At 37.8% G+C, this 144,179-nt stretch overlaps 1 protein-coding gene and 1 pseudogene across 6 annotated transcripts; both read right to left on the reverse strand.

Moving 5' to 3' along the window:
• Positions 1–9,107: 9,107 nt before the first annotated feature.
• MYBPC1 (myosin binding protein C1) lies at positions 9,108–91,891 on the reverse strand. Of its 5 annotated transcripts, XM_081059680.1 has the most exons (31): positions 91,768–91,891; positions 75,647–75,688; positions 73,129–73,170; positions 65,386–65,424; positions 64,823–64,858; positions 63,062–63,172; positions 61,575–61,723; positions 61,117–61,234; positions 59,547–59,598; positions 57,443–57,499; positions 52,192–52,358; positions 49,869–50,001; positions 48,217–48,341; positions 47,160–47,265; positions 46,034–46,200; positions 44,371–44,533; positions 43,313–43,419; positions 42,834–42,967; positions 37,516–37,675; positions 36,137–36,241; positions 35,184–35,372; positions 34,192–34,326; positions 29,895–30,062; positions 26,101–26,189; positions 23,202–23,397; positions 20,600–20,739; positions 17,583–17,742; positions 15,962–16,098; positions 14,144–14,330; positions 10,894–10,936; positions 9,108–9,764 (listed from the first exon to the last, which is right to left on the reverse strand). In XM_081059680.1, exons 1-30 carry the CDS (start codon positions 91,790–91,792, stop codon positions 10,923–10,925), a joined length of 3,453 nt encoding a protein of 1,150 aa, XP_080915806.1. In that variant the 5' UTR covers positions 91,793–91,891; the 3' UTR covers positions 9,108–9,764; positions 10,894–10,922. The 5 variants fall into 5 exon arrangements, with proteins under 5 accessions (XP_080915806.1, XP_080915807.1, XP_080915808.1 ...); XM_081059682.1 differs by lacking the exon at positions 10,894–10,936 and having other exon boundaries at positions 9,556–9,764; XM_081059683.1 differs by lacking the exons at positions 9,108–9,764; positions 10,894–10,936 and adding an exon at positions 12,245–12,458.
• A 6,983-nt stretch (positions 91,892–98,874) lies between these two features.
• LOC308502408 (ferritin light chain-like) lies at positions 98,875–99,401 on the reverse strand (annotated as a pseudogene). The gene has a single exon. The product of its transcript is annotated as a ferritin light chain-like (transcript).
• Positions 99,402–144,179: the final 44,778 nt, after the last annotated feature.

Below are 144,179 nucleotides of genomic sequence, written 5' to 3' on the forward strand. Positions count from 1 at the left end.
GATGCAGTTTGTCCCACGGGATTCATAGTAACACCTCAGAGAAGGGTCAGCAAACTACTACTTAGCCCACCACCTGTTTTTCTACAGCCCCTGAGCTAAGTCTGGTTTTTACATTTTTAAATGATTGCAAAAAAATCAAAAGAAGAATTTTTTGTGACATGAAATTACATGAAATTCATATTTCAGTGCCGTGAGTAAAGCCATGTTTGTGTTTTACATACTGTTTCTGACCGCTTTTGTGTTCAAAGAGCAAAGTTCTGTGGTTGTGACAGGATCCTATGGTCTACAAAGCCTAGACTATTTACTGTCTGGCCCTTTACAGAAAAAAAGTTTGGCAATTCTGCCTCAGAGACATATGGGGGTGTCTACTGGCCAAACCATTTATCGAATGTACATCTACTAATCTTTAATGTGAAAAATGATGCTGACAAATGCAGGAAAGAAATCAGAACGACAGATTCCCCTTTTAACTGTGCTGGTTTTATGGACAGTAAACTTGGAGACATCTACTTTTAAATTTATCAATGCCATGAATAATCCAAGGAAAAATCCTTTTCCAGATTAATAAATTTAACTGTATTACAGTTTTGTTTCTTTATTGTTTTATATTCTATCTATGAGTGAAATCATATGGTTTTTGTCCTTTTGTTGGACTTATTTCACTTAGAATAATACCCTCAAGATCCATTCCTGTTGTCACAAATGGCAATATTTGATTTTTTTATGGCTGAGTAGTATTTCATTATACGTATACACACTACATCTTCTTTATCCATTCATCTATTGATGGACTCTTAGGTTCTTTCCATATCTTGGTTACTGTGTATAATGCTGCAATGAACACAAGTGTACAGATATCTTTTTGAAGTAGTGTTTTCATATTCTTTGGATAAATATCCAGAAAAGGAATTGCTGGATCATATGGTAGCTCTGTTCTCAATTTTTTGAGGATCCTCTATACTGTTTTCCATAGTGGCTGCACCAATTTATAATTCCACAAATAGTGTACGAGTGTTCCCTTTTCTTTACATCCTCTCTAAAATCTAACTAGAAAGCTCTGCACAGCCGAGGAAACCATCAACAAAACAAAAAGGGAACCAACTGAATGGGAGAAGATATTTGCAAATGATATATATGATAAGGGGTTAATACCAAAATACATAAAGAACCCATGCAACTCAACAACAAAAAAACAAATAACCCGATTAAAAATTGGCAGAGAATCTGAATAGACATTATTCAAAGGAAGACATACGGATGACCAACAAGCACATGAAAAGATGTTCAATATCACTAATAATGAAATGCAAATCCAAACTACTTAAAAAACAAAGTAAACAAACAAAACAGAAATAGATTGATAGATAACAGAGAACACGCTGATGGTTGCTGGAGGGAAGGGAGCCTGAGTAGCTGAGTGAAAAAGATGAAGAGTGTAAGAAGTACAAAGTATAATCGTAGTTATAAAATAGTCAAGGGGATGTAAAGCACAGCATAGGGAACAGAGGTAATAATATTGTAATAACTATATATGGTATCAGGTGGATACTAAACCAGGGAGATCATAAATTCTATAAATGTCTAACCACTATGCTGTACACCTGAAACTAATGTAAAATAATACTGAATGTCAACTGTAACTGTAAAAACAAAAAGAAAGAAAAAAACTAAAAGACTGCAATGAGATATCACCTCACACCTGTTAGAATGAATGGCTATCATCAAAAAAACAAGAAGTAACAAGTGTTGGCGAGAATGTAGGAGGGATACTTTAGTCAGAATGTCTTTCTTTTGGGGTATCTGAAAGAGGATGGCCCCAAATAAATATCCATAGAAGAAACGAGGGAGAAAGAGGCTGAAGCTGCACCTCTGCAACCCTAACGAGCACATGAATCTCCTATAGGTCCTGTAATAATACAGGTTCTCAGTTAGTAGCTCTGGAGAGTGAGAGTGGGTGGAGCTGAGAGTTTTCATTTCTAACAAGCTCCCAGGTGACGCTGCTGCTCATCGGACCACATTTTGAGTAACAGGGAACTGAAGCATACAGTCTCAGAAGGCTTGGGGGGGAGGTACCACTTTGAACAAGCCCCTTGAACCCCAGGTGGAAGGGGACGGTGCAGAAAGAAGAGAGAAAGGACTCAGGGCAATTAAGGGATGAGAAAGGCCAGCTTGACTGTTTTGCTTAAGGCTGTTCGTTCCAGAGCAAAGAAAAATGGTAGATAGATAGATAGATAGATAGATAGATAGATAGATAGATAGATGTTGAAGATTTTCTATTTTATTTTATTTTATATTTTTGATTTTATGCTTTATACATATTTTTAAATGTGTGTATTTTAATTGATCACATAATACAAATTCTGTGGAATTGTGATCTATTTGTTGGTCCTTGGTGAAGGTATTGGTTGGTGAAGTTCTTTTTCCATTTTTTAAATTAGTTTTAGGTGTACAAAGCAACATAATAGTTACACGTTTAAACCCCTCATAAAGTGGTAACCCGCCCCCCAAGCTACTACCCCTCACATCTTATATAGCTGTTATATATAGCTGTTACAATATCATCAACTATCTTCCCTGTGTTGTACTCCACATCCCGTGACTATATATGCCTATATATTTAGTTATAGTGGACATTCAATATCATTCTACTTCAGCTTCAGGTGTATAGCCCATTGGTCAGGCATCTACACCGTCTATGACGTGATCCCCCTGATAAGTCCAGCGCCCATCTGGTACCTTACATGTTGATTATAATCAACATTGTTGATTATATACCTCATACTGTATTTACTACCAATTTGTATTTCTTAATGCCTTCACCTTTTTCACCCTGCCCCCAACCCCATTCCCAACTATTACCCTGATATATCTAGTACCTATCTGGCGTAGGTATAACCATACCTAGTTATTACAATATTATTGAGTATGTTCCTTATGCTATAACCTATATCCTCATGACTACCCAATTTGTACTTCTTAATCCCTTCCCCTTTCACCCATCCTTAACCCCCTCCTATCTTAAAGAAGTCCCTCTGAGATTCCTTGTAATACTGGTTTGGTGGTAATGAACTCCTTCAGCTTTTTCTTGTGTGGGAAACTCTTTATCTGTCCTTCAATTCTAAATGACTTAACTGGGTAGAGTAACCTTGGTTGTAGTTTGCTTTTCATCAATTAAAATATTTCCTGCCACTCCCTTCTTGCCTGCAAATTTCTGCTGAGAAACCAGCTGACAGTTGTATGGGAGCTCCCTTGTAGGTAACTAACTGCTTTTCTCTTGCTGCTTTTAAGATTCTTTGTCTTTAACCTTTGGCATTTTAATGATGATGTGTCTTGGTGTGGGCCTCTTTGGGTTCATCTTGTTTGGGACTCTCTGTGCTTCCTGGGTTTGTATATCCATTTCCTTCACCAGACTAGGGAAGTTCTGTATCATTATTTCTTCAAATTGGTGTTCAATTCCTTGTTTTCTCTCTTCTCCTTCTGCAAATGTTGGTATGCTTGATATTGTCCTGTAGGCCCCTTAAACTCGCCTCAAATTTTTTGGATTCTTTTTTCTTTTTACTGTTCTGGTTGGGTGTTTTCTACTACCTTATTTTCTACATCACTGGATGGATCCTCTGCTTCATCTAATCTATTGTTGATTCCCTGTAATATATTCTTCATTTTCATTATTGTATCCTTTATTTCTGACTCGTTCTTTTTTATGGTTTTCATCTCCATATTTATGTTTCCTATCTCTCTGTTAAAGTTCTTCCTGAAATCATTGAGCATTCTTATAACCAGTATTTGGAACTCTGCATCGGATAGATTGCTTATCTCCGTTTTGCTTTGTTCTTTTTCTGGAGCTTTGTTCTGTTATTTGGGACATGTTCCTCTGTCTCCCCATTTTGGCTGCCTCCCTGTGTTTGTTTCTCTGTACTAAGTAGGGCTGCAATGTCTTCCGGTCTTAGTAGAGTAGCCTTATGTAGTAGGTGTGCTGTGGGGTTCACTGGCACAGTCTTTCTGATCACCTGAGCCACGCTCTCCAAGTGTGGGTTGTGTGTGCCCTCCTCTTGTAGTTGAGCCTTGGTTGATAATTGCACATCAATGTGAGGGACTGACCCTTGGGCTCACTGGTTGTGAGGACTGGCCTTGACTATAGTGGAAGAGTTGTTGTGCAGGGGCTGATCCTACAGAGCAGGATCTGCCTCAGCAGGACTCTGGTGCCTGCCCAATCTGCCCCTTGGATGTGTCATACTTGGAGACGGCTGGGTGATGCTCCAGTTTGTTTTGAAGCTGACCACTGGGGGCGCCAACCCCAGGACCACCTTGGAGGGAATTCGCTGTCTGTCTACTTCAGCCACAGCCTGTGCCCCACCTGGGGCCACCCAGCAGGAGTGTCATGCAGGTTCTCTAGTCCTGCTCCCCGCACGAGAACACAGGATATGGTGAGGCCCAAAAGGAACACCAATGGAGCCATAGATAGGGGAGACATACCATTATACTCTCGGTGGCGGCTGGGTTGGAGACACAGGAAGCAGGAGCCACAGGATCCTCAACATGCCATCCTGCTTCTCTGTCAACCCACCTCACTTGCTAACTGCAATCCGCGTTTTCTAGCCTAGCCATGGCAGTTATATCAGTGGCTAATGGCTAACCAGTGACAGCTGATGGCCAACTAGTCACAGCTGATGGCCATCTACTACCCAAGCCAGCACCTTTCCACTTGAGGGCGAGAGTCTGGAAACTGCTCTTCTTGCTCTGTCCCCACACTGAGCCAGAAAGAAATCCGCAGATGGCTGCTGCCCTTGCTGTGCTTGGAAGCGCCTTGAGAGGCCAAGCCACGAACCTAGGCCGGCTGCCACTTGTGCTGGCTTAGGACTGCTCAGCCAGAGGTACTGGATACGCTCAAGCCAGATTGTGCCTGTCTGGGTGCTGCGAACCTTTGAGAGTCTAAGAAAGTCTGCAGCTTGAGCCAAAGCAGGTGGTCTGCATGAAAAAGTTGCTGGAGGCGGCCTGGGTATGCCTGAAAGTTGGGGGGGCCAGGTGTCTTGAATCACCAGGGCGGGGTAACAACGGACTTCAGAGACTCAGATACGGTGGCCACCTGTGTTCGTGCTGGGACGAGGGAGGTCTCAACAAAGAAACTATGGCCTCTTCCAGCTCCCCCGTCCAGGAGAAAGCCACCTCTCCAGGCCCGGTCCCAAGACAGACAACTCAATTCCCCACCATATGTACCTGCTGCCTTTCCAGCTGCTGCCCCAGCGCTGGAGCTCAGAGTGAGTGATTCCGTTGGTGGGTAAGTCCATGCTCTGTCCCTTTAAGAGGAGCACATGGAACTCCAGCCGCACTCAGTCTCACTCAGTCACAATCTCCACTGGTTTTCACAACCAGAATTTATGGGGACTTCTCTCCCAGGCCCTGGAACCCTGGGCTGGGGTGGGGCAGGGATCCCTTACTCCTCTAGGGGGACTCCCCAGCTGAAATACCCCTCCCAATCTTTAAAGGTCACATGCCGGTGTGGGACCAGCCCCTTCCTGATATCTGCCCTTCCTACCAGCCTGGAGGTGGCTTCTTCCTCAAGTCCTTAGTTGAAGGGCTTCAGTTCAGCTTGATTTTAGGTGATTCTCAATAATGGGTGTTCTGTAGATCAGTTGTAATTTTGATGTGGTTGTGAGAAGGTAAACACAGTGGTTACCTACTGTGCCATCTTGGTTCCCTGGATCGGTGAACTTTTTTTTTAACATGATACTGTGCTTCCCAGGCTGGGATACCTTTAGCTCCCTGACAATATGCCTGGAACAACACCCATTTGAAGATCTGGGAAGAAAAATTTGTTTTCTATTGAGTAAACTCATACATCACGGAGAAGTAGACACCAGGTGGCTAAACTTTAATGAATCTGAGAGGTGTGGCAGTAGCTTCAGGCTACGCGCTCTCGCATCCTGTCCCAGGTTCCCTTTCTTTGGCAAATAGAAATGCAGGAGTGGTGAACAGGGTTAAGAAACCGTGACTGAGATAATGCCTGTAAAGCACATAAGTAGGTGCTCTTTTCTTTTTGTGGTTGATTTTCTCACTGCTGTTTCCTCTTTCTTTCAGTTCCTTGCCTGGTAAGATTGTTTCTGGCTTCATTTTTCTCTCTCTGAGCTTGATGGCCCTTCCCTTTGTACAAATAATCAGGTGTTAGTTCATCTTCCTTTTCCTGCCCCCTGCTGGATGTTGATCCTGAGTCTTGGCCTTCACCAAGCCCCTCCTTGCCACACCCTCCCTATCTTTCCATCACTCTTGGTTCACTTCTTCAGGGGGTGGAGTTACTGAAGGCAGACTTTTGGACAGAGCCCCTGCTTGACATTGTATGGACTTAATAATCATCGAAGGGCATGGGAACAACTTATTGCACCAATGAACTCCAACTTCTATTGGTAGCTAATGTTTATTGAAACCTAACAATGAGCTATTAAGAAGTGCATAAAGATAATCGTGCAGAGAGAGAGGCTCTGCCTCTTCTTGGCAACTTCCATTATTACCCAATCTGACTCCAGCTTGGTGGTATCTCCCAGTGTAGAAATGGGAACTGGATTTACAAGGACCCCCGGTGGACCCACTCAGGGATGAACAGCCCAATGTCAGTTTATCCAATAGCCTGCAGGGAATACATTATTTGGCTCATTAGTGCCTGGAATTTTCCAAATGACCAGATGATTTCAAACCAGCAGTTGGTTTATTTGGCAATATGGCTCCTTTCCAATTACCCTTTGTCCCAATCATCCAAGAGAGAGATGCCTTACAAAGTCTGAATTATGATTTCTTTCCTTGCCATAGGGTGGCTAGTAACCCCTAGATAGTTTTTTTCTTTTTTTTCATTAACTTAAAAGATTTTAAGGTTTTAAACTGGTATAGAATGTCTTTACGATGATTTCTTGGGCTCCATCCAAGACTAGGGTAAGGGTGAGAGTAGAGTAATAAAAGGAGAGACTCTCTTGCCTGTGGATAGCTGTGTAAGTGTTTATCTACAAAGAACAGACAGATTCTTTCTAAAGCTATTGCTTGGGAGACAAGGAAGTTATGGTCGACTGTACAGTAGAGTGCAAGGCTTTTTCCTTCAATGACTTGAATTAGCCAGTGCCCCAAGCCCTCTGGGAGTATTGAATTGTCTTGCTGCCTCCCTGGTATTTTGTTCCATCTACTCCAGATAGAAGAAAAGTATTCAGCTAGGCCAGATATTGCTCAGGTCAGTGCATTTGGGGACAAAGAGAAATCATCTTAAAGTGACTTTAAGAGGGTAATGACAGCCCTTAGAATCAGAAGAACTGGTCATTCCATGGATGGGTTTGTTTCTCTAGTCTACACCAATTTATCAAAGTTCAATTCCAAAGGAATTTAAAAATATCTATATGTAGCCCCTGAATACTTGGTGCAAGGATGGTAATTAGTGGCCCAGGAATGAGGAAATAAAACAAATAAAATAATTTTTATTTAATTATTAATTTATTGGCTTACACAATGAATATTTATTTCACATAGTTCTGGAGGTTAGAATCAGGGTGTTGACAGATTCGGTGTCTGGTGAGGACCTGCTTCCTGGTTTGCAGATGACTGTCTTCTTGTATCTTTCGATGATGGAGAGGGAGAGCGACTAGAGTTCAACTTAGAATCAATTAATATCATATGGAGAATTGGTAATACTCTATTATTATTCCTTATTCTACTCTTACTCCTAGGGGAAAAGAGGCCAAATTTATATTTCTAGAATTCTATTCAGGGGAACTTAAGTGAGGAAGGAGACAGAGAGTCAGATCTGGAGTTTGGTGGGTGGGGAGGACTAAATGGTAATAGTGGAGAGGTGAGAGTAGATGGTGAAGGAGGGGAAGAGGGGATAGAGGAACGGGAACAGAGGTGGTTGGGGGCCGCCTGATCCGTAACTTTCATAGTTCATATACATAAGTATTTAGGAGTTATGAATCAAGCTAACAGATAGTTAAAGAAGTAGTTGTATCCTGTTGTCTTCGTGAAGATTCCCTCATAATGACCTGGAAGGCTAGGTTTGAATGTAAAGTTATCAGATTCTTCAGGGATACCTGCCAGAATACTGTGGCCCACTGGTGGTCTCCAGTCTCCCTGCTCTTCGCATCCCAGCTCCATCCTGCACCACATCATGAGGGGTCTCAGGGACACACAGGTAGATGCCCCAGCCTCATGCGCAGGCTCTAGTGACATGCCGCACACCCCAGCCTCCTAGCAAACAGGTACCTCTAGACCAGCCCTTGGGTCTCAGGCTGCATATACAAGCCTCCTGAGAGTCTTGAAGCCAGGAAAAAGGCCCTAACAGTGAGTGTGGTTAGTCTATAAGAAGGAGCGGTGTGGTAAGGGTTCCAAGTAGGCACCTCCCCTTGGTTCTATGACCTCTCTGAGTTGTGTCATGAGATGCGGTTGGAGAAGGACCAATGTGAGGCTTTTGAAAGTGCAGAAGTCGCTCTGGCGTAGGTCCAGTGGGAATGAGTGGTAGAACTGTCCAGTGTTCCCACAAAGAACATCTGTAAAAGTAGCAGGTAAATAGTCTGGTCGTAGGATAGAAAGACACCAGGTCCACATTTGTCTAGCAAATTTCAAAGGCATCTGTCTTTGAGAGGACCATACTGGGATGGACCACAGGCACCTCTGCAGTCACCATTGTAGACTGAAATGGAGAGACTTTTTCTTCTCCCCGTTTTTGAGGCACCAGGAAAGATTCCAGTTGAGCCAGGACCTGAGGTAGGAGCCTGTGGTGCGATGGGGTACCTTACTCTTCACTGAAACTTTCTCTACAACATCAGAAAGAGTGAAGCAGTTGCTAAAAAGATTATGGACTTATACAAATGTTTCTCAGCTTCTAGATTTTGAAGAAGGTCTCCATCCACTTGAATGGATGCCATCAGCAAACCCTAAATCTATAACTGCTCTGTAGTCTGCAACAGCTCTCTGTCACTGTGACTAACTGTTTTGGCAGGAGGTCTGGTGGATTTGGCCAGGATGTCAAACCAGAGACATGCTGGAGGTCAGGCCTGACTTTGGCAGCAGGCTAGGTCCCTGCCTTTTGTTCTCAGTTCTGCCTGAGTACACAACCCCAAACACAAAAACAAATACTATGTCATTTCATCATAAACACTTCAGATTTATTGTAGCATTTATTGGATACATTTCCCCTTCTGTTGAGAAAATTTGTTTTGAAAGACTTAAAGAAGTCTTTTAGTGCATTCAAATGGGAAAAAGGCACAGATACACTGGTGTTAAGCAGGGTTGTGTGAAATAAACAACTCTGCTTTGCTTAGAAAAATCTCTTAGATCAAGAGAAAGATGGGTTTTCAAGATTCTATTGTGTGTATTTTAGTTTTTTACTCTGGAAAAAAAAAAGCATTTACAGCCTATTATTTTAAGCTAAAATAAGTGCTTTTGCTTATTCTGTAGCTTGCTTTTTTTTGTAAAGTTTAATGACCAGGCACAGACAATAATGATCAAAATGCTGACTTCAAATGGGATTTTGTTTGCAATTTTTAATTAAGCAATCCGGGCAAACTTTTTTTTTTTTCTTTAACACTGGGAGGGAAAAAAAATGGCCACACTTAGGTGCCTGGTGTTAAAACAGAAAATGTTTTCTCATTGCAGCCAGATTTCAAAGCAGTGAAGTGCAGTGAGGCAGTGCCCAGGCCTTTAGTATTCCTCAGGGTTGCTTGACTGCAAGTCTCGCAAATATGAATCAATTATGTTAGGAGGCACACCTTGCAACAGAAGCCTGCAGAAAGAAAGGCCACCTAGAGGGGACAAAAGAGAAACGCAAAGTCAAAACCATCTATGTGAAAAATCACTGAAATAATACTTCTGGAGTAGCAGCCTGGAAATGTGTTTACGTTCCAGTTAGTTACAAAGACTCATTCAGTCTCTACTTGGCAATCTTCTCCTGGGTTTAGTACATTTAGAATTTAAAGCACTTGGCATCTAGAAGGAAAAGCAAGTTCCTGGCAGACCCATAGCAGTTTTTTGTTCCCTCCTTAGTTTAGATTCCTGACTGGTTGGGAGGTATTTATTGCTCTTTGAAAGGTGTTGGGATTCTCTATAGATAATTTAAGTGCTCCGAGTGAAAGGCAGAATAAATGCAAACCATGTTACGGATCAGTGGGAAAAACTATTTCCTGTTTGTTAATGTTCTTTTTAATTAAGCACAAATTCTGACTCAAGCATAGTGGAGAAGAGGGGACTACTCCTTTAACTTTGGCTATTTATACATTGTCCAAAGTGAAAACATTAGAAACATTTTGTTAAAAATACTAAAACCTACCCAATACCTTCTGAAGGTGAGAGGCATAACTACTAAATTTCATACTTACCTTCCATGTTTCTGAATTATTTTTGAAAAGTAAAAGTACCCTTCACAAGAGAACCCATGAAACCATAACAATTCATGGTCCTTTAGAGAAATGCTTCACTACTTGCTAATAAATTCACGTCCAGACAAAAACAGCATGCCATTTGAACATTCTTAAAACGTCTTTAATGCAAATTTGGAAAAGTCATTCTCCTTTTTTTAAAAAAAAAATCAAGTCACATATTGTAGAAATGATGCCACTTATGTACATGTCCATTCCTTGATGCAAAGAGTATCAGAATTCTTGAGCATCACTCATTTTCATCTACATTAAATGCTTTAATTCATGCTCTACTGCATTCAACAACTTGCTTCATGTCAACAGGAGATTGTTGTGCTGAATAAGTACTGGCTGTTAATTTCAAGATACTGAAATACAAATAAAAACTACAAAGTTAGAAATTTTAAATAGTCTATTTTCATTGGATTACATAATGAAAATCATGCCATACTCCACAGGCTTTGTATGGCTTATGACAATCATAAGCTTCATATGCCAAAACCATATGAAAGCTTACCTTAGATGATAATATACATTCAAAAATCCTTACTGTGCTACAACTAAGGAAGAGAAAGAGAGAGAGAGAGAGAGAGAGAGAGAGAGAGAGAGAGAGAGAGAGAGAGAAGTTGTAAGCATTAATAAAGTGCTAAAACCAAAGTTGAGTACTTGTTGAATGAAATTATGGTCATGATTATGATGAGATGATTTCATTAATCCTTAGTCATGTGAAAGATGTAGGAACATAGAAGCGCATGGAATGAAGGGCAGGGATCCAGTCACTTCAAAAGGATCATTAATATGTGAAACATTTATTAATATGCACAACCACTTTGCCTAAACAGGTGGCAAAGCCAATTTGATTGTACAGTGAATATTTATGGTAAGAGCTTCCAAACCATTAGCTTAAAAAAAAAAAAAAAACCCTACAACATATATATATTGTGTTTTTCAACAAAAGAAAAACATAGATAATAGACAAAGCATTAGTGTACATATATATATGTTGAAATTCTAAAAGGCAAAATTATCAAGTAGATAAAAATATTAGACTAGTATATTCTATGATGTATTCTGAACTGATTATATATGACTGATTTAAATAAACACAAGGCTTAGACAATTAGGCTAGAAATCAACTATATGTATAATCTAAAAAACTATAAAGAATCCTAATTCTTGCCTCTTTTGAAGGCTGACATTATCTAGGCATTCAGAAAGCAAATATTGTAAACACAGGCATAGATCTACGTCCCTAGAGTTTACATCGGGTTGCTTACCCAGCCCCAAAGAACTTCTTAATTCACTCTTCCAAATGTAAGTGAATCATACATAAACGATAGGGCTCATTGGTCGCTTAATGCATTTAGTACTGGGGCCTAGGATTTTTCTCTCCTCTTAGGTTCATGAATACAGGAAATATTTTTGGTCCCATGAAAATGGGACCAAAGATAGATAGATGGGTTACAGATATTCTTCTGGTGAATTTTTCACTGGAAAATCTTAAACTATGAAAATTTCCAAATATTGGATCTATTTTTATTTGTGACCCTCTCCCCATTAAAAATGCCCAGAACACTTTTTCCATAACTTAGCAACTTAAAAATGTTCAGTTTTCTGAATTTCAACATGAATCTAAGGAAACTATAATAGGAAACGATCTTAAAGGAAGATCCTATCTCTTGACATATGAAAAATGAAAATATTAAAGAAATACCACTGTCCTAGGTTTAGATAATCCTACATCTAAAATGAGGTCATATTCACATGTAGCTTTCTGGATTTATTTATGGAGATCTGTAGTATGGTACTTAGTTTTCTGACAAAAGTTAGTTCCTACATTACTTAATATCCTTGAATAATTTGGCCTTCCTTGTTCATGGCATAAACACTGTATGCCATGAGCTGCTAAAATATATAATTATAAAGCAAATCAGAAGTCAAGCTTTACATGCAAAGTGCGATTTCATGTAAGAGGAATGGAACAGAAAGTAGAAATATCCAGTGGGATATGAATTTTTAAAACCTGTTGTTGCCCCTCCAAGAAGAATGGTTGTCCAGGGGTAATTACTCCTTGATATATCACTGTAGAATTAGAATATTTGTACCAGTATTTATTTATTCTCGATTGACATTCTTAACTTTATTTTTCATAGCTTAACTTGATTCAAGTCACCCATTATCAGATAACAATCTGATGATAAACAATCTTGGCTTTTAGGATCAAAAGCTTTTACCGATATATTACGATTGATATCTTACTATGAACTTATGGACCAGAATGCATTATTTATATTATTAATATTACTATATATAATGCACTATACAATTATTATAAAGAACATATCAATTATGCAAAACATTATTAGCTTTTATGGAGGACCCCAAATGTTGAACCATTTATGAAATCATCATTTTATATCATTGGCAACATTCAGTTACTTACAAAGCATGCAAAAGTGGTACTAGATTTTTGTTTTTTAGATGTTGAAACATAAATACCAGCAATACCTTGGAACTAATAAGGCTAGGAGTTTAGAAACCAGATGTATTTGCAACTGTGACGTGAATCTACATTGAAAGCTAATAAACGGCTAAAATAATAACGTTTAAATTTATAAGTACTATCTTAGTAAAGTTTGAAATATTCCAAGAATATTGTTTTATATTTGAAAGGAAAAATAAAACAAAAAATATTTTTCCCTCACTCAGTTATAAATTTACTATACTGTATAACCCGAGGATGGACAGAGATCATAAGGAAAGAATACTATTTTTTTTAAGTTATAAAAGGAAATATTTTTCCAGAAGTTTCTTTACTATTTTATACTAAATTTAGGACAATAAAGCTTTTTTTAAACATAAATACCCTAAGCATTTACTATGTTTTTTCTAAACTAGATATTTACAAGATAATCTTTCTTTTAGATCATAATTTCTTCATTACAGAGTATAGGAAAAAGACTACAGTTATCACAGAAAGGTAATATAATACAATAAGAAGAAGAGAAAGCACATCAGGACATGTCACCTATTATCTCATAATGGTGACTTTGACAGCCGTAGGAGTTTTCACGGTGTCCCAAAGTAGGTTTTGTCAAGAAAAAACATTAGTATACTCAATTAATATGAAAATTGATTAATATGACAGGTTATGCTGAGACTTTTCTACCATATTAATCCTTATATGTTTTCTTGGCTTCATTGGTTGCAAACTTCTGAAAACTAGTATAAATGAAATGCATTCCTGCAAATAGAAATTCTCTAAAAGGATTTTTGAAAGCAACTGGTAAAAATATGTTTTTGCTATATTCCACATGTGCAATATGGCACATGAAATTAGCAAACTTATCCATATATATTGAAAGTTTCAGAAAACAGTAAACTAATTAAAAGGGGTGTAAATTCCTTAATTGCAGTTTCATTAGATAAGTTTTTGCACTAGGCTTCTATTTCTAGATGGACTATCTCACCAATATCATACCTCCTTGACTTTATTTATTCTCACTATGCATTCCACTGAAATTAATATTTCTTTCATTAACAAGAAATGCAAGAGATAAAATTAAATCTTTAAATAACCAAGAAGACTTCACAAACAAATCAAAAGTGAATGCAAAATGGAAAAAATGTCTTCTCTCCCCAAAGGCTCTTCCCCCTTCCTCCTCCACCCCAGGACATTTTGGCAAACAATCTGGATTTTGCAGTAAGGACAAGAATTAATGATTTTCTTTCCTTTTATTCTATCCCCAAGATCTCGGATGTCATACCTTTCACCTCCAGTTTGCATTCGATCTCCACTGTCCCAAGGTCATTGACTGCTTTGCAGCAGTAAGTGCCTCCGTCATAGGGGCTGGGCTTGCGAATCTCCAGCGTACAGACCCCTTGGTTGCTGAACATTCTGTATCTGGGGTCATCCACAATAGCAACTTTGTTTTTCATCCAGGTGATTTTGGGCTGAAATTCATATTGAAGTAAATTAGGCGACAACATATCTGTACTTAGCATATTCATAGGCCATCAAAGCCAGTGACAGAATTTTCAAGCATGGGCATGGAAAGAAAGCACATCTGAAAAGAATCCACTTCCCCGTGAGCACTGTTTCTCTCAAACAGAATTCTACTTAGTGCTTGGCAAGAGACCAAATGAGCAGTTCTGACGAAGCCAGCCAGGTTTGTTCAGAGGACAGCTCTAGGGCGATCCTCCCAAACAGACTCAGTTGCATTTCAATTTGATCTACAGGTCCACGCAGTTAACTTATTCAAGAGAATACTATATCATGGCGCATTTTTTTCAGAGTATCCCCATAAGGTGGCGTAACCATCTGATTTTCTCCTTTTCCTGATATTCTCGCCGAATTATTTGTGGGCTGCTTATGCCTCCTACCATTAATCTGTCCTCTGACAGCTGCTTTCATCACCATCATTCTCCAAACAGGTAATTCAAAATTTGTCATAACCTAATCCCCTGGGACGGGGATTCCATTCTCCTTGACCCTTGAACTACATATAACATCACTGACTCTCCACTCCTTTCTCATCTCGTCTTGTCCTTCCTTATGCAGACGCACACCCTCCGCATCCCCTCGTCCCCCTTTTATATGATTTTGCTTTTCTCAGACCCCAGAGAGGTTGCTTCTCTTTCTTCTTCACACCATCCTTCCTCTTCCTCCTTCCACCTTTCAAATAGAAGCATTCATTGAGGCTCACACCTTGGTCCTTGGCTTTTTGCTCACTACCTTCTCTTATTAATGGTATTCCTTTCTACAGCTTCCACTCCATGGGGTGGAATGTAGCACCCCATGCCTGGGGACTCCTCAACTGAGAGTCACAGCCCTGCCTGGCCTCTCTCCTACGCTCCAGTGACCCTTTCCTCTGCCTAGGTCATTCCCCCTTGGATGTACCAACGTCACTTCCAATTAAACATGAATTCAGCTTCTTCTTCCCATACTCATTTGGTTTCTCTCTTTGACTTCCCTATTTCTGTTTATGGTATTTGCTGGGAAATACTACTATTTACACTTTTGCCAAATTCTAGGGCTTTTTCCCTCAGTGCTACAATGGGGTAGATATCTCTATGGGCAACATTCATAAATTTGTTCTTCTTCTCAAACGCAACACCATTAAACCTTGAAACCTTTGTAACTCTTCAGTCAGGGGCAATTTCTCCTTTCCTAGTACTCTGTATCCTTAATATAGCACATTTATAATTCTGCCTTGCAGTATAGTATTATTTGCTTTAATCTTGATGAGTGAATATTACCACCTAATTTTTCAGGTGAAACATTACTTCTATCTCCTTCCCTCTCAGTTCTTTTTAAAATACGTGGTTTGGCTTTTCCTTAGAAGATAGCACTTAAGTAGTAAATAAATATAAACATTTTTACTACTACATTTAAACAGTGTACCTAATTATCCACCAACACCACCCCCCTCAAACTCCTACCATCCCCAGAAAAAGATACAAATAGCAGTTGGAGGATCAGTTTATATTCCGACTTTACATGTATAATGTGGAAAGTACAAAAGGAGTTTGGGATTAATTCTTAAATTTAACTGATGTGTTTTTAAAAAAATGAAACATGGTACCTTAGGATTTCCTCTCACACTGCAGTTCAGAGTGGCATTGTACCCAGCTATAGCGTAGGTGTTAACCAAAGGCTGAGTAAACATGGGCGCCTCTGTGAAATCAAAGTCTTCATACACTGGATTTTTATAGACTTTACCTTAAAAACAAGCATTAGAAATATACAAATTGGCCTGAGAACATATTATTCTTGGCATACTCAACTCAGAATTAAAATTTCCCTCAGCTTAGAAAAACATGTAAAAACATGAGTGAACACCACCTGGCGTTCATTCTGAAGGGTACAAATGTACAGTCAATCACACATGGGACAGAGAGCCAGAGTGGCTGTCTGAAACTGAAACAAATATTGAAAAGAATTCAGTATCTGGGTATTTTGGTCAACAATGCATTTTAATGTGAAAGAAATGAGGAAGAGCTTTAAGGAGAGTAGTTCATGAGGAAATGAAATGATAGGAATGGAATTCAGTTTCACCCTTTTCATGGGTCTCCTGTGTAGCTACACATTGAAGCTGTTCAAGAATAAAAGTAACCCAAGCTCAAGAAGTCAATGTCTACTTTTTCCTCTCCCTGTGTTTTTAGTCAATTATGTATCTACAGCCCAGAAGTAAGAATTAAAGCTTGTTATTTTAAAAAATGTAATGACCATATCATTTTCCTCTAAAAATTTTACTTGTAAAATTAACATTTTACTTGGACATTTTTACCAGAATTTTATAATGTGTTTATCATTTTCTTATTCTCTTTCACCACATCCTTTCTTCTTTCAGTTTTCTCCAGTGACTGGAAACCAAGTTTTCCAGATGTCCAGTTGTGACATTGTGATTTATAATAAGAAATACAAAATTTGGTCTTCATCCCATTTCCGGCACAAAGCTCGGAAAACCCTTGAAATTTCCTAAGCAAAGAGAGCTATAATGGTGTCTTTTGTTATGTAAATTAGGTGACATTTGGACCCCACCCAAGGATGGGGGCTGGTTGCTAGGGGAACCAACTTTGTGATGGATTGGAACTTTCAGTTTTACCTCAAGACCTCCAAGGAGGGGAGAGTGACTGAAGATTTAATCAATAATGGCTACGTAATGAAGCCTCCATAAAACCCCAAAAAGACCTGTTAGTAGAGTTTCCGGATTGGTGCACACAGGGAGATTCTGAGTGTGGCAGGGCTTTGAGAGCATGGAAACTCCGTGCCCTTTGCCCAAACCCTGCCCTATGCATCTCTTCCATCTAGCTATTCCTGAGTTTTAATCTTTTATAATAAACCAGTGATTGAGTAAGTACTATGCTTCTCTGAGTTCTGTGAGCTGCTCTAGCAAATTAACAAAACCCGAGAAAGGGGTCATTGGAACTTCTGATTTACAGCCTGTTTGTCAGGAGCACAGGTGACCCGGACTTGCAATTGGCATCTGAAGTGGGGGTTTGGGGGACTTTCAGGTGGGATTGAACCCTTACCCTATGGGATCTGATGTTATCTTCCGGTACACAGTATCAGAATTGAGTTGAATTGTAGGAACCCAGCTGGTGTCTGAGAATTGCTTGGGGGTGTGGGGGAAACGCCCCCCAAACCCCCACAGACTGAAATTAGGTCCAGACCCCCCTTTCACCAGCCCACGACTAACTCACCATCCTTGGCAATCACAGCGCTTTCTTTAGTCATTGTTGCGTCCTCACTGAGGCCACACATGTTTTCAGCAAAGACCCGGAAGTAATATTCATTTCCTATGACCAGTTCAGTAATGGTGGCACTGGTTCGGTGATAATGTTCAATGACAGTGAACCATTCCTGAAAGAAAAAAAAAAAACTTGAGGAAAATCATTTAAAAATACACAACGATTCCAGCTGTTGCTTAGAATAAATAACAGGGATGTTTCATTAAAAGAAAAGTAGCTCCAATTTTTACAGTGACAGTAATAATAATGTACCTTTAATTTGTTTAACACTTTATAACTGATTCACCTTTGCCTACGTAATTTTATCTGCACTTACACGTTAGAATCATATACCCTGGATGTCAACTGTTACCTTTATATTTTCTTCATAAATCGACCTATTTATCTTTTGTATAATAAAATATAATGCTATTAGGTTGGTGCTAAAGTAATTGAGATTTTTGCAATTATTTTTAACCTTTTAAACTGCAATTATTTTTGCACCAACCTAATAGAATTTTAGTGCCAACTTAGCTCTTCTGAGGAAGAGATAATGCTAAATCACTAGAGAAAAATTAATATCATTCAACAAATCTGCTGAATATTATTAATATAGGTTCTTTTCCATCCATTACTCTACTTTGGTCATACTCTGTCACCTTAACCTGGCTAAGTGTTCTTCACAGCACTTGCTACCTTAAATTATATTACACATTTACTATTTTACTTGTTTATTCTCTACCCCCACCCATCACTGGAATGAACACACCATGATGGTGAAGACAGACTTTTCTTCTCACGCTTTGTACCCACAGTGTCTATCACAGGACCTGGCACATAGTCAGGTCCTAGAATGAATGACTGAGAAGCTAAAACTTGATTTTTTCAATGTTTTCCTCACCAAGAAATATAGTGATTTCGAAGTTTATCTTGCAGCCAATAGCAATTCCCATTGTACCACATATGTTTAGGACTACTGATTGAGGGAATATATTCGCTGACAAAAAGACGGTTCATAAAGGACAAGCTTTTCCTTGCAACTTTTAGCAGGCATCATTATATATGTATTTTGCATGTTTTTAAGATAGCAGACAAATGCACTTATATCCTCCTTGATTCCCAAAGCACTCTATGCAAACTTTTATTCCAACATGTATTATATTGTTTTGTCATCTGGTTTTGTCATTTGGTTTTATGTCATTCTTCTTGCCTAGACCGAGTCTCTAAGAACAGGAGCTGACTTGTCTTTCTTCCCTTCTCCTCTCCTCTCCTCTCCTCTCCTCTCCTCTCCTCTCCTCTCCTCTCCTCTCCTCTCCTCTCCTCTCCTCTCCTCTCCCCTCCCCTCCCCTCCCCTCCCCTCCCCTCCCCTCCCCTCCCTTTTCCCTCCCCTCTCCTCTCCTCCCCTCCTTTTCCCTCCACTCCACTCCCCTTCCCCTCCCTTCCCTTTCCTTTCCTTCTTATTCTTTTTTATCCAGCAGCTAGAACAGTGCTCAACACATAGTTAATGAATGAATACATATGTTGGCACAGACAATGTTTCTGGAAGGTATGAATGACTATAGGAATTGAAGTGAAGAAGAGCATCTGTAGCCACAGTGAGACCAGGGCACAGTGATCTCCTGGGAAGTGCACTGGGCAGAGCGAGCATCTTCTCGTCTATAGGTCTGCCCCTGCTGAAATGCAACAGAAACACAGGGGTGCAGGATTTAGGGATCATCTCCTATCGCCAGGCAGACCTCAGTCATAACAAACATCAGGAAACTCCTGGCTCATCTGGACTTGACTAGGTATCTATGAAGAAAAATGTTGGGCAAGTATGATGGGGGTGGAAGAATGGAATTCCACGTGAAGGAAATGTGGTACCTCTGGATTCACTACTGGTATCTGGGTCAGGGTCCAAAGAAGAGCCCTCGTTGCTAAGGAAATCCAAGATACGCAGTACTTCCCTTGCAAAGTCACCCATTAATCTATTTCTCAAGCTGTCCAGATTTAGTTGGAAGATATTATTCTATATGACAAATCTTGTTTTGTCATGTAACACCCACCCGGGGGAAAGAAAGGACATGCTAGAAATAGTTTATGGAAAGGTGTGGCGTGAAATCCATTCCAATTACTTAAATTGCACTTTCCAACCCTTTTTCCTTGTTCTATTAACCCAATGTAATTTCATAATCTAAGTGTTTACCGAGATCTACTAGTGTAAATGTCTAAAGACTTCTTATTAATAACATTCAGTATGATGTTTTACTCCTCCTATGAGAGTGAAAAATAGCTTTATGCCATTGTGCGTCCAAACATTCATTGATTCATTCATTCACTTACAGGGAGGGCAGGAGTAGAGTGTAGTGGGTGATTCTGATTCAGGAAGATGGACACCTTAACATTTAAAATCTGGAGATCGTAAGCAAGTCATTTATGCTCCCTGAGCCTCAAGTTTCCTTGTCTATAAAATATGGGTAATAATAATTCATACTCCAACTGGGTTGCTTCTTGAACAACCTAAGCTCCTTCTCTCCTCAGGACCTTTGCACATGCTGTTCCCTTCAGAATCTTCCTTTTCTAGCTGGTGTCTTTTAGTCCACATTATCCAACATTTATGTCACAAGGAAAAGAGCTGCATGGGTTGTAAATCTGAGTCAGAATCCAGAGTGAGTAACTATTTGTTGAATGAATGAATTTATTCAATTCTATTGAGCATTGTGCCATCTGCTTTATATCATTTTAACCTCATGATAACCAAGCAAAGCCAGTGTTCTTGTCCCTTCTTTATAGATGAGGACGGTGGGGATCAAAGAGGTGAAGTGACCATCTATGTACAAGTGGGATTCAAGTCCAAATCTCTGTGGATCCAAAGGCCTTCCCTTTCTGCTAGGCTATCACTTCTCTATGGCCCGCCTGAGTTCCTCATCAGAGAGGACCTCCTGCCTCCCTCTTTACTTATGATGAAATCTGATTTTGCTGCTGCTGAACCAGAGGAAGCCAGGCCTTACCATGCTCTTCTTGTCAGCCTTCTGGATCGTGTACCCTGTAATGGCTGCATTTCCATCATCCTTTGGTGGTGTCCATGATAGAGCAACATTCTCTCCCCACACATCCTCAATCTTCACAACTTGGGGCGGACCTGGACGGTCTATAGGATGAAATCACGGTATCACTGCGAGGTGACTTTCCTTCCCAACCAATACCTTGTTACAGGAGCATATTTTAAAACGTCCTTCTCCTCCCTGCATTTCTATCCACATTTGTTTCACCATTCTTCACTTCAAAGAATGCACTCCAGCTAAGCTTCTCTGGAAACTCGTGGCGTTCATATTCATGGAAATAAAAGGATTTTCAAAAAACGTTAAGTGAGACTTCAAATCTTATTAACCATCCCTTTAGGGGCAGGTTACTGGCACTGACTCCCAAGGCCACCCTGCCTAATTGGAAATGTAAACTGATGCTGAACTTGAAATTAGAGCCCATCTGGGCTGAGAGCTCCAGCTTGTGGTGAGAGGCACTGAGCCCACAGCCTTGAGTGGGTTCCTCTGTTGCACCCAAAAGGCACCTTTAATGGGTGTGAGGAAAACTTGTTTTTAATCATGCTGCCAACTCTCCCTCCAAGATTTATTTGTATTTATCCAGTGTTTCCAATATATGTAACTAAAATGCATTCATGAGGAAATGAAGCCTTCCCTTTACTTTCTGCAACACATGAATTTATGTGACCCCTGACCTTCCAGGCAATTGCAGTAATGTTCAGGAAGGCCAAAGAAAACTAAGTCTTGATTGGCAGGACCCCCCAAAAAGCATGCAGAGGCAGAAGGAAGGACAATCATCATATTACATATTTGCATAGTAGTTCTTCCAATTTTTAGTATATGTGCTGCCGAAGCGAGCACAGTAGTTCTTAATTTTCAGAGAAAGTTCATATCTATTATCCTTCTCAGTACAAGAATCACCCTTTCTGTCCTGAAATATTTTTCAGGTATTAAAATGCAATTGTAATTATTTTTATAGGAAATGTCAGACAGAAAAGTGCAAACTCCACTGTGCTTTCTGGTAATGTTCTTCTCTCTTTTAAATGTGCTTTACCAAGTAGTCTTTATGGGCTCAGTGAGTGGGGAAAACCATAGGGATAACCCTCCATTCTTTCCACCATTACTAGCAATGAGTGTCTACAACCACAGTGTTCTATCTCCTGTTTTCACCAATGTGTCCTACAGACAGCTGTCTTTTCCGGCCCAACATCCTAGCTGCACCCAGGTCCGCTTCAGCTTCCAAGTCCACACTGACTTTTCAAACACTTGCTCCCTCATAGTAAATGGTATTGCTAGATTTTTACTGGCATGGCAGACACATACATTTGGGACTAATAAAATAATTAGAGTAATAATTGTTCCTATTTATGGAACGCTTTGAGTGTGGAAGCGATGTGCCAGGCACTTATAACTACCTGGTAAAATACTCACTACAAGGCCAAGCAGAAAAATAAAATGTCCTTCCCTATGTTTCAGAGGGCAGTGGTCTACCAGACCCTTCCATGGGGCTTCCATTAGAGTGGAGCCAGGCCACATCCAAGGGCACAACCTAACACTCCCCCAATTTAACAAAAGTCACGAAGGGTTAGTCAGTAGGTGTGCTTAGTTTAAAGTGCGTGAACTTTCATCCATGGGACAGCTTGCCACAGGAAGTTGCTCCTCTGGTGAGAAAACCTCTAATTTCATCAAATTTGCTGAAATATAGTAATAAAAAGGACTGGAAACAAAGCTTCTCCTAGCTCCACTCTTAAATTTATTCTCGACATTGCAAAAAATTATAGAACAGTTCAAGTGAAAGGGGTCTTCTCTCTATTCCCCTAACTGGATAGAAGAACAAACCTAGCCAGACAATCGGCTCTAATGCATTTTTTGGAGCAAAAATTAATATAAGACCCGTTCTTATTTTACTATAAGACCCAGTCTTATCTAACATAATACAATATAAGACCGGGTCTTATGTTAAATTTTTGCTCCAAAAGATGCATTAGAGCCAATTGTCCGGCTAGGTCTTATTTTTGGGGAAACATGGCATTTATCATTTGGGCAGATAAGTATCTAGCCCTGCAGAATAAACCAATTCAATATTTATTTGGTGAACTTAGTTTATGCACATCTTCCTTACGTTTAATAAAATTTCTTCATTCTCTATTAAAACTTTATTATTTGCAAATTTTAAGTGTAATAGAAACATGTTAAACTATGTCTAGAATCTACAATGTTTTTTATGCAAGAATTCAACACAGGAAATTGTTTCATCATTGTCGAGTTGAGAAACAGGAAGAGAGGACTGGGTTGTAAAGCAATACAGACGGTTTTCACTAAAAATTATATACATTAATTTCCTTTAACACATATGTCCTAAATCTCCCATTATTAGTTCTTTTAGTCAGTGAAAAATTATTTTGAAATGCTAACAAGTCTTACTAATTTATTTTTTGTTTAAAAAAATTCTAAAATAAGAATTTTATATCAAGCCAGCAGAACACAAATTCTTACTCCGGCCTTAATGACAAGAACAATTAGTCCAAATACTGCTTTGACAGAATGTTCTATCTCTTTTTTCCAAACCTACCAACAATCTGGATATCAATTGATGCACTTTCCTCAAATTTTTCCACTTTGACTTGCAGATCATATTTCCCAGAGTGGCTCCTCTCCGCTTTTCTGATAAATATGATGGTATCAGTCTCAGAGTTGCGGATATTTATTTGATTCTTATCAATTTCTGCACCATCTTTCTTCCAAGTTAACTCTGGTCTTGGTTTTCCCTAAACAGAAAGACAGAAAAAGTAGAGGGGGCGGGAAATCAGATTGTCTGAAGATGTTTGTCAGCAGGACAAATAATGACAGTGTCTTACACTATTCTAGGCAAGGTTGAAAAACAGCCTGGGTGTGGGCGACGGCAGCAGTAACAGGAACACTTGCTATTGCTCTGACTGTATTCTATGTACAAGTCACTGTGTTAACTACACAAAATTTATCACCTTCCTCAAGCTTCATGTCGAGATATTATTATTATCCTCATTTTTTGGATAAGGAGTTAAAGGACTTGCCCAAGGCCTTGCAACTAAGTGCGAGAACTAGCTCTTTCCAGCCGGGTCTCTCTAGCTCCAAAGCCTGCACAATACAGCATATTGGGTAAGAGCATGGGTTCTGGGGCTCTGGAATCTGGATTTGGATCCTGACAACACCACTGAATAGCTGTGTGACCTTGGGCAAGTTACTTCAACTCTCTGCCTCAGTTTCCCAATCTGTAAAACGAGAACAAGGATAGTACGTATCTCACAGGGTGGTTATAAAGGCTGACATTATTAGAAAGCTTCTGTATACTATGTGTTTTATTAATATTATCTAAGTGTTAATGATTATTCACTGTACCGTGCTCTTATTTCACACTTGTCTATGATTCTTTCTCTGCTCTCTCTAGCTGCTGAAACTATTCTTTAAGAGCAGACTTGGAGAAATTATAATCAAGGACACTCAAGGACACGAGTTTCGGTTTACTTGTATATTACAAAGGAACCCCGGAGGATTCCTGAGCACTCAGTCTCACCCCACAGACAGGAACCAAGCATTAAATCAGTCAGGGGAGGCACAGCCCTTGTACAGGCGCCTAATGTGGCTTGTTGATAGGTTATGATACGGACTGTGCGAGACACACATCAAACCCCTGCCCACAGAGTTTGAAGAATGGTTGGCCATACTCAGACTTGCACAAGGAAAGTAGAGAACAATATTGTTAAAGATATGGAGAAATAGTTCCGGGTCTAATTTCCTTCAATGTACAATATGCTATTAGCTACTGGAGAAAAAAAATTGAGTTGTCTGGTAACATGGAGTCACAAAAAACACTGGATTAAGTGTCAGGAGACATAGACTGCTCTTGAGCATGGGTTCTTGGGCTCCATTTACTTGCCGTGTGACCTTGGGCAAATCATTTAACTTCCCTGAATGTCACTTTCTTCCCTTCTCTATGAGGAGAAGGAAATCAACCTTTCCTGCCTCAGCAGGTGTTTCTTAGAATTAAAGGAGAAAATGTTTATGAGAACGTTAGAGGTTACACAAATATGCAAACATGCACAGTCTCGTCACCCCTTCCTGGCAGCTGAGCAGCCCTTGGGATGCCATACCTATGAGGTCCCTGTTCTCATATTCTTTCCAACCCCAGACCATAGTGACAGAAACTGAATACACAGACCCCCAAGATCTGAGAACAGAGCCCTAGCGATAGAAATGATTGAGCAGCCCTTGTCCAGGGCTGGTTTTCATCCCAAGTACCTGCCTTGTCCCAACTCCCAGTTTTATTTGAGGCTTTGGGAGGAGAGAAGTGGAAGAAACCTTGCCAAGTCATCTCCTTCCTCCTCTGCTGTGTTTACAGTAACATTCTGCTTGGCTTTCATTCTGATTTCATGCACTGTGTATGTGGAAGATAACTGCCTTTTCTAAGGCGTGGGCCCGAGTGCAATGATGATGGTCTGAACGGACGGTCTAGTAAGCCTGGTTTTCACGGGTTTGAATGAACTGTGTGTGTGTGTGTGTGTGTGTGTGTGTGTACGCGTGTGCATGCACAAATGTGTACAGGGACCTAAATTCTAATCGTAAGGCCATGCTGGGGGATATATAGCGACATGTAGTTTTTTAAACTAAAATTAATTAAGAAAAATTTAAAATTCGCACTAGTTCCTAGTTGCACATTTCAAGTGTTCAATAGCCGCATTTGGCTGGTGGCTATCATATTGCACAGCACATACATAGAACATTTCCATCATCACAGAAAGTTCTGTTAAACAGGGCTGTCCAGAGGCAAAAAAGGAGTCAGGTGAGTAAGGGTATGGCAGTGCAGAGTGTGTGTGTGTGTGTGCTGTCTGAAACTAATTACTATAGTCAAAGCCTGGTTAATCTTGTAAACAACAGATTCTCTTGTTGGAGCAATGACAATAACAATAATGACAATAACAATAACAATGACAATAACAACAATGACAATAACAATGCTCAGTTATTTAAGTAGCATCGAGATATCAAATTTCAGGTATCCCCCTTATTGACTTTAGTTTGGTTTGGGGTAATTGTGGGAAGTAAGCACATGTGGTTTCCTGACTGTTAACCCTGAGAACGTGACTTGACATGAAGATTAGTTTTATAGATATACAGGACCAGAAAGAATCTTCAAGCATTTCTTGTTTGGGTTCCCCTGGAGGTTTCCTCCATGCCCCACCACGGTCCCTGGGCTTCAGACAAGACTCGATCTCATGTGTCTCATGCAGAAGAAAAATCTATGACGGTTTTATAGATTTTTCTCTTTTTATAGTAGGAGATTGTTTTTCACTCCCCAAATCTCTTCCGTTCTTTACCTATCACCCTCTGAGAAAATCCTGACTCATGATGAACTTAAATACTAGAGCATCTCCCTCTCCTTCTTAAACACCCCAGCACTGGAAAGGGAAAGTGAGCAACCCCTGAGTTATTACCTGATAAGGTATAACCAGGTTAACAGCTTCTCCAACTCTGCGGATATAGGTTTGCTTCAGGTGCCTTGGGATGCGAATCTTTGGAGGCTCTGAGTGAGAGGAGAATAGCACAGTTTTGTGATCGGTATGGTACACTGGAAATAGCTGTACACTGGCATACTGACATGATGCTCACTGGGATATCCTTCCGCTCGTGTCTCGGCAGTAAAATCTTAGATGTGCCTCTCACAGATTATATATGGTAGCTTAGGTTCCAAATGTTTTCTTCAAAGAGATGTTTTAACAGTGTAACGCAATAAAATGTATCCTTGACCTCTTTGATTTTACTGCAACTTCCTATTTTTATTGTCATGACAAGCCTAAAGCAACTTTATAGAAAAACACCAAATTTTCTCTTGGGACCTATTTTTCATAGTTTTCAAACAGTGACTATATTCTCCAATGAATGTTCCATAAAAATGTACAGAGATGACATTAGCTGGCAGGACTTCCCAGTCTTTTTCACCAGAGAAAAACCAAAACAAAACAAAAAAGTTTTAGCACCTAGCACTTGCCATTGAGGTAACTCTGTTGGAATTTGATAGTAACTTTCTCTGTATGTAACTGCAGTGAAATACAGAATAGGCAGCCCTAGTCTACGGTCATTAAGGTTTACCATGTATTAATTAAACACCATGAAGAAAGTAGAACATCTTGCTGCACACCCATCAGAAGCAGGGAGTCAAAGGGAATGAAGTCGGTCTTATCACCTGTGTGCTCAGTATGTGACAGACATTGGGCTAAATGCTTTTCATGAAGGGACCAATTTGAATCTCACAGACACTTTCGGGGCCAGGTGCTGCTTTTACAAAGACACGGAAGCACAAGACTTTAGGTAACTTGCTTTCAGTGACACAGCCAGGATTAGAGCCTGGAGTCAGCCTTTCGTGCCTTATGCTTCCCTAGAAGCAGGGACCGCAGTCAGAGATCTGGGTTTGCGTCCTAGAGCAGACACACCGTAGATGTGGTCTCAGGCTCCGGTTCTCTAAAATCAAGATGATGACAGCATCCAATTTGTAGGATTGTTATGAGGATTAAATAAAGATGTTCATGTAAAGCATTTAGCCTAATGGTTGAGCATAGTAGGTGCTCAATAAACTTTAGAGATGATGATGATGAGAAAGATAACTGAATGCTGGAGCTGGAAGAGAACCTGGAGATCCTCAATTCCCTAACTTTGTATGAGGAAAAGTGATACAGGATAATTAGCATGTCTCTAGGTAGACAGGGAGGTCCCTGGTGGAATAAACAAAGACAGACATATCCTAAAACTTCAGGTTTTGAAATCACTCCTTCGCTCCAGGACATAATGTAACAAGGCCTTGAGGTTAATCATAAAATTCCTTTTGGCCTGACAAATGGAGCAGGTCTGATAGATAAAGAGGGGGTTACTTTGCTAATTCCTTTAGGATGGGCAAGCAGAATAAACCTGGTAGACGAATTTCATTAGAAGGCACCAGTTCCCTTCTTCAAACAGCTCCCCTTCCCCAAGCAGGCAAGGGAAGGTATAAAAGTAAGAGCTTTTGCCTCAGTCAGGGTGCACCCCCCATTCGGGACCCCCTCCCGCTCGGGAGCTGCAACCCCTTCTCCTGCCTCTAATAAACTGCCCTCTTTTTAAAACTTTTTGCTCTCCCTGGTCGGTGTTTCCATTCTTCGGCTTCACGAGACAAGATCCCGGTCTGCACTCAGAAACTGCTAGCAGATCCAACATCACCTACATCAAAAGGAGACTCAGCAAGGTCCTGCAGCAAAGTGAACCTTATCTTAATAAGAGCTAACACACAAAGGGTTATTACGTGCCAAGTACTCTATGAGGCAAGCAACATGGAGTAATTTATTTAATTCTCACACCTCTTGATGTGGTAAGTTACTATTATCTCCTTTTGCAGATGAAGAAATTAAGGCTCAGAAAGATCAAGTCTCTTGCCTGAGACCACATAGCTAGTAAATGATGGAAACAAGAGTCAAGTTATCTAGACTGTCACCAGAATCTACTAAGAAAACATGCATGCTTCATGTTCTAATCCATCCATCCATCCATCCATCCATCCATCCATCCATCCATCCATCCATCCATCCATCCCCTAACTAACTCCCAAATGTTTCAGGCAGTCTGTGGCAGAACATGGTCCAGACCCAGATATCCAGGCACTGTCCCTAGTCCACTGTTCTTTCCCCGGAGCAGTAATTCTCAAACCTTTTGGTCTCAGCACCCCATCACTCTTAAAAATTATCAAGGACTCCTCAAAAATATGTTGCTTATTTGGGCTGTAGCTGTCAATATTTACCACATTAGAAATAAAAACAGAAATTTTGAAATATTTAATTAATTAGTCATTTAAAATAATAATCTCAATAACATTTTAATGGAAACAACCATATTTTACATTAACAAAAAATTAGTGATATGAGTGGCATTATTTCATATTTTGGCAAACTTCTTTAATGTCTGACTAAATAGAGACAGCTGGCGTCTCATATTTGTTTCTGCATTTAATCTGTGGCAGTATGTTGTATTTGTTGAAGAGCTTGAAGAAAAGTTTATTAAAATATGTATTCCTTCTATCTGTGAATACATTTTTCAGACAATTGTAGATATTCCTCTTTGCTTTAACACTAACCATGGTAAATTGTAGTTTCTTAAAGGTTAGCTGCAGTGTGGTATCTGAAAACATTTCAAAGAACTTTTCATACTCTGTTACATTAAAATCCATCGGTCTATCATGCATTTTAAATGTACCTTTTACCTATGCATGATTTTTTAACATGTACTGGTCATTTAGAAAATAGTGCTTCACTGAATTATTGCAGATTTTCCCAACGTTGACACATTCCATTACTCAATACCCAAAATTACATTCATTAATATCACCACATATTTCATCAGAACAGTTTATAAGTGTTAGGAAGCCATCAAGTCCACGGTGGTGAATACAACTTCTCCAAAATTCTAATTTTTGTTTAAAAGCTCACATTTTTTCATTGACAACAAATACTATAAAATGTTTTCCTTGAAGTGACAGGTTCACTTCATTCGTTTTCTAGGCAATGTCTGCCAGGTACCCGGTCTGACTAGACATTGTCTGTCACGCAGTCATTCTTTCAAGTAAAAATAGAATTTCATGAAAAAAGTCACTAGTTCAGCCTCTAACTCAGTAGCACCAGGGCTTTTCCTAGTCACAAGGGCTTTATACATACTTTTCACTGTCACAGAGTATAGGAAAAATGTGTACTCAAGGACCAAGCTTCATAACATTAATAATTTTATGCCACATCAAGGACACTCCAAGGCAAAATTGGCCCTTTTCTTTTCATTGCAAGTGCGTGATGGTGAGGAAGATAAGAACGACTAAAACAGTTTGGTGGCACTGACTTGATCCATGCTGAGGCACCGCTTTTACCCCTTCAGAGCAGATTATTCTGTGTTCCCATTATTATGAAAATGGTTTTGACCTCGCAGACCCGCCTGAGCCATGTTGCTGCTGTAGGAACTACATCCACACTCTTTCCCTTGAACATCAGTGTCGAGGAACCTGGTGAGGCTGGCAAACTGGTCCTCATACCAAGTTAGAAACCCCAGGGCTGACATCCACACTGCCTGCAAAGAGCTGTTTTCTTCATTTCTAACTCCCAGGAGATGTCGTTAAATATCAAAAGGAGAGACAATGAACTAGGAAGTTTTGAGAAAGGGGTTAACAATAACAAAAGTAAATAACGTGAAATGGAGACAAAGGTTTGAAAGCCTTGCCACCTACCTATGATTTCCTTCACAAGGATGGGCTGAGAGTAATACTTAGGCTCACTGGCACCGGCTGCATTCACAGCCTTCACACGCACAAAGATCTTTGCATCCGTCGGCAGACCCGTGATGGTGAACTTGGTCTTGTCAATCAGGTCTGTGTTCGCAGCTACCCAGTTCTCAGCTAAAAGCCATTGAAAAAAAGGAGAAACGATGTTTAGTGAAAAAACCACCCTAACCAATACAGTTGACTCAACATTACTATTTTACTCATAATTAAATCATTTGGCCCCCCGGACTCAGACTACGTGGGTGGGCATTTTTCATATTTAAATGGAAAGCATCCTAGAACTGCTAACTTAAAGAACAGGAAGAAGGATAATCAGATTCTGCTAGTTCTGAAAAACCTTTTATTCAGATACTAGGGTCTCCTGCATAACAGTGATGATTCCCAAGAATCTGGCAGGAGTTTTATTCCAATTCAGTTTTATAATGATGGATGTAACCATGATATTTAGCTATCTCTATATATTAAAGTGCAGAAAAACAGGAAAATGTTATTCTTACAAATGAGATACCAACCATTATAGTCATATAACATCTCTACTTTATCTCTGCTGGTTTATTATTATGGACATTCGTATGAGCAGAGGCAATGTGATCAGGCTCTCATTTATGAAGAAAAGAAGCACATATCCACGGAAAGTGGAAACACAGCTCAGGAACCAAGACCTTGTAAGGAGTTGGCACAATTCTTTCACAATCAAAAATTCTGACTTCTTAAAAGCTTTTTGTAGCTTTGTCTACAACATCAAGAGCATGTAAACCCAGCATCCATGTCTAATAAGTATTTCAGCTTCTAAAAGTTTGTATTCAGTAAGCCCATCCCAGGAAAAAGAACAACAACAACAAAGCTTGGATCCCACATTATTAACTCAACTGCCTGCCCTCCCCCTCCATCTCTAAGGACTTCTTTTGGGTGCGTGGAAGGTGGGTATACTTCACGTTTGGTCATGGAACATTCCAGAAACTTTATCATAGAGAAAGAAAGTTTGAGAGCTTTCATAGAATACTTTACCTGGCAGATCATATGCAGCCTCCCCATTTTCATCAGACTGTTTTGCTGATGTACCTTTGAGAATCCGTCATTAAAATTAATTAAAGACACCCACTTTCACACCAGAATAATATCGTTATCAGTAGTCAGCATTCTCTGTTAGTAAAGTATGCAAAGTATGCAAAGATATGTGTCTTCAGAGCAGTGACGGAAGAGACCAAACACATTAGGCGGGGGTCCCTCAGGAGAGGCACAGCCTGCTCTGTTCAGACTGTGGTTTTTGTCCTGAGGCACCTGGCACAGAGAAGAGGAGGAGAAAGGAGGATGGGGCACCTCCAGCTGAGGGAGCAAGAGGTATAGAAGAACAAAGCAAGTCCCTACAGAGAAAGGAGGGGCAGGTCCTGGATTCTACAGGGGAGCAGCGCACAGTGGAACAATCTATCCTTACTCCTGTCCCTGCCACCCAGCCTGGGAGGGTCCTCTGTGTCCCCAGGAGATGGAGTACTCCAATGGTGGGGCTCGTGCAGTAGTCTGGGAGTGAAGGTACCCCTCATGAGGCCAGCCCTGTCTTACTTATCAGGGCTCTAGTTCTCAATGGAAATGAAAACTGCCCCAGCAGCTGGGGAGGCAGCCTTAGGTTGCCATGACAACAAGCTTTTGGTCAAGAAAACAAATCGAGCCTGCCTTGGTGCCTGTATCACATGAGTGGAGTGAACGTTGCTGGCTCAGAGGGTGGTCATGGGCATACCCCAATGGTTTGGGGTGATGACTGTGTAGGTATCAGGGGACTAGGGACTGCATTGCTCCCAGTCCCCAGCGCCCCTTGGGATTTTCCCCTCTGTCTTATTCCAACACTTCTAGGAGTATCAGGGTATAGGGGCAGGAAGCCAGAATATCCTCGTAGCTTGGAGATCATGTGGATGACAAAAATTACTTAGGATTTTGAAAAAGAGATACATCTTTAAGCTAAGGGTTGGTTGGGGAGCTATTGTGTTGTTATTTTCATAGTCAAGAGACAATTGATGAAAAAATGAAAATAGGAGACAAAAAACGTACACGAAAGAGTGAAGAACTAGTAAAGGAGAAAATTTCAAGAGAAAACAGGACGAAACAAGATCAGAGGGGAACAAAAACAGCCGATCCCTTCACATTTGAACCACTGCAATTGAGGGGGACAAAAGAGAAGAAGGAAATAGAGTGAAGGAAGAAAACAGAGTAAAATGCTGCAGGCATTAAAAAAAGAGAGAAAGGCAGAGTCCAAACCAACACACGATCTTACAGAAGAAAGAATTCTCTAACAGAATAAAACCTGACATGTTGAAAAGCATTAAACACTACAAAAAATTAGTCTGGAGGACAACAGCCATTAAAAGAGAATGAAGAATAGGGCAGCCACAAAAGGGAAGTAAGAAAAGACTGCAAGAAGAAAGATACAAGTTCCATAGAAAGCTAATTCCAAAACGTTATGTGGCAAAGTATATACATAATAATGACTGTGTACATATACATATGTATATGTGTATATACATATATATCTACACAGACCACACACAAAATCATGTAAAATACACTTCGTTGTATTTTATCTAAGGTGGGTAACATCAAAATGACAGCCATCTATCATTTTGCTGTATCTTCTTACTTTTTAAACCTATCAGAAAAAAAAGAGTAAAGAATTTGCTCTGTTTCATACATACATACAAGGTTCTTGGTCAGCAGCCAAAACACACACAACACTGGGAAATTCTGCTGGCTGGGCAATATAAACAACAGAGTGAAGTGCTCATGATTTTTTGAAATGAGGGTAGGGGAGTGGAATGGGAATAAACCATATTCTGAAGCTCCCAAGAATTTACCAGTTGCATGAGTGACATTGCCCTCCTCCCATGCTGGGATAACTCTGAGAACTTCTAATGTCCCCACTGGTTTGTGTTAGTAGCTCTCTAAGCCCTGGGAAAATAAGCGTAGTGCTCTGTGAGTGCAGCACCTGTAAATGGAACCGACTGGTATCATGATGCTTCATACCCCCTCCTCTTCTTTCCTCCCAACCAATGGTGGTCATTTTCACGGGAGCCCCAATCCAGGGGCTGGGAATTTCTTCTCAGCAGTTTTCTCTTCATAGGAAGTTTCGTCTGCATAGAGGTTTTCCTCCTGGGGTGGTGCATTTATGTTCACGCTCCTGATATCCCAAATGTGTTCTGTGGTCTCGCTCTGCTTCATATGAGTAAGATCCATGTTCAAGTTTGGAGTTCAAAGAGTTTTCTTAGGGGCTATGTCTTCGCCCTTCATATGTGGAGATATGAACGCATTTCCCTGGTGGATGGTTTACCATCACCTAAGATAGAGCCTGAGGCCAGAACTGGGGCATTTTGAATCACACATTTTTCAAATCATGACAAGTAGGAAATCAAAGACACGAAATGCTTTCAGTGAATTTCACATCTTTTTTGGTTTTAGGTACACTCTGGCCCACATTTTCTTGCATCATTTTCTCTTTTTCTATTATTTCTACTAGCAATTTTTTTCCTGTTTCTCTTCTGCTCCTAAATTTAAGCCAGTAAATGTTTATATACCCAAGCCACACATTGAAACTATTTCTTACACCATGTGGAATTTAATACTGCTTCCTTTAAACATTGAAAGTTGTCCTTAATTATTCTTCTTCTTCTTTCTCCTTCTCCTTCTCCTTCTCCTTCTCCTTCTCCTTCTCCTTCTCCTTCTCCTTCTCCTTCTCCTCTTTCTTCTTCTCCTTCCTCTTCCTTTTTCTCTTCCTTTTCCCTTTCCCCTTCCCCTTCTCCTTTTAAGAAGGCAGTGGCTGATCATCAGATAGCCAAATTTACAGTCTCTTTATCACCCAGAAATAGGCAGCTGTTTTGATAGCTGACCTCTCTGCTCAGTATAGGGTTTAGAATTTCCAACTCATTTCATCCTAACTAGACTCTTATTTTGCTTTGGTACAACTTAATTCCACCAACTAAAGAAATGGAAGTCCCTGAAGTTGTGTCAGCGTCCCTTCCTCCTATGTCTTAGATCATCCAATTGGGCAGCCTAGCTAGGATATTTCTGAGATCTCAATTTGTTAGCCTCAAGTACCAAAGAAGGGCTACAGTTTTATCCATTTTAGAAGGATGACCTTTGGCTTATTGTCATTTTCAGTGAGAAGGAGATGAGTTCCCAAGAAAGAGAAACAAAAGGAGGGGGGAGCATATCTCACCTATTGTTGCAGGTATTCATTTTCACTACGAATCGTACTTACTTCCTTCCAAGCAATATTCTAGCACATAGCCATCTAAACCTGCTGCACCGATCTGGTCTGGGGGCCGCCACTTCATCGTGACCGTGGTGTCAGTTACAGAGTCAACAGCCAGAAGAGTAGGAGGGCTGGTTACAGCTTCAAAGATAAAAGACACAGATAAAAAGACATTATTAACTACAGAATTATGGCACAAGGAATGGTGATAAAATGAGCTGGGAGGCAAACAAAAATATACACAAAAGACCCACGTCTTAATAAAATTTAATGAAGACTCCTGACTTCTTGAGCATATACTGTGCGTCAGGCAAAGGTCTGCTAGACATGGAAAATTTTAGAAATGCTGCCACACTTTCTCTCCAATTTGGGAGGATGGTTTGGGTAGCTGGGAGGCCCAAGGAAGTTGGAAAAAGTCAAAGTTTGGGATTTAATGATCTAGAGTAAATTTCTTATAACTCTCTAATTTTAACGTGCAAATAGTGAAGACCTCTTACAGTCTGTTTCTTTTTTAACAGTCTGTTGCTTTGTCTCTGCTGAACTGACATTTTTGGTTCATAGATAACATTTAAGGAATGACTGTAAAACAAAGCCTGGTTTTCAACTGTGCTTTGTTGAACAGATCTCATTTGTTTTAGTTACCGCTTTGGCACCAAGGTGTTGGGTTATACCTTCAGAGGGACAAATGGAGAGTGGTCATGTGTCAGTGAGTTCAGCAACACGTCTTCAGAGGGGCGCAGAAACCAGAGCCACCCACAGCTGTCACTGGAATTCTGGTAGTGAATTCCAGAGCCTACATTATGAAGATATGTAACTCTACCAAAATTGTTTTTTTAATTTCTTAGACAGAAAATTGCTCAGAACCACCTCCAACCTCCTCAAGTGGTTCACCAACCACTCAAGAGGCCTCCAGGTCTGCTCCAGTTATAGGTCAGAAAGAAGCAGTCACGATCTGGGGCAATGATTCCCATGACAAAGACACATCTCTCTTGACTCACCCAAAGGAACAAAAGGCTTGGAAGGCATACTGGGCTTGGAGATGCCGATGGCATTGACGGCAAAGATGCGGACCTCATAGGCCACACCTTCAATCATTTTTTTGGGCTCAAAAGTTGTTTCTTTGCAGAGATCAAAATTCAGCCTCATCCATCGGGAGCTTTGTTTCTTTTTCCTCTCAATAAAGTATCCTGCAGGTGACACAAAATAGGAACTCAGATTTTTATCCTGGTCTCCAAAATTAAACTTTGTCAGGTATTAGAAGTTCTTAAATTTTCTGAAAGAGTCATGTATGTATGTATTTGTAACCCACTTTATTTCATCAGTTGTTTGAGAGAGATTATAGGGGATACAAATATTAGCATCAGAGATAGATAAAAATAGCAGGAGTACAAAAAATTAAAATTGTACAAGAAGAAAAGAAAAATAGATCATAAATATGTAGGTCTTACCAACTTAATGTAATTGGTATAGTTGATCAATAGATTTGGCTCTGAATCCCAGCAATGTATGTATAAAAGGAGAAATGACCAGTTTTTCTGAGTTTCATTATTAGTAAGTAGAAAAAAGTTCTTGTTCCATAAGGAAAGCAAATTCTTCTAAGAATTTAACTATAAAAGAGATTTCTCCATAGACATAATTCTATGGAGCTAGACATTCACCAACTAGTTTACTTAATAGTTTAAAGTTAGACTCATGGTATTTCAAATTTATATACTGGATATAAATGTCAACCAAAGAAGAGAACAGACAATTAGATAATATTTATCAGAGCTATTAAAACCTCAAGTATTTATACAACATCCCAAAATACTTCACTTTGAATGAATATTTAAAGATACAGTATAATAGTTTTTCTTCTAAATGCCCTATTTTTAATGTACTCTATACTAAAGTGCGTAAAGAGGACACCAACTCCAGTGGAAATTCCACAGACTGACCACCATGCAGTTACCTAAGATTGGGGACCCTCCATCGTAGGCAGGAGGCTCCCAGTTCATGATGCACCAATCATCTCCCACATCTGTCACATTCGGTGCCACTGGAGGATCAGGGATGTCTGTAGCAAACAAAAAAATAGAATAAAATACGAGAGAGACAGAGAGACAGAGAGAGAGAGAGAGAGAGAGAGAGAGAGAGAGAGAGAGAGAGAGAGAGAATTGAGAGAGAGATTGAGAGAAATTGAGAGGGGGTTGGAGAGAGAAAAGAAAAATGTTAATTGGAGAATGTGGGGTTTTGGTGATAATCAGAGAAGCAGTGTTATTTCTGAATACTTTTTCATGTTTACTGAAGTGCACTTAGTAACTAACTTGGGCAAAAAGTCATGCTTCATATGAAATAAGAGAAGGTAAGCCAAATAAAAATAAAAATCCTTAAACTAGCATCACAACATTAGAGAACAAGCCATACATGGAATCCAAGACTCTTGTTCTTTACCTTGAAAACAGTAACTAAGAAATTATTGCCTAAATGTTGGATGTGTCTTTGTTTTGTTTTGTTTTCTAACTATAAAGTAAAGTTCCAGAATTGAATCAAGGACTGATTATTGTAAATTTCACATCAGTTGGAAGACTGAAGATGTTGACTAGTAAAAATCCAAGTCAAAAATGGCAAGTTACTATGTTTTGTAAATATAGTTCAGTGCCTGATAAAGTGACGTTAGTTTTTGGTCAACTTGGAATATATTTAAGGAAAAACTAAAGTGAGATGAACAGATCATGAAACCTTGGATCAATAATCTGCTAGATTCATTTCACTTGGTTTCAGGCTTTGGAAAATTCACTTAGATGGTCGTCTAAGGACCAAAACACATCTTACTTCTCTACAATGATTGTGTTACGGGAAATTATTTAGCAATTGTGTTTCAGTAACTTTCGAAGACAATGAAAGGGAATATGACTGTGGAGAATTAATGACCAGCAACCTAAAATGGCTATCTCAGCTACTCATTCCTGCAATGTGTCCTCCATGCAACAAAAAGAGGGAAAGGAAGGGGAAGGGAGGAGAGGGGAGGGAAGTGGAAGAGAGGAAAGAAAAGGAAAGGGAAGGAAAAAAAAAGGAAAGGAAAGGAAAGGAAAGGAAAGGAAAGGAAAGGAAAGGAAAGGAAAGGAAAGGAAAGGAAAGGAAAGGAAAGGAGAGAAAGAAGGAGAGAAAGGAGAAGAAAAGAAAAGAAGTAGAAAAAGAAAGATAGTGATTTGTCAAAGACAGCTATCCTATGTTTCTCTTTGTTGGCTAATCGGAAAAGTTGAGAGAATCAAGAGCTGACAAAGTCTAGTCTGGGTCTGGACACGTCGTCAACTTGATTCTCAAAGTTTTTTGATCCAGAGAACTTACCCACAACTTTAATCTTGATGCTGGCATGTGCTTCTCCAGCTTCATTTTTCAGATTTATGTTGTAAACACCAGAATCATCTTTTTCAGCTGCATCAATGATCAGACTGCTGCTGTCAGGGTAAGATTCTGCTCTTATCCGGCCACTGCCCTCCATAATAGCCTAAGGAGGAAAGAAATAAAATGTGCATGATCTATACAATAACCAGGACTATTCCAGAGTGCCTTGGAACTTAAGCTGGACATAGTACGAACGTCTGAAATGCATGTTCTTAGTTTAATCCTTCATCAATTTTAAGGACAAAGGTATTATCATCCTGTTTACACACGAGAAAACTGCGGCCCATGGCCGCCACATGGTTAAGAAGTGGTGAAACTAAGATTTGACTCTAAAGCCCACTAACCATTAACTCACCAAAGAGAAAGTTGGAACACTAAAAATATGAGTGCAGTGTCATTCTAGAGGAGTCTCTTTGTATATGAAATTAGAAATACTTAAATTCATTTTAGAAACTAAATAATGTTTTTTATTTTTATTTTCTTAGATGTCTTGAAAATTTACAAATATTGAAAAGGTTTGAAGAAGGCCACAATGCCAATTTTGTATACAAGTTGCTGAGTATTGATTTTTTCCCTCTCCCAATAGCACACAAAACAATGAACATCTAATTCCCAAAGTAAAGACAGTGAGGTTGAGCCTTCTATTATGTTTTCTTTCCTTTATTTTCTTCTTTGTCTCCACCACCTCCTCCTCCTTCTTCTCCTTCACTTCTTTTTTTCTTAAACCAGAAATTTAAAGCAGCATTACATTGTATTCATTCTCAGGTCATTAATATTTTCTATATGACAATGAACAACCAATATGCAAAAAGGCAAAACAGAAGGTCTCCTCCTGCTCTCTCCTCCTTTGTCTCTGGGTTAGGAATCATAAATATCCAATAACAAAATTTTGACAACAGTAAGAATACTGAAATAGTTTTCATAATTCTGTTTTCTAAGAGAACAAAAGTTCATCATATTAGCAAAATTCTAATCTTGAGATTATAAAATGTTTTTTTAATGTGAAAAGAATATTTATTTAAGATGGTGTTACATTACCTTCCTCAGTTTTCTATATTTTGTTTGCTGTTGTGTTATAATTTACATTGTGAAATTTACAGAGTGAAAGTCACACTTTTTAGATGTACAGTTCTTTGAATTTTGACAAATTTATGTGATTGTGCAACCACCACCACCATCAAGATACAGACTATTTCCATCACCTCCTCATGCTCCTTGGCAGTCACCCACTCACCCCACATTCTGATCCCTGGGAACCATGGGTCTGTTATCTGCCCCTACAGTTTTCCGTTTTTCAGAATGCCACATAAATGGAATCAAACAGTGTGTAGCTTTCAAAATCTGTCTTCTTTCACTTAGCATGATGCTCTTTAGGTTTATCCATGTTGCTGCATCTATTACTAATAGTACATCCCTTTTTACTGTTGAGAGCAGTCCATTGTAGAGTATATATGCAGTTGGTAAATGTATGTACAAACTATATGTTTGTACCACTGGACTTTTGGGTTGTTTCCATGTTTTAATAATTATAAATAAAGCTGTTATAAACATTCATGTAGAGGTTTTTGTGTGGACATATGTCTTCATTTCCGTTGGGTAAATACGTAGGACTAGCACTGTAGACTTGTGTGGTAAGTGTACCTTTATAAAAACTACTAAACAGTTTTCCACAGTGGGTATACCATTTTTCATTCCCACCAGCAATATATAAGAGTTTAATTGTTCCATATCCTTGCCAGTATTTGGTATTGTCAGTTTTTTTAAATGGTTTTTTAAAAATACTTTTTTTTTTTTGTCTAGCCTCTTTCACTTAGCATAATTACTTTGAGATTCATCCATATTGTTGCATGTGTCAGTAATTCACTCATTTTTATTGAGTAGTAATCCATTGTGTGAATATCCTACAATTTGTTTATATATTCACCTATTGATGGACATTTGCATTATTTTCAACTTTTGGATATTATAAACAAGGCTACTGTGACCATTTGTTCTAATAGATTTTTTTGTAGGTTACAGTGGATTTTCTGCATCTATGATTGTCATCTGTAAATAAATACAGGTCTACTTTTTCTTTCCAATATGGATATCTTTTGTTTCTTTTTCTTGCCTGATTGCACTGGCTAGAACCTCCAGTATAATGTTGAAGAATGGTGAGAGTGAGCATCTTCTGTCTTTTGTTCCTGATCTTAAGGGCAAAGCATTCAACCTTTCAATATTAAATAGGATGATAGTTGTAGGATTTTCATGAATGTTTTTTATCATGTTGAGGAAATTCCTTTCACTTCCTAGTTTGCTGAGAGATATTAGAAATGGATGTTGGATTTTCTCAAATGTTTTTGTATCTATTGATATGATCATAATTTCTCCCCTAGTTTATTAATATGGTAAGTTATATTAATTGATTTTCAAATGTTAAACCAACCTTTGCATTCCTGGGATAAACTCTACCTTGTCATAATAAAACATTATTCCTTTTATATATTGTTGGATTCAATTTGCTAAATTTTGTTTAGAATTTTTTCATCTATGTTCATGAGTGATATTTTGTAGTTTTTCTCTTCTTGTAATGTCTTTTTCTGATCTTGCTGAAAAAATAATACTGGCCTTTAAGAGTGGGGGAATACTGTTCTCTCTGCTCCAATTTTATGGAAGAGTTTGTGTAGAATTGGTATTATTTCTTTCATAAACATTTGGCAGAACTCTACAATAAAGCCATCTAGACCTGAGATTTTCTTTGTGAAAAAATTTTAACTACAAAGTCCATTTCTTTCATAGATAGAAGGCTATTCAGTACTGATTTAGTGGCATTTCACAAATTCTGATTATGAAGTGCGTTCATAAAGATTTTCTAATTTCTCTTGTGATTACTTCTTTAATCCACGAGTTTAGAAAAATGTTACTTAGTTTCCAAGTATTTGGGAATTTTCCAGCTATCTCTCTGTTATTGCTTTGTAATTAATTTCATTGTGGTCAGAAAACATACCTTGCATGACTTAAATTCTTTAACATTTATTGAAAGTTTTTTATGGTCTACTTTGGTAAATTTCCCATAGGCATATTAAAATAATGTCCATTCTGCTTTGTTCAATGGAGTGTTCTATAAATGTCAATTACATCAAGATGGTTGATAATGTATTTCAAATCTTCTATGTCCTTAATGGTTGTCTTGTTCTATGAATTATTGAGAGAAGAGTATTGAAATCTCTAATTTATACACATTTCTTTTTGAAATTTTATATCTTGGTGTTTGTTTTCTACTTGTTCCATCTGTTGTTTGTACTTCTTTTTCTGCCTTTTTTTTAGATTAATTAGATATATTTTGTGACTGTATTTTATGTCCTTTGTTGGCTTATTAGATATAAATAATTTTTTTAAGTTTTAGTAGTTCCTTTAAAGTTTATATTACACATCCTTAACTTTTCACAGTCTACCTTCACATGATATTATAATACTTCATGTACAACAAAAGAAATTTACAATAGAATACTTCCATTTCACCCTTCCCAATCCTTACTTCCATTTCTCCCCTGTTGTCCTTATGTTTTCATTGTCATAAAGTTTACTTACACTTATGGTATAAACCACAAGGTGCATTGTTACTATTTTCAATTATCTTTTTAAGAGACTTAGATAATAAGAAAAAACATATATTTATCCATGTAGTTACCATTTCTGATGCTCTTTGTTCCTTTGTGAAAATGTTTTCATCTGCTATCATTTTCCTTCTAACTTACAGACTTCTTTTAGCATTCCTTGTAGTGCAAGTCTACTGGTGATGATTTCATTCAGCTTTTATGTATCTGAAAATAATTTTATTTTGCCTTCATTTCTGAAAACTATTTTTACTGAGTACACAATTCTAGATTGAAAGTTCTTTTTCTTTAAAGATGTTGCTCCACTGTATTCTTACTTGCCTTACTCCAGAGAAATCTGATGTCATCCTGGCCTTTGTTCCTGTGTATTAAATGTGACTTTTTTCTCTATCTACTTTTAAGATTTTTTTTTTCCTAATCACAGGTATAGAACAATTTGATTATAATTGGTCTTGGTGTTATTTTCTTAATGCTCCTTGTGCTTGGTTTTTGTTGAGCTTCTTGTATCTGCATTTTGTAGTTTTCGTCAAATTTAGAAAAATGTTGTCCACTATCTCTTTAAATATTTTTTTTGTCCCCCTCTTTGGGGACTCCAGTTGCACTTATATTTGACTGCCTGAAGTTGTCCCATAGTTCAGTGATATTTTTTTCCTCCAGAAAACAGAAAAGGAGGAAACACTCTCCAACACTTTGATGATGATGATGATGATGAATAAATTATTTTAGAGTAATTTAGGTTCACTGCAAAACTGAACGGAAAGTACACAGTTCTCACATAACCCCTGTCCCCATAATAGGCACAACCTCCCCCAGTACTGACATCCCCTATCAGAGCAGCACATTTATTACAAATGATGAACTTACACTGGCACACCATTATTATTCAAAGTCCATAGTTTACATTAGTGTTCACTCTTGGTGTTGTACGTTCTATGGGTTTTGACAAGTCTATAATGACATATATCCATAACTATAGTTTCATATGGAACAATTTTACTGCCTGTAAAACATTTTATATAGGAAGTCAACAGTCACACTTGAGCTGGCACAACTCTACCACTTCAACCTTATTTTTCTCTTCCTCATTTTGCACCACCCACACTGGCTTTCTTTCTATTCCTCCAACACATCAAGCTCCTTTTCTCCCCCTGTCCTTTGCACTTGCATTGACTTCACCTGGAAATATCTTTCTTTTGATCTTCTATAATGAATTCCTTATTGTCATTCAGAAAGTCTGTTGTCATTTACCACACAATCACTTGATCATAATATTAACCTATTTTTTTAAAACTTCATAGCACTTATTACTATGCAAAATAATTTTGTCCATCTATTTATTTAATATTTCATTGTCTGTTTCTCTCCCACGCCATTCCCTGACACTCATTAAAATGAAAGATGGAATCGTGTTCACTGTACATAAAAATGTGCCTGGTCACATAGTAGGTAGTCAGAAATATGAAGAGTACATGAATAATTATTATGCTTGCCTGAAAATCAGTGATCTTTCTTTATCAAAGAAATTACATCTTTGCTGTACCCCTGTACATTTATTTGCCTTCTTTCATCTGACTAATGGTGGGCACGGAGTAGGAAGGGCAGTGTGTGTGTTTGTGGGGTGTGTGTGTGTGTGTGTGTGTGTGTGTGTGTGTTTGTAGAACAAACCTTGTCTGCTCGGCTCCAAATGACTTTAGGAGGTGGTTCTCCAGTGATGGGAATCTCTAGACGAAGCTTGCTTCCTGCAATTACTGTCACTGTATTGTCAGCATCAAGACCATCTAGGTTGATTTTAGGAGGATCTGGAATATTAAACATGGCCTTTGTTATCAGACAGTCCTTTCCATGTAAATATCTGGGCTAGTTCTTGGCTAGTGCTAAACATTGGTAGTAACCAATATTTTATCTGGCCAAAGAGAATGTGAGGAGTTAATGTTGATGGTGCCTGGTACTGTGCAAAATTACTTCATTGTAAGACTTCTAAAGAATCAACAATTATGATTAGTGATTAATACCAATTATGTGTTTTTTCTTTAAACAGCATATAGTTTTGAATATGTTACAATTCCAAAAAAACGTCAAAACAAACAAACAAACAACAAAAAACCAAGAACACAACTCTGCAAAGGTTTCTTTCATCTACTCACCAATAACACGAACTTTGGCAGGCAAAGTTATAGAGTAGGCATCTGGTGTAAATACATAATCACCTTCATCCTCAATGAGAGCACTGTCTATCACTAATTTGTGGATTCTAAGGAAACAAGAAAAACATATTTCTAACACTTTGCAAAGACTTAGCTTGTATATGACCCAAACTGAGGAGACACCTGGCCTTTATCTGATTAACTTGTTTAATGCAGCCTGAAGAGAGAGAGAGAAAATAATGTGAAGGCGTAATTATTCTATATTGATCCATATTAAATATTTACTTTTGGACTACATGGAATTATCTCTACAAATATAGACTGCTTATTATGCAAGAGTCTCTTATTCTTTATCTCTTTAGCTTTAAAAAGGCTAAAAGATAACAGCTCACTAATGCCATACTTTAAGATCCAAGAAATTACCAAGAATAACCTTGAGTTTAACTTTATATGCCATACCTAAGAGCAATATTTCCTAACTTTATTGGGATCATGAACAGTGAATATCTGATGGACTTTTCTTCTTTCTGAAGAAAAGCAAATATTTTTGTACACACAGAATTTGTTTACAATGTTAGAGGAATTATGAGGGCCCCTGAAGTTCATTCATGATCTTCTCAGAATCTAGGGATCCAAGTTTAAGAACCCTTGCCTTAGATCTTTACTGGAATCTAGGATGTCATGTCCCCTCAAAAAAAAAAAAATTGAGGAAAGGTCATATGACACTTATTGGTTAAGGAGAATTAATCCAATTCAACCAGTTTCTCAACTAGAATTCAATATCATTCCTCTAACCTCCTATTTAGATGGAAAGAATCAGTCAGTGGATTTTGATTAGATGAAGCACCCTATTATAACGTGCATATTCCAGGATCACAGGTAAGACGTGATGTACAACAGAGAAATCACATGCTCTCGCTATTTGGAAGCAAAGAACTAGAGATAGATGGTCTGCCTATTACTACTTTTCAAACATCCTTGCCAAATATATACTTTAGGAAGTGGAAAAAGTGCAGATGGGGACCAGCCTTCACTTTTGGATCACCTAGCTTGCGTACCTTCCTTTGTGCACAACCTTTAGACGGTCACTCTCCTGAATTGGTAGGCCATTTTTAGTCCATTTTCCTGATATGTTTTCAGAGATTTCACACTTCAAGCAGATTTCTTTTCCAAGTTTTACAATCTGATCAGTCAGAGGTGTCAATACCTTCAGAGGCCTCACTACAGAAATAATAGATGGTTGTAAGTGCCAAACCCAATCCAGATAGGCAAAGATGGTGTCATTTCACAACGGTACAGTCAGTTTTGCTATTAACGCTTGCTTGGAAAATGAAAAATTGTTCCAATGCAATTGATATATTAGGGGACGACTGGAGCATAACACAAATTTCATATTTGATTATGCATGATTTCATTCATGAGAAAGACTAGGTGAATCCAGAAAACTATGCCCAGCTGAACTGAGCCAAGCAGGGCTGCACAAAACACACAAACATACCTCAAACATCTACCATCTACCTCAGTTCACCCATGTGATTATGAGCCAAACCAATGCACATCTGAGATTACCCTACCCATCCAACTTCAAATAACCTCTCTCCACCACTCCACAATAGTGCACAAGCTGCAAAACTTCCGACACTGCTTCCATAAACAAATTTCAGGTCTTTTTCAAGGTAAAATGCCATATTCATTGTAGTTTTTATTAACCATTTAACATTTATAAACTATGCTACTATTTTTTGTTAGGTTCTTATTGTTTTGATTTCTTTTTTAATGTGTCACTGACAAAAATTTTGAGTGTTGTGCCCATAACTCCACTTTCCCCAATAGCCATATGGTTTTTATTGCATGACTTTGTATTAGCACAGTGATTTTTAGAAATACATATGTTCCATTACAGCAGAACTAACTGTAATTGCTTTCAATGGATACAAATATTGATAAGGATATGTCTATGGTTGTAAACTTTTTTTGATATTAAAGTAAAATGGCTACCATTCCATGAAGCATAGAGAGTGTACTGAAATTACTTCTGAATTATTCTGTGATCATATGAATTGCAACTGGTCTAAGAAAGAAGAAAGAAAGCAGGATTTCTGCTTTTCCTGTATTATCAATCTTCTCATGGGATTTGCTATTTTAATTCTCATGGCTAACTGGAAAGGACTTTCTCTGCTGCTAGGAACTGACTACCAATAGTGGGCATTTGGGGAAGTACATTAATTCTCTCATGCCTCCGAAGCAGATTAGCAAGTTAGCTCTTACAATGTGCTCAATTGAGGCCCATTAATTTGAGTAACTTTTCACCCCAAATGTAGTTGCAAAGTGTTGAATGTTTATTTAATGTATAGATAGCAAGTTTACCCATGGATTAAGCAAACATTATCAAGATTTGATATAATATCTAAGTATTTATCATCTATTTATATGGTTTGGGAATAAAATATTTCTCAACCATTTGAGTAACTTGTTCAGCAGGTGATTTTAACACTTCCATCCCAATATTGGTGCTCCACTGTTAAACTGAGTAGTCGGTTCTTTTCTCAGAGACCTTGATGGGTATGACATCGACACTCAGATAGAATGGAATTTAATTTTACATATTTAAAATTGCCACAAGTAGAAATCAAATAAATTGAAACTTTCTTAAAGCTGAGTTAACAAATGCAACACCATTAGTAAGCCAATGTGGGAGCCATCCAAGGAAGTCTTACTTACAGTCAACACTAAGCTTAGCGGATGATTGTCCTCCTGTTGTCATTACAGAATATTCTGCACTATCGGCCTTGGTTGCTCCTTCTATGATCAAAGTGTGTTTTTTGCCCTCAACTTTAACTTTGTATCTTGATTTTGGACCCGGGATGATCTCCTCACCATTCTTAAACCTGGGTTAAAATAGGTTATTAAAAACAATGTTATAAAAGCCCTTCGGGAGTCGGACCTATTGGTCTTGTTTTTCCTATATCCCAGTGTCTTGCAGAGTGTCTGGCACTAATTGTTGAATTAAAGAATGTATAAATCAATCTATCAATGCATTAATATTATAACAAATGTTGTCTACAAAATTACATTAAAGGAACATAAGCCCCCTCTTTCCACTCAAGATCAATTAGATGAAGATGCTAAGAGTAGATATTACTCATGTTTTGGCTTTTGAGGTACACGGGTGAGAATAACGTTTTAATACATTTTAAAGATAGCTATGATTCTAGATTAGAATAAAAAAATCTACTTTGTACCAAATACTAAAGATTACTGTTATGTGATCTACTGTACTTCTCAACAAAGCATTTCATGTTAGGATTCTGAATCTTCCAGTCTTTAATTTTGAGGTGACTCACAGAGAACTTGAGAAAACACTTCCTATCTGACCAAAATTTTTTGCCTTTTATTTAAAAAAATAATTGGTGATTCTTAGTCTAAAATATTTTTCTGAGGAACTCACAATCAAGTGACTAGGAATAAAATGAAAAACAAGGTACATTTTTTCAGGTAAGTTGCTAGTATGACACAGTAGAAGCAGCATGGTAGAGAGGTAAAGAGCATCCATGGGTTTTGGATTTAAACAGACTTAGGCAAACTTAAGCCATCCATTTATTAGTAAGTACCCACTTCCCTACATCCTTACCAATATAGATTTCTGGATCTTTTTTCAGTTTCATAGATGGAAAAAAAGAAAAACAAAAAAACCCCATCAGTGTAGTTTTAGTTACCATTTCTACTAATACAAATGAGATTGAGATTCTTTTCATATCCGTAAAAGCAATTTCCTATTCTCCAAACTATGAAGGTACTTTTTTTGTGTGTCTATTAAAAATGAACAGACCTCAGGAAAGCTATTTACCATTTTACATTGGCGTCATCTTCAGATACCTCACATTCTAATTCCACTTTCTCCCCACAGTAAGCATTTGTATCTTCCAATAGTTTGGTCACCATAATTGGAGGCTCTAGTGTGAAAAAAGAGAGAATCAGAATCATTAAATATCCAAAAACCACTTATGACCCTGTATCTGTTCACAGACGAAAAATCAATAGTAAGAACCATACCACTGAATTATAGTTAGATGGTGGTAGAGAGTAGGTGAGGTTTTGTGGGGTTTTGGGTGGTTTTTGTTGTTGTTTTTTTTTTTTTTTTTACTTTTCTTGGCAAAATGTATAGCTGGCAATCCTGGGTAAGTTTCCACAATTTTCTCATAACTCTGAAGAGAGTTAAACAGATATATTATTGTTCTAGAGAGCAGAAAAACATCCCTTTGGCAAATAAAATATCAGGTGGTAGACATTTCTGATGAAGGAGAACTATAATACTAAAATTCTTTGATTTGGTTCTAGATGGATGATAGAGATTGCAGGGTTGTCTCAATCAGAGGGCCTCACAAAGAAAAGAAGTTATCCCTGACTTCACAGGCACCCTCTAGCTCTTTTCACAATGTCTTAGTAAATACTGGTCTTCAGAGCTCTCAGTGCCAAGCACTGATGCCCTTTTACTTATGAAGCTGGTTTCAAGACAGATCTGTTTGTGATCAGCTGAGTGTGTGAAATGACGATTATCCTGTAGACTCTGTTGCGTTTCAGAAGCTATAACCAGAATAATTATATTGCAAAATACTCCTTGCTTGAGTCAAAACCTCCAGGCATTTTTACCCAGCAGTTTTTTTGTCCTCCCCTTGGCTTTTTATCAACAAACCTGAAGATTAATTAGGATACACAGTAATTGCCAGTGTAGAGAAGCTTCAATGCAGAGCCAATCTAACACCTAAATGAAACCATGTCTAGAGGTGCTACCAGCTCTGTTCTGGAGCTCAAGAGCTCACCTCATCACTTTCATTTTGATTATTTGCCCTGGGATAAGGAAAGCCATCAGCTCTTGATGACTCCAGTAAGACATTTCACTTTACCTCTCACAAAGAGCTCAGTGGAACATTTTTCATCACCAGCTGTTACATAATACTCCGAGTCATCTGTTAGCGAACAGTTATTGATAAACATGATTCTTTCACATCCTTTATGTTCAAAGATGTATCTATTTTAAATAGGAGGAAGATAAATAGAGTCCATGAACTTCATTTTATTCTTTTTTTTATTGTCAACAAATTTGGCTTATAATTTGATAATGCTTAAAAGATAGGGATATAATTTTGATCTGCCATTTATGCAGCATATCTTAAATAGTTTAATAAACATCAAACATGAAACCATTTATCTTTATAATATATAATGTAATATATATGCACATTTATATTTAATATATTATTTCTGTTATTTTCTTTTAGACAAGGTTTTTTTTTATTCAAGTATAAACAGTACTTGCATATTTTCTATTTAATTTTTTTAATCCATTGTTGAAAAATAGGGTTGGTTGAGATTGTCAAAGAGATTGTTAACTCTAAATTTTAAAAAATGACCAATTCATCTCCTTTGTGGAGGGACAGAGACTTGATCTTATTCATTAATTCCAATCCTTCCCTCGCCCAATGACACAGATTTTAGGGGGTGAATAAATAATTACACAATATAAGCAATAATATGAATTTAATCACTAAGATAGACAGTAATAGTATAGAATGTGATATTCTCTTAAATAAGCTTAAGAATGAGTGTCATCATATCCCAGTTACCATCTACCAAGAAAAATACTTGGGTATTTGGAAACACAGCACTAAAAGCCAAGAAGATTGCAAAACTTAATTATCTGTGATCTGGATTATGGATCACAGGGCATTATAATAAACTAAAGAAAAAGATTTCATTTGGAAAATTTGCAAATTGAAGACTTTAAGAACGAAACACTAGACATTTGCTAGATAAAGATAACCAAGTAAAATTATGTTTTTGGTAAATTCAGGCCTCCTTCAAGAGATTTTTACCAGATACAAACATCACAAAGTCACTCTGTAGACATGACCACTTTAAGAAATGGGAAGCCACCTAATTGTACTACAGAAGTGACAGATTTTCAGGATTAAAGTCTTTTATAAATGGGCATGTTGCCTCCTGTTAACTTTTTAAAAATATATATTAGAGTTGAAAATCTCTCAGGCTGAGAAGGATCTCTGTAAAGCAGTTTCATAATAGATACCATGAGACATCAGGGATTAGTTTGTCTCCTTCATTGGGGAGAGGCCAAGAAATAATAAAACACAGGCTTTAGATGCTACTCTGGAAAAACTAAAGTTATCTAATTATAAGGTGTGATTCCCAGTTGGTATTATCAAATATGTATTTCAAACTTTTTCAAAAAAAATTTTTTTTAATTGGGAGAAGTTGGGCAATGCTCTTAAATAATCACATATAACCTATAGTGACACAAAACCATAATTGGGAATCACCTGAAATAGTTCGTGTAGAATTAAAACATTAAACAAGTTTTAATTTACATAGCGCTATAATTTTAATGGTTCTAAAATACATGGAAAGTTTTTACTCGCCCTCCATATGAATTTGTATTATAAAGTTTTAACTAAAAAGCACTTTTATTCATAGAAAATTAAGTCAAACTACTGTTTGATTTATGTAGTTATCAATTGATTATTTGCAAAGCCCCACTTACTTTGTGCTGGGTCGAATTTCTTGACCATTTTTATACCATTTCACCTCCAACTTTGGATCTGCCAATTCCACAACGAACCTAACCTTGCCTCCTTTATCAATCTGATATGCAGGATCAAGAATTTTTGCAAAAGCTAGTAGAGAGAAGAAGCAAAACTATGTTAATATGTGCATATATATGCTATAAATTTAAATAGTCAATATATGTACAAGAATCTAAAACAAAATGAAAAATTGAGACTTGGAAAAAAAATTGGAACCTTCCAAATTATCACTTATATTTTAAAATTCTGTTGATTTATGTACAATAAGATGGTTATAATTTTTAAAGAGAATCCACATGTTTTTGGAAGAAACAAGAGAAAATAATTACTGGAAGGCTTTACAAATGATTGTCCTAACCCTTAAGGGAATGGTATGATATAAAGCATCCAAATGAAATTGAACTTGAAATTGAACTAGCATGATTACTGTCAGGATCACTGGTAGTGCTTTTGTATAATACTTCTTTGCCACAGATAGTTTTTCGTCATGGAATTTGTGAGATAAATTCAACAACTCATAAGATTAAATCGAATGCCTTTGACTAACTGAAATAGTAAGTTTATCAGAGTTTTTGTACTGTGGATATTTGCCCAAATAGTGGCATGTTTAAAACACCCTTCCATGTATAATTGGGAACTCAGTACTTTAAAACATTTTAAATAACACAGAACATAATGCTTGCTGGTGTTTTTGTTTTTTTTTTTAAATACTGTCTTTGAAAAGTCCTAAACAGAGGTAAACTTCTTTTTTAAATTTCATAATTTTTCAGATTTCAAAGATAATAATTCTCATTTAGACAGTTTGGAAAATACCCTTAAGTGTGAAATAACTGGTGAAGTTGTCATGCTTGCATTTTGAAGATGTCATGCCAGCCTTTTTACACTGTTGCTTAAACAAGCTCACTTTGTCAAATTTTAACATGATAGAAGAAATGATAGCTTTACAAAAAAGTTATTTATCACATACCTCAAGGCATCAATTCAGAGCTAAGTGATAAGAATAAGGAAGTTCAGTGTGGGGGGACAGAGATGCCATCTGGTTCCACACCTCTCAGGAATAAAAAAGTTCAGATAGTGGCCATGGCTGAGTTATGTAAACAAAACACTTCTGTATTTCTCTGGGGCCGTTTCTCTACCAGTTTACAGTGAGGTTTAGAATAAAGGGCAGATTTTTTTTTTGAATTTTTTTAATGGTTTTTATTGGGGAACAGTGTATTTTTCCAGGACCCATCAGCTCCATGTCAAGTTGTTGTTTTCATTCTAGTTGTGGAGGGCGCAACTAACTGGTCCATGTGGGAATCGAACCTGTGACCGTGCTGTTATGAGTAATGCACTCTAACCACTGAGTCAACCGGCCACCCCAAGATTTTTTTTTAATAATAATCCTTTTTCATACACACCTAGTAGTCATGAAATAAAAAATTGATCATTTTAACTTCATTAAAATAAAAAAATTTTCTTTGTGGTGGAAATTACCTATATCTGTCAAGATAGGCCAGCTACACTGCAGCAAGAAGAAAGTAAAGGGCAGATTTTTAAAAAGAGGTGATGATATTCTTTAAATTCTATTTGAACATTAACAAGCAATAATAGGTTTGATATGTTAACTGGATGTGTCACAAAACCAGTAACTGAGAATGACCAAGTAAATAGGAAACTTGGAAGAGTTAATGATCAATGTAAAATGTGTTTTTTAATTTTAAATTTCAACATCTCAAAGTGCTTTTTTTCTTTTTAAAGGTAATTAAAACAACAAACTGCACCTACTTTAGATCTTTAGGGAGCAGCATAACTATTTTACAAAACACTTGGATAATCTTATTAAGTGTGAGACGTGAATTCCTCTCGCCCCATCAAATGGGTATAAAGATAGGATGGTAAAACAAGAAGACATTGCATCTACTCTGCTTAAATAAGAATAAAGAATTTGAGAGTGAGGAAGATATGGAGGCTGGAGAAAGGCCGCTGAGAAATTCCCAGTGACAGTGGGAATATTTAAGATTTCCTTATATACCGTATTTGGCATTACTTTAACGTGATTCTTCTGTTATCTTAAACCCTCTGACACTACTTACCTGCATGGCCAGTGCTGTGTGAGGAAGTGAACTACTCCACCTGGAGCCAAAGGTAGCTAAGAGAAGCATAACCCCTGCAAATCCTACCCCATCCAGTCCCACCCCAAACCCAGGGGTAAAGAGGATCACCCGCTGGGGTTCACGGTCACGTCTTTCGCGGGCACAGGACGCGGCCCACATGGCCACGCTTCCCGGGCGGCCTCACCTGCGCTCTTCTTCTCCACCCTGCGCATGCGCTTGAGCCGCTTGAGCATGCCGCGCAGGTCGGTGATGCCGTACTGAAAGGCGATCTTCTCGTACTCGTTGGGGTTCGCATTTTTCAGCAATTCCCACACGTCTATCTCGGGTTCTTCCTCGTGCTGCTTCACCTCCCTAACCGGGGAGAACCATTGCCTACTTTAGTAGCTGCTCACTGGCTCTTAAACACAAGGAAGGTCGCAATATGGTATGGATTTTCTGTTTAGTGCCTGAGTACTTAAACTGGGAAGAAAGCCTACTTGCTTTTCCTGAAGTCTCAGGAGAAACTTCCAGGTAGTTAAAGATCAGATATGTGTGCAGTTATATTAACACTCTTGTTTTCCTAGAGAAAAACACAATATTAGGCAGAGAGGAGGATATCAGGAAATATCTTGAAGATATTTTTACTTTTTATTAACTTGAAAGTCTAGAAGGTGAGATTTTCAGGAACTTAAGATCAATTTTCATCTAGGATATGGGTATTGAAATAGTTTTGAAAAGTAGATTAAGAACTAGAAATTTTAAATATTGGTCTATGAAAGAAAAATTCTCTCTACCTTCATTGGTGTACATATGCTAGCTGTCTGTATCTGGAGAGAGTATAAGTACAGTACTCCAAACCTTTGGATTTTGCAAATAGCATTTCTCTTACCATGTGTACATTAACCATTTTTTGCTGTTTTTTCATCCAAAAAATATTTGAAACTGCCACTCAGGGCCTTTTGTTTATTTTTCATATGATTTTTGTGGATACAAATGCTTTTTAAAAGATTTTTTTTTCTAAATTGTCAAAGGAAAAAGAGAATGAGGTCAAAATTTTTTTTCATATTTCATTTTAAAGTACTGTCTTGAACTTTTTGGGAAGAAGGCTGGATGTCAATCATAAAGATATAAATGTTAAACTTTAAAGCAAATGGTTAAGTGTTCCATGAACAAGGGGAAAGTAACTTCTTAGTGTAATTATCAAAATTCTGACTCCAAATTTCAATCACTGACAAAAGAACATACAGGACATAGAAAGAACATATGTAACTAAAAAAAGTAAGAGTTAAAGTACACTTGTATGCCCTTATTTTAAAACCAAAAATGAAACAAAACTCAGGAATAAACACTCTTTAGGGAAAGAAACTTAGTGTAAACGCAAAATATAATTTAAATTGATTTCCTTACTGGCTAAATAGTCCTGAGTTTGTTTAAGCTTAATTGACCTTTTATCAGGTTAATTTGGAAATGTTATTGTGACTACTTACTGTGAATAATGCTGGTTTGAATATGACTTTACAGCAAAACTGGTCAACACATCTTAAACATCAGTGTGAAAACAGATTCATGCTATCATGTTAGCAAATGATGGATTACATATGTTTGCATTGTCACATGAGTTATACCTGTTTCAGAGTTTCTAATGAGGAAATACTGGCTTGCAATCATGGGGAAAAGGAGGAGAATATAAATATTAGCACAGAGTTTAGGGTGCAGTTAGGCAAGGATGACTTCTGAATATCTAATTTCCATTGTCACGTAAGTCTTTTTGCCCAGTGGGGAGGTTGCTGAGGCTAATCTGGAATGTGGAAGGAAGTGAGAGGTCATTGGTCCATCAGTAACCTTTGTGGAAAGGACTAGGCGACACCATTAGGAAAATGTGCCTCTTAAAAACTCAAGACACAAGTATTATCTTCCTCTCACTGAAATAACAACGCCCTGTATTAACATGGTGAAATTGAAATGCTTAAGAAAATTGTCCTGAAGTTGGAATATTGGTAATAATTTGCCAGATCTACCAAAGCTACTGCCCGAAGGCAGTCGAAATTTCAAATACATCTTTTAAATGTTTTATAGGCAGTCTTGGAGGATTGCAATTAAAATGTGTATGTATGTACATATGTATATATTCTCTGAGGGTGTTTCCTCAATCCACTTTATTAGTGCTCTATTTTTGTCACATTCCAGTCTCAATATAGTCCCCAATCTAAAATTATGCCGTACTACATACACATTGTGTTAAATTTGTATTTTAGCCGAGCACAATTATACACATACACATTTCAAGTATCCTTCTGACACTGGTGAAAGGTATAAAACTAAATTAAAATAGCTAAAATGATATAAAAGTCAAGCACTGAGGCATACCTAGATCCATGAGGTAAAGATTTATGTGATGGAAACCAGTCATAAAAATCACCATTTTCGGTAATTTCTCAGGTTTTGTTGCTAGATTCATAAAACCAATCATCTTCACCATTTTTTTTCCATTAAAACACCAAAATATACTCCACTCTACCATATTCTTAATTTTATCAAATTTTATGTGTGAACACTGAAGACCTCTTGCGTATTCCTTCTTCCTTTTCGCTCCATCACTTAATTGAATCAGAAATTGCAAGACTGAAGTATTCCTCATTTTGTATTGGAATGTGAGGTCCAATATGCCATAGACTCCCACCTATGGCATTTCCTTAATTCATTCAGAACCATGATGGCTGCAGATGGCCCTATCTGCTTGGCTACATTAATTTAGAGTAGGGAGAAAATTCTATAGGTATTCCCGATCCTCTTCCAAGCACTGGGATTGACCTAGATAACCTTCACAGTTCTTTCATCTACATCAAAATTTTTACAACTTGATGATCCTAGTGAAGTACAAAGCAGTTATAGAAATTTTATGTAGAATAAAACTTGCAAGTTTTTATATAGGTCAAATCCCTTAACAAGATGATGCCCAAAAGATTTACTCGGATTTAGCTAACGTCTCTTTGAAATATGCTGGCTTTTTTCAGGGCAAGGAGATCTTTTGTTGTATTGTTGATCGTAATGATACTTATTCAGATAGGGATTTTGCCACACTCTCTTGAAGGAGTAGAAATGGTAACCATGTGTCATTACCACAATGAAAACATATGCAATTCTCAAATTAGTACGAAAACACAACTTCTAAAGTTATATTGTGGATTAGTATAGTATATTAAATGAATATAGGCTTATGTTAATAATCTAATTATGAGTACAAATCATAATTAAGGGATATACGTAAAGAAAATGAGAACTGGAGACATGTTCTCTCCCCATGTTTTCTAGTAATTATTTTCTTTAGTCATTTTCACCATTAATTAGATGATATCTTTTATTCTGCAAACTACTGGTAGAACTAGTCTGTTCTTTTTTCCGTTTTCCTTTTCAATCGGAGCATGACATTTAATAATATACTGTATCACATTTTGATCGGTTGATTGATTAGTGTGTGTGTATTTTGTCTCTTTATGAATATAAGCTCTTCAAGGGAAAATGTCACAATTTTCGTGGAAGTGAATATTTATTTGACATCTACTATGAGCCAAGCCTTTTACATTTATTTAATTCCCATAATAATTCTATTAAGTAGTTTTCATTCTCTGCATTTACAGATGTGGAAACCAAGTCTCAGAGAGGACATATAACTTGATCAAAGTCATGTAATTAGTAAATGATAGAGTTGAGACTTGAATTCATATTTTTACCACTACTTTTCCATCCCACAAATATGTATTCATCCCTTTCTGTGTGCCAGGCACTGGAAGGCACTGGTTTTCCTCCCGTCACCTGTAACATTATATTCTACATAACGAAAATATTTGGTATTTTCCTGGTTGAGTAAGTAATTGCAGGGAAAAACAAAAAAAAACTTCTCTTGTCTTCATGAAGTGTCAATTTATGTTATGAACTGAAGCATCTACTTCTGAGGCCAATTCAGAGTGGTATTTCTCATATGGAGTCACAGGAAGTGAGCTGACTTAGAAAAGGGAAACTTGGATTTAGGTCCCTGACTTGCCTCTAACTAGGCTGTGTGACTTGGGGTAAGTTACTCAACATTTCTATTCCCTGGTTTCTCACCTATAGAATGAGGAAGAGTGAATAAGGTCACTTCAAATACTATTGCTTTAAATAAATTTGGGGAGTTAACAAATATTATTGAGGCTAATGTTTATTTGAAGTATCCAAAGGATGAAAGATGTATTTGATACTGCCAAGGTCTATTGATTGGCTAATATCCATTGGTAATTAATAAATTGCACTTGTTAACAATTCTGTTCTCAACCTAAATGTTTAGAGTTTGGGTAAATTTTTCATCCATTAGAACTTAAATAAAGTCATCCAACTAACTTGAGTATAACCACAAACTCAGTTATTACTATTTGTGATTTGTTGTGAAGCATAGTTTTACTATCTTCCTTTAAAAACCAGAGCAAGCCTAGATAACCATAAATGAAAACTGATATCAATAGTATATATCATTAATTTAGAATTATAATTTTACTGTTTATTTACAATCGTGCTAGATAAACACAATCCAAGCAAAAATCAATTTCTTTTTGTTGTTTCTGCATTAAATATCTAGGTATGTATAACTTTATATATAATATCATATGTGATATGATTATATATATGCAAATATATGGACAGAAATCCCATAAAACGATTACGTGCTAAATATCCATATGGAATTACAGAAATTTTATTGCAAGAGAGAACAATATTAAGGGAGTGTGAGTGATAATACTAAATATTTACTTCCATTTTACTATCATATTTTATCTCTTCTAAAATGCACATTTTAAACACCTCTGAAAGAAAGATGTACCTTGTAATCAATACTGTATCGTAATAAACTATTTGGAGCAATTTTATTGCTTAGTGATTTAGAAAATACAGGTATATCTTAAAATGAATGGTGTCTTAGATTTGATGAAATACAGTAAATCATAAATGTTATATTAAACTAGGCCTGCCTTTAAATATATATACCTGCAGAGACATCTAACAAAATTGTGAAATTGATTTTTCGGTCCAATATCAAAGGCAGGAAAATGGAGACTTTATTTATTCAGTTATCACAGGGAATTATGATTGAAATGAGAGAACTCATGAGAGAAATCAGAGGTTTCTAGGTATTTAAGTGTTCTGTCTCAGTTTTCAATCTCTTCATCCCCAACTAAGAAAATATGCGAAGACTCATAAAACGTTCAAAAAGAAAATTTTAAAGCATCAGCTAAAATCTTAAACAGATTAGTATGCGGTTGTTTGTCTGTCTCTTTCTTAGTTGACTCTGTTATATTCTATAAGCAAAACACATTTTAAGAAATGAGAAATTCTTTGAAACACATCTAGTTTAAACTTGACTTCTCTGAGTGGGCATCTAAAAGATTTCCAGGCCACAGCGCCTCACTCCATCACTTGGTTCTCACCTACGTTTCAGGAGACCACTAAAGTCAAGTTCCCCTGCATCCTCTTGACCTTCTCCACTGTCATTAACAAAAGAAAAGCAAATCTGCGTTTAATGCTGAGACACATACACAAGATTCCCCCAAACACTCTACATATAACGTATATGCAATTTTGTATCAGCACACAAGTCATGGGACTAATTCAACACAAACTATTTCTTTTCACACAAGTGACATTTAAAATTTTTGGAATATGTACTTGGGGAAAAGAAAACACGAGGAGCTTGTGTCACTCTACGACTTCAGAAGACACGTTTTTGTAGATTGCATATATAAAACGACTTGGATTTGTGTTAAAACGGAGTAACACAAATGCACGTAAGCCAAACAACACAAAGTACTTTGTTTTTGCAAGTAAGGGGGCCTCTAGAAACATACCTGTGTGAAAAGCAAAGGACTTTTGCTGATCTCTGTTAGTCATGTCTAACAGAGATTGGCTTGGAGGGTGAAGTGTACCAGTGTCAAATATATAAGCACAAGCTTATATTCAAAGGTAACCTCTTTGGGTCCACCAATAGATGAATTGGATAATGTGATACCAACATAACATAAAAATGGAGCTAGCGTAGAGCTTTTTAAAAGATGCATTCCTTTCTGTTTCAAAGGGAAATCATTACAAATGTTTCACTTTCTTGCTAATAATTATACCTTGTAAAACAGATTCTTCGAAAATTTGTCTTTGAATTGTGGATGAGCCCTTTATTAGGAAAATTTGAAGGCTTCCCTCTAGAGAAATGCATCTTAAATTAGGCATGCAGCCATCTTTGTGATTTCTTAAATAGAAGCTATGGAGCTGACACTTAAATGACACTGCATATTTACTTACATGTTTAATGTTTTAATGAAGATTTTGTTTCCTGCTCTTTACAAATGTTAATTAAGTTTCTAAGGAAAGAGTCTGCGGGTTCAAAAACAGTGTGTATAAAATGTAAGTCATACGAACTGAACTCAAATAATGTGTTTTCAAAATTTCTTTAATAGCAGGTATTTGGAGAAGATCTTTTGAAGTAAACACATTTCTAGATTATGTTTCCCTCTCCTAAAATACACTGTACACGGTATGAACACAGTTTCAGATCTCTCTGTTTGCTGAACATGGGGTGAAGGCTAGGTGAAAGGAAACTACTAGGATTTGAATGTTATGACTTAAAAAAAATACCGATTGATTGATCAGATAATATTAAATATATTTTTCAAGTAAATAAATATTTTCGTTTATTCATAATTTAGGAGGGAAATGATGCCTTCTACTAACTGACTAAATCATCGTTTTATAATAGTTTGGGATGATTTTCCTTATTCAACAAAACTATATGGATTTAGTCGTAGGAAAAACAAAATATTTGCTCTCATTAAGGAATTTATATTATGGAAGAATTAAGTACAGAGAGTAAAATAATGACAGGAAGAAGCTAGTTCCATTTCTCATAGACTAGAAAAATGTTTTCATTTTTTTTCCTTGACCTGATTTTTCAGCCTTGGCAGTTGCAAAACAAATCAAGTAGGTATCAGTATTTGCCTTTCTATAGTGGTTTTTATTCCAGTTTCAGTAGTCTTTCATTTAGGATAATTCAATACTTAAATAATGTTAACTTCAGTAGCTACTTAATTGTGGCTTTTTGAGCTCATGGCTTAATAGCTTCATTAAGTGTTTTCAAAATGAAAAGCAATATAAGCTTTCTGACATTACTTAACTGATGCTATATAAAGTGTGTATCTTTATATTTATCTTTTTTGGCCATTTAGTGGGAAATAATGCAATTAAGGAAGAAGCCACATATGAATAGATTGAAAGTCTGTCTTTATAAGGCAACTGTGAAACCTGCAAAAATGGAAGCTTCACTATAACAAGAATATTCTTAAGAATAATCAGTACATACTTGATTTGGCCTTAAACCCATGGCTTTTCTAGAACAGTAACTTTTGAATATGTGGTATGTTTAACTACAGTGAAAAGCGTTGTTTGTGTTTGGAATATAGAGGATGAAGGAAGGGAAAGTGTGCTTTGAAAATCTTCCAATTTCATGTTATACAAAAGCTACCTAAAATACCCCTTTCAAGTTACCTTCTCTTGAAAGCAGATCTGATGTCAATGTTTGGAGTAGTCCCGGTAGATTCTTTAAAAGGAAAGAAAACAATAAAATAAATACGATTAAGAAGGCAGTTTTGGGTTCAGTTCTTTTCCAGGCTGTGGGGATTTCTGAGATGCAAGGAAGGCCAAGTGAGGTGCGGATGGCTGCCCTGGAGGCCTGAGCTGCTGAGAGACCGTAACCTACCCTCCTTACACAGAATCAATGAAAGGATTTTAGGAGTTACCTTAGTCCATTGTCATTCCACCTGCCTGCCCATTAGCATCACCTGAGGAACTTCAAAAATACCAGCTTCTCGATCTCCCTGCTAGAGATTTTGATTCACCAGAGCAGAGATGGGCACCCAGAAATCAATATTCTTAAAAATCCCTTCAAGGGATGCTCAGAGATGCCCGGCCAGGTTGAAGCAGCACTGCTCAGGACCACATTCCCACTTAATAAAGAAATCTCGATAGTACCTCCACCCATGATCACACAGCTTCTGCTTCACATCTGTCAGAAAGAGAATCTTACAACCTTCTGTTGTTGTCTACAGAGCTTTAGCAAAAGAGCTCAATCTAATGTTAACACAAAATTCACCTTCTCATAATTTCCACCTTTTGATTCTAATCTGCCTAAACACTTCTCAAGTACATGGAAAATGACCTTAGCCTTCTTCTGTGTGAAAGCCCTTCCCTGTTCACAGTGAGTCACATATATTTGATCTCCTTCACCCACAGATTCAAGCTGAATAGGGCATGGTTTCTGAATTCTCCATCCTCCTGGTTGGTTACCCTCCTCCAGAAGGGATCCCGGTGGAGGTATGGTGCCCACGGCCAAAGCATTATTCCAAATGTGGAACAAGAAGCATACTGCAGAGAGGAATATCATTTCCTAAACCTAGAGTCTCTATCACTTGTAACGGCCCAGTTTTAAATTACATCAGCTTTGTCTCTTGTGGCCACATCACACTGGATTCCTCTTAAGTGTATGATTTTTGCTGCCACATTAACTTTCCCTGTGTATATTTATAGAAGCGTTCCCCTCCCTCTCCAATCTCCATGTACAACTTTACATTTATCCCTACTAAATTCCCTCCAAGCAGTACACAGAGCATATGGATAGAGAATTTCCATATCTGGCGTTAGTCCTTATAAGAAAAATCCTCCTTCCCACCTGGGTATCCTGACATCCTCGTACCATATTAGCTTATCTCCAAACCTGAGTGGGAATAAGTGGACCCAGAGAAACAGGTACATTCAGTAGCAGCAAAAAATTGGCATCAGCCTTTATCTGGGAGATGGAAGGAATAGATAACATGGACAAGAGATACTTGGCAATAAAATCCCCAAATTCCTTTTATAAATTGTCTCATAACAACTTAATTCAGCAGGCTTGCTGAAACTACCACAATCAGAAACACACACCGTTTTAAAGGAAACTTTATTTTCACAATCTCATGGTATTAAATGACCTTCCTCTCCTCCATCTCCTTATACCCCATTTAAAAAAAAAAAAAAAAAAAAAAAAGATGCCACGTTTATCCAGATGAGAAAGCTCTCTTACCGTGTACTTCAAGATCAAACGAACAGCTGTCAAACTTATCCTTATAGGTGACCTCACATCTGTAGTTTCCTGCATAGTTCTCTTTGGCCTTGATGATCTGCATCTCGAATGTGTACACCTGCAATGAAATGCATCGGGACACCTTTCAGCCCTACCTTGCCAACAGAAAGATACCATCGCATTTTAGTTATTTTCCAAATTCCTCAGCATTGTCTTAAAGACCTGTCTGTATCTGGGATTCCAGTAGTATGTTTTTAATAGGGGAGAGATCAAAGTGCCCCAGAGCCCCTGGGCACAACAGGGCAACCACACTAGATTGTAGACGCTAGGAATGGTAGGTAACTCCAAGAGAATTTTCTGGAACTGAAATCTCTCAAAGCTGAACCTGAAAATGACCTTCTACCCACACAAAAAAGACGAGCAAACTAAGCTCCTGTGCCAGGAGTTCAGGGCCATACCCGACTTTGCCTTTCAAAGGTTTCCTTCAGCTGGAGGTGCTTTCCTGCCTTGCTAGCCAGGTCCATCCATTTCCCTTTGAACCATTTGACGCTGGGTTTTCTAAGAAGATCTTCAGCCTTGACTTTGGCAATAAAGCTGATATTGTCACCTAGAAAAAGCACAAGTGATTCAGACTGTTTTAAAAAACTCATTTGTTTTGCTCTAAACTGAAAGGAGTTACACAGACTGCACTGCATATACTATGATGGGACTGGTGACCCTGGAATTGTGCATGAAATGGTCCTGATTTTTTTTTTTTTTAATGAATAGGGAAGGTTTTAGTATACTCCAGCTTGTGTTTATGGAGCAAAAAAGGAGCTATGGGTTAATCGGTAGAAATAATTTTTGTTTACTTTTATATTATATGAAATAAAAATGAGGAAGAAACCCCACAAATTATATATATATATATATATATATATATATATATATATATATATATATATAACATAAATTCTTTCAAATTTTTTTATTAGATAAGTGATGGGAAGTCTGGAATTATAAGATTATGACTAAATGAAACTGATCCTTTTGAAATAAACCTGTCAATCTATTTGAATTGACTGATTCGTGATTAGATCCTAAGGACATCACAACTCTAGCCCGGTAGCCATCCCAACACTTTGATGTCTTCCCGAAACACGGGGTGAGCAAACATTTCCATTCACATGCAGGGCACTTCTACATTCTAGACCTGAAAGAATATAGTCAGCCATGTGCTTATGTGCATACTATTTGGTAAAGTGTCAAAGGCTAGTGCTGATGTCAATATATTTCTTATAAAAATTTATTTGTTTAAAATTCCTGGACACCCAAGGTGTTCTTTAACTCACCATGCTGTTTATTTCTTTCACAGCACTTGGCTTTTGTGATTATCTCTTTAATTTCTTGCTGTGTACTCCTCTCATTAAAACGGTTAAGTTCTGAGCGCTTCCATGGAATACTCAGTGTTCAGAATAGTGTTTGAATAGGAGGTGTGTGATCAGTATTTTTGAATGCATGTTCCCAAAGTTGAACCATCTGCTGGACTAGCTTCTTTGAGATACTACACATTATGATCCAATGTGTGTGCAGATTTGTAATTGTCTTATGGGATGAGGTGTAGTGTAATAACAGCAAACAATGGCTCAGGGCTTTAAGACATGCCAGGCACTGTTCAAATTCCTTCACAGGTAGTGAGTGTTATCTCTGTTTGACAGACGAGAAAACTTATCTGAACCCAAATCCAGGTTGCCAGAGGCTGAGGGGAAGAAAAATGAGGAGTAATTGTTTAATACATGGTTTCTGTTTGGGGTGACGAAAATGTTTTAGAACTAGACAGGTAGAGGCTGCAAAACACTGAGTGTGCTAATAGCCACTGGTTGTTCATTTTAAAATAGTTAATTTTATGTTATGTGAATCTCACCAGCATTTTTTTAAAAAGCAGGTTTTAACACTTGGCACTCACCAACTTTCACTGTTCCTGTTTGAGGCTTTTCCACGAACAGGGTGGATAGCTGAGAATTGGCATTCTGCTTCTCATGTTCTTCTGTGGCAGGTGATTCCCCAAGAGACCATTCTAATGAGCAGAAAGGAGGAAAAGGATCATTTCAGGGCTCAATTCTTCATAGGCAGACTTACCTGGATTTGTCATTTTCATCAATGCTGAAGCTTTTCTTTGTCTAATAAACGTTACATCATTCTTTCCATCTCCCCTGCAGCCATCAGTAGAGAATGACAGATTCCCATTCTTACAGAAATCTCTTCCATAATGGGATAAAGAAATATTCTCTAATTTCTAGAAATAATAAAACTTTTGAGGTAGGTTGTTACTCTGTCTTTGTTGGAGCCATGGTTCATTTATGTCCCCATCCTACCTGTCCCCTAACAGATAAATAATGGTGGGAAGAATATTAAAGCAGTACTCTCAGTATTTTTCCAGGTGACTGACGCTAAGGCCGCATTTATATAACAACAGAATTGTGTGGGTCAATTTGCAGGTCAACCAGGAAAAGTCAGACAACTAAGCCTGGCCTGGTATTTCTAAATTCCTTGCTATTGTATAATTAGACAATTCTATTAGGGTTGTATAGATGTGGCCATAGTTTGACAATATAATATTAATAACAGATCATGACCTGCAGGTACAAATTTTAAGAATACTAGGAACGTCCTGAAAGGGAGGGAAAAACAGAAAAACTGAAAGAAGAAAAAAAACTCTTTAAGGCTTTCCCATGAAGAAAGAGAACCTGAAAATAAAGTTTATTTTACATTTTCTACTTTGCACTTCAGGTGCTTGGCTTGGATTACTCAGTCAGGTCCAGTGAGGAGGGTAGGAGAGAGAACTGCAGATATTCCCTCTGGCTCTGAGAGCTGAATTCAGAGTTCAGTTTCAGCCGCTTAATAACTGAAAAAAAAATGCATGGGTTGCCAACTCTACCTGTTAATGTTTCTTGAAAAGAAGGAAATGTAGATTTAGTTATTTTAATTGTCATGTATCAATCATGCTTCATATTTCTGTCCACAGGAGACCATCATTTTCACAATGAAGTTATGCAATGTAGTCAAGATTACATAATTTTTTAACATAAAAAAGTTGATGTTAAAATTTTATGTTGTATGTCTGTGATATTAATAATAACAGTGAATAGTGGTCATTCACATTTGGGACATAAGGGTAGGACTTTTTATTGTTTTGTTTACTTCTATACTTACAAATACCTGCAAAAGTAATTAGCCCATCAGAGGCCCATAGTAGTATCATAGTAGGCCCTCAACTCAAAATTGTTGAATGAATAAATAACCTCACAGAATTGTAGCAAAACTGACAGGATGTATTTGTAGGTATTTTATCAACTGTATGTAAAATTCTATTAAAAAAAAGTGAATTATCATCTAACTTCAGCTCACCCCAGATGGAGACTGAAAAAGTTTCTTAATCTCTGTGTATTTGTCAAATGTTAAAGATGATAGTTGTAATAAAATGAACAAACTTGTGGTATATGTGGCTATAACAGATTCCTGAATTTGTGTGTGTGTATCATGCAAAATTAATTGTTTCTCAACACATTAGTTTTCTTGTAAGAGGAAATTTAATGAGAGATTGCTATATGAGCTACAAACTGAAAAAAAACCCCAAAGATTAGAATCAATACAACTTCAAGAAATGAGGTAATTAGTGATTATATTAGGATGAGGTGGGGACGCCTTGCTCCAGGCATGCGCTCACCTGAATCTTTTCTCTCCAGGGCCCGACTACACAAACCTGAAAGGAAAGTGTGATTGGGATCATGCAAAGGGAAGGGGGTGAAAAATGGAGTTCTGCCTTTAATCTTCTTGGATCCCCCAAACCCTCTTCTGATGATGGGGAGAAAAAAACTAGCAGTTGGCTTGGATAGAAAAACCAGTAGAGCTTCAACTATGAAAGCATCTCTAAAACTATGTCTTATTTAAAAAAGCAATAATAAACTTAAAAATCTTAATACCTAAAGAACAGGGGGAAAGTCTACATAGCTGCAAATAGAAGACAGACATCTTAGTCCCTAAAATTTATATCGAAGACTTAAGAGTCTTATTTATTTCATAAAGGAAGGTTCTTTTTAAAATTTTTCTCACATAAAACAAAAAGTGGCCACTGAAGCCAACATTTTCCCTCTTAGTCCTGGCACGGGCAAAACTTGGTGCCTCTGCCTAAGCATTGTCTCAGCAGGGTGCTCTGCCTTTTCTTCCTTTTACTGACAGTTACTAATAAATGACAAAGAGGGGGAAAGAAGGGGTTGGATTCATCCTAACCTGGAGGCACAGCATTAGGCGGGAAGACTTCCTCTTCATCTGAAACAAGAAATAGGTGTACAAAGTCAAGGAGAAAAGGACTTCGTCACGAGTATCCTGAGAAAAGAGAAATCTGAAAAAGAAAAGGAGAAACTACACAAAACACTTTCAGCTGATGATTAAGCCTTAGAAGACTTGATACCTGAAAGATTAAATTTGAGTATTCCAGGCAAAAGAGAAAACAATAAATAAAAGGGTGAGAGAATCGGGTAATCAAAATGAAAGTGTAAATTAATAATTAGAATTCTATGCACGCTTTTTATGTGATTGTAGGTTAGGAAAAAAATTAATGATAAAAAAACGTTGAACCTTGATGAAATCAAGAATGGTGGTGGTTTTCAAGTGCTGATTTTATAACTGAAGTCAACGACAGACGTAATTATATACCACAATGACTTGGACACAGACATAAAAGCATATATGTACTACTTGAGAACTTGTTACCCCCCCCACCATGAAAACCTCATGATTAATTTCCCTTCTATGTTTAAGAAACAAAAGTCAACATTAACTCAACAAATAATTTCCCTTCTATGTTTAAGAAACAAAAGTCAACAATAATTTATATTGATTTAATATAAATCAATTTGTCATACTAAGTTCACCAATGATTATTGTAGAAACTTTAGAAGCATTTTCCCGAGATGATATTGGTGTTGCCCAATGCTATATAATTTTTAAAATATTTACCCATGCACATTTGTACAATTCAAAATATGCCTTAGAGTGTTTATGTGCAAGGCACTGAATATTCCCTTTTTCTAAAACATCTGAATTTTAAAGTGTCTGTTTTAGATGCTTTAATAGGCATTTGGTGTTATCTGAACCACAGCTCCTCTCCTCCCAAAGCATGAAGACTAGTGACAGTGTAAAGAGCAATAATCTTTGTACGTGTGGATGTCAAAACACAAACGTATATGACTATATAAATAGGATACAGCAAACACATGCACGTGTGAAAAGAAGAGGTAAAATAGCACATTTTTGTATAATCTATTTGAATATTTACTACAAATATTATTGACTAGCCTGAAATTTCTTTTCTAAGACTGTCAACCAGGGATACGTTTTAGTACTTTTTTTGAACAAAATAACTAAAGTAATATTTAGAGAACCTAATTTATAGCTTCAGACACTAAGAGGTGATTCACTGGATATTGTGAGAGCCAGGATTCTTCAGAGGAAGATGTCTGTAGTCCAAGAAGCTTGGAAAATGTTAGACTAAATAAAGTGAAATGCTTCTCTTTTTTTGTATTGGGTGTGAGCCTTTACTGAGGGATGTCCCAAAGCCTTCGTTGTGCTAATATGCACTGGCACTGGGATAGAGACATGACACAGCAGTTAGCATTTCCCAAGCTTACTTCACTTTTTAATCCTTTTCTCCTGAAATTCCCATTAACATTCCACAAAATCGTGCATTTGAGGAAATATAGGTATTTCTGAGCTATCAGCAGAATTCTATATTAAGAAGACTGTTAGGTAATTAAACATTTACATAACGAAAAATAAAATACTTTGCAATTTAAAAATATTATTTGCCATACATGTAATACAATGTCAGCAGTTTATTTTTTAACCTGTTTCAAGACTTTTATTTACTGAAATGTGTAAAGAATCTTGATTTAAACTCCTGTAAAAATTCTTGAAAACGAAGTTTTAAAACTCAACCAAATCTCAGAAAGGAACTTCCTTTATTACATACAAACTAGAAACTTGAACCATTTGGAGTCAAATGAACACTTTATTTTACATAGGTTTGGTGGTTGTTCGTATGCTTTGTGCACAGGGCATAATGAAACTTTGAGTTAATTGTTTAGAATGCTAAATGATTGAGAAACTATTCACAAACTTTCATAAAACTAAAATAAAAAGATAATCCATTTTTTAAGCAAAAATTTGATGAGTGAGTAATTTCAACGTCCATTAAATGTTAAGACTACCTGGGGGGACACGCACAATTAGACTATTAAGGCACTACATATTAAAATAGTGCTTCAAAGTGTCATGAAGTGATCTAGATAATCTAGCAATACTTCCAAACACTTGTTACTTCTCAATTGGCAATATTTGAGTCCTTGTACATACATTTTCAAATTTATTGAGGTGCTAGAAAATACAATTGACAAGCTTATTGTTTCCTTCTTTTAAAAGTAGCTTTGGTCTTGACATCCCTTTACGTTAGGAAATAAAGTTAAGAAGTAGAGATCCTGACCTAAATTCTTGAAAAGTTGCCTGGTTGAATTTGATTGAATTAGATGAAAATGAAAGGTTTCATTGTTTTTCTTTTTTTTTTCCTGTTTTTACATTTAAGTCTTTTATTTCTAGGAGGTTTTCTTGTACTATGGGGTTTTTGTTTGTTTGTTTTTTAGTTTCAGGTGTGTAAAACAATGTAATAGACATTTACACCCCTCACAAAGTGATAACCTCCCCCCAATCTACTACCCTTCTGACATCATATAGAGCTGTTACAATTCCATGGACTCTATTCCCTATGCTGTACTCCACACCCTGTGACTATATATGTGTTTAATTATAGTTGACATTCAATATTATTCAGCTTCAGCTTCAGTTGTACAGCACAGTGGTCAGGCATCTACACCGTCCCTGAAGTGGTCTCCCTAATAAGACAAGTGCCCATCATTGTTTTTGTCTACCTTGGAAAAACAGGTTCTACTGCTAGAAGGGGAATCGAATATGCAAATCTTTTGGGTTGTGCCTAATTCAACAACACATATGAAAGGCATGGCATCATACAAAGAACATTTCCAAAGAAAACAAAACAAAAAATACAACATGTAAGTCATATTTTCTTTTTATAGGTGACTACAATGATGATGAAAACGTACACATCTGTTTTTGGCTCTTGAGAATGCAGCATACATGAAGACCTGGACCTAGAGTGGCAGAGATTTCTGCCTAGCTACATAGAAGGGAAATTTACCCTTCTAATGACAAAATTTGGGAAAATAGCATTTGTAAAACCGTAAAAAATGACTCTTTGAACAGCTGAAGTTCTCAGAGAACAATGCCTGGAAACTAGAGAAAGAACTTGGTGTCATATTACAAGCCTGAGATTTTAGGGGGTACAAATGAAATCTGAAATTCAAAGGAAAGACCTCCAGACATAGTAGAATGTGTACATTCTTATAATTCTTCACACTCTCTTAAGCATAAAATAACTTCTACCTATGATTGATTTAAGTTGCATTTGAAATTAATTTTTAAAATGAAACCAATTTGGGATTATTGTTGGGATTTTTAGAATACAGACTAAAAAGTATATAAAATTAAAATATATGTAACTGTAAACAAGCCTCACTTAAATTCTTTAATTTAGACAAATTTATGAATTCCTCCAGCAGGGTCATCCGTTGTAGTAGTTGTTGACATACATGACCAACCATAATAACATCAACGACCACCACCACATATGGACGACAATAACATCAATGGCTAATGTTAATTCGCCATGTTTTGAAGCATTTGATTAACTTATCACCTTTTCTTGATAAGGGGACACACGCCTTCATACTTTGAGGCTTTTGAAATCAGGACTCATCTTACAATAAATATGTATAGTTCATAAATTTTTTCTCCCCCAAATCTGTCAAATCGATGTATCTTATAAAAGTTTTGTCTTAAAATTGAAAAGTACAGTGATATTAATTTTTAACAAAACTCATTACAAAGAAATATGTATTTAGAATATATAAATAAAGCACAGAGACATTTTAGTAGATGGTTGTCTGATACCTAAAGGTAAAATTGCACAAAAACATTTTAGCATACTAGTAAGAAGTACCAAGATAATGTTATTGCAGATGTAAAGGGACCTAAATAAAGAAAACAAATTTTTAATCGTTCTTTAATTTAAAACAAATCATATTACTTAGGAGAAATTTGCTGGGACTTCTGTTGATTCACTTCCTCCTCTGCCAACCACACTCATGCCAAAAGAAAGACGCTTCATCTCAAGTTACGTGAAATCTTTAATATACACAGTTTATTTTTTATAACAGTTTATGTGGTAATGGGAATGCCTGGAAAAAGAAAGTTTTTACTTCTGTTGTCACAATTACCAAAAGCAGTTATTTTTCTGGGAGAAAAACAAAAAGAGGCAGTAAACATCCCAATTGGGTTTACCAAAAACTATACAGACTATAAGCTAATAAGATGAAAACATAAAAATTAAAAAATATGCATCAGAACTTAGGCATTGAAATGAGTACTGATCTTCAAAGCAGTCTCTGATTCTAAGGATGCTGGCACATTTGCAGCCACTCATGGGACTAGTTTTAAACTTCCCACAAGGCCAATTGTTGAAGCACAGAAGACACTTAGTCTCCTGGCTCTATGTTAACACATACAATGTGAGTTGACCAAGAAATGTGTGATCCCACTTGTGCACTCACATTATTCTCTACACAAGGCCCTTGGTGACAATTGTCTACTTCCAAAGCTGAAATCCACCCTCCTCTGTTGATGGTCGTTCTCCTCTCTAAAGCTCCCTAAGGTCAGCGGCAGGAGGGCAGACCCAGCGCCTGACTCTTGCCTGGCACATAGCTGCCTTTCAATATTTGCTGAATAAATGAACGTTAGCATAAAAGGCAGATCTTTGGCCCCACTGAGAGGATACAAAAGAATCTATACTTCACATTTTATTGATTTGCCACCTGTCATTATTCTGGAAGAATTCTAAGCCACGGTAGCATTATCTTTGTAAGGACAGTGCCTCCCAGCATGGTCTGAAAGGATTTGCACATTGAAATTCGGCCATTGCTGTTTGGTTAAACACATCTTTTATTGTCATCTCTCTTGTTTCAATTCCAGGACAAAGTGGGCAGTATTAAGGAACAGGATAGCTGGATGGACAAGTCCAGAGGCAAACAAGCAAACCAACAAATAGTCAAACCCCTTCCTGAGAAATCAGCTGTTTCCCAGACAGACTCTTAGGAAATCTAAAAAGTAGGCAACTCACCCACAAGCAGCACTTATAAGATTGACATCAGAACCAAACAACATTCTGTGGCTAAAAAAAAACAATTTTAGAACAGTTCCAGGCTGTAGCAGAATGATTCAGGCAATCTGGGAATGATATTAAGGCTGTGCTGCTGTGAAAAACATTCTTAATAGTAACAGTCTTGGAGTTATTAACGGAATATACTTCAACCAATTAGATAGATAGGGGACTACAGTGTGAAAATGTACCACTATCCAGGCATGACCATTTTCAATTTTTTAAGTGAGTTGATCTTACATCGTCCATCTGTTCTGAGGGTGAGCACCTAATACACAGCATCAGTGTCTCATTCTGAATCTCACTGAGTAAGACCTTATATGGGACACTCATCCCCCTGCCCAGCAAGCAGGAATGAAAATCTATCTAGATTACCATTGTCTGTACATACTCCAGCTAAGCCAGTGTGGAAATTCAATTGTTCATTCATTCTACAGATATTTATTAGGAAATCAATCGCCTTGTGCAGCTTTCTGCCAGACACTGGAAAATAAATGAGACGAGGGGCCCAAAGGGGTCTTAAGACATGGTGGCTGACTGTCAGAAAGCTTACAGCCTGTTAGGGAAAGGAGTGAATTATTATTACATGATTCAGTGGAGAAAAGAGTGATCGAAAAAAGCAATAAGTCCAAGAGGAATCAGGAGGAGGAAAGGCAGATGAAAGTCAAGGGAAACCTGTATAAAGGAATGAAACTTGAGCTGAATGGTTATAAAAAAAACAATTGGATGGACTGAGGCTTGGGTGAAGGTGAAGGGCAGAGAAGGACATTCTAGTCAATGCTGGAGAAAGGTCTTTTGCATCTGTCAATCTTGTTTATACTCATGCAATTCTTCCTCAACCATGGCTTTATATACAGCAATTTTTATTGTGTCCATATATTTTTTTTTGAAATTTTCCTGTCCTTGCTGAAATTGGGTAATAGTTGAAAGGTCTGTATATTTAGAAATTATTTCTATTTACCTTCCTTCTTTACTTAGAGATGTCACCTTCTATCCTAAACTGATTTTCTTCCTAGGCATGTAGAGCAAATATATACATTGCAGTTTATGTAGTGGAGTATGTGATTGCAAGTGGCCCTGTCCTTGCTTAACTTTTGCAAATGTGAGAAAAAAACAAATGCTACTAATTTCAGGATGCCCTCCCTAGTCATTTGTGCTTGCTTTTTCATCCAACTGTGTTCTGCATAAAGAAAAGAGTTTTTGTTAATTGGTTGACTGGTTGGTTGGTTGGTTGGTTGATTTTAATAAACAGAGAGACATTTTCTCATTTAAGCACACAGATATAATATGATGACTTTTCAGATTAAGGGTCAGGCACAGGCTTTGTTTAAAATTTGACAGCATGCCCTCTTGGATTACATCATCTGCTCTGTTGGTTGAGCCTTACAGCCTGGCCCAAACCCCTTTCCAAATTTGGAAACAGATGTGCCATTGGCCTTAAAGAGAATTATGTTACAATAACTTTAGCCAGGATGTCCAAACATCCTTGAACCCATCTTGTGGAAGGAGTTCAAGGAGTTTGAACTGTCTGCATTCCATAAGCAGATAACCTTCAGATTGTGGCTCATGTGGCCAGGATTAGTAGAGTTCAGGATATTATCCATGGGAATCACTGAAGGTCAAAGACAAAGTCAGTGTACTGATATTATGTATTCATTTATGAGAGTGTAAATACAAGTTAGCTGAAGGAAAGTGGTCCACTGTACTGAAAAAAAGAAGAAAAGTATTTTACTAATGTATAGGAGACAATAATGTCAGAGGAATTAGGTAATGAAACATGACATAAAAACAAAGAGATACTCGACTTAATTTTGAGTGGTGTCCAGAAAAAAAGTCTTATTGTAGTCAGGAAATAATTGGTTGTTCTAAAAATTGACATATAGTTTTCATTACACAAATAAAAAATGAACATATAAATGATGATACAAATATATAAAGCGGATTGTCAAATCTGCTTCTGAAAACTTTCTTCTGTAGAAGACTAATGCTCCTCAGTTTAGGGACAAATGGTCAACAGGACAATGACCACTTCCATGTAGAGATAAAGGAATTAGTATTGCAGGAATCCACATGATAAAGATTATCCATTTTTTTAAAAACTGGACTATCTCCATATAAAGTAAAAACAGAATAATATTACAGGAATAAATGTTTCCAAATCAATAAAAAGCAACATGACATTTGCTTAAGGTTGTCTTTCTTGTCCAGCTACATAAATCATTACGTAAATCTACACGAACACATAGTCAGTGTTACAAAATGAGATGCTGGCCTTCAGAATTACTCATGAAACCTGGAATAGTCCACGCAGTAACATGAAAACGTTCAATTAAAGAAAAATCTGGGCAATCCAGATAACTTTCCAACTTGGCATAATCTCAAGAAGATCAGACACTTCTTTTCCTTCACATGCACATTAGAAGTTGGAAACTACCAATTAATTTGCTGGCATCTCAACAAAGTGTTCGTGATATATTTATCGTTGTTTTTCTTTTAGAAATGTGTGTAATGAAAACTGATCAAAGCATCATTTGTCATTATGTTGATTGGTTCGTGCAGATAAACAAGAAACACTTAACAACATAGACGAAAGAGAAATTCCATGGAGCCACCATGGTAATCATTACTGACCTCTTTCTGCTTCTAATTTTGTTGAATTCAGCCTCATTCTCCCTCCCTCCACTCACCTTTTGGTGGTGCAGTTCCGGCTTCCTTCTCTTTGTTTGGTTCTGTGTGGAAAGTACAAGCACATTTTTAACAGTGTCTTAAGGAAAGCATTTAACGTGTGAGGCGCAATGGGGTGTGGGGGGAAGAAAAAAAAGACAATAGACAGATCATAAATGATACTCATACTCATTTATTATGCTGTACATGAATTATGAATTTGGGAATTATAATGTAGAGTTGCATTAAACTAATCCGATTACTTTTTTAAAAAGTATACATAGGAAGTTGCAATACAGATTTTGTTAAAATACACTTAGCTGCTTTTATAACATGCAGGTTCATGTTACATATAATATATTGGTATGGAAGTCAATATAAAATGTGCGTCACTTCTTTGTAGGCCTCAACAACGGGCTTACTTTTTAAGGAAGTCTGACCCATGCAACGGTTCTAATAGTTTGAACTTCTAAATGATATTGTAGTAAGGAACCACGGTATAAAATCTGAAATTACACAATAGTTTCAATACATTTCAAAATACTTTGGTGCACATATTAATCTTCTGGGTTGAGTTGAGTGGCAATAAATGCAATACGAGAGCAGCAAAATCAGATATTATCAGTTGAGACCATCCAGTTTACATGTCTCTCTGTTCAGCACCACATTCATTTAGATACCTGTAAATGGTGGGTGACTTGTGGTCTATATAAGAAAAAAATTGTTTCAAGCATGAATTCCCTCTTTTTTTGATTGAGTCGAGATCTGAATCTTAATAAGGACAATTTTAACAGAGTGTGGGAAGAGAATTGTTTGAGCAACAGGAAGTCAGTATTGTGCAATGAATATGAAATATGGCATAAGGGAACTAACTCTGTAGTGGCCCAGTGACCGCTCCTGCTCTGAAGAGCAGAAGGGAAACGTTATGTCTATCATGGCCTGTACGTTCTCAGTGTACACAATATTGGCAAAAATAAATCTGTATATGAAAGAAGAAAATATACCAAAGAAGAAATTCCTAAGAAGAATGTCACACATGGATACTGGTTGAAAGAAAGCTAAACGTCAGCCTGCCTCTGTTTAAACTCATGTGGCACTGAACCTGTTTCATTCTTTGGAACACATAGCAATATACTTCTATACTACTTAAGGGTTTTGAGTGTGTGATCTAGTATTTTTAGCTGGACAAAGGGACTCCTATGAGCAGTTAGATTTCTCAAACTGCCCTCCTGAAAATGATTTCTAGGGTGGAAGAACTTTGTAAGCTCCTTATAAATTTCCATGCAAAAAGATCACCAGCAACTGAGGTCTTATTCAATTTCTGCTTTCAGCTAGGCTGGACTGGTCTGTAGTGACCTCCTACCCCTTGTCTTCACACTACATTGTCAATTCAGGGGACATGCTTTAAGTCACCTACTGCCTTGTGAGGTTCTTATAGTTTTGCCTCATGTTTCAGCACAGTGGTTGTATTTTATTTAATTGTTCTCTGGTCCGTATTTTATTTTCTACTTGGCTGTAAATAAACTGAGCACAGGGAAATATTTTCTGCTTGGAGCTGCCCGCTGCATCTGGTACAATGTGTTCGTGCCTAGTTTTCAATAAGTATTGGGTCGGTGGATCTGTATCCTTCTGACGGGTTCGGGCAGAGTTGTGCACATGATAAATACGCTGTGGATAATTCTCGAATGAATATTGGCTTCTCATCCTGTTCAAGGAGGAAGAGTGATGAGAGAGGGTACTTTGGTGTCTCCATGGGAAAATGCACATAGTTTTGGTTGCCTCCATCTTTGGGGCTATTTGACTGGGTAGACATAATTCTGGAGAACCATGTTGGGGTTTAACATTCCACTTGGGCTCAGCATTTCTTTCAATCCTGTTCTCGTTCATAAATCTGTGTAGGTGTAAAAGCAGTGCCTAGGTGTCGCTAGGCACTGCCTCTACCTGTGAGGGAGTTCACTGGAAATAGTACTTGGTTTTTTGTTGTTGTTGTTGTTGCCACCTGGTGCACAACAGGGCACTAAGAACTGGAGAAGTTTCTTCTGATGTTCAGCCTCAGATGTCACTAAACCTTTCTGGAAACTCGCTGAGGAATGTGTGGAGGTGCTTGATAGTGGCATAGTTCAAGTCTAAAAGGGGCTGCTGATCTTCTGGGACTGAGGCGGGATCCGCTTTTCACTCTCACAAGAAAGGTGGGGGTTTTGTTTGCCCTTAGCTACATGTGGAAAAGCACTGCAAATCCTCAGACCCTTGGAAGTTCAGCCTCCACGACTCTAAAACATGGGCATAACTACCGCTTTGGCATACCTCCGAGGGTTTTATAAGTCTGTGATGTGTCATCCAAATTAGATTAACATGAGAGGGTTATACAAACACAATGTATTATTATTATTATTATTATTATTATAAACCTATCACAACTGTGGTCATCCAACTTCTCCATAGGAGTTAGATTAAAGCTCACAGTTCATTGAAGGCTGAATCATGCTGGGATAGACATTCTATACTTGCAGCCCAAACATGTGAATTAGTGTTTTCACTTACCTTCTGGGGGTGGGGCTGGAGCTGGGGTTGGCACTTCATTTTCTAGAAGTGAAAAGAGTAATGGAAGAGTTAAGCTGATGTATCACAGAGAAAAGCTACTTTCCAAAGCCCCAGGCTGCACTCAACTCCAGGCAGCCATCTTACCTGTAGAGGGACGAAGCAGGAAAAGCATCAACCTATGGCATCAAGAGGCCCAAGACACACTGCCTTTTGGCCCATAGTGTGAAGTGAGGATCTAAATGGTATTATACAGATTTTCAAGATGTGGCACAGTGTAGTGATGGACAGAGCACAGGTAAAATGGAGATCCAGGTGTCCTTGCCACTTAGTTATCCCCTCAGGCAGAGCATTTAACGACACTGAGCCTGTTTGTCTTTTCTGGAAAGATGGACACGACGACACCTATTTTATGTGCATAGAGTTGCTGTGAGGATGAAATGAGACAGAGTGCATGGCAAGCGTGTCCCTTGGAGACTAAGGTGCTCACATCCTGTAGAGTCTAAGGTGAGGTCAATACTCAGTAAATGGTTTCCCCAGAGGGCAAGGGCACCACAGTTTCTGACATCATGAGACTCATGAGACTAACTTTCTGAATGGTGATGAAACCAAAGTCCTCTGACTTTGCAGTGTTTCTTTTTATAAGACAAACCACTGTTCATCGGGAAACAAGTTGTTTGTTTCTCACAGTGGTTTCTGGAAGTACCTATGCCTGCAGTAGAGTTCCACCTACACTTATCCTAAGTTTTCAGAGCTCTGGTTTTGAGGTTTTATACCTGGATTTGGATATCCAGAATTATACAGAAGTATGGCGGTAAAACCTGTGAAAGAATCTTCTGTTAACAAATATACTATGTCCAAACAGCTAAAGGCATACCCCGTGACCAAAGGGCTTAGAATTTCCCCTGCTGAGTCCCCACAGATGCCCAGAACTGAGAATTAGTGACGTGTGTGAGAACCAGCTGCTCTACTCCAGAGCAGGAAGAGGCAGTTAATGAAGATGATCTCTTTTAAAGGGATTTTCTGCTTGACAATTAAATACCTAAGAAAGGTTTTTATATTACAGGAACTTTGTAGGATCCCGGGAGCTTTGTCTTTGTCCGGATCTAGGATTTTCCACAGTTTTTCCCTAAGTGATTCTTTCCAAGCCAAGAGGACAATACCTCACAAAAAGCAGTGTGGCCCGAGAGTCACTATGTGAAGGCAGGCATCCTATTTCATACTGTGCAGCCTGGGGTGAGCATAGAAGAAGGAATGGATCTCATGGCAACAGAAATCAAGAGAGAAGCGAGGCAGGGCTGCCTGGATGTAGCAACGTCTCCTTCTATCACTAATTTTTGGTGCCAGGTATAAACTCCCATTTATTGTTTTAAAAAAGAACCAACTCTTTTCATTCAGATGACCATCAATAAGTATATTACTATTTACTAATGAGGGATAAAAAATATGACCAAAGGAGGGAGGCATATAGCCTTTCAGACTGGCAGAAGATAACATGGCAGGATGTGATATGGTTTGAAAGACAAATGTTCCTTCGATGGCATTGAGAGAACAGCTTTCATTTCTTCTCCATGTCATGGAAAAGATCTTTAGTGCCAGCGTCAACCAGAAGACAAAACACTAGCTCAAGCCATTTTATTTTCAGAGATCTGAGTGCAGAGATGGAAATTTAATGTTGACCTCTTGGCTTTGAGTAAATTGTTGCAGCACACAGATATCAGAATACTGAGAGGGAGTAGCCAATTTCTTTGACGCGTTATCTTTTGGATTGTTGCCCATTGTCTGAAGGCCTCTTGTGGCTGTCTCTACAGACAAGTTTCTCTGCCCTCCAGTCTCTTTTTCTCACCGTCCCAGAGATTACTTATGCCACAACTGGGTTTCATCCTGTTATTCTACACGAGAGGTTACCTGTTAGGCCTACACTCTCCAGGTTAGCATTCAAAGTCAATGTCAGCAGGCTCATCCTATCTTTCCCTCCTCTTATTGCACCTCAGTGGTCCCTCTGTTTTACAGCCGATGTTTCTTTTCACCTTCTGACCTTTCTGCCACTGAGAAGAGTGATGATCCTCAACAGACCTTTTCATTTTTTCTCTACATGTGATTCTGTCAGACAGGCCGAGGTTTCAATCCTGACTCTACGCTGTATTAGGGTCAGGCAATTCTTAAATCTCCATCAACCTGCTATCCTCATCTGTGAAATATAACTAATAAGATAAATGCCCTCTTAGGGTGCTAATCCTACATAAAAAGCCTAACACAATTTCTGGCATGTAAATAGAGCTCTATAATTTACAGCAATAACTATTATCATTACTGTCCTTTGGCAATCTTTGTCTTTTTGACATGTCTCTTAAGACTCTCCGAGCTAATTATTCCATTCTGTTCCTCTCCCCTATTTTCTCTGCATTCTGGACCACGGTATAATACACTCTTGTTTCACTAGTTATTTTTAAATTATTTTTCAGTTGTCTCAATACATTTGTGTTTCTTTTCCCTCCCAACTAAACAAGGACAGGGATCTTTCATTCCTTTCCCATCTTCCTGGTACCTCATTTTATTGCTGAAAATACATTAAATGCATAGTGAATTGATTTAAAAAAGAATTAAGAAAGCCTTCTTTGGTGACTGTGTTTGAACTACCAAACTGGCCATGGTTTCTCAGCATCTGTGTAAACAAAGGCCCATTATGTAAAGGAAGCCAAGGTTGCTTAAAATCCTGTTTTCGAAGTAAGGCCAAGGGTGAATTCTAATCAAATAAATAAAAAGAGAATCATCTTGGACATTGAAATTATAAATGTGCCCTGAGTGTGAATTCTCCATCTCCATTATGTTTCTAGTCCCAATGTTCTATGTAACAGCTTCCAAATCAAACTAAAGTGAGAGTTTAAAGGGCTTAACTCAACTTCCAACAAACCCACAGACCATGGGTCATTAATAGCTAACTATATCAGATAGTCAGAACCACAGAAACATTCCAGGATATTAGTGCTGGTACATTTTTAGGATGGTTGCAGGAAGTGAAGGTAGAAATGCCTGCCTGGTAGGTAGGTGGAGCCAGAACTTTTCCTTCTTAAAATCCTAAAAACCTCATTACTTTACAGCCAGTGAAAGAATAAATAAATCACAATCACTTTTTGACACCTACTGCCTACAGGACCTAGTATATATTCACTCTTATAATATTAACAATTCTGTGAAGTCAGTGCTAGAATTACCCCCATTTTGCAGATGGGAACTGAGGCCCTGCGAGGTCCCACAGCTCATTAGGGGTGGGGCCAGGCTCTGGCCCAGTTCTGCCTGACCCAAAATCTGGGATCTCCAGCCTGGGGCTGCACTTCCCTTCTCAGCTGCTCATATGGTAAAGGCAGAAGTAAACTGATTGACTTTTCAGAGCGATTATTGCATGTTTTTTCTCCTGACTTGATTGGTATTATTGGAAATAACAGCACAACTCATCACTAGGTTCTTGGCAGGAATGAATGAGTTTCTGTAGGGGCAGGAAACATAGAGCACACTGTGTAGTTCTTATCTCTTTGTGGTTATCATCACTATTATCAGAATTTTACTGTGACACCCCTGTGAGAATGACACTCATGTCTTTCCTCACATGCCACCTGCTAAGAATTGGGCTTATTTCAAGGTCTGTGGTGGCATCATGTTAGAACATAGTTGGAATGGGGGTAGGAGATGAGGAAGCATCTGGGAAGTAGACTTCTCACTCTCCTACTGTAAAATGGTAATAATTAATTTTGAGGAAATTTACGTGTATTATATAGAGTTTGTACGATGTAGATAACTTGATCAATCAATCAATTCTTGTGGGACATAACGGGTAAGAAAATGAACTCAGTAGTTTTCAGGGAATTTGAAACAAAGAACTCCAGCTGGCCTAAACCTGGAGAGATGAGGAACCAGGAGTGGTGAAGGCCAAGCAGCACATGACTTAGACTGAAAATAAACCATTACAGGTAAGCTTCAGGGCCCCAAGTTATCCCTTTTTGCCTTAAAGGAACTGCTCACACATCTCTTTTACTTTAATTCACACCTTTGTCTCTGACTTTACCCATAGCTTTGCTCTCTTCTCTAAAAATCATTTGCATGTTCCCAAAATTCATTGGCTACCTCTATAACAGTAATTATTCACAGCCATTTCCACAGTACCCCACTGAATAGGGACCGTAAGGAGAAGCACCCATGCGACCAAATTCATGAGCTCTCATTATGAATTTAACAAGAGTGGGGGGGGGGGTTGTAAAACTGGCTAAGAAGAGATGGCTGTGTTTAAGAAGCTCACAGGTAAATGAACTGCCATTTTCTATCAGTTTCGTCACCGAACCAGGTAGATTTGTTCTCTCAAAACATTGTAGACTCACCACCTCTGTGGCTCCTCAAGTGCCTCTAAAACTGCCGTGTGCATACAGATCATCTAGAAATTTGGTCAAGTGCAGATTCTGACTCTGGGGGTCTGCAGCAGGGTTCAAGATTCTGCATTCTAGTAGGCTTTCAGGTGATACTGATGTTGCCATTCCGCCCCGCCCCCCCCCCACACACACACTGAGTAGTAACAAGGCTCAGACTCTACCCTAAATACCACTGAGTGCTCTCCATTTCAAATGAGATCATCAATGCTAAAGGGTTTACAGTAGATGGAGAGTCTTCTTCTCTTTGATCACAAGCTTCTTGAGGACAAGGCCTGTCTCCTCCTTTTCAAATTCTGTACAGCAGGTGCTCCATAAATATAGTTGACTGGCAGCCTGTTCCTACAAGCACAAAAGCCCCTTCTCCCTGCTGCCAAGAAATGAAGAACTGGCCCCTGGCGCTCAAAGGGCAGCTTTCTTCGTCTGCCTTACCCACAGGGAACACTATGTCTCCCATTGGTGACCCTTCGCTGGCCTAATGCTCCCAGGCATTCGCCAGCTTCATCATTTATATTTCTTTGTACTGTCAACACATGTCTTCCGTTTCTTAACAAGGGCAGGAGAGCAATTAGGGCTAGAGTTTTGGCCTTCAGTGACCATACACCCTTTGCCTTTCTAAGGAATCCTCACTTTCAAAATCTGGGCTGAATTTCTTAGCAAAAAACCCTTAGACTACCATACCACCTCCACTCTCAACTAGCTTAGCTTTGCTCTAACTACTATCAGAGAGCACTTGGCCTTGGGAAGCTTTAGGTCTTCCCTCTTAAGATTTAGAGCAAACAGGTACTTATCGAGGTGAGGTCCTACTATACCTGTACTTTTTCAAAAGACAAAGGGCAAATTCTGTGGGACTTTTCTGCCAGGTAAATAAAGCTGGCTTTTTGTACCCCCTCTCACTGTCCCATTGTCTCCATTAGAAAACATACCAACAGAATGGACTAAAGAAGCAGGGATATACAAGTTGTTGTTCTTAAACTTTTTTTTTTTTTAATAAAATGAAGAAACGAGGGTACTCTGACACATTAAGCCCAAGGAAATATTTTAATGGATAACAGGAAAATTAACTGGATTCTGAACCAGCAACTAAAGCGAGCTCCTTCCTCCTTCTGCAAGGGCGGCTGACGTTTGATCCTGTCTAACTCATAGATATAGACTTTCTCTTCCTCAGCAACCCTGAAATGCTTTCAAAGGGCTTGAGCTATTTGTGGTGGATTTTTCCTATGACCACCTACTGTAAAAAGCACAGGTATGCCACCAATGGTAGGCCTGCACAGTGAGTGCCAGGGCGTTCTAACTGACGGGCACTGGTGGCAGCTATGAAGCAGACAGCCCATATGTGGCCTTGGTGCTGCCACTGAAAGACTAGGAACCCGGTAACTCCATAAATGGTTTTGCTCTCCCCAAAGCAGACCATTTCTACTTTCAATGATCAAGGGATAGTCAGCAAATTAAAGGGAAAAAACTCTGAAGTCTGAAGAGGCATTAACCTGCCTCTCTCTATATGTGCCTCTACCCCAAAATGATACAAACAACCCAGCTTTCTCCTTCCCCTGGGCTCAATGGCTCAAATAATACATTGTTTGACCTTCTTAAAAATATTTTATGGACTCTCGTGTTCAATTTAATTGAGCTTTTTGGTAACACAGAAGGCATAATTACATCATCTAATACGCTATATAGCCACAGAAAAGACGGGAAGAGCATATAATAACACTTGTTATCCTTGAGTAATGGAATTATAGGCCTTTTTTGTGGCTTTCTTTTGGTCACTTTTTTGGGTTAAAATAAATGTACTGAAAACATCCTTTGGTAATTTGGCATACAGGAGAAAATTGTATGTTATTTCTAATTATTATTTTTTTAGTCTTAATATCAAGTTGTTGGTTTAAAGTAAAATATGTGAATGCCCTATGCATTACAAACGTCCTGGTGAATAAGGCTGTATCTGGCCAACTGCTGTTTTGTCACTTTTGGTAGTACAGCAAATTATTGTTCTTTTTAGGTTAAATATGTCATAAACACTGTCAGGTATATTCCCTATTGAATGTGAGGTTTGCACTGCATACGTGTGGCAGCCTGGATCTCACATGCCTAGAAAACAGCAAAATGGAAACTGCTTTAATATAAAATATTGTTCATGTGGTGGTGTTCATAACTCTTAGAGAAGTTTCGATTATATGAATCATAAGTGTCAGCAAAAAAAATCAGCAAGTATAAATGATAGTGCATGTGTATTGGTCATATTGCTTATATATCAGAGATAAAGGCTTTGGACAGAAATTAATGTTTACTTTAATGTTGCATAATTTCATGCTTATTTTGTCCTGTGTTCTATTCATTATAGGCTGATATTTTCCACCTTGAGTTTTAAGGGAATTACACATTTTTAAAGAGCAATTCTATATTGATTTATAATAATGATTCTCAAAGTATGGTCTGAAATCCCCTGAAACCCCATTAAGAAGTCCACGAGGTTAAAAGTATTTTTAAAATAATGTTAAGACATTATTTGCCTCTTTCCATTCACATTCTCTCACAAATCTGCAGTGATGTTTTCCATAGGATATAGAATGTGTGATGACATAATGCTCCGACAGTTAATAGGACTTGTGCTATGTATTCTTTTTTAAAATTTTTAATCAATTTTAATGTCTAATATATAATGTGCGTAAACAAACACTTTTAATTTTTCTCAGTGATTAGTAATAGTGCAACTTTTAAAACAAAAAGTTTAAAAACCATTTGGAATTTATTGCAATCTTGTTAAAAATATTTTGTGTATATGTTTTTTAAAAAATAAACTCATGTCACGTGCCTCGTTTAGGAAAAATCTATAACCTTGATTAATAAAATGAGTGAAGCAGTCAAAATAAAAGCCATAAATTGATTCAGGGCGGGGGGTGGGGGGTAAAAATTTATTTTCCTATGTGCACAATAAGAGGGACAAAAGGGCAATATCGTCTAGTATCACTTCTCCTATTCAGAATTCAACTATCTAGCAATCTCACTTATCTAAATAACAACTGCTACTCAACAAATTTAAAAAAGTCTCCAAAGAGCAAAATGGATTTGTCTCAAGATCCTCAAGCCCCTTAAACTCTGAGCACAAAGAGTTCAAGTGCTTTATTCACAAGAGAAGCCCCTGACCAAGGTCCTCATTTAGTCTGGGAACTGGGACTAAGAGGAGGCAGGCCAGGTGCCCAGGGAACAATTTTTAAGGATGCACTCATCACAGATGCTGACCCTGTACTTGTATAACCCCGTAAGTGAGTGCCTCCTTAAATGTGGTGCCTTAGGAGCCTTGCCGGGGGAACTTCATGTTGTAGCCCTACTCATCGAGATTAATGACTTGCATTGGAATTCACAGCAAACAACAAAGGGAAGGGAAGGGGCAGTTTCACATACTGACTGACAACAGTAATGAAAAAAGACAGCAGCTTCCCAGCAAGCGATGAACCAGGAAAACTATGAAAAATTGGACACAAATTCAAAATACAAATAATATGAGCCCATTTAATACAAAAGCAAATAATTTGGACCGTCAGGATATCTATCACATGGCACAATAACTGATATCTCTAATTTAACACAAAGTTAAATTATATCCACTTTACTTTGTTTTTAAAAGCGAGGAGTAACATACTACATTCTAGGCATATTTCTACCCAAATCGATCGAAACAATAAGGTTCAAGAACAAAATAAACCTTTAGCTAATCCAGAGAAACCAGCTATTCAGAATGATTCAATCAATTTAATTCATATTCGTTTACTGTGGCTAAATATTGCCAAAGACTATATTCTAAGGTGTGCATCAAATATGAAAAATTTCAGTGGCTCGTGATTCAATTAGATGGAATTTTCCTGAATTCACAGAGTTTTTTCCTCACCTAGTCAACTTGTTCTTATGTCTTTCTATTTATGCATGTTTCAACTCAAGATGTCATTTCACAGAGAAAGAGGATTAAAATATGGTTAGTATTACATTTCAGCAAATAGCTTCTCACTATTAACATGGGGCTGGATGAAAATAAGGCCTTTTGCTAAGATCCAATGACTTGTCTCTTTATCCTTATTCTTACATGCTTTAAAGTAAGGATTCAAATAAGTGTTGAAGTGGCATACCTTTACTCATATTAAAGAAATTTAAAAATTTTGTTCAGCTCAAAAGGCAATTATTGCTAAAGGGATTTGAACTGTTAACAATTTCTTCGTTTAGTCCCTTATTATGCCTTTCCTGGGGCTCTGTTCCTGGACAGACCATCACCACAATCACGTCACTGTTACGTGGTGATAGCGTTATCAAGTTCCTTAAAGGCCAAGCTTGCCCCAAGATATGGCTGGGCCTGATGTTGGGTGACTTTTTAAAAATAGAGGAAGGACAGGACCAATGCCAGGTGGGGTCATAAAAATTAAATCCCACAGCAGTAAACACAGCAGCACTCAATCAATCAGCCACCACATCCATACGTGGTCCTGGAGACTTCTTTATGCAGTTATCTCAGATATTCAGACCAGAGGAAGACCCCACCTGGCAAAAGCAGCCTTGGTGGGGAGAAAAATCTTAACATCCAACAAACGCAAGCCTGTTAACGCTCGGTAGCAGATATAGTTACATGTTCCACTGTACAGGGTGACTCTCATTTAAGTGGGAAAGGCCATGACCCCACAATGGAGGGAAGAAACAACTGATTGTTATCGTCTATCTAGCAGCTGGGGACCCCCCCAGCTGGACATAACACATTTCAGTGGGAACACAACAGAGGCTCTGCAGTACAGATCTCTTATTTGATCAGAGCTTCCCCGGGTGAAAGCTGCTTCACCACAGGTTTAAAAAAACAAAACAAAACAAAAACCTTACGGTGCTGGCAATGACAGCTATGATAAAAACAGCAGCTGTTTGGGAATGTATTATAAATATTAACACAGGTAAGGAAGAGAGCAGTAGTTGTGATGTACCTTAAAGTGGTTGTCATATATTGGTGGAAATACCCTCAAAATTTACATTAAATGTGAGGCATTTAACACTTTATGCCAGACAAGATTTCTGAGTTTGCTGCTTTAGAAGGGAAATAGTTGAGTTCTTACTATGTGCTAGGTCCTGTTTTGAGCTTTTTACCTGATTTATCTTATTTAATTTTTACAAAGACCCAATGAGTTAGGTACTATTGTTATTACAATTTTACAGATGAGGAAACTGAGGCATATGAAGTTTAAGTAATTCACTGCATGGTGCAGCTTGACTTTGAACTGTCTAGAATATTCTATGAATAGCATACTTTGTTTATATCACTATGTTTAATAATTAATATTACTTAATATGCATAAGGAAAAAGCGAACATACATACTATATGCAGAAAGACTCTAAAGATATCTAACTTAAAAATGAGAAATTAAAATGTAGAATTATACACATAGGATAATTTTTAGTTATAAGCAGAGAATTCTGTTCCAAGATTCATAAAATTTTATAGACAACAAAAGCTATTACCTGATACAAACAAAGAATTCCTGAGACATTTAAAAAAAGCATTTTATGCTATTTAGAGGAAGAATTAGATAATTTTGGAGACAAAAAAATTAGCCTCGGGTTCTTATAAGTCTCTAAAGTACAAGACAAAACAATGAATACAGCAAAAGTTTAAGATCTAACATCTGACATATTATTAGACATAATTTTAGATATTGTATTAATGTGACAAGTAGGTCTATACAAAGATTCCTACGAGAGTATAAAAGAGCAAAAGTCTTATTAAAGTGGATTTCAGACTTGAAAGGTATAATGAAAGTCAGATTACAGGTAGCTTTTTTTGTGAACTCATTTTAGAGAGAAAAATAAGCATGTGATTAAATGATCCCGTCTTTCTCTTTGCAAAATCAACCACTTTGCGCCCGAGTCTGACGGACTCTAAAACTTTACTCTGAAAATGCATACAAAAGCACATATATAACCAGCCCCATGAATGGGGACATCCTGTAATGCGGCATGTTGTCTATCTGTGTGGCTGTCCAATGCAGATGCAATCTTTTAAGTTATCGCTGGGACTATCTATATAGAAGAGACATGGGTGCAACAAGACAATATGGTCACTGATATCTTTGTACAAAGCTCTGGGTACAGAAACCCAGTTCTCTCTGGTAATGAGACAATTTGCATACATGCAGGAAATGAAGCGATAAAGCCTCTTCTTTTTCACTTTCATATTCCTTAATCATTATGCTTCCAAATTTTGGAAACCCCTCTTGTATGACAAATAGCTATTTCATGATGACCCTAACACAGGACACTATAACTCAGTAACTACCTCTCTGCGTACTTATTAAGTTTCCACAGTGCCAAATACTCTGAACCGACTATAGACTCCTCTAGAGAAGACATCTGTTCCCATCGCAAACTGATATGGAATAAAAGCAAAGAAACAAGGCATGGCCATCCAAATCGCCTCAGCTACACAGAGGAAATTTAAGAGTTTTCTGCTTAGTTTTAATTGCTAGAGTTTTAATTCTGTTCTTCATTATCTAACACACTCAAGTATGTCTAGAGATGAGGTCTAGAATTACCACAGAAGTCACTGACTGCCAAGAGTATTTTGTGTCTCTGAATACAAGTTTCACAGACTAATTAATGAAGAGTGCAGATAAAAATAGTAATTATTAACAATAATAAAAATTCTTCTCTGTGTCCATAAAGAGCTGACATATAAGTTTTAAATAAAACAATCATAAGGAATTAAAGCAAAAAATAACAAAAATTCTCTCTAGGGCTGTAAAAACAATAGCCCTTATTTCCTTTCGTAGCAGCCTCTTCCAGCAACTGTCCAAAATTTTAAAAAGGATGTATTTGTTTACAGAAGTATTGCAAAACCATTGTTTCTTATTCATGCAAGTTTTTTAAGTGACCATTTATTTATTTATTTTGTTGTCCAAGTGTTTTTTTTTAAAGCGACTTTAGCCTGGGTAGTGTATTCCAACATCCACATCAAATCCAGGGACTTTAAAATTGCTATAAATAAGAAAACTCTGCGAATTATGTGTCTATAAGGAGCCTAAAATAAAATGTTTCAAGGCCATGTCTCATGGCCAAAATCAAGTGGGCCACAGAGAGAACAAAGGATTACAAGTACTCCATTTTTCCCTTTATCTTGGGTCCCTCAGCTCAGCCAGGGAGCCTAACCTCTATCTTTGTTCATTTCAGAAACTTTTCACTCCCAGTCTTCGCTGCTGTTTGAGAGGTCTGGGGAGAGTTCTGATTGACTGAATGAGAAGCAAGGATACAATTTGTTTTTCCAAAGATTTTTTTAAAGCGATATATTTAGGGAGCTTGAAAGGAAAGAATTGGCCAGTCCTTTATTTATCTTCCAAAACAGGTGCGGTCCGGACAGTCATAAAATCAGGCTACTGAAAAAGAATGATTTTGCCAAGTATTAAGTCTCTCTAGTGTGCATTGGCCCTGGAGTATTTCTTCGTACAAGAAACAGACAGCTCAAATCTATACACCACACATCTCCAGCACAGCATAGAGAAGTTTTTTCAGGGGGAAAAAAAATATTGTGGCATTCATTCATACAACTTCTTTATTCCTCATCCAAATCTTTAACTTGGCCTAAATGAACCATTCAAAATAGGAGGAAAATAGTTGCTCTTGATAGAATAACATCCTCCCTCTTCGACCATTCTTTCCCTTACTTCCTGCAAATTAACCTTTTCCCCAGTTGAGGGAAAGGTACTATTTTGTATTTAAGATGACTTCGCTAAAGGCAAATTTATTTTGGTGTCTGGAATAGGTCATCCAGTCTCATGCAGGTAGAAGCTGAAGGTCAAGGAGTAAATTTGAGAGGGAGGTTTTTCATCACCAGGGTTCCTTTTCTGACGATGATTAAACCTTGAGCCATGCTGAGAAATGGGCAAGAGGTAATGAAGGCTGCTCTTCTTTCAGATACTAGGTTTGGGGCTCAGCAGAACTTGAAAATGTGATGAAATCTCTAAGGACCAAGAAAGAAAGATATAGCAAAGGAAATGCTGTTGTGGACTGAAAAAAAGCTATTCTCCATTACCATGTTCCCGTCTATTTCTACTGAAAAAAGGCTGAGATAGATTAGATAGATAGATACTGCATGCTAATATAGCAAAAGAATCTGCAGCAACAATGTCATGTCTTTGATTCCTGGAGTTATCAGAATGGCCTCTTAAAAATATGGTCATAAACGAAGGCATGTTGTACCGTATGTTTGAGTTTTTAGGAAGAGATTTCACATGGAAGATGAGGAAACGGCAATGATTTCCCAAGGTTTTTTGAATGGTACACAAGCACCAAGGAAGACCTTTGCCTTTTTTCCTGCAAGTTAAATACATAAAATATGAAAGAGCCTGATATATCACGACAAAGTGAAATTTGTATTGAGGCCTCAACTTAGTGTTTTAGAAGAGAATTTTTCTAGGTCCTGTAGATTTTGACAGTTAACAATTGTCTAAGTATATTAGAGAACCAGTCGTTATGGTTTTAATTATCAAAAACTACAGAGATAAAATTCTGAGGAATCATTTTTATGGGTTTAAGAGTAATTCATAGTATTTTTAAACTATTAGAGATGCTACCAACAAAGAAAGTCTATTGGAATTTTCTAATTTCATGCTGATAAAATTGCTTTTTGACAGGAAAAGAGAAGTTTCCAGTGAAAGGTGATTGTTTAATTTTTATTTATTTTTATTTTTAAATTTTTTTTATACCATAGGACCCAGGGGCAATTAACTGTGAGAGCTTTTGGAACAGAGACCCTGTTGAATATATCTCTAAAATCCCAGCAACTAGCCTCTGGTAAGTACTCAATCATTGATAACATAAATAAATGTATCCAAAGCATTCCCACAAATCTCAAGCTTTTTTTCCACAACCTCTCTCACTATTAGAATAGAATAACTTAACATTATTAGGCTTCAGGTTCTGCATGCATTCAAAGTACAAGACAGGTCTCTTATCTAGAACTGATAATACAAATAATATAGTTTGCTAAGGAATAAATACACAATGAATAAAGGTGGAGAGGAGGGTATTGGGAAGTGGTTGTTCCTTAGAAATAATGCTTTCTTCCTCCAAAAGGGGTTACCGAGTCACCCAGAATACTTTCCAGGGTCTAAATAAGGATCATTGACTAATTACTTCCATTAAGAGTTCCTCCTTGGGGCCCAAAATTACATCTGTCCCTCCTCCTCCTGAGAAGGACCAGCTCTCCCACGACCCAACATGAAGTTCCCACGATTAGGCTGAGAGGCAGTTGAAAGATACATCATTTGCAACTTCAGGTGCTGAAAACTCCACCTCATTCAAAGAGTTGCCAGGTCCTCCCGGATCCTAAGAGGGCCAAATCAGCCCATGTATTCTATCAAGATTCATAGCAAGAACATTCATAGCTTGTCCTTCCTAGGCATGGTTCTCTCCCCTAGGGAAGAGACGTTAAAAAACACTGTAGGAGAGGGAAGAAACTGTCACATGGGAATGCTTCTGCAGATACTTTAAAATGACTGAAGAAATGGTTTGGTGGCAAGTTTTATTCTTGAAGCTGTCTTTCAGGGGGATGTTTATATGGCTCAAAAGCAACCCCAGTAAAAAAATGAAATCAGTGAGGAGACGGTACAAGGACCAGAACAGTTCCTAAATTGCCATAGTCCTTCCTCTTCTGATGTTAACAATATTAAAATGCAGTGATTTCACCAGGAAAACTCTTCAAGGAGCAGTGTCCTTAAGAATCAGTTCTGCTGGCAAGAAAAACAAACAAACAAAAAATCCCTGTACTTCCTCAAAGGATTTTAAATATATCAGTAACCCTCTTTTTATATACACTCCCCACCACCCAAATTTAAACTGACCAAAGAATCTGTGCGTATAAAATTACTGTCCTGGGTGGGGGAACTCCTACACAGAATATCACATCAACAGTGCTTTTATAGCAAGAGAATATCATGAGGACTTTGGTATCTGTGTTAATTTATTTAAAAAATCTTTTGGGGGGATGGGAGGAGCTGAAGTTAAAGATATGTTTTCCTCTTTGTAGCTCAAAAATGTCATTGTCTTTAAAAGTAGAATGTATCAGATGGAGTTGTCAGACTCAGATAAAGGAAAACTTTATGCGAGTAGCAATCAGAGTAATTTAGTTAGCTCTATAGGTTCTACAGTCTGTCATCTTTCTTTATTAGTTTTTCAGCTTTCTTGTCATTTTCAAGTGGGCTTTAAAATGACACATACAAATTCATCCCCTAAATGCAGGATAATTAAAACAATATTCTGTCCTCAGTCAGGAAACATAGAATGCATTTCATCCAAATAAGCCTTGAAGAGGCTAGTCAAGTGACAGATCAAATAAAAAGGACACTTAATACACATGTAAATCATTTGCATTACAAATAAGACACTTTAGCAGGGGTTGGACTCACTGCCTGATAGTCAGGATTAAGTTCCCATATTAATGCATGCATTTGGTGTGGTTATTTCGGGTGGAAGACTTCATCCATCAATGCCCTCCACTACTAAGTAAAGCCAACCTGTAAACTGATCACCACAGCCTGTCAACACTGGTTACTTAATTACATAAAGAAAATATATTTCAAAGACTTTTGATAATTTGGTTAGTATTTCAACTTTCAGTTCAACATCTAGCATCTTTTTAAGGTTCTTCAAACTAATGGCTAAAAGCAGTATTAAGAATTAAAAATGAAAAAACAAAATACTATTCGTTTGTTCCCTGCTAATCTTTTTCTTTGGCTTTTATTTGCAGAAGTGAAAAATAAAGATTCAATAAGCACTCAGGAAGACTAATATGTATGTTGATAGATGTTTCCATTAAAAATTAAACTAAATGTACTTGTGCTATTAATTTATGTTTTTCATTAGTCATTTTAGTAACTCCTAACTCCAATTTATGTTAATTAGTAGTTTTAAAATCTTGATTTATTTTATAGAAAGAAGAAATGTTTCTTCTAATGAAGAATGTTTTTATATTTTCAGTTTAATTATTTTTTAAAGGCTACATATTATGAAATTATCTATAATAATACTCATTGAAGAACAAAATCCATCAATGATACTCAAAGTTATTCTCTTTTATCCAGGTGTTTGATTTTCTTTCCATGCAAGAATTTAATAATGTAATAAAGCTCCAAAAGCACTGATAAAAGCAAAAAAAAAAAAAAAAAAAAAGCCGACATCTGTATATTCTAAATATCTTTCCATGAAAAAAATAGCAAATCTGGAAATAATACCACAAATTCTTTTTGGAAATTTTGATCAAATTTATAAACCATGTAAGAAAGCATTCCAAGCCACTAACACGCCACAAACAGCAAATTCAGGGTGAGAAGTTTGTGATTGAAACTAAGAAAATACACTTGAAAACGCAACCTGCTCACCCCGAGCAATTAACATCCTTAAATTACACTTTAAGGATCCCTTACTACAATCGAATGATAAAATCATAATTAAAAATTTTAGTCACTATCCCTTCATAAACTATCCTTGTCAGATATTTTTCAATTGGTTATACTTTCTTATATTTTTCTTCTGGTCTTTTTACTCTCTGGAATCTTTTCCTGAAGTCACAGTAATTCTATTATTATATAGTCTATTTAAGAAACTGGATATTTGTTTGAAAATAAATTCCAAAATAAGCAGACTGTATTAAAACTACAACAAAAAGATTTATGGATGAGTCTTACCCTCTTTCTTAGTGGGTTCTGGCATGACCACAATAAAAGGTTATTCACCAAAGAGTTTGCTCCCCTCCAGTACTAGTTGACAGAAACCCCCGAGCAGTTGAGACACGGTGCAGGTCAGTGTGACAAGCAGTTGGGGAGAAATCCAATGCTTTTGTACTGCCTCTGAACATCAATCATGTTGGCACCGCCCCTTTTTTAGCCCAAGGATGCTGGAACTTGACAGCTATGAGGACCTTTCCCACATCTGTTGTCTGCACTCTGCTCTCTCGCCTACTGGAAGGAATCTCCTGTCCATCTCATGTGGCTGATGAGAACACCTCTAACTTTCTAAATTCAGCTGCAGCCTCATGCTCCTTCTTACCCTTTCTTTTCCTGTCTAATGGAGGCATGTGTTGACTGAAGCTTGCAAAATTTTGCCAGGTGACAGAAAATTAAACTAAATTTAAAAATTGTAGTATGCTAATTCAGCACATACATTAATTTTTATTAAGATATAAAGGAAAATCTCTGTTAGTAAGATAATTTTATGCTCATTAGTTTCTTATTTTTGTGAGCTCCTAATTATTGGATTTAAATTTATCTTGTTTTCATTAATATATTAATATCAATTTGAAAAGCCAAATTTCCATGTTGACTATCTTCCCTCATTTTCTCTTCTAAGAATAGCAAAGGTTTGTATTAAGGAACACTTAGACTTTACCTTTTCTCAAGGAACAACCTTTAAAAATTCACATGGCATATAAAAGAATGAAGTAATGGTACGTGCTATAACATGGATGAAGCTTGAGTACATTATACTAAGTGAAAGAAACCAAACACAAAATACCACATATTGTACAATTCCATTTATATGAAATGCCCAGGATAAACAAATCCATAGATTCAGATAGTCGATTACTAGTTGCCAGGAGCTGGGAGGAGATGGAATTGCAAGTGACTGCTAATGAATATGGAGTTTCTTTTGTGGTAGATGATGGAAATATTCTGGAATTAGATAGTGGTGATGGTTGTACAACTTTGTGAGTATGTTAAAAACCACTGACTTATACACTTAAAAGTCTATGGGGGACGGGCAAAGAAAGTTAGACCAGTAGCCATTGTTTCAGGCTACTGGTTTTGTTTCAGGATGGCAGACAACAAATCTAATTTAAGATATTGGCAGACTGTATCATATTGGGCCACTTTCTCCCCAAACTCTCATGGCACTGATGGAGAACTATGAGCTACCAAGTGGTCAAACTAAAAAAGACACCTTACTTTCTTTGTCCACATGGATGACACCTCAGAGACTGGGACCAAAATTAGTTTATATGAGAAGATGACTCCTTGAGTGCCTTCATTGATATGTGCTTTCAAGACCATTCTCAAGAGACTTTGATTGATTTGTACTGAACCAGCCACACTGTCTCGTTTAATTTCCCTTGTGGCTGAGAGCACAGCTGGTCAGACTTAGCTCTACCAAACTCTGTGCCAAGCTAACTTTTCATATAAAGATGGAAACTCAACTTAGAACTCAATAGCATCATGCTTTAGCTATGTGGGGGGAGGGGGAGGAGAGACAGTCAAGAAGGTTCATGAACATCTATCTACAAAGAAAGCCTTTTCTCAACCACATAGTGCCACCGATCCCATTGTTTTGCTTTTTAAAATACTTCTTGGCTCTTAGATGTTGAACATCAGCCAGAAAACAACATATTCTGTAATACAAAGCTCGATGTGCTTTGAAAGAACGAAAAACAAGCTTTTTAAATTTTTTCTGCATCTACCATGAAAGAATCAATAGGAAAGACAAATTAAAGAAACTAGAATCTGAAGTCAGACCCTTGGGTTCTATTTCTGGACTATCATAGAGCTGAGTTACTCTAGGAAAGACAAGTGGCCTTTCTGAGCCTCAGTTTCCTTTTGTATAAATTGAGAGGTTTAACTAAATGGCCTCTGATGCCCCTTCTAGGTTTAACTTTGTGATTTGATACTGGTGCTCCCTAAAAAAGAATCATTTCCCGCCCCCCAGCATTCTCAGCACACTGAACACCACATATGAAATTGACAGAGGGACAAAGTGTCACATTGCAGAAGAATGTTTATAGTGATGGGCAGATTTCACACATGCCACAAAAGAGGGGTCATGCCATCACTGGCTTCTGCAGCTCTGTTGGATTTTTAATACACTGGTCATTTTACTGAAGTGAATAAGTGCCAGGAAATATTGCAGCCCATGGAGAAAATATTTTATGACCTGAGGAACTATTTGGTAATAAAGGACTTGATTGTAAAAAGACAAAACCTCATTGGAAGAATCCAAAGTCTGAACAAATTCTATGATATATGATTGTAGAGTTTGTTAGATGGTTAACTCAAAATTTTAAATTAAAATAATAAGTAGACATGTAATTTTCCTAGGATTGTGTTGTTTTAGGAACACATAATCCCTATATCAAATCTTATACATCATCTATCTAGAAGGTTGCAGATTCTATTTTATTTATTTATTTATTTATTTTTAATTACAGTTGATTGGGGTGACAATTGTTAGTGAAATTACATAGATTTCAGGTGTACAATTCTGTGTTACATCATCTATAAATCCCATTGTGTGTTCACCACCCAGAGTCAGTTCTCCTTCCATCACCATATATTTGACAGATTCTTTATCTTCAATATCACTCTCAGGCAGTGGGGAAAATGGTCACCATGACTCTTTTTTCTTTTGTTAAATGCTTTATTGGTTTTTTTCCCCCTTTGCATTATTTAGGATTAGATTTGGCTGAATATTTCACGAACCCACAAAATAACAACAGTTAAATCAAGGCAGAAGTATTTCTTGTTCACATAAAGGACGTCCAAAAGTAAGTAGTGTGGAGTCATTAGAGTGGCTCTGCAGTATCATCAGAAATTCCGGCTCTTTCTTTCTGCTCTACCGTCCTCCAGGTAACGTCATGGTCGAAAATGGCTGCTAGCACTCAAATCATTACCTCCACATTCTCAGCAGCAGAAAAATGTTTTTTAAAAAGGACTCACTTTCTCCATTTTACAAAGACTTCTTTGAAATCCCATACAAAACATCTAGTACATTCCACTGAACTTGATTACATGGCCATATCTGGCTATAAAAGGAGTTGAAAAATGTAGTCTTTCGTTTTCAGTGGCAATAGGTTTCTGTTACTAAATAAGCGAATGAGGAGAACGGTGTTGGATAGGCAGATATCAATCTCTGCTACAACTTCCAAAATAAAAGCAATAATGTTCTCTGTATCAACTAAAGAATGCGGAAAAGTATAAATAATAAGCATCACTCTCTCTCCAGTGTTTCCTTACTCCAACGTCTGAATTAGGTTCTCAATTTCTTCTGTGCTCATATATACAAGTACTCATATGTAGGGAGTTCTTCATCTATTTTTATTTACATTAATTTTTAACTTGATTTTTCTATTTAACATGTCATAGACATCCCTCCATGTTAATATATATACTGGGGGTGCCAAAATAATGTATACAAATGGACTTTAGTCAACATTGCTCTCTCTCTCTCTTTCTATACACACACACACACACACACACACACACACACACACACACATCTTTTTAATAGATAAATGATAATTGTTCATGGTATGGATGTGTGCCATATAGTCTTACTTTCCTTTTAATGGGTAGAATGGTTGTTTTCAGTGTTTTCTCACCACAATTAATACTGTAATAAATATAATACACTATAACCTTACAGACATTTTAAAATTAGATATATATAGATATATACAGATATTTTTTAATTAGTAGGCTAGATTGTTAAAACTGAGCTTTCTGGTATACGTACCTGGTTTAAATCTAAATAGATTTTTGCTAGATTATGTCCCCAAAAGGTTGCCTATTCAACATGTCAACCAGCAACTTATAAGATTACTTGTTTTCTCATACCCTAGATGTTATCATTTAAAAAACCCCAAAAAGTTGTGAACTTAATGGGTTAGAAATGATAGCTCGTTATTTGGGTTTCCATTTTTCCAAAGGTTAAGCAATATTTCATGTTTTTTGGTGACTTGTAATTTTTTCTCTGAATTGCTTTATTCAAATACTTTATTTTTTATTAGTAATATTAGCTCTGTATATATTTCAAATAATTTTTCTCTTTCTTTTGCATTTTGATTTTATGATTTTTTTGCTATAAAATAATTACATTTTAAAAATTATTCAAATCTGTCACCTTTTCTTCTATGCCTTCTGGATTTTCTTACTTTAAAAAGTCTCTTTACCCAGTGTTATTCAAATACTCTCATAAATTTTTTTCAAATACTTTAAATCCTTAAATATGTTTATTGTGTGAATTAAGGTGTCTAAATTTGTTTATTCTCTCCCCCCCCCCGCCTGCTCCCCAGTCATGCCAGCACAATGTCACTGTTATTTTACCACTGATTTGAAATGTAAACTAGAGTTTATGTTACATTCCCATGTAAACTAGAATCTTTTTATAGATGCAGTGTTCACTTTTTACTCATCAATGTATTTATTCTTTAGCCAATGTCATCCTATTTGCATTAATTAGCTTTACATTAAGTTTTAGTATCTGATAAGGCAAGATCTCCTCTGTGGGCTAATTTTTCAAAATTTTCTTTGCAATTCTCCATTTATGTTCTTCCTTATAAACTTTAAATTCATTTTGCCAGTTCCTGTCACCTTCTTCTAACATAAAAGATACTCTAATCAAAATAGTATAAAGTTGTTATATATTCATGAATGATTGTCGTCTGAATATTAATCCTTCTCACCTAGAAATATTGTATGTATCCCGTCAGATATCGTTTTATAGTTATTAATAAAACTTTTCCTATTAAAATTCTATACATGTCTATGCATTTTATAGTTTTTGTTTTGTTATAATTTAAAATGGAATTTCTTTCCTCCATTTCCATTTCTTACTGGCTATTGAGAGTATGAAGAAAAGCTATGAAGTTATTTTTATGATTATTTTGTATCCAGCCATTGAAATTATTTTTTAGTTCAAATAGGATTTTTAAGGTCACTTGAATTTATTTGCTATATAATTATATAATTACATGCTATGCAAAAATGATAATCTTGTTTTTTTATTTCCAATATTTATTGAATTAATTTTATTTTATTATTACATTAGCTAGAAGCCCAAATATAATGTGATAATAGTGTGGAGAGTAGGTCTTCTTCTCTTGTTCTTGATTTTAATAAAAATGGATCTAGCATTTAAAATTTAATATGACATTTGTTATTAATTTGCAATACATATCCTATCATTTTAGGTTGTTTCCTTTTATTTATACTTATTTATTAATAATGGCTATTGAATTTTATCAATAGCCATTACTGATTGAATTTATTTGTAATTATGTGTTTTTCTTCTTTGATTTGTATATAAAAATGTTATAGTATTTTGAAAAATTGCCAAACGTTGGACAATCCTTGCCTTTCTAGCAATAATCCTGTTTCATTATGGTGTATTATTTTATTGATAAAATTTTGGATTCATTTGCTAATATTTTATTTTAGATATTTTTGCATTTATTTGTTGGTGAAATTATTCTATAAATTCTTGTCTGTGCTATCTTTATCATGTAAGTTATGTTACCATCATAAAATTGATTATAGATACTTGCATCTTTTTCTAATATTTAATATAGTTTGAGTAACATAGGAAAATGTGTTCTTTGAAGATAGATAGCACTTGGTTATAAAACCATCTGGTCTGATCCATTTTTAAATAGTAAATCTTTACAAATGCTTCCAATTTCTTCTTTAAATTGAGATGCTCAGTATTTCTATTTCTTTTTAAATTAACTTAGAAAATTATTTCTTCTATATTTAGTAGGAATATTCAAAATAAAAGCAATAATGTTCTCTGTACCAACCAAAGAATGCAGAAAAGGGTTTTATTTTAATTTGTAGTGTTTGCTATGCTTGTGATTTTTATGCCCCATTTTCAGTTCTAACAAAATTTTTATTTTCTCTCTTTCCCTTAATATGTTTTTGCAGAGTATAACTACTTTTATTGGTGCTTTGAAAGAACCAGTTTGTAGTTTTATTTTCTTTTCTTCTCGTAACTTCTTTAGGTCAAATCTGTTGTTGTTGTTTTTCCTTTTCTATGTGGAGGATTTAATTTAGAGTTTATTTTCAGCCTGGGAATATAGCTGTATCACACAAATTTTTAATTGAACGTACCGGTATTTTTACTAATTTTTGAATAATTTTCAGTTTTGGTTTTAATTTGCTCGTTGATTCAGGAGTTATTTAAAAGGGATTTCTTAATTTCTATGAAATTAGGATTTTCTTGTTATTGTTTTCTTTTTTAATTAATTTTTAGTGATGTGAAATTTACATCACCTAAAATTAACCATTTTAAAGTGAACAATCCAGTGGCATTTAGTAAATTCAGAGATTGTATAATCACCACTTCTATCTAATGCCAAAACATTTTCATCACACTAAAAGGAATCCTGGTACTCATTAACTCGTTACTCCTCTGCCTACCTCTAGTAACCAATATGTTTCCTGTCTCTGTGGATTTACCTATTCTGGACATTTCATATACATGAAATCATACAATATGTGACCTTTGTGGCTAGAATATTCTGTCTGATATTGATACTGAACTCTTTCTTTCTTACAATAAATAATACTCAACCATAAATAAATAAACTAATTGGGAAAAAAGCATTTTCCACCTAACATACATTTTTAGTAAAGTATTATTTTGTGCTTAATTACTTATCAGTTGGTAATATATTTTATGTTCCATTACATCAATTGTGTAAAAGTATATTTGTACCAACAACTTAATTCCAGATATACTTTTAACACACTGCAAAGCCTTGTAGTTATAAGATAAAGTTTTTAAAATTTCTATTTATATACCTTTTTTTATTTTTATTTTTTTGCTGCGAAAAGCTTTATTGCTTCAATTTGACCCAGGGCATGAGAGAGGGCTCCAGGGTGGTTAGAAGGTTGTCTAGTTGTTACAGGAAGAGGGCTCCAGGTTAGTTAGAAGGTTGCCTAGTTGTTGCAGGGAGAGGCTCAGGCAGAAGTCCAACGCCAGGGGGATGGCAGAGGGGCCCCTCAAAAGCCTCTCGACTCCAAAGGCTCCTAGTTGTGCTTGAGGGTGAGCCTTTCGAAGAGAAACTTGCCAAGCCTGGCCTGGGGGCCAGCCAGCCCATGGAGGTTAGTCAGCTGGTCTGTCATTTTCTTGATGAGTTTCACCTTTTCAGCCAGGATGTGGTTCTCCCGGAAGTCACAGAGATGTGGATCTGTGCAGCAGAACCCAAGGCATGCAGATCCAAAAGGGCCTAGTTCAGGTTCTTTTCCACAACCATGGCGGCTTCCATGGCATCCTGAGTTTTACCCCACTCATCTTGGGAAGGCTTCTGCAGGTCCTGGAAGAGGGTGCGGCCGCCATCCTGGTTTTGCATCGTCAGGAGATGCTGGGCTCCCTCGCCCTTCTCCTTGGCCAATTCGTGGAAGAAGTGGCCCACGCCCTCTAAAGCCACATGGTCGTGGTTGAAGTAGAAGCCCAGAGAGAGGTAGGTGTAGGAGGCCTGCAGATGCAGGTTGACCAGGTGGGTGACGGTGGCCTCCACCTTGGTGGAATAATTTTGAGGAAGTTGGGAGCTCATGGTTGCTTGGCAGTGAGGAGTTAAGCTCAAAAAATGGTGTTGGCTGGTTTTGGAGGCCGAGGATAGCTGAGTTGGTTCCAAAGGTTGAGACTGGAAAAGAGGTTGGAGGTTGGTCGGAGGCTGGAAGAAGGGGAGTCTTGGGTCTCCCCTTCTTGGGTCTGTTCCATCCAAACACTGTGGAAGCAAGAGACAGATCCCGGGGACTGCTAAGAGCACTATTTGTATATCTTTGAGGCAGAGAAATATAAGATGAAAAAGTAATAAAAAAAAAAAAACATAAAACATTTAAGGCAAGGAATTACATTAAATGGGACTAGAACTCTATGAGGCAAGTAGAATAAAAATATTTATTTAGGGAGAAAGGGAATAATGTTAAATTTTAAGAGGATAAAGAGCTTATTTATATCTTATGTATTGTGGTGGGTATCATATCACTATGATATTTTTATTCCATCGGAAATATTTAAAATATTGAGGTTAGTTTTATTTTTGTTTTTGATGCCAACTTTTACAAAAGGCTGGAAATGACATTCTTTGCAACTATTTAAGTTTATGATAGAAAATGTTAAATATCAGTTTGAAAATGTGTAAAGATTATCCAAAATTTTTTTTGAAGATGCATTCACCAGCTCAGGCTACCATAACAAAATACCATCAACAGGGTGTCTTAAACAAAATAATTTTATTTCTCACAGTTCTAGATGCTGAAAATCTGAGATCAGACTGCCAGACTGGTCGAGTTCTGGTTAAGAGCTATCTTCTTGGTTTGCAGATGGCAGTTTTCTCATTGTGTCATCACCTGGCAGAGAGAGACAGAGAAAAAGCTCTCTAGTCCTCTTATAAGGACACTAAACCCATCATGAGGATCTCAGCCTCATGACCTCTTCTAAATCTAATTACCTTCCAAAGTCCCCATCTCTAAATACTTTCATATTAGAGGGTAGGACTCAACATATGAATGTGGGGGGATACAATTCAGTCCATACCAAAAGGTTTGTGAACAAAATAGTTTAAGGGCCTTGTTTAGATGACCAGTTTCAGAAGAGGACAATGATCAGGAGGAAGGGACCAATGGGTCTAAGTGGTAGTGGACAGACCCTGCCTCTCCCTCTGCTTTCCCTCTCCTCCTTTGCATGGGCCTTGGAGGAAGTGGGGGAGACTTTCCCCAAGATTCTGCTCCTGGCTTTCTGCGCTCTGTGTACATTCTCTCCCTTGGTGAGCTAATCCCCTCTCAGATTCTCAGCTATTACTGTGTGAATGACTCCCAGAACCCCTGTCTGACCTTGATCTTGAATTTCACTTCTAAACCTACTATGTATATTGAATATTAAAAATTTAATCAGTGAAGGATGATAACAATTGCTTAAATTGTGATATTTCCTTCCAGTTTTTTTCTTATGCATATATTGAGTTTTACCTAAGCCATGAAAAAAGCAGAGGTCCAGGATCCAAAATGAAATTAGTCAAAATACAAAAGAAAGCAAGTTATCGAGTAATTTAAAATTTGAAGTCTGACCCCACATTATCACTTACATTCTTAGGCTACCAGTTCCCCCAGCCATAAATTGCCTCACAGTATGTGAAATAAGAAGGACTAGATGGTGACGGTAGTGAAAGTTTGGTAAATTTATAAAATTTTAGACTAAGTAAATTTTGGCTCTCTCTCTCTCTCTTTCTCTCTCTCTCTCTCTCTCTCTCTCTCTCTGTGGAGTTTGTTCTATGTACACTTGCAGCTACCAGGACAATGATGTTTCTACCCACAATATTGTACATTGATATTATGAATAATTGATCTTTAAATTTAGCAGTTCAGGGAATGGATGGTAATAAAATTGAAGACATTTCTCTAAATAGTCTGGAAATCCATTCTATTAAAAAAAAAACACAACTTTCTTGCACAAAATGTTCCTGGACTCATCATTCTTAAAATGAAAAAGAAAGGAACTTGCCTTCTTGACATTCCTTAATGTGACTTTGAATTTTCTCTCACAGCAAGTACAAGTTCATACTGGAAGCCTTGCAGTCTATCAATAGAACTCTGCTCACCCACCTTATTTTAAAGCTGAAGCATGTTAAGCCCTCTAAGCCTCTCCTCATAAGACATACCCTTCATCTCCCAAATTAGTCCTGGTGCCTTTGCTGGATCTCTTCCAAGACTCAGATGTTCTTTTAAGCTTCATGTCCTATCACACCATGCAGTAGGCTATAAGCAGCGAGAGTTCCTTTGCCTTAAAATCTCCTTTGATCAATGGACCCTAACAATTTCCAGTCTCTGTGTCTTCTACTCTGTGCTTATATGCTTATTGGAATACACAAAAATTTTCCTAATTCTGATGACTGTAGATTGTATGTACAATAACTGCATTTTCAGTAAGAAATTAAAAAACAAAATAAAAAGCACAGTGTAACTTAGAGGTACCTGACCTTGACCCACCATTTCCCGTCTGCAGGTCTTTGTTTCTGCCATTTCCTTCAGTTGAAGCAGCTTTACTTTCCATCATGGTAGCTCCAAAACTGATCCATTTTGGAAGGATAAATTCAGAGATGACTTCCTCCACAAAGTCTTCTCTCATGTTCCAGCTGGAAATGATCTCTAAGTTCACTAAATACTTTATAATGCTCCGTATATAGTAAAAACAGTCTACCTCCTATTGTCCTTATTTACTTGTCATTGTTTAAACTAAAGATCTCAATCTGTGACCTACATCCAGATTGCAAATTAATTTTGCTTAGCCCACACAATTGTTTCATATAAAAAAATATAAAAACCACGTGAAATATGAATTTCTGGCTTCTTTTAAAAATACTGGGTCCAGGTAGAAACAATAAGCTGGAGTTCAATAAGGGCCACCCCAGTTTGTTTCTCAGGCCGCTTCAGTCATTTATGTTAACTGCCTAACCCAGGTGGGCATTTGAATTTGCAATACTTAGTCTAGACTGTAGTATTCTTGAGGCAGGATCTTGTCTTAATCACCTTTACAGCATGCAGTAATTTGTGGCTGAAAAAAATAAGTGTGTATGGGTTGAGAAGCGAGTATTTTTTTTAAGTGACTTTGAGGTTATGTCACTGGGATCTGACCAATTCCTGTGATTCTCCTATTTCATCCTCACATTGTTTGAAATTATCAATAAGTATCTATTCAGCTTTGGCTATGTGTGAAAGTGTGGAGATACAAAACAAACAAGTGTGGGGCTGGCCCGGTGGCTCAGGCGTTTAGAGCTCCATGCTCCTAACTCCGAAGGCTGCTGGTTCGATTCCCACATGGGCCAGCGGGCTTTCAACCCCAAGGTTGCTGGTTCGACTGCTGCAAGGGATGGTGGGCTGCGCCCCCTGTAACTAGAAACAGCAACTGGACCTAGAGCTGAGCTGCGCCCTCCACAATTAAGACTGAAAGGACAACAACTTGAAGCTGAGCTGCACCCTCCACAACTAATATTGAAAGGACAACAACTTGACTTGGAAAAAAGGCCTGGAAGTACACTCTGTTCCCCAATAAAATCTTTAAACACACACACACACACAAAAAAAAAAAAAAACAAGTTATGTCATCCTGCTCCTCCCTATAGGGGACTATATGAGGTAATAAGAAATAAGCACATGAAATAGTTTATGAGTAAGATATCATTGTAATTTCAAGGCAGCAGAGCAAAGTGTTTAACAGATGAGATGCTGGTGTCAGATATAATTGAATTTATATCTTGGCTCTGTACTTAGAATCTTATAATTTGGGTAAATTATTTAACCTTCTCAGCCTCAGTTTCCTCATCTTTTGCTGACCCCATTTCAAGACCAAGAGTAAGACAATAATTGTATCTTCCCCATAGAGACATGGGAAGGTTAAGTGAGCTAACAACACATGTGAAGTCCTTGGCATAGCGTCTGGACATGTTAAGTGTTCTACAGATGGAAGGGTTTATTATTGGCAGCTAAATAATCCAGAATCATCTATAGTACATCTAAGAACATCTAATCAGTGTACAAAATTTACCAAACCCTATTTCCTATATTGTCAGTATTATGAGCCAGTCTGCTATCCTCTACAAAAAAATGACTGCTTACTATTCAGCATTTACTCCTATGTGTGATTGCTGACTCTGTGTGGGTGTGCTGGAAAGATCAGTTTGTCACTGTGAGTCTTTTCACACTGGACATGTAAAGGCCAGCCCTGGGTCTGCAGCTGCAGCTGCTATTTGCAGTGCCAGGGCCTCTGAGATGGGATTCTGGGGCTCAGATTTATTTTCTTCCCTGTGCCTTTGTTTAAAAGACGCTGGCCCTGCTCAGCTGCCCTGACTGTTGCTGCAGCCCCGTAGTGCCCTCATTTTGCCTTCCTGGTTGAAGGTGTGCTTCACCCACAACTGTCTCCCAGAAAATTCAGGGAGGTCACCACCATCATTTAGTAAACACAGTGTCCTGGGCATCCTCCTAAGCATTTTACATGTATTATCTCATTTAATTTCTATAAAACGCTATGAGATGGCTACCATCGTTATCCCTCATCTTAAAAGGTGAAGGAACGGAGGTACAAGGAGTTTAAATAATTTTCCAAAGCTCACAGTTAGTAAAAAGGTGGAACCAGTATTGGAAAGCAAGTGTTTGCCAGAATCCATGGTCTTAACAATTACACTCTACTTCCTCTATTAAATTTAGGTGAATAGCTTTCCTTGGAAAACACTCTTCCAATCCTGAGTTGTTGGTGGCCCTTTTAGCATGACAAAGAGGACCACAAATGGCTTCCTCCATAGGCTCTGTCCACAGATCTCCATAGTGCCACCTGCAACACTACTTTAAAGACTTTGAATCACCTTTGGGTTAAGTGAGGAAAACGCAGGGATCAATGAACAAAGTCTGTAGTGGACTTTCAGAATGCATAGCTATGGATTAGGAAGGAATGATCCACAAGCAAAGTCTTAGTGCTTAATTTTGAGAGATGTATCAATAGAATGATTTCATGAATTAGGACAAATCAGATAAAGTCATTAAGAATCCTTTAAGACATTCCTGAAACGCATTATCCTTAGTTTCCGTCAAGCAAAATAGAGAAGCATTTTCATATTTTAGAACTTCGTCAGGTTCAAAGCCGTATGAGTTAAGTGGGAAAAAACATTTATGTATTTTAAAACGCTGTTACATCCAAAAGTCTTTAGATACAAGAAACCTATGCGCATGTCTTAAGCGCTGAAGAAACATGAAATGAAAGCAAGTGATCAGCGTGGTTCTGAGTTGAGGACACTTGACAATGGCTAGAAAACGGAGTCATGCAAGTTAGAGGACAACCTCCTTCCAAGTTTCAAAACCCAAAACACAGTGACTCGAAGAAGGAGCCCAGGTTGTCAGTGGAATTGGGAGAACCATTAAATATTGGAGCCCTAGGGATCAAATCTGGATCAAATCTCTGGTCTGAAATGACCACCATTAACTGGAATAGAATCTGTCTTGATTGCAAAAGGATAACCTCAGTTCACTACCAGTGTAATCATCTTCATTAAGCGAGTGTGCCTTTATTTAAAAAAACTGGGAAGATTTAGAATTAAGTGTAGAAAAGTTTTAGAGAATCAAAACCATGGTGTGTGCGTGTGTGTGTGTACTTTATTTTTTTTTAAATTAAAATTGATTGGGGTGACAATGGTTAGCAAAATTGCACAGGTTTCAGGTAAACGATTCTGTAATACATCATCTACATATCACATTGTGTGTTCACCACCCAGAGTCATATTAATATTTGGCAGTAAAATATTTTAAAAGAAAACCAAATATTTTAAATTTATAAAATCTGGCCTATTAGAGTGATGTGCTATTTAGATACTGGGACAACCAACTTGGAAATATGCTTGGCAATGTTTACAAAAGCTGAAATTGACCCAGCAATTCCACTCCTAGGTATAATATCTAACAGAAATGCATTCTTATGCACTTGATAAGTAACAGCAGCATTCGTAATAACAGAAAACTGGAAACAATCCAATTCTTCATTAGTATACCACAATGGACAAATTGTGGTATATTCCCACAAGGGAACATTAGGTAGCAATGAGAATAAATGATATGGATGAATCTCACACACCTAATGCTAAAATAAAAGCTGCTAGACACAGAGAGAACATACTATATACTTCCATCTTATGAAGAACAAAATAGGCAAAGTTATCCTACGTGATTAAAAGTCGTAATATTCTGCTTCTCAATTTAGATGCTGCTTATACCAATATATCGGGTTAGTGAAAATGAATTGTATAGCTATATGTACTTTTCTATATGCACATTATACTTCAATAACATTTTCTAATTGGGAACAATAAAATAAAGTATTGTAGCTATGGAAAAAATCGACTTGACAGGATATGCTCTGCTTCAAAATAATACAGAATAGCAAGAAACTAATCAAAATGATTAGCCATGAGTTGACAGCTGTTAAACCTAGAGGATGGATTAAAATACCTATAGAATGAAGATTCATTAAAATATTGTCATGTTTAAAATTTTTGGTTAGTAAAAAAAAAAGGAGAAAAGAATGTCTTATTTATCTCACGCTAATTATAACTGGAAAGAGGCTACCTTGAGGAAACAAAATAATCACCCTTTTGGGGCCGGCCCGGTGGCTCAGGCGGTTGGAGCGCCGTGCTCCTAACTCCAGGGGCTGCCGGTTCGGTTCCCACATGGGCCAGTGGGCTCTCAACCACAAGGTTGCCGGTTCGACTCCCGCGGGGGACGGTGGGCTGCGCCCCCTGCAACTAGCATGGGCAACTGGACCTGGAGCTGAGCTGCGCCCTCCACAACTAAGACTGAAGGGACAACAACTTGACTTGGAAGGAGAGGTCCTGGGAGCACACACTGTTCCCCAGTAAAGTCCTGTTCCCCTTCCCCAATAAAATCTTAAAAAAAAAAAAAAAAAAAAATCACCCTTTCTCCTATTCTCCTAATGTGAAAACTTCAGAAAACAAAAGTTTAGTTAAAACCCCTTTATCCAACATGGTAAAATGGTAGGTTAATCAACAAATCTGATAATTTTAAAAAATCATTTGTGCTAATATTTTAAGGTACATTGAGTCATTGATATTTTGACATAGACCAAGGCTTTTTCCTTATTAGACATGCTGATTATATTCTTATTGGTATTACATAAATGACATCATATGATTTCCATTCTTTGTCTCTCAAATGCAGATCCAAAACTTAAAATCATTTAAAAATCAAAATGTGCCTAGAATTTTTCTAGCTTTTTACCATTTTCTAAGTCTTTAGTTAGTTGTTTCACCACACCTACTTTGACTATTTTTTTGCAATTTGAATTTATTTAGGCATTCAGCCTAGTGTTTATAGAAACAACTCTCCACATTCATACTTTATCTGTTTACTTAATATTTAATTAAATTTCAATTACAAGTCTTACTGGCATACACAGGTTTGGGAACAAACAATACTCTTGATCAGGGTATAACTCAACTGGTAGGAGAAGTAAGCCTGTGTACTTAAGAGTATTTCACGGTGCTAGGGGCAGCAGTCAGTATGTTTTTTTAGAGGGAGTAAAGAGAGGTGGTTAATTTTGCCAGTCAGTTAAGCGGAGGTGGATAAGGAAAGTTAAGATAATAATATCTATTATTTCTTGAGTACTAAGCCTGAGTCAAACACGATGCTGAACATTTTGCATACATTATTCCATTTAATCCTTACATTCTGTATACAGTTTTCCATGTAATTCTTGTAATAGCCCTGAAAATTATCATCAGCACTTCACAGATGAAAAAAAAAACCAAGTTTCAGAGAAGTTGGGAAGAATGATAAGATGCTATCCCATTTATCTAAATTAGGAGGACTCCATTTGACCACAAATGTCCTTCATTTGAAAGTTGCAGTCTCGAATCATCATTAGGGCTCACTGAGGGGGGAAGGGCAAATACAGGAGGAAGCCAACTGTTCAGCTTCATCCTTTCTTAGGAATCTGGCTCTGAAAGAAGAAAAAGGCATGGGTAAGCACAGCACCATAAATAGTAGCCATAAAGCACCCTCAGCAAGAAAAGTTTGCTTTCTTTAAATAATTTCTGTGGGTATCTTTGGTCCTTTTACATAAGTCAGATTTTCTTCTCTCCCCAACTGTCTTGGTTATATCATTAGCATAGCCCAGTTAGCGCTTTCTGAGGAAGGGGAAAAAAAACTTCAAAATCTAACTAGATACTTGGAAGTTGCTCTGAGAATATGAAATGGAAATTTTCTTTTAGATTTAGACAGATGATTTGCCACCCTGCTGCACATCAGAATCTCCTGGGGACTTTGAAAAAAACAACAACAACCCATACAGGGCCTTTCATTGCCTTGCCCAAGCCCACATTTAGGTTTCATTGGGGTAAGTGGGATGGGGCTCAAGCATCAGTATTTTTTTAATTAAAGTTCCCCCAGCTGGTTAAATGTACATCAGGGTTGTAACTACAGATCTTAACAGTCAGATTTTTAAGGACTGAGTGGCTGTCGTTGACTGGTTCAGAGGAAAAATTTCTATAAGTGTAGCTTATTTTATACAATGGAGGTATTATTATTTTTTCTTTTTTTAAATCAAAAGATGTTTGACCTATAGCATTGTGTAAATTTACATGTTCATTGGATACAATTATATATTATAACATGATTTTCTTTGTTGCAATAATTAGCACCTCCATCATGTCATGGAATTATCATTCCTTTTTAGTGGTTAAAATAATTAGGACCTAGTCTCTTAGCAAGTTTGGTGTTTATAATGCGGTTTTGTTGTCTATATTCACTAGGAGTATTCTGTGCATTAACTCTCCAGGGCTTGTTTATTATACTACTCGCTGTAAGTTTGTATCATTCATGTCTTTCCTATCTCCCCATCTCCTGACCTATGGTAACCACCATTTTATTCTCTGTTTTCACAAATTTGGCTTTTTTTTAGATTGTACACATAAGTGCCATCAGACAGTATTTGTCTTTCTCTGTCTAACTTATCTCATGAGAAAGAAGGACATCCTGTCATTTGTGACAACATGGATGGACCTCGAGGACATTATGTTAAGGTGAGGTATTTTTGAAAGGCTGCTCTAACTATTCTTAGAGGACATCATCTCACCCATTACCTATATAATTACACAAGCCCTAGTCTTTCACTTGTGGTTGCTCATCAACACTTCAGCTTCTTTGTCAAGTAGCTAATGCTCTAATAACTGTCACTAAATACACCAAGAAACCTGATAGAAAAGGAATCCTGTAGGGAACAGTTTTGGGATTATTTTTAAAAAGCTTAATACTGTGCTGAGTATAAAGGGTTATATTCTGTTTATAAGTCACTTTTCTTGACCATTTCCTACTAAAGTGATTATTTACCTTTCCTTTAAAATCTTAAGTTAAGATGGAATTTTAGGGCTATATAGGCTTAGGCTGGACAAAAAGATCTAAAAGTACAATGTTATAGCTAAAGAAAAACAATGGGGTTTGCGTAAATATGGAAGCAAATAATTCTATACTTAAGAATTTTTTAAGTTGAAAATTTACCACTTGTTCACCCCCCCATGTCAATATCATGTTATTCAGGGGGAGGGGGTCAACCTAATGATGTATCCAGCTAACTTAGAACCAAACCAAGATATTTTTGTATTTTACTGGTCCATGTCCCCTAATTGTTTATAAAATATTCTATTAGAAAAGACCCTCACTTTACATTCTCTCTCTGAGTTTGAAAGGGAAAGGGGAGGAGGGGAGAAAGAAAATCTGGATATTCTTTAAGGACTATACTTTTGCAGGCTGTGGTGATGATAAGCAAACCCTGTATATCATACTATTAAATTGTCCCCAGGGACCCCAATGTGGAATTTTCACAGTGCTACATGGCGTGATTGGCCTAATATAATACTTTGTCATTTTTTTCCTTTTCTACCAAACCCAAAAGCTCATCTTTCTTATCTATTCTGACAAAATCATGTGCTAGAATTGTTCTTTAAGAGAGGCAAGAGCTTTGTCATGACATTTCCATTTTTATAGAAAAAGGCAAATCATGAAATTCTGGTTCTCTCCCAGATTTCTCTTGAAGGTTTATTCAAGGTCATACTAAAGTTCTTTTTTTATTTGTTTTGTTTTAAGAAAAAAATTACATTCCCTTTGATCAAAATGTTTTTTAAGGAAAGTAAAATATTAAACTCATACATTGAGCTTTTCTGATATATATTTAAAAAAGCTGTCACTGACATAAAACAAAATGACATGTCATCACATTTTTAAAAATCATAGTTTACTGTTCCTTCCTTCCTCCTTGGCCATTTTAAACATGTATATTTATAGGGTTGATGAAATAGATACTTTATATATATTTATCCTATCAACTCTACATACTTAAGGAGATTTATAGAGTCATTTTCCTAAGCGTAATTGACTGAAATCATTCTCAAAATGTGTCCTTAGCATCCATGTAACTCCATGTTCCCCTGTACAAACCGAGTAAATTTGAGCAACACATGAGTCTGATATTTTCTGAGAGAAAAGAGGCAATTCTGCAGATTTAGAAAAAGTTTTCCCCTCCAGAATGTCCCAGTTTCTAAAGACAGAGAAATAGAGACACTGTTTGAGAGGCCCTCCGATGGGGGAAGATTCTTCATCCCAAAATAAACTCTTCCTGCTCAAGTTAGAGCCTCTGGCTTAAAGTCTCAGAGTCCTGGAACCAGAACAATACAAACATGGGATAAGCGGAATGAGACAGGAGCATTTGTACGTGATGTGATCATGGCTCAGTGACATGCTGGGAATGCATTGCAGTCAGAGGGCATTTTAGTCAACATAAAGGAAGACTAGGTGCCATCTACTGGTGAAGAAACTGAAAAGAAGTCAGGACTTTTCCATTTTTCCAACAAAACTTAGTGTATTTTCAGACAATGAGGTCGCAGGAGCTGGTTGGAGGATGCACAAATCATTATCCTGTGGTCATGATAAGCTGGAAAGGCTGTCTAACCCATTCCCCAGCCTGACTGGCAAACTTAGATTTCCATTTCTAAAATTTGTAAAACTCTATGCACAAGATGGTAAAGATTATGTAAAAGGATGTTTAGCGTAGCATTATTTGCAATTACTAAGAAAATGAGGCAAGTTCCACACACACACACACACACACACACACACACACACACACACACACACACACACGGTCTGACAATTAAGTTTGCGAACTTGCGGCAATGATATTGCTAACCTTTTTTTGATGTCAAAGGGATTATTCCTTATGAATTTGTACCAACTGGACAAACAGTTAACCAAGTTTACTATTTGGAAGTGCTGAAAAGGCTGCGTGAAAAAGTTAGATGACCTGAACTTTTTGCCAACAATTAATGGCTCTTGCATCACAACAATGCACGAGCTCACATGTCACTGTCTGTGAGGGAGTTTTTAGCCAGTAAATAAATAACCATTGGAACATCCTCCCTATTCACCTGATCTGGCCCCTAATGACTTCTTCTTTACCCGAAGATAAAGGAAATATTGAAAGGAAGACATTTTGGTGACATTCAGGACATCAAGGGTAATACGACGACAGCTCTGATGGCCATTCCAGAAAAAGAGTTCCAAAATTGCTTTGAAGGGTGGACTAGGCACTGGTGTCGGTGAATAGCTTCCCAAGGGGAGTACTTCGAAGGTGACTGTAGTGATATTCAGCAATGAGGTATGTAGCACTTTTTCTAGGATTTTCTAATTTAATTTTCCAACCTTCATATTTACTACACAATGAAATTGTACATACAAAGAAGCTTACCGCCATCAAAAAGAAAGTTGACTTATGCATATTGATGTGGAGCAATATGGTTGAGATATGTCAGAGGATAAAAGCAGGTTGCAGAACCGTCTTATAACATGATCCTGTTTTATAAATAATAAGAATAATATGGAAGGTTATTCATTCAAGTAGTAACAGTTTTCATTCTTTTATACCACGTACCATTTATAACAGGATAAAAGGAAGCCAACACAAATAAATTTAAAAAAAAAATTAAAAAAATTGCAAACTTGGTTATGTAATATTTTATTATTTAAATTTTATATTTTTTTAAAATAAAAAAATGGTTTATGCCCTTTTTAAAAACTTTGGTTTATAGATATACTTCCTTTTTTAGGAATTTATTCTACAAAAAAAAAAAACAACACTTGCATGAAAATAGCAGATTGCGTACAGATACAGAAAAGATAAGGAAAAGCTATAGAAAGAGAGGAAAAAAATCCCACATGATATACAAAAGAAAAAATAAAGCACCTGAAATTGCATTACCCAAGTGTTCAATGTTATTTCCTTCTTTTTAGTGTCAGTTTAAAATATATGTCTATATACATATATTTTATGTGCTGTCTTTCCATGTCACATGACTGTAACTCTAGAAACTGCCCGGTTTTGGGGGTGGCTCATTAGCTTAGTTGGTTAGAGCGTGGTGCTCATAATACCGAGGTTGCCGGTTCGATTCCCACATGGGTCACTGGGAGCTATGCTCTCCTTAGGAAAAAATAAATAAACTTAAAAAAAAAAGAAAGAAACTGCCCAGTTTTAAAAAATGTCTTTTTCATTTCCTATGCTACATCTTGAGATAATTTAAAACAAAATCTTGGCAGTTTTACCCTCTCATCTCTTTGTTAACCTAATTTAAATATTGTTTTCATACTGTCACCATGGATAAAACTCCAGCATCTCCCAAAACAGAAACCAGGGAAATGATCAGATTTCTTTAACGCTCAACTCAGCACAATAACTTGGCTGATGGGATAAACACATGCTGAGTAGTGGCACACATAGCCTTCTGAGTAAAGGGCCGGGTGATATGATCACCATTCTTGCAAAATCTCACAAATTAAGAAAATAAGATCCTTTGGTGAAATAAAACCGACAGGGAAGATTGACTTAATCTGATTCAAATCTGAGTGAAGAACAGTGTAAGCCACTAGGAAAACTTATCTATTAATAGAAGACAAGTCCTTGATTAAGTCCAGCTTATGTACTTTTCTCTTTAACTGACAGGGAGACTCCTAGAGGATTCAGAAAAGCAAAAAGAAGGGGTGTATGCAACTCTGAGTGTTGACAGAAAATTGTATTCAAGTGCTTGGTGTGCCTAAGAAAGGAGGAAAGAACGACTGGGATGACAATGATGACAGGTCAAAGGCTTGAGGGTTTAGCTACGTGAGGCCCTACTGTATTACACTCAGAGTTATTTTGGGATAGTCACAAGAGTACTTGAACCCTGAACAAAGAACCTCTCCTTGCCTTATTCTATTGCAGATGGGAGTAAAGTGTTTCAAGTGCCCAGAATTTGAAGCAACTGTGAAACACCCACCAAAAAAAAAAGGTTAGTGAGTGGGGCTTTTTTCCATTCTTTTGATCTGTCTTTCTCGAAGCCCTTCCCCCACCCCCCAGCATTCCCAAACTTGTTTAGTCCTGTTTTCCCATAGTATTTATAATAGCTTGCTTAGGGCACCATTTGATAGGACTGAAGAAGCCTGGTGGGCTTCTGATATTACTGATGACAGGTACTGTATGAAACTCTGCATAACCCTAGTTACACTTGGTCAGAGTACTGCTCTGGGTGCTGGTGGGAGTTGCATTTAGAAAAGGAACAATAGCAATACCAAGCATACATGCCCAAAGTTAGTCTGCAGATAGACAATTCAGAAATATTCAAGGCTTTCTTATGACAGATATAGGAGAGTGAATTTTAAGTAATAATGCAGAGAAAAGCACTTTCAAAAAAGAATAAACAAGCTATACTGTGGTTAGTTAGATAACATTAACTTCCCTCCAAGTTCAACATTACTCAGTATCTCCTCTGGAAAACATCTCTCTGACAAGTTAAGACATCCTTCCCAAGCCCTGTCTTAGATTAGTGCCTTCCTTTCATTGGCCTGAACTTGACTACAGTCCCAAATGAATAAGGATCTTTCATTTCAGCAATAGACTTCCAGGGCAATTATAAATATAGGCTCAAACTGCCTTAGTCATAAGGTTAGGTTTTAATTTCTGATATACAAAGTGCTAATGGTTACAGTGAATACCTGGCTAAATCTGCAGCGCTCTCTTTGCTTGTAATAAACATATTATTATTGTATTATCCAACCTAAAAACATCTAAGTCAAATGAAAATTTCTACCACTCCTTTGCTTTCTTTCCTCATCCCATTCAGATTTAATCCTAGTGCTCATGTTCTATTTCATCAAAAGGTTTAATATAGGAAGAAAACCATTCTCAACTGTCCATCACAAGATGGCTAATGTAATATTACTGGTTACTATTTACTAAGTACAATAATCCTATATGATAGATAGTATTATTATCCCATTTACAGATGAAGAAACCCAGAAAGAAAAGTTTCAGTATTTTGCCCAAAGTTACACGACTAGTAAGTGGTAGAGATGAGATCTGACTCTAGATTGTCTGGCTCTAAGTACATATTTGGAACCTGTAGAAAATATAAGCCAACTAACACCCTCTGTTTCTCATTTTATCTCCCCCACTCAGCAGTAACCTTGTTCATATGTTTTGAGTACAATCCAGTAATGTGTTTGTTTCTGATTTGACTTCAATAATTCACTTTCACACATGGCATTTAAACATTTAGGGTGGCCGGATGGCTCAGTTGGTTAGAGCACAAGCTCTGAACGACAGGGTTGCTGGTTCGATTCCCACATGGGCTACTGAGCTGCACCCTCCACAACTAGATTGAAGACAGCGAGCTGCCACTGAGCTTCCGGAGGGGCGGCCAGATGGCTCAGTTGGTTAGAGTGCGAGCTCTCAACAACAAGGTTGCCGGTTCACATCAACATAGGATGGTGGGCTGTGCCCCCTGCAACTAAAGATTGAAAAACGGTGACCGGACTTGGAGCTGAGCTGCGCCCTCCACAACTAGATTGAAGGACAACGACTTGGAGCTGACGGGCCCTGGAGAAACACACTGTTCCCCAATATTCCCCAATAAAACTTATTGAAAAATAAATGAAAAATGAAGTATAAAAAACAAACAAACAAAAAACATTTAAACAGAACATCTTCAAAGCCATCAGGTTATTTTATACCCATGAATAAAATTCATTTATCAACTGTACAAATTCTGCCCCACTATTAACATATAATAACCATATCAATAGAGTATAAAAGATATTTTAAGTTACAACCAGGTGGTGGGGTTACCCCTTTCTCCACTCTATCCTGGCAAATGCACCTGTGGTTATTCCTTTCACGTGTCTTTCCACTCCTTGGTTCTCCTCTTACATTTGACTCTGACACATTCTTTTCTGCAGGTTGCCAAATGTCCTTGTGATGGGACAGAAAAACAACAACAACAAAAGTCATATAAGAGTATCCACAGCTTTCCTTTCCTCTCTGTCCTGCCAAAGTGAATTCTCCCTCTTCCCAAAGCTCTAAAGAGGAAGAATTCTCACTTGATGGAAGCAAAACTAGGCCAATTCAAAGACGAGGAAACTGTGGTCAAAGAGGTTGTTTTCCCCAAAGTTCATGTTACTATTCAGTGATCGTGCCAAGATTCTGAATCTAAATATTGCAGGAATTACATCTTATTAATGCTTGTATCCCCACAGCATGGTGCTAAGCAAATACTAGGTGCTTGGTCAAAATTTGTTGTGTGAATGAAGTGGTTAGGAGAAAAAGAGGGAAGGAAAGAAAGGAAAATGATATCAAGTGGCATATATTACTATGTTTGAGTTCACGGAAGGTAGAGAAGAAATTAGGTGAAATTACAGCATTGTTGTAGTTCTTCTTGTGCCTCTTGTAATGAGAACTCTTTGGGTGACATCTGAACATGACCTGGGCTTATATTTAATTCTGTGTTAGAGTTGGTTGTGTAATAGTGAGGTGCTGAATTGAATTGTACTTCAATGTCACCGAATACGCAATTCTCTCTCTCTGTTTTCTTTCACCATGCATTTTGCCAACCAACAGGATGCCTATGATTTAGTAGCGACTGCAGGATGAAAGAGAAACAAAAATGGGTAGCGATGATAGTCTCGTCGGGGATGTCACATTGTAGAACCAAGTAGTTATGGTACAGGACGGTAAGTGCTCTGGAGGAGAAATGTACCTGGTGCTGTGCACGGTGGACCATGATTCCATCTTCTACGGAAAGAAGAGAAGAGAATCGTCAGGGAAATTTTTCCAGAGGAACCTTGGGGGTGTGTGAAGGACATTCCCAACAGAGAAAGCAACTGGGACAAGAGCACGGAGATGGTCACATCGTGCCATGTTCAGAGATTAGCAAGAGGGCTGGTGGGGCTGGTGCAAGGGTGCATGGTAGGGCTCTGCCCAGTGCCAGGAATGGAGACCAACAAAGAGTCTGAGTCAGATGCTGAGGGGCCTTGTCTGCTCTGCTAAGGAACCTGGACTTCCTCTTTTTATTACTAACCGGGCTTATATAGTTTTCCTGCATAAGTGGACAGTATCCTTGCTCTCCAGTCTCCATCTAAGTGAACCTGCTCCAAATACCTCAGTCTGTCTGGACCTTGGTCCTTCTGGCAAGACATTGTAGAAGTCTCTGTATTTTGGTAAGACTGTAACCGCCAGCCACAAGCTCGGTGAGCAGCCTGGGGACTCTGTGGATATTCTGGGGTGTGTGTGTGTGTGTGTGTGTGTGTGTGTGTGTGTGTGTGTGTATGAGACAGAGAGAGAGAGAGACAGAGAGAATGGAAAAGGACATAATAAACATTTGTCCCGAGCATGCCACAAAACATTATTTTTATTGTCAAAGAATAGACCCTTAAGCAGTTTTGTTTCTTGGATTTGCGTTTCATATTGTACATGTATTAATATTGAAGTTATTATATAATTAACACACTTTAAAGTAAAAGATCAATAAAATTAATGAGGCAAATAATTCTATGTTAAAATACCAACTACTGGCATTTACAAACCATTTTGACCTTTTGATTTTAATAACTGTGTAAATAATTTTTACCTAATTAATATAAAGCACACATCTTGTTCTGTTTTTTTCACTTAGCAGTATCTCATGTAGAGTTCTCCATCCATCTATTCACTCACTCATTCATTTTATCATGAAGCAGTAGTAGTAAACATAATGATATGCATATCTCATCTAACCCTCAGAGCAAATCTGTGTTAGCTACCGTTGTTATCCCAATTTCAAGTTGAGGAAACGAAAGCTCAAAGACGTTAAGTGACATGCTTCAAGTCATACAACCAGCATGTAAAAGAGCCAGAACTCACAGACCCCACAGGTACCTAGTTTGGGGTTGATTATTCTATTGCAGTGTACTTAGTATATTATAATGTGCTTAATGTACTAAGTGCATTGCAATAGTGTTTGGCTAGGTGGGTTTTCTATAGCACTGCTGAAGAAAAATGTGTATGACTTTTTTTAAGAGAAGAGGGGGTCATGGAGAGGGGAGAGGTATCTATTTCTTCTAGATATGTTCCCAAAGTGAGTATCATTCATTTTTGGACCCTTGTTTATGCTGTTCTGATCATTTCCACAATGATTCCATTGATTTTTCAAGACCCCCCCAATTTTCTATTAACCTATCTGCTTCTCAATCTTGCCAGCACTGAGGTTTATTTTATTTTGATACCTCAAAAGAAATATGTGCTTTTTGCCATAAGCCAAACAATACAATGAACAAGCATTCTCCCCTGCAGCACCCCCTCCACTACAAATCTCACCATGCTCCCCCAACCTGAAGGTAACTAATGGTAACAGTTGAAGAATGTTCTTCATACCTTTCTCTAACTCATATAAATATATCTGTACAGATGTAATATTTTCACTCTCCTTTTTTTTTACTTGAATGGATTAAACTATACACATGACAGTGCAACTCGTTAATGTCTTTCACTATAACATGAATATTACTCAAAGTCACCACATACAGCACTAATTCATTATTTTTACTAGTATGGATATACCACAAATTTTCCATTTTTTCTTATTAATGGAATTAATGTTTTTGCCCAAATAATTCCACAATAAACATTCTTGTATAACTATCCTTATATTCTGGTGCTTTTATTTATTCAGGAAAGGTTCCAGAAAAAACAAAAGGATATGTATATTTTTAATTTTAATGTATTATGCTACATTTATTTCCCCCAAAGTTGTAGTAACTCACATTTCTAACAGCAATGTATGGCAATGTCTATTCCCCATCTCCTTGTCAACACTGAATATCATTGCTCTTTTTAATAATTCCCTGAATATTTTTCCCCCAAAATAATATTTCACTTTTTAATATGCATTTCCCTGATTACCAATGAAGTGAAATATCTTTTCATATATTTATTTTGTTTATTAGCCCTTTATAGAATTTTCTCTTCTATGAATCCATTTTTTTTATAAATACTTTATTCTGTGTTGCTCTATTTGCAAATCCATGCATGAGAAACAGCAATCTTTATAAACTGGTAAATGTAGAAGTGCTTATTTCAGGTGGAGAGAAGAATTATATAAAGGGATTGATAGTGAGGTGTGTATTATTTTAAAATTTTTGTTAATCTAATTCACACACACACACACACACACTCACACACAGAGTTGTTCCTACCTTCTCCTCTTTATTTTTACTCTCTACTCTGCTTTTTTCTTTCTCTGCAGCAGACTCTCTTGGTGTCCTACCCATGTTCCCTGAGCATTAACCATTCCAGTACATGCCTGCAAGAGTCATCTCCACTAACGGGCTTTTTTTCAGTCAGGCTGGGAATTACAGAAGAAGTACCTTAGCTTCCTCCCCTCTTAGCTTTCCCCACTCTGGGGAAGCGAGATGATTTTGAGATGATTTTGAAATGTCTTTCATATGGTCGTCCAGAGTTCCCCACAGGATTGTCTCAGGTGCTCAGTAACACAGCTTCATTGGCCTCCTTCCCCTCCCTGTCTCTTTAAACACTTTTTTTTTCTTTTTAAGATTTTATTGGGGAAGGGGAACAGGACTTTATTGGGGAACAGTGTGTACTTCTGGGACTTTTCCAAGTCAAGTTGTTCTTTCAGTCTTAGTTGTGGAGGGCGCAGCTCAGCTCCAGGTCTAGTTGTCGTTGCTAGTTGCCGTTGCTAGTTGCAGGGGGCGCAGCCCACCATCCCTTGTGGGAGTAGAGGAATTGAACTGGCAACCTTGTGGTTGAGAACCTGCGCTCCAACCAACTGAGCCATCTGGCCACCCGGGAGCGGAGTGGCAGCTCATTGACTTCATTCTAGTTGAGGAGGGCACAGCTCGCTGGCCCATCTGGGCATCGAACCAGCAGCCCCGTTGCCCAGAGCTCGCACTTTAATCAACTGAGTCACCGGTCTGCCCCCTCCCCACTTCTTTATTGGTACTTCCTCTGGAAAGATCTGGAAAGACTTTTACCTAAGCACTTGTGGACTGCTGAATACACTTTAGTAAATAAGACATGCAAGTTTCCTCTCCATGCCAGTTCAGTCTTATGATTTTCCATTTCTTTGCTTCTGAATTTGTTGAAGAGCATTGGTAAATGCAGGTTGCTGAAAACGAATGCTTTAGAGCCCAACATCATTCATAAGGAGGTCTGAAATTCAGACAGTGTTGGAATGAACTCAGAGGAGCAGAAAGCTTGGAATCCGCTGCTTTCTCCATTCTTCATTAGGAATCTAATATGAACTTCTCTAAGGTGACACATGTTTCTATAATGTATCCCAACTGGTTACATTTCCTACACCAACCCTCCTCCATCCCCATCTCCCAGTTAGGAACCCAACCCAACTGATACTAAATTCTAAGTCACAGGAGATCTCAAAGCACAATGTTGATCTTTATACCATGCCCTGTTTAATGGATTGTCAGGCCACCCCTCGACACACACACACACACACACACACACACACACACGCATGCACGCACACTTGCACACTCGCACATTATCTCAATGAAGAGACAGAGTAAAAGTTCAGGACACTCCTCTTGATATGTGAGTTGCTATGGTGATGGGAGAGCACTGGAATTGAGAGTTGCCTACAGAAGTTATTGTATCTGAGGCTTAAAAAATTTTCATGAACAGATTCCTCTCTAAGTCAGGCTTGAACAAGAGCATCACTGGGTTCCCTTGGCTTGTGGCAGGTGATTGGTATACCGTGGGGAACACAGACACAGTACCTGCCTGCCAGGAGGTAATGGTGGAATGAGGCTCCTTCATTAGCAAGGAGACACATTCGTAGAATAAATAGTATGAAGAAAATAATGGGCTATAAGAAGAATTATATTTATTTACCAGGGATACCAAAATAATGTATCCACATGACTTGTATTCATCTTTTGTTATCGGTATATATTGAGTATTACAATTTCAATACAGTTTTTTCCTTTCTTAAAATGAGCCACCACCAGCCCAGTGGCTCAGACGGTTGGAGCTCCGTGCTCCTAACTCCGAAGGCTGCCGTTTCGATTCCCACATAGACCAGTGGGCTCTCAACCACAAGGTTGCTGGTTCAATTCCTCGACTCCCACAAGGGATGGTGGGCAGCGCCCCCTGCAACTAGCAACGGCAACTGGACCTGGAGATGAGCTGCGCCCTCCACAACTAAGACTGAAAGGACAACAACTTGACTTGGAAAAAAGTCCTGGAAGTACACACTGTTCCCCAATAAAGTCCTGTTCCCCTTTCCCAATACAATCTAAAAAAAAAGTGTATACTTTTTCTTTTTAGCATCCTCTGTTATAACATGAAAGGGAAAAACAGAGAGCACCTACTTTGGTTTGGGGGCCAGAGGCTCTCTGAGGAAATATTACTTAAACTGAGGTCAGAAGGAGTAAGAGTCAGGAACCATGCCTGACAGTGGAAATGGAGAAGAGTGCTCCAGGGAGAGCAAAAGCGTTGCAAAGGTCATGGTGTGCAAGAGAATGTGTTACATCCTGGGAGGGTGGAGTCATCCTGGGAGAGTGGGGAGATAGGGCTGGAGTTGGAGGTGGTACCTGATGGCGTCACACCATGTGTAGTCACGTGTTTGTCCCTATAAGGTTTTTACCTCACTCCTAGGAGAAGAGTCTCTTCAACTTGGCGTCTCTGTACCTCAACATTCCTCTCTGAAATATGTATGCCCCAAGATTGAGAACTGAGTTACCTGTTTGGGAAAAGATGCGCTTAGCTTTTGGGTAGAGATAATTAATTCCAGAAAGAAATAAGAAATGATGGGTTTCAGGAACCCCACTAAACCTTTGGGAGTGTATCCCAATGCTGACACATGAAGCCAATTGTCAGAGTCACCAAAGTAGATTTTCTGTGCTTCTGGAAACACTTCCTTCCCTTGGCTCCCATGACCCACACCTCTCCTGGTTCCCCTCCTATGTTCCTATTTTCTCCTCTTTCTCCCTTTCAAGCTCACTACTGTCCACTGGGCTGTGGAATAGTGGAGTCCCTCCAAGATCAGCAACACTTTCCCCTAGTGAACACCTGTTTATTATTCTAATCTCATCCTCAGCCTCATTTCTTTGGTGAAGCCTCTCCTGGTCTCCTGCACTAATGAAACCCCCTTGTTTGTTTATTTGTTTGTTTGTTTGTTTAATGACACATCAGTGCCATCCTTTAAAAAGTTGATTGCAATGGCACTCATTTAGCTGCAGCTAATTTCACTGACAAAGGAACTGGTATAAACTGGTTCTAGAATTTTACTTAGCTAACACTGCAGACTTCTTTTTTTTTAATACATTTTATTGGGGAATATTGGGGAACAGCGTGTTTCTCCAGGGCCCATCAGCTCCAAGTCATTGTCCTTCAATCAAGTTGTGGAGGGCGTAGCTCAGCTCCAAGTCCAATAGCTGTTTTCAGTCATTAGTTGCATGGGGCACAGCTCACCATCCCATGTGCTAATTGAACCAGCAACCTTGTTGAGAGCTTGCACTCTAACCTACTGAGCCATCTGGCTGCCCTTCCAGAAGCTCAGTGGCAGCTTGTTGTCTTCAGTCTTGTTGTGGAGGGTGCAGCTCATTGGTCCATATGGGAATCAAACCGGCATCTCTGTTGTTCAGAGCTCGCACTCTTAACCAACTGAGCCATCCGACCACCCCAGAAACCCCCTTGTTATGGGCCAAATATTTGTGTCCTCCCCCTCAAATTCATATCTTGAAGTCCTAAGCTCAATGTGATGGTATTTGGAGATGGTGCCTTTGGGAGATAACTAGGTTTAGATGAGGTCCTGAGGGTGGAGAGCCCATGATGGGATTAGTGTCCTTAGAAGAAGAGGAAGAGAGGCCAGTACTCTGTCTCTGCCCTAGAGAAGGAGACTCTCTGTGAGCCAGGCCAAGAGCTCTCTCCAGAACCTGACCATGCTGGCACCCTGAGCTTGGCCTTCCAGCCTCCAGAACTGTGAGGAAATAAATCTCTGTTGTTTAAGCCACCCAGTCTCTGGTATTTTATTGTGGCAGCCTGAGCGGACTGAGACACCTCCTCTTACCTTCATAGCATCATGCTCCTGTCCTTCAACAGTCCTTATAGAGTCATAATTTTAGATTAATTCCTGTGATTAAATAATTGTTTCCCAGGAATTCAGCTTCATGAGCACAAAGCCTCTTGTCTCCTAAGGCTTATCATGAGGATTAGCTTCATGGGGCACAGTCGCACAAGGTCCCATACTCAGAAGGGCCCCACACTTATTTTAATGCTCTGCTGTCGCCATCTTGAAATTCTTCATAATTTTTGAACCAGGGACCCTGCATTGACCTTTTCCACCATCCCCACAAACTATGTAGCCAGTCCTGCTTATCATTATATCCCAGCTCCTAGCAGCGTCTGGCACATATTAAATCCTCAATAAAAATAGTTGAATGAGTGAATGAATGAATAAATGAATGACTGAATATAAAGTACCTAGAGCTAAGAATTGTGGCTGGGTCGGTCTTGATCCCAAAGCCCATGCATTTCCCCCCTCTCCATATACCACAATTTACACTCAGATACAGGGCTGGGTTTGACTAAATCTGCCCAGGATCTTCCTCTCACACTCATTGCTCCAAATTACTTTCTCCTGGGGTATCTCTGGGGTAGTGTTCGGTGGCAGCATTCTCTGGCATAAACATCCCTCTGAGTCATAGACCATTGCCATTGCCAGCAGTCTGGACAGCTGCAGCTGTCAGGCGTCTGTGAGTTACTTTGAGATGGCATGAAAAGGATCTCCTGATTGGTTAAATCTACTTTTGTCCTGCCCCCAGATCTGTAGGATTGGCATTTCAAAAGAATACTTTTATATACATATGAGAATACAACGCCAGCTGCTGAAAGGAATGGACCTCCTCAAATTCAGTTGAGATAATCCCTTACTTCAAAATTAATTTGAATTTTATCGAAAGGCTTTGACCCTGCTCTAGTCATAGTTAATTTACAGGAGTAACAAGGAGGGATTACACTTGGAATCAGGAACCTGGGACAGTCATGGAGAAGTGATTCAGTGTAGGTAAAAGGAATCTGTGAATTGGCTTGCCTTCCTAAAGCCACGAAGTCTGTCTCTACAGTTAAGCATGTAGCAAGATAGATTTGCAAAATTCTACCCTGAAGCCACCACGAGAGATAAAAAGCTGGGGCCGCTTTTGGTGCAGTGCCCACTGGGAAAATATTTGGCTCTTTTAGCATTCCAGAAATGAGCTCTGTGCCCACAAACCATCTTCAAATGGCAAGCCAGGGAGGGATTCAGGCTCAAAGAGAATTAGCTGGTGCGCTTTCAGTAGTGTATAAATCACACCCGGGGCAAGGGGTGAGGAGCAGGAGTTGCTATGCAAATGGCTCAGCCCTAGGAAGAGCATGGCCCAATTCTTTAAATAAAAAGCTGAACAGGGCCTGTTTCATGAGATTGTGCTTTGTGACATAAACCACGTCAATTACCCTGTCAGTGATCATGCCACCTTTAGTTTGTCCTCTTGGTATAATGATGCAGGGGTAGAAAGTAAATCCCGACTACTTTGAGCTCCTTATAAGGGTGGAGAGTATTATCTTTTGGATCTATAGGTTTCAATGGCAAGTGGTTAGAATCTCAAGAAATCTATCTGCTTGGTGATTCTGTGCACCCTAGAGAAGTCTCAAGGGCTGAGTTTAAGGTCCACATGAGTCTCTGGTGGGGACAGAAAGGACATTGTAACACCTTCCTCCATCTTGGACAGATCAAGAACTCTCAAATATCGATTCACTTTGATATCGTCACAAGAGAACACTGGGCCAGGAACGTGTCCTACCAGCCACTCAGTTGTCATATAATACTAATATTGATTATAATAACAAAGTATTTGATTGCCCTTTTTGAGTGATTACAATATACAAACTATTCTATGTATACAAACACTTTACTTATTTGTTGACTTATTTACTCCCCACAACAACCCTCTGAGGTAGATGCTATTGTTACTCTCCTTTGACTGACGAGGAAACTGAGTCACAGAACGTTATGTACGGTCACTCTACCTAGAGGAAGGTTATCCTAGTGACATTTTGAGGACCTGTGTTGTAGGATTTTGCAAAGATGACTTGAAAAATATTTTTTAATGAACTCAAAATGCTAAAAGCTTAGTGGGGGAGGGTGTAAAGAAAAAGAGGAAATCAATATGTGTTTTTAAAAAGGCACATTTTGCAAAAGAGTCAGCTGGAAGCATAGGGCCACTTTAGGAAATCATGCTCAAGTAAATTAATTAGACTTTTCACTTTATCGATACCCTTGGTAGAAATTCTTTTCCATATTAGGGTATAGGTCAACCTAAGCATGTATCAAATGTCAACTTAAGCCTCTTACAAAATGTCTAGACCAAAGTAACATCTAACATTGTCTCTTTTGGAGTCTCACACAGAAGCAATAGCTGCAACTTTTCCTTTTAAGCCATGAAGTCACTTTCTTCAAACTCATATTCTGAGTTTAATCAACTTGGGCTACTTGAAAATCATTTACTGTTACATAGAACTAGTATGTCTTTTCCCTCTGCAATGAGATACAAACCAAGCTGCCAGAATAATTAAGAGACAATTTAAGGTATGCAGCGGTGATTAGAGGAGCTTCAAATTCCCATTTCAAAGTAAAAAATGAGATGGAGAACAGAAGTTGTTGAGGCATCTCCAGTCAATGCACTATGTGGATTCAGGAAACACCAAAGTTAAAAACGAAATAACAGCCAATGGCCACGGTCTCTTTAAATTACATGAAGTTAGTTCAATTCTTGGTAACTAAGTCGTACCTGGGAAATGAGGAGCAGTTATTCTTCTTGCTGATCTTGCACCCCAAAGATTTTCATCAAATGAAAACTTCTTATGGGAACTAGGACCATGGAAAACTTACAAGTTAATATGGGTTATAAATAGCTTTGCTCGAACTGGACTGAAAGAACTGACACCTTTTATTAAATGTAACCCGGAAGTAGTAACCTCCTCACTTGGGGGCCAATATGCAGCAACACCTGAGATACTGGGGGTAATGCTGCCTTCTCCCATGGACCCCATGATGGAAATCCTTGGGCTTTTTGTGTTGTTTTGCTTAGCATCCATTCCTCTTTTTTCCGGCACCCCAATTATTTATTGGAGAACCACTCACCCTCATTCCCTCTGATTGTCTACCTGTCCCCTTCCCCCAACTTCAGAGGCAAGAATATAATAAAAAAAACTGGCCAATCCAGCCATTCTATCACCTGGCCATTGGTTCAGGGAAGGTCACATGATCCAAACTAGCCTGTGAGACCTAAACCTATGACTTTTATAGAAATTATTGGGACAGTTATTATCTCTTTCTTTTTTCCCCCACCCCAGCTTTTTTTGAAATATAATTGCCAAGTAAAAATTATACATATTTAGGGTATACAACTTGATGTTTTCATATCTGTAATACATTGTGAAATAATTGCCACAATCAAGCTAATTAACATATTCATCACCTCACATAGTTACCAATTTCTTTCTTTCTTTCTCTCTTTCTTTCTTTCTTTCTTTCTTTCTTTCTTTCTTTCTTTCTTTCTTTCTTTCTTTCTTTCTTTCTCTCTCTCTCTGTCTCGCTCTCTCTCCTTCCTTCCTTCCTTCCTTCCTTCCTTCCTTCCTTCCTTCCTTCCTTCCTTCCTTCCTTCCTTCTTTCCTTCCTTCCTTCTTTCCTTCCTTCCTTCCTTCTTTCTTGCTTTCTTTCTTTCTTTGTGGTGAGAACATTTAAGATATACACCCAGAAGTGGGATTTCATAAGGTAGTTCTAGTTTTAAAATTTTGAGGCACCTCCATACTGTTTTCTATAGTGGTTGTACCAATTTACGTTCCCACTAACAGTGTACAAGGGTTACTTTCTCCACATCCTCGCCAACACTTGTTATCTCTCATCTTTCTGATAATGGCCATGTTAACAGGTGTCAGGTGGTATCTCATTGTGGTTTGGATTTGGATTTCCCTGATGGTTAGTGATGTTGGGCATCTTTTCATGTACCTGTTGATCATTTGTGTGTTTTCTCTTGAGAAATGTTTGTCCAGGTCCTTTGCCTATTTTTTAATAGGGTTATTTGGTTTGTTGCTATTGAGTTGTCTCTTTGTACTAGAGTTGCTAACCTGGTAGAACACAATCCTGGAGTTGCTAGGAACATCCAAGCCCCCCCATGGGGAAAATCTGCTTGAGAATGAAGCCACCACAGAGCTCAGAGAAAGAGAAAGGCAAAGCCCTAATGATATCATTTTGAGATCCTGTATCTACTTGTGCCTAAAACAAAACTACCTTCATTCCTTCTTTTCTCAAATATCCCTTTGTCCCTTACTCAACAAGGGCCTTATCCTGATCACCCTATTTAATAATTTGACCTGTCCCCCACCCAGCACCTTCAATCTCCCTTACCACAACCTCCTTTCTCTTGTTTCCATACACTTGTCATTTTAAAAATACGGTTATCATTTGTCATCTATTTCTGCCTGCTCAAATGTAAGCTCCATCCAAGGTAAGGATCTTGAGCTGTTTTGTTCACTAATGTATCCCAAGGGCCTAAAACAGGGCCTGGCAAAAAGTAGGTTCTTGATAATTATTATTGAATGCATAAGTAGACAGACAGATGGATTTTCTAATTACATGAGCAAAAAATTTCATATGGTGGAGGGGACAAGGGAGTTCTCAGAGGTCTTTTTCATAAGGGTGCTAACCTCTTCGTGAGGGCCCCACCCTCATGACCTAATCACCTCCCACAGGCCCCACCTCTTCACATCACCACATTGGGAATTAGTCTTCAACAAATGAGTCTGAGGGGGACAGAAACATTCAGTCAATAGCAGTATCAATCACCAGACAAGTTTGTCTGATAATTTTTAAATACCTTCTTGTAAGGCCAGACCTACATGTATTTCTTTTCCTCTGATACTCAATAGAAGTGTTGGAGGACACATTTGAGGAAATCTTCCAAAAATATGTCCAAAAAAAAAAAAAGATGAAAAATAGAAGAGAAAAAAATAACACCTTAATAACAAGAATTGTAGAAAGAAGAAACAGAGAAAATGAAGGGGAGAAAAGCCTAAAAGAAATTATTCAAGAGCATTTTACAAATGGAAGTACTTGAGCTTCCAGATTGAAAACATCCACCAAGCACCTTGGGGAATGTATGTCTCTAGTCCCAGACCTCAACATCCATTGCTTCTATCTTCTCTTAGATATCTTTGAGGCATCTCAAATTCTACAAGTCGAAAATTGGACTCAGTTTTTTCTCCTCAAATCTTGTTCTCTCCATGGTCCATATCTTGAAGAAGGTATAAGTATTCATCCAGTTATACAGCCTAAAATTCTAGGAGTTATTTTTGACTCCCCCCCTCCCTTTCTATATTCAATCCATCTTCAAGTCCAGTTGTTTTGCCTTCTATCTTTTAAATTCATCTACTTGTTATCACATTTAATATCACTTCTTGCCTAGAAGATAGCAATAGAATTCTTGTCTACCTGCATCTTCTCTTAACCTCCTCTGACCTTTTTTTTTGTTTTCTCACATTGTATCTACCATGTTTCCCCCAAAAGAAGACTTAGCCAGACAATCAGCTCTAATGTGTCTTTTTGGAGCAAAAATTAATATAAGACCTGGTATTATATTACATCATATTATATTATAATATTAAAGACCTTGTTTTATATTATAGTAAAATAAGACCGGGTCTTATATTAGTGTTTTCTCCAAAAGATGCATTAGAGCTGAGTGTCTGGCTAGGTCTTATTTTCGGGAAAACAGGGTAGTTATCTTTTCAAAAGGAATATCTGATCATGTCTTCCCTCTTTGCCTCCTACTTAAAACTGAGACTAATCAGTCTAACTTAAAATATGCAAGAACTTTCTTTTCTGAAACAGGTGGTCTCTTCAGGGGTTCACCTCTAAGCTGTGGTCAAAACTTTTATATTATTTGTTCCCCTAAGCACCAAGAGAGAAACACCAAAGACTGAGGCTCAGAATTGGTTGCCTAACTGAGAAAGAACAGTTAAGGGGAGAACCAGAGGCAGAGGTTAATGAGGTTTGACCCAGCAAAGAAAAGCATCCCCAAGTGTTGGAGACCCAACGATAGCTTGTCAATGCTCTTCACATCAATATAAAATCTTTAAAGTGGCTATCATGAACATGTGATGTCTGGTCCTGCCCACTTCTCTAGCTAAACCTCAGCCTGCCTGCCTTGCCTCTACTAGGCCCACAGTTCTTTTTTAGTCTCTCCTCCTCACCATAATTCTGCCATCTCAGGACTTCTGCTCATGTTGTTCCCTCTGTCTGGAATGCAGTTCCCTCCCCTCTTCATCTGGTTAACTCTTCCTACTCCTCCAGCTCTCAGTCTCACCAGTAATTCCTTGGGGAAAACTTTCCTGCCCAAGTCAAATTCCCTCCTCATAGGCTCTCAAAGCAACATTGTTTTTCTTCTTAATAGCAATTACACCAGTTGGCAATTTTATTTGTGTGATTATTTGATTAATGTCTTTCTCTCTCCCCTCCCCCACATTGAGTTGTAGACTCATGAGGGCAGGGACTGTATGCTCTGCTAACCATTGATACCTTAGTATCTAGCAAAATTTCTGGCCCATGCTAAGCTCTCAATACATATTTGTTAAATAAACAGACAATTGAAAGAATGAATATATAAATAAAGGAAAGAGCTCGAGATCTGGAAACTTCTAAGGTATATTTTTTAATTGACCCAAAATAACTGATGTAGAATTACTACATTATTTATTCAAAAGCTGTCATTCAAGTGCCCCAGATAATAATTTATATAGCATGGTGCTTATGTCCTCAAATGTATCCTGATATTAATATGGATTTATGGCTATAAGCCATAGTTTTAAGAAAACAAGTGCTATCTTCTTACAGTAGTAAAGCATGGTTTTAATCTCTTAAGAGCCTATCAAAAAGCAAGCTGGGATAATTTTATAACTGTGAATGTCCTAATAAGAATATGATACTGCTTATTTGGAAAATTCAATAAGAATCTATTTGCAGACTTAATAGTACAAAGAAATTTGCCGAGGTATAGGTTACCCAGCTTTGTGAAAGCACAGCTCAGGACCAGACTGTTCCTGCTAATGTCTGTTTGACTTGAGGTAGGAATTCTAAAGTGGCATATGATTTTTATCATCGTAAAATGTCAGACATATAGTCCCTATTTAGAAATCCCAGAGTAGGACCTTCCTGAAAGATTGCTTTGATCATTATATGGATGGAGGTAAACATCCATTGTTATCTGGTGATAATAAGAGAGAACATTTATGGATAGCCACTTCTGTGTCAGACAATGTTCTAAGTGCTCATTTAATCCTCATAACAATTCTAAACAAGATAGGGACTCTCATTTACCCCAGTTTATAGATGAGGAGACTGAAGCACAGAGTTTATGTAACTTTCCCAAGATCACACCCCTGTGTACTCTGGCTGCAGAGCCCAAGTCTGTACTGGCCTGTACAGTACCCACTAACCCATGTAGTTGTTGAGCCCAGGAAATGCGACCAGACAGAATTAGGATGTGCTGTATGTGTGAAATGCACACTGGATTTTGAAGATTTAGCATGAACTATATAAAATCTCTCATTAACAATTTTTTCTATTGATTACATGTTGAAGTGCTATTTTAGATACACAGGATTCCATAAGCCATGACTAAAACTAGTTTCATCTCTTTCTTTTTGACTATGGCTACTAAAAAAATGTTCAGTTACATGCATTCATGGCCTTCATTCTGTTTCTGTTGGACAGCACTGGTCTACACTCTTCAACTACATTACACTCACTGTCTCCTCATCCAGTAGCAAAGTCTTTCATTGCTGATAGTTAATGTTTTGTATAGGACTATTAGCATTGTGAATGCACTGTCAGCATGAATGATGAGGTGACAAATGTGGAAAGGAGCAAGAGAAGAGAAGCAGAGGTGTCATCGAAATTATCAGCAAAATCCCAAAGCAGCAAGACATGTTGTCTTCAATGTTGGCTTGATGGATGTACCTCTGTGGTTCTATTCATTGTATAGCATATGTCCTCATTTCTAGACTCTGTCCTGACTCAAGCCTTTGATTGGCAAATACCAGCAACCAAGCGACATTTTCCTTGGTCCCCACTAGGTAATAGAAGAAAAACCATCCCCCTTGATGATTTACCTTTGGGCCCATCAACAGAACAACTCCCTCTACCCAGCAATTTCATTCATTCATGGATTTCTTTTATTCCCAAGTCAGATGAGAGATTTGCCTTGATGATTTGAGAAAATATGGGCTCTTTCTCCTCCTTTTTGCAGACCTTAAGGAACAAAGAATGTAGGGCCTTGAGAGAGAGGAGAAATAAGAAGAGAGGGACTCTATATGAAATGGACAGGATCGTGGTGGTCATGGCTCAGGGCACAGAAGAAGGAAGACAAACTTTCTGTCCTTGGTCTCTCTGTCCAGAAGCTCCAACCCCCCCATCAGAGGATGAGCTCCCCACCTCCCTGGCCGGGCTCCTCACTCCTCTGACCTAGAAGCCTCTTTCATGATTTAAGTTTTAGATTTTTTTCATCAGAACCTGCAAAGGGGCAGAGTAATTAGCCAGGTTAGTCATGCAGGAGTAGAAGAGCATGGACCACAAACAACATGAGTTCTGATGACTCCAGAAAACTTTCTTAAGACCTGAAAAAGTATTTTAGAGTTACAAGATGACGTGGTGATGCCTGAAGACTCAGTAATGTCTGAGAAGTGAACATTGCATCCTGGACTTGGGGTTTTTCTGGCTCTGGACAGGATAATCCAAGGGACATAGCGTTGGGCAGTCTAATTCCTTAAGAACAGGCATGAGCCCCAGGCTTAAGTTCCTGAAGACAGAAAAAATATTTATTTTCCCTTTTGCCCAAGAAATCTCCTTGTGTTGGCTCAGCAGATGATGGCTATAAGGACAGACCTACTTTAAAAAAAAAAAAAAAAGCACACACACAAATTAGAAAATGCTTCCTACAGAATAGAAAGGGAAAAAATAATAAAAAGCATAAACAGCATGACCATATAAACAACTTTACCCTGATTTTGTCTTTAAATCTGTATATATTTTTTGCTGAGTCTTCATATATCATCCACTAGAATGTAAGCTCTATGAGGGCAACATTTTTTTTTGTCTGTTTTGTTTCTTGTTGTATTACCATCATCTAGAAGAGTGCCTGGCCCATAGCAGGTTCTCAAAAGATGCTCATTGGAAGGAAGGAAGGAAAGAAGGAAGGAAGGAAAAAAGGAAGGAAGGAAGGTAGGAAGGAAGGAAGGGAGGAAAGAAGGAGGGAAGGAAAGAAGGAAGAAAGGAAGGAAAAAAGGAAGGAAGGAAGGAAGGAAGGAAGGAAGGAAGGAAGGAAGGAAGGAAGGAAGGAAGGAAGAAGAGAGGGAGGGAGGGAGGAAGGAAGGAAGGAAGGAAGGAAGGAAGGAAGGAAAGAAGGAAGGAAGGAAAGAAGGAAGGAAGGAAGGGGGAGATTCCACACTCATACTCATATAATTGGAAAGAAATGCCTCAAAATGTCAATGAAGACTATCTTTAGGTGGAGGGATTATGAGTAAATTGTATTTTTTCAATTTAAAAATACATAATATTTTGCATTTTTCAATTTAAAAAGAGAATTATTTATAATTTGGACAAAATAAACATTAGTTTAAAAATACTTCTGGACAATAACTTTTAAAGGCATATTGGTGTGTTTTAAATAATATGGATACTTCTTGCTTATCACTCCACGCCCTAGAGCATTAGAAGACATTCTGTATGGAGGCTGCATCTCAGCTCAGGAGCTACTGTGTCAGGCCCTGTGGACAGAAAAGACTGACCACGGCAGAACCATTGCCCTTAAAGCAGGTCATAGGGAAGAACATCTCAAGGAGTGATAATAAAGCTTCCCACAAATCCTTGCAATTGTATTGCAGCTACGTTTTTATATTCATAATCACATTGAAACACAGAAAATGTCTGAGAAATCAGGGCAGGTGTTATTCCCCTCTACAGAGGAGGTTGTGTTAGAGAAAAATGGGCAGCTCGCTTGAGGCCAAGCAGTTAGAAAGTGCTAGACTAACACACACCCACGGCTTTGTGTGGCTCTGTGTTGTCCGCTTTCCAAGGAGCTGCCATAAGGAGGCTATGGCCAGGTCCTGAGGAGGAACTCTCACTGGACATTTGTGCTTTCCTAACCACATGTGGTGATTTCAAATTAAACTTATTAAAATTCATTGACATCATTCATCTCTCCAATTGTGCTAGCCACGTTTCAAGGGCTCAATAGCCATACGTGGCTGGCGGCTACTGCACCGAACAGCACAGAATACGACCTTTTCATAATCCCAGAAAGTTCTATTGGGTAGCTATGTTATACGTTCATTTAAATGGGTTTTATAAGCAAAGAACAATCAATGTGCACTAACAATTACAATATGTGAGACCTCAGTTAAACTTCCTAACAACTTCTAGAGGAAGGCTGTATTTATTATCTCCACTTTCCGAGGAGGGAACTGAGGCCAGAAGGATTAAGCAACTCACTCAAGATCATGTATCGAGAGAGGAGGTGTTGTGAGGACTTCAACGCAGCCAGTCTGGCACCGGAGTTGGTGTGCTTAACCACTGCCAATCATTCTCCACGTGTGGTCCCTATGCCAACAACATCAGTATCACCTGGAAACGTAACTGTTAGAAATGCAAATTCTCAGGCTGCACCAGACCGACCAGAGCAGAAGTTCATGGAGGGGCCAGCAACTCTGTGTTTTAACCAGCCCTCCCGCTGACATCGGACATACCCAGCCCTCTGCTAGGCCTTAGCTGCTGGTGTCTTTTAAACTGGCAGTGGTATGCCTAAAAAATCTTTTTAGTAGAATAAGAAGAAAAATTGTTAGCGAACGTGTACTGAGCGCTTACTCTATAGCAGACTCGGGTCTATTTCTCACTCGAATGGACTTGGAGCCATTATCTAAGCTGCCCGTGGCCACACAGCTAATAAGTGGTGGGGCAGGGGTATGAATCGAGGCTCCTGGCTCTAATGCCCATCCGCGTCACCAGCAGGTCTTTCTTAGTGGACAGTAGAGAAGCAACTCATCCATTAGGTCTCTAAATACAAATGAGTTTTTAAATTCTCTGCTGCTGGAGCAGCCTTCTCTTCACTCTTCTCCTAGAGGAGACCCTGCTCTCCAAGTCTTATTCTATCATTTATTATTATTATTATTATTATTATTATTTAGCCCAGGTAAAAATAACGTTTTACATCTACCCTAGAAAGGGCCAACATGAGGTTCAGAATGTTCATTCTTGGAGGTTTTTGTGCAATAGAAATTCACTCATGCATTCTTCCATGTAACAAATTACTGAGTGCCTACTATGTGGTAGACACAGTTCTAGGCAATGAAAAGAAAACAGTGAGTAAGAGACAGGCTCCTGTCCTCATGGGACTTATGTTCTACTGGGAAAGGCAGACAATAAACACGTAAGAGAATAAATGAAAACAATAAATGCAGATTGTAAAAAGTAGTAGGAAATAAATAAACAAGATGCTGTGTTAGGGAATAAATGATGGTCATTAGGGATGCCTTCTCTGAGAAGGTGACATTTATGCTGTTACATGAAGGATAAGGAAAAGCCTGTCATCCAAAGAGCCTAGGAAATGGCATTCCAGGTAGAGGGCATAGCATGTGCAAAGGCCCTGGGGCGGAAAAGACTTGGCTGGTTCTAGGAGCTGACAGGCTGTTGAACACAGGGGTAGGGGGAGAGCTAAGCTGAGGATGGAGATATAGGAAGGGTCCAGGTCATGCAGGGCCACATGGGCCAACGGAAGAAGTTCGGATTTTATTTGAAATGGGATTTTATGCTTTAACAAAGGGTTGGCATGATCTGATTAACACTTGTAAAAAACCACTCTGGATGTGAAGTGATTTTAAAGAGTCAAGAATGGAAGCAGAGATTATGGTCAGGAAGCTGTGCCTGTGGTCCACAGGATGCGCACAATGGAGATGGAAGTAAGTGGCCAGATACAAGAACTATGTCGAAGGTAAATTACTGTGTGTTCAGTATCTGATTAATAGGCGACCAATAAATATGTGTTAAATGAATAAAGACTGTATGAATGAATGAATGAATGAATGAATGAATGAATGGATATTTCTAGATTGCAGCCCTGGACATTGTCTTATTCAATATGTTTCCCCAGAATTTATCACAGTGTCTATTAATAACAATTTATTGAACAAATAAATCTGGCAAGGGGACTGTAAAACAGCTTCTGGCAAGAAAGAGCTCTAATTTTTTCTTCTGAAAATAATAAAGCAGTAGATCTACTTCATAGAGCACATTGTATATGCTAATTATGCAGTCATCAAATAGTCCTCACAACCACCCTGTGAAATGGTACTATTGTCATCCCCCTTTTACAGCGAGGGAAAAGCAACTTCACAGACATACATTCAACACATTTTCTCCAGAAGTGTTTACTGAGTGCCTTATGCGTTGGGTCTCATGGATAATAAGCAGCAGACCTAGTCTTGAACTTAAAACTGTCTGATTCTGAAGCCCAACCTCTTTTACTAAGTTAAACTACGTCTAGTGAAAATTAGAGAATTGAAAAATCTATAACTTCTCTCAACCTGCTCTGTAATTTATAAATAACAGCAGGTACAAAATGGAAACTGGTTCGGCTGGGTGGAGAGCACACCATACGCCTGTACCTCTGACCTTTCTTCCCTCCCTCCCCCCAACACTTCTCTGTGTGACACCAGGATCTCTTGCTATGGGTGGAGACAGGGAACTGGCAGGCTCCACAAGTCTGCATTCCCACTTGCTGTCCCAAAGGTCCAACTGCCTGCAGCAATCTGACATTATGCCCCGATTGCTAAGTCTGGTCTGGCACAGGGACAGAGAGACTCCAAGGCCGAGGAGTTGAGAATTCTCACTGGCCACTTGGGAGGGCCAGATAATACAAGTGAGACAGACACTGGCATGCTAAAAAGAGGGAGTGCTATTTTGAGAATCTGTCCAAATAATGTTTCACAATGGAAAACGGGTGGCACTCTGCAGAGGATGTGACCTGACAGGAGTTATGACTCTGGCATCAGTGCCTTGGGGTTCTATTTTTATTGCTAAAACTTGCAGTTTGAACTTAAAAAGGTTGGTGCCTAAGACAAAGTAAAAATTGGTGTGAAATCTGGAAAATTGTTCTAGAAAATATTCTAGATCAACATAGGAAGGTCAATCCATTAAACACATCATACCATATCTACATAAGAAATACTATGCAGCGACTAAAAAGATAATATGAAGCACTATTTGTCCACAAAGAAATATGTTCAGGCTGCAGTTCTTTGGGGAAAGAGATAATTACAGAACGTACATCTACGGCATCATTTTGTAAAATATATGCATGTTTACATGTGCATTGAAATATTTGGAAGGAGATACAAAAAAATAAAAGGTGATTATTATGCCTTTACATTTACACATTATGAACTTTTTACAAGACGTATGGTTTAGGTGTGTATAATAAAAAAAAAAAACAACACATAAAAAACATGGTGAACAAAAAGTCCCTGACCAAGTGATTAAGGGGAAGCCTGTAGGGTAAGAGTTAGATAAGAAAGGACCAAAGTCTTTAGCTCATGCTTTGTTTGGAATATTCTCATGAAAGACACTTTTCTATTTCTAAAATTATCCCGAAATTGCTTATATTATATTGATTAGATATAAAATGCAGATTAGGTGTGTAGATTTGGGTTCAAAGAACATCTAAAAAGTTAATGGAGGAAAAAAGAAGAAATAAAAATTAATCAGCCATTATATCCACAGGTGTATAGTCAGTTCATAAGAACTAATTAACATGGAATTCTTTGGCTGGGGAGAGGATATCTATTTACATAGGGATGACAGAAGTCTGCTAAAGGCATAAAGCCTTAGGAAAGGGGAAAATGAAGTCTGCAAGGGAGGCAAAGACCTTCAGGCACCTTGACTATAACACATTTCAGAGGGGAAACAGAAAGCTCACCTCACCATATGCCAGTGTCAAATTCATCGGTCATGTTCATTTTCCTTAGTTCTTCAATTTAGAGAGACAGTTTTTTTCCCCTCAACTTTCTCCTCAACCGGACATTCTGTCTAACCATTGATCCATTTAAACTGCATAACAGTTTAAGTATACATTTAACTTGAAGGAGATTGTTTTTCATGATTACTTTCAAAGAATAAAAAACACATTAAATATTAAGCAATTATGTAGCACCGAGTTCTATCTAGATGTGTTAAGGGTTAAATTGTGTCTTTCCAAAAAATTATATGTTGAAGTCCTAATTCCCAGTACCTCAGAATGTGACCTTATTTGGAAATAAAGTTGATACAGGTGTAATTAGTTAAGATGAGGTCATATTGAATCCAATATCACTGGTATCCTCCCATAAAGGGGAAATTTGGGCACACAGAGAGAGAGACATGCATAAATGGAAGACACTGTGAAGAGACACAGGGAGAAGATGGCCATTTATAAACCAAGGAGAGATGCCTGGAACAGATCCTTCCTTCATAGTCCTCAGAAGGAATCAACACTGATGACCCCTGATTTCCAACTTCCAGTCTCCAGAATTGTAAGACAGTAAGTTTCTGATACTTAAGCCACCCAACTTGTGTACTTTGTTACAACTGTGTTAGCAAACTAATACAACATGCAATATATCCTAAGAATATGTGTGTGTTTAATTCTACCAGTAGTCAATGAATGGGTTATCATGTTTTCCTCCTTTATAGGGATGTCACCAAAGCTCATAAGGGAAATCATGCCCAAGCTCAGTTAGAGCCAGAAGTCATCATCTTCTCTTTCTGGATCTGGGTTCCCCCCAGAAACTGTTCTCAATCCTGTTCTTAGAAGGACATCACCAATGGGAAAGTCATTTCTCCCAACCAAACCAATCCCTTGAAGAGATGTGGACTTTTCTCTCCATTAAAAGCAAAAACATGGGGCAGCTGGTTCAACAAGGTTGCTGGTTCGATCCCCACGTGGGTCACTGTGAGTTGCACCCTCCACAACCAGATTGAAACAGCCACTTGACTTGGAGCTGATAGGTCCTGGAAAAACACACTTAAATAAATTTAGACAATTTTTTAAAGCAAAAAAAGTTCAGAATTAATTATTAAAAGTACCAGGAAAAATTTAAGGAAGACTTTGTACTTGCTGAGTTTTCAGGAAGAGAAGAAAATCATTATCTAATGTGAAAAGTCTTAAGCAGCCATCTGCATGACAGATATAAGTAGATTGATTTCCACAGGTGGCCTGAGGAGAGAAGGGAGAATGGCGAAACAGGCAAAATAAAGAACCAGGCAGGGGATGTATGTAACTGAGCTCAGTGTTGAGATCACGTTACTCCCCTTCTGAAAATCCTTCAATAGTTTCTTATTGCCCTTAGAAGAAAATCACATTCCTGGCCATGGCTTCCAAGTCCTTTTTCTTTAGTCTCATGTCTTCCTTTCTCTTAACACATCACTCCTTTTCTATTCCCTAATGCCACCAAACCCTTTCTCGATGGCACGTTGCCCCAGCTCTTCACATAACTGGCTCACCCTTTAGGTCTCAACACAGAAGTCGTCTCCTCAGAGAGGCCTTCCATTGCCACTAGATGTAACACAGAGCCCCTCTCTGCTATCTTGCTTCCATCCCTCCAGTTTTAATTCTCTGCAGGGCACTTATGACTTCTTTGTTTAATTATTTATTTGTTGATGATTTGTGTCTCCCTTCTAGAAAGAGAGCACCTTGAGAGCTGGGACCTTGGCTGTCTTGAGCACCAGTGTAAATTCAGCATCTAAAATGATGCTTGGAGCACAACAGGTCTCGATAAATGTTTGTTGAATAAGCAAATGGACCATTTTCACGTAAATTAATAAAAAAGTGTGGCAGTTCATGGGATATTGCAGTCAAATTCTGTCAATGCCACTTCTTAATATTAGTAGTGTAGATATGGGGGGATTTTTAACAAAACTGAGCATGCCACACATTCTATGAGAGGCTGAACGGTTTCTTTCTTGACCCTGGAGTGGGAAGGTATGATTGTATGATTGCTCTGTGTGGAAGTAAACAAATCTTAGTATATGATGATGCACTTTGGGCTTGAAAACCTGACGCAGTCAACAGAAAAGAAATGGTACTACATAAAACTAGTAAATTAAATTTCCAAGCTCATGTGTTAGGCTACTGACTTACCAGATTCTCTCATACAGCAAGGTTGTTAAGATCAGGGTCTCAGTAGTCAGACAGCCTAGGCTTGAATCCCAACTCTGCTCCTTCTTGGATGTGTGACCATGAGCAAATTATATGACCTTTCAGGGCCTCAGTTTCCTCATCTGTGTACTGTGGATGATAATTATTGCGTAATAGTTCCAACATTTTTATATAATGAGGGTTTAGGAGCAACAATGTGTTTGGAAGAAAATGTGAAGTGATATGTTTAGGAGCTGGTTTTGCAGGGTAAAACACAGTCTACTTAGTTCATCTATTTTGAGCTCCTGATGGAGATTTGGTGACTACTAATGGCTTCCCAAGATACCCATTGGTACCACTACTAGGTTGTTGTATAGATTTAACAAGACAAAGTTTAAAAACCCTTGGCAGAGGGCCTGGTGCATGATAAGCTCTCAACAACTGTTCCCTGATGTGGTTGTTGTTGTTATATCAGTACCATGTGGCTACTCATAAGAGCAACAAAAGGCCCCTTTCTAAACAAGCAATCAAAATGGGTTTCCCAAAGTGGGCATCAGGAAGATGGTGTCTTAGTCCATTCGGGATGCTAGATAACAAAGTACCACAGACTGGATAGCCTATAAACACCAGAAGTTTATTTCTCACAGCTCTGGAAGCTGGATGTACAAGATCAGGTTGTCAGTGTGGTTGCGTTCTGGTGATAGCCCTCCTCCAGGTTGCAGACTGCCATCTTCCTGTTGTGTCCTCACATGGTGGAATGAGTGCTAGACAACTCACTGGCATCCCTTTTATAAGGGCACTGATGCCATTCATGTGGACCCTACTCTCAGGATCTAATTACTTCCGAAAGCCCCTACCTCCTAAAACCACCACATTGAGGTTTAGAGATTTCAACATATGAAAGTTGGGGGACACAAACATTCAGTATATTGCAGGTGGGCATACCGACAAGTCCCAGAGAGAGAAATAGACAAAGGTTCAACTAATGGATATTCAAGGACTGCAAATGCAATTTTCCCCAAAATATTTTCTCTCAGAAAAGAGTCTCCTTATTTTTGAATCATTACAAAGTCTTATATTCTATTGCAATTACTTTATTTTGTACAACAAAGTCCTGTTTGGGGAAGAAATATTTACCTGAAACCATCTCAGACAATATTAGTATGAGAGGCTTACAAAATCAGTTAAGAAGGAGGCAAAGAAATTTAACACAGATTTAGTCATTATTTCTGAGGATGTCACTTCACAATTATGAGTGATGGGTGTTTGTATAAAAAGTTGTTGAAGCTTGTTTTAAAAAGCAATATAAGTGGCACTAGTGATTGTGAATGTAAATCTTAATCTAGGACTTGAAATGTCTTTGTGTTTGCAAATGGGTTCTTGGCCTAGGCATGAAATTTCTTGTGATGGAATCATAACAAAAAACAAAGAGTGTTATAGAGCAAACAATTCAGAAGGTAGGGAAAAATTGAGCTGATGGCTCAAAAAGAGGCCATAGTAACCTGCATGCCAGAGACCCATGTAAAAATGTGAACACAACCTTTCTTTAGAACAAGAATGTTTTAAGAAGTACTTTTTCTAAGTTAATATTTGTTGTAGACTGAATGTATGTGTTTCCACCCCTCACATTCATATATTGAAGCCTTAACCCTCCAGTATAGCTATATTTGGAGTAAGGAAGTAATTAAATAAGGCAATCCTGGTGGGACCCCAGTTTGATGTGATTAGTGTGCATATAAAAAGAAACACCAGAGAGCTCTCTCTCTCTCCACCATTTGAGGACACAGTGGGAAGGTGGCCGCCTGCAATCCAAGAAGAGAGTCCTCACTGGGATCTGAATTGATTGCCACCTTGATCTGGACTTTCCAGCCTCCAGAACTGTGTGAAATAAATTTCTGTTGTTTAATCAGAAGCATTTATATGGTAGTTTGTTATGGCAACCTTTATTAGTTTGGGTTCACCTAAGAAACATAACCAATATTTATTGTTTGCTTGTTTGTTTATTTATTTATTGGAATTGGCTCATTCAATTGTGGAGGGGAAAGTGTCTCAAGATCTACAGTCCCCAAGCTGGAAACCCAAGAGAGTCAATGTGTAGTTCCAGACTGAGCCCAAAGCCCAGAGAACAAGGAGAGCCTATGGTGTAAGTTTCAGTCCAAAAGCTGGCAGGTTTGAGAGGCAAAAAATGCTAATGTTTTAGTCTAAGTCTGAAGGCTGGTAAAGATCAATGTCTAGCTCAAACAGTCAGGCAGAAGAAGTTCCTTTTTACTCAACCTTTTCCTTCTATTTATGTTTTTAGTTGACTGGATGAAGTTCACCCACATTAGAAGGAGGGCAATTTGCTTCACTAAGTCAAGTGATTCACATGTCTTCTCCAGAAACACACTCACAGACACACCAAGAATAATATTTGGCCAAATGTCTGGGCACCCCATGGCCCAGTCAAGTTGACACATAAAATGAGGCATCCAAAGTCCACCCCTTGTCAACTTTGCACCCACATGCATCTCCTTAAACCAATATAATATTGATATTATTGATATAATCATAAATTATTGCTTGTTATTTTATGTGCAATTTTAAATATGTATGAGTAACAAAATGGCTAAGCATAGTCATTTGACTAATCTGCACTCTAGAAAGTTATATTTTCAAGTGACTGAAAACTTTTTTGAACTTCTCATTGAGAAAATGAGGGATTAGGTGATATTTGGGGTCACTTTTAATTGGGGTGCACGTGGTTTTTCTATGAGGCTCGTATGTCATTTAGACCTCGAATCAGCCTTGAGAGAGAGTAATATCTACATTATAACAATGAATAAATTGTGTCTCAAAGAATTTTAGTCACTGTCCAAGGCTACATAGTCAAACTTAGGCTTTTCTACTCTGAATCTGATGTGTACATCCACAGAGACAACCGAACACACACATTTTTAAAAAAGCATAACACCCTATATTTTGTTACATAAATCATATTTTCTATGCATCAGCCTCATTGTACTATTCTCTCACCTATTTAATTTACTTGTGATGCCCTTTCTCCTATGAATTACTCCTCAAGTAGTCACTAACCCCTCATGAAAAACCACACAGTAATCTAAGAGATAATTTTATGAGTTTTCTCATTTATTGCAACTAAAAAGAGTCTCTTTATACTCCAGAAAGTCAAATGTGCTGAATAAGTTATTCGGTATGGAGGTAATAAGATAGCAAAAATATTTTTATGAGTTGGCATGACATATTCCTTCTGCCACTCATGGGATATGATAGGATATTATTGCCCTATAAAAATGTTTTTATATAATCCTGATATCATGTAGTCCCTACATATAAATGCTTCTAAAAATATCCATAATAAATGTTGGATTATTTTTGCCTCTGGGAAAGATTTGCATAAGGAAACCTAAATGAAATACTAATTTCCTATGACCAAATAAATAGAACTAATTATTTTCCTTGTATTTAAAGTTCTTTACACATTTTAAAGTACATCAACATAATAATGCCTTATAAGTATTCTAAGAAACACTAATGCATCTTATATTAATTATTTAACATTTTTGTACTGTTAGGTTGATTTCCCAGTGATTTTAATAAAAATGTCACATAAATTAAAAAATCATATCATTGTCTTTAAAGAAAAACACAAAGTCAGTTTACAAAACAGGCAATGAATAAAATAATCAATGTGATAGATATAGATTAGTTCATGGCTCTATCTACTTCCCAAAAAAACCCATGAAGCCCCAGAGAATAAATATACATAAAAGCATATTTGATAAATAAAGATAAGAAGAAACAGAAAACAAATGTAGATCAAAGATGGATAATTAAATCAGGAATTATGACTGAAAGTGCTTAGATAAATGATTACATAAATTAATGGGATTATTACTGAATGTCTGAGGTGTCATGTTCTGAATTTCCTAGTCATTGGAGCAATAAGGAAGGAGGAAGAAGCAGATTAGATGCAATCAGTGCTTCTCAGACTTTCCCTATAAAGTTCAAGAATGACTCCTGGGATACATAAACTGAAACAAGCTACCAGAAGTGAAAAATAACTTTATGACTTAGCATAAGAATTCATGGAAATACTGCATTCTATCATTAATACATTGACAATTGTTTTAATGAAAAAAATAATTATTTTTGTTAGTCCTATCTGTGAAGACTATTCTCCAGGATGAAGTAGCATGCTGGTTCTGTAGCTTAAAACCATATTCCCACAACATTGTACATTTCCTCTTACCTCTGGGAAGTAAATATATAGTTTGAAAAGCATATATTTACAAAGTTCTCATTGTCTGATTTACTTTGTAAAATCATATAACAGACTTTTTAAAGTGAAAAATTTTAATTTAAATATACATGCAGGGCTATACCCCAGGATATAGTATAGAAAAGAAATAGATTATACCTTATAGAGATTGAAACCCAGTCCTGAATTAGCACCATGTCTGACTGGATTATGGTAATCTACTCCTAATCTGCCTTCTAACCAAAGCTAATATAAATCCTTCTTGTAGAAAATAATATCATCTAGAATCTCTATAATTTTTTCATATTACATGTCTGGCATTCAATTTAAAACTACCAGACAGACCAAGAGGGAAAACAGACAATAAAGACCCACAAATGATCCATGGAGTGGTAGTAATTGCTTTGGCCACGAAAAGAAATTTCAACCCACATGTAAACAGGAGGGAAAATTTTAAAACCAAGCTGGTTTGCTGATTACTTTGCCTGAGAAGTTCAAAATTCGGAAACACCAGGTATCATGGAACGCAAAGGGCAAACACGGTTGAAAATAGGGTGATTAGGTGAAAATCTTTAAATGGAGCAGCTGCATCCCTTATCCAGAAAGGTTATTATTCTGTCTAACAGATCACTGGTTTATTACGTGAAGACATTGGATCAGAATGATTCCAATTTAGGTTGGAGGGTAAAGTGAAGTATGATGCTGAATCTGCTTACTGCGTGGTGGGATTCCCAGACTAGTATTGAACCTGCTCTGAGAACCCTGGGAACTAGGCGTTAGTCTCTCCAGGCTCCCTCCAGGAGCTGTCTTCTCACAAAGATTTTTCTGCAGGTGATGATATTTGGGGACTCCAAAGAAATAGCTCTCTCCCAATCACACCATCTTAAAGTGAAGCCCATAGTCAGTAAGTTCTATGCATAAATGCTTTTAGTCCTTATACTTTAGTGGAGAGACAAGAATCACCAGATATTTGAAGAGAATCATAAACATACAAGAGAAGGAAAGCGAATAGGAAAAAATTAAGTGAAGGAGTAGAAAGAAAAGAGATTATATTGGAAATGGAAGAAAACTTAAAGCAACATATATATGTAATAATCTTAGAAATATAGGAGTACACTTTGACTTTCCACCAAAGACTGAAGACACTCAAGATATCCCACCGAAGGGAAAAAAAAAATTGTGTGTGTGTGTGTGTGTGTAAATAACGCACCCATAGAATAAAAACAAGGTATAATAAAAATGAAACAGTCAGAAAATAGTAGGAAAACATTCATATATTTATAATAGATAAAATAAAATTTAATTGAGGAGTTGGAATATGAAGCTAAGGAAATATTCCAAAAGTATAACAAAAAGGAATGAAGAAGAGAAGACTTACATGATCAATTATGAAGTCTAACAGTTACAAGTTCCAAAATGTAAGACAGAATAAACAGTGCGTAAGAAATTATCAAAGACATGACAATAACAACAAAAATCCTACAACTGAAAAGCATAAGTTTCCATGTTTAAAAGGTTCACTAAGTATTCAGCACAGTATGTTAAAAAAAAATACCCAGGCCAGAGCACAAGTCAAAAATTTTTAGAATGCCCAAGATTTAAAAAAATCCAAAAGCTTTCAGAAGGGAAAAGAAAAGGCACTGCCCTGTGAAAGGCATCTGATGTCTCAAAAAAAAAAAAAAAAAAAAGAATGGAAGAAGGCAATGAAGAAATGCCTTCCAAATTCAGAAGAAACTCGAAATTCTCTACCCAGTAAGTCACAAGCCAAAAATGAGGGTAAATGAAGATATTTTTGCACATACATGGGCTAAAAACATTTATCTGCTATGAAGTTATATTAAGAAGCTCTTTGAAGAGGTGCCTTTGCAAAATGAGAGGAAACCTGATATATTACAAGTGGGGGCCCAGCACAGGAGAATTACAATTTGATAATGTCAGTTGATAATATCTAAAG

The sequence above is a fragment of the Rhinolophus hipposideros genome (assembly GCF_964194185.1).
Source record: "Rhinolophus hipposideros genome assembly, chromosome: 9".
NCBI classification, from domain to species: Eukaryota; Metazoa; Chordata; class Mammalia; order Chiroptera; family Rhinolophidae; genus Rhinolophus; species Rhinolophus hipposideros.

What these genes read in the sequence shown, in the direction of transcription:
- MYBPC1 (XM_081059683.1), bottom strand. Translation starts at nt 91,792, where the DNA reads ATGCCAGAACCCACTAAGAAAGAGG. An exon ending in ACCTGGTTATACCTTATCAG is followed by an intron (nt 23,398 to 26,100) that starts GTAATAACTCAG and finishes CTTTCTGTTTAG; the next exon opens with GGAAAACCAAGACCAGAGTT. An exon ending in GTGTGAGAGGAAATCCTAAG is followed by an intron (nt 14,331 to 15,961) that starts GTACCATGTTTC and finishes TATGAATTTCAG; the next exon opens with CCCAAAATCACCTGGATGAA.